General features: G+C 42.4%; 2 long non-coding RNA genes across 3 annotated transcripts; both read right to left on the bottom strand.

The window, feature by feature from the left end:
* Nucleotides 1–74611: 74611 nt before the first annotated feature.
* On the bottom strand, nt 74612–77927 carry LOC103884129. The gene is made up of 2 exons (XR_646631.3): nt 75347–77927; nt 74612–75202 (listed from the first exon to the last, which is right to left on the bottom strand). It is a non-coding gene; the product is annotated as an uncharacterized LOC103884129 (long non-coding RNA).
* A 24173-nt stretch (nt 77928–102100) lies between these two features.
* On the bottom strand, nt 102101–137781 carry LOC103884130. 2 transcript variants are annotated; one of them, XR_646633.4, is made up of 6 exons: nt 136747–137781; nt 123305–123435; nt 122638–122804; nt 108355–108443; nt 107191–107356; nt 102101–102588 (listed from the first exon to the last, which is right to left on the bottom strand). It is a non-coding gene; the product is annotated as an uncharacterized LOC103884130 (long non-coding RNA). The 2 variants fall into 2 exon arrangements; XR_646632.4 differs by lacking the exons at nt 122638–122804; nt 123305–123435 and having other exon boundaries at nt 136747–137773.
* Between the last annotated feature and the right edge of the window lie 6398 nt (nt 137782–144179).

Below are 144179 nucleotides of genomic sequence, written 5' to 3'. Positions count from 1 at the left end.
AGAAAGTCAACCTCACAGTAAGTGAGATGGACTCTAGAAATCATTTAATTTGAATGTTAGAGGAAGCTGAATTATTTCCATTGTCTTAGTCTGTTTCAGTATAAATTTATTTCTCACAGTTCTGGAGGCTGGCAGGTCCAAGGTTAGGGTCCTGGGAGGTCCATTGTCTGCTGAGGGCTGCTCTTTGCTTTCCAGATGGCACCTCATTGCTGCATCCTCACACGGTGGAGAGGCAAATCCTATGTTTTTATATGGTAGAAGGTGAAGGAGCAAGAAGGGGCAAACTCACTCCTTCAAACCCTTTAATAAGGGCCTAATACCATTCATGAGGGCTTTACTCTCATGATTTAATCACCTCCTAAAGGCCCTGCTTCTTAATACTACCACATTGGTGATTAAGTTTCAGCATATAAATTTTGTGGGACAAATTCATACCAGACCATAAACACACAGGGTAAGGTATATCTTCTCTAAAAGTAAGCACCTAGCCGGGCGCGGTGGCTCACGCCTGTAATCCCAGCACTTTGGGAGGCTGAGGCGGGCGGATCACGAGGTCAGGACATTGAGACCATCCTGGCTAACGGTGAAACCCGTCTCTACTAAAATACAAAAAAATTAGCCAGGCGGTGGCGCCTGTAGTCCCAGCTACTCGGGAGACTGAGGCAGGAGAATGCGTGAACCCGGGGCGGAGCTTGCTGTGAGCGAGATGAGACCACTGCACTCAGCCTGGGCTGCAGGCAAGACTCCCGTCTCAAAAAAAAAAAGTAAGCACCTAAAAATCTGTAATAAAAACAATCCAGTAGGTTTTGACACAGAGCCAAGAATTTTAGCAATGATACCCTACAAGGTTCCATTTTGGTATCTCCAAGAATTTCTCTCTGCTCAGTGGAATACTCTATCCACCCCTCAGGCTGATGACTGATACCTCAATCTATACCATGAGGTCTACATTCCTCTAGCAATCATCATTTTTCTGTAATTAGCACTTTGTGATTTATAAACTTGCAAATTATTTATAACCTCACTTCATCTCCATAAGAACCCAATGGGAACATATTATTTCTCCCCTCATGCAGATGAATAAGCTAAGTTCACCGGTGGGGGAGTCTGGACTCAAACTCACCTCTAGTGTATGTGATACAGCACAGACATGCTGGAAGCCCTGACAAATGGGAAAATAATAATCCATACACACCATAACTTCATGCATTTAGGCTATCAGTTAAAAAAGCAGGCCTTTTTAAAGTGACAAAAGAAAGAGTAGGCATCTGTGGATAGGCCACTGGGAGACAACAAATGGGAAAAGATCGCAGATCGGAAAGGCTGGACGCAGTAGCAGCTACACAGTGCTCCAGCAAGGGCTTCCAAACTGAACCTGATTGGCAGGAAGGCAGGCTGCTTTCCATTCAGCATGGGATTGTTTTCCCTTTTTGACAGCTCAGTGACCAATTGCTTAAATAGAATGAATGAATGAATGAATGAATGAATGAATGAATGAATGAAGGTGGAACAATTAGCGAACCTCAGACATCCATGGAGGACTAAGAAGCTTCCTTCATTTCAACTAATATCTCCATCTTGATCTGTCAGCATTAAGAAAAGAGAAAGATTATCCATTCAAAGGCAGCTGCCATCCAATTAACACTTGATTCCAAGTAATGAATCATCCACAGATTTTATTGACAACCTGTAGGACATTATCTTTCCAGTGGCACTTGGCATGACCTTTACCTCCCAATGGCTTAAAAGAGGTTGAAGTACCGCAATTCCGAGGCCCCCACAATCCCCGCGCATGACACATCCCACTAATGCAAGGGAGTGCTGAGCCCAGGATGGAAAGGGCACGCTTCGCTTGAACAACAATTACTGTTGATTAAGTATCATCCAACAGCTCATGGATATACAATCTATTTTTAACATGCATATTTGAAATCCAGTTGAACTGGATTTCCTTTCTCAAGAGTTCATTATTGCTACCTTTTTTTTCCAGAGAAAAATCAAATGTTCTATAATGCATTTTGTGTAGAACACTGTTCTAACACCACAGAAAATTCCGTTAAATGTCAGAAGAATTTAAAGCCTTGTTGTTGAAAATCACAGGCTCAGGATGTTACGAGTATTTAGATCTTTGGAAACTTTAATAACCAATGAGTGTGAAAATCTTTTAGAAGCTCCTATTTGGCTGTAGAATACGATATGATCACCAGTTTATTAAAAGAAACCAGTAATTATGCATGTGAAACAAGGGAGCAATTTGGAATGCTTTTACTTCGGTATCACATAAGCATTTATTCTCATACATTCTCATGTATTTCAAGAATATTAGCATTTCTTCTCATTCATTCATTCACTATACTAAACAGAAATGTCTATAGGGATGTGAAATAACTGAAAGAAAAACAAGGTATTGTAAAAGATAAACAGAGGCCAAATTTTAATGTAGAGGTGGATGATTGAGAAGACATCAGAAGACATTCAACACAGGCTCAACACAGGCTCAACGCACATATGAGCTCACACACACGTAAGTGCATGCCTACACAGAGATACATGCATGACACACACACGTGTGTATGCTTGTGCACACACGCCACATAGAGATATCTAACATTAAAGAATAGAAACCTAAGAGAACATTTTGCCTTCCAGTTAAACATTTAATTATTTCAGAAACATTCCTATCCCTAACAAGTATTCATGTTTTCTTCCAGGAATATTCTAAGCCTCACTAACTACTGCCTTTCCTAGTCCTGCAATAGTAATAGTCTGGATGTATGGAGCCTGATGGTGCAGACAGTAAAAGAGTCAACTAAGAGCTATTGTGGAGACTAGATAATTAATCTCAAAAGTAGTAAGACCAACAAGCTGGGAAAGAATATAATCTGGGGGAAAGACTTTTGAACTTTATGCAAGAGATGCTACGAAAACGTAGAGATGGTAACATAACCCCGAACCTGATGTCCACACTGACTGATTTAACTAAAAACTATGTTACGTACCAAGTATCATGTATTTGCCAGGCCCCTACTTGGCATTTAGGACAGAGGAATGAGCACGCACAGTCTTACTCTTGCAGAGCTCATATTGAAGTGAAATAAACCACTAAACACAACACAAAGAATAACCCTAATGAAACTCTAGCCAACAATCATAAATATTCAATAGATCTGATTTTTATCTTATGTAATATATGTAAATTCAACAGTATAATTAATCGGAGAAAGCTGTATAAAGGTGGTAAATTTCCAATCAAATTTTGAAGAAGAAAAGAGAGAGGATTTGGTAGGCAAAGTCGGGGTAGCTAAGTCCGGAAAAGTCTCCAAAAATGCAACATTAGAGAAGCAAGACAGTTTGAGTGGTATGCAAAAGGTAACTATATAAAGCTGATTTCTTGAGTTAAATACATAATCAAAAATTTAAGAGGAGATGTAAGAGGAATGAAAGCTCAGTTCACAAAAAGACCACTTGCTTAATGTGTCCCAAATCTCTGTCCTTATTTCTGGAATAATTATTGATGTATTTGACAATAAGGTACAGAGAAAGGACCCGGGCTTTAGAATTCATTTAGTAAATATGACCTTGGAGAGATAACTTCACCTCTCCTTCCCACATATGAAACATAGACAAAACTTTTCTAATTGATGAGATACCTTTGAGAATTAAATAAAACATGGAAAGGGCCTAGCATAACGCGTGATGCCCACGAGACACTAAACAAATGTTAGTTCATTTAGTTCCTCAGGGTGAGTTCCCCCTGCAGTTTGGTACAGGAGATTCTTACAGTCTGATACTATTAACCTATCATAAAGCACTAGAACATAATGATGTTCGACGAGAGGAGGTTTATGTTCAGGATTCACACCACCCTAATATGAGAAACACAGATTATCCCCCAACTCCTGGGAGCCATGCAGGACTCTTGCTTTTTGCAGCTGTCAGTAGCTTCATTCCCCCTTCAACACCATGCCTTCCCCTACTGTGTCCCTGGAGGGAAGAGAAGTAGAGGGGCGAAGTTTCTAAGCCAAGCTCACCCCGGGCGGAAGCTGGGGCCCATCGTGCTTACGTGAAAGTCTAAAGGCGGCCATTGTGGTCTCCTCTCCCCTCCTCCCCAGGATGGAGCACAATGTTTGCTTTGCAGCTGTGCAGGACTTTAACGAGACATTTGCTGTCCAGGTGCAACCTCTTGAGCTCAGGTGTTTGATATCTCCAAAAATGGGGGTGTCCTTCCATGAGGAAAGAAAGCTGCTTGTCTCAGTAAACGACACATCACCACCATAGTAATGCGTTAGAAACTGCAGTGTGAGAAGCAGAGTCTTCAAAATAGGAGAGAATAATTTATGGACAGGAATGACAAGATAATGAAATAATTCAGATCGACTCTGCTTTTCCCTGTACTTATGAATATCATATGCAGTATTTTCATGTAATAAAAACCCCAGAACATAGAGCTAAAACTAAAATACAAGTCCATTTCATTAGGGCATATTAAATCCAATTCAATAGACATTTATTAGACAAAGCATTATTGAGCATCTATTATATGTTTCTATTCAACCTGTGTATTACTAATAGATTCCCTGATTTAATACTTCTTTTGCCTTATATATTAAGTGTTCACACTATTGAACTCTTCTTAATTGGCCTTCTTTCACAGTCACAATTAAGAGGTTTTTATGAATTGAGTGTTTCTCCACAATGAAGTTGGATTTAGCTACTTCACCAATACTTGCTTCATCAAATATGCAGGCAATCAACCACACCCTTTCTCGAAAGGTTAACATCTGTTGTAAGTAGAGATGCTTCTCCCAAATCTCTACTGACCAAATTCCTGCCCATTTATCCCAGATGGTTTTTGGTCACAGACTAACGTGGTAGAAAATTTAGTGAGATGCGCTCCTCTCTTCCACCCATCCATCCGTGCATTCATTTGAGCAATATTGATTGAATGCCGATTCACAGGACAGGCTCCCTGGTGGGGACTGGGTCTGACCTGCACAGAGTTGAAAGCTGTGTTTCTGGAAGGGTGCATGGTGTTGTAGACAGGGGGATTTCATGAGGTTCTAGGTAAGTGTGGCAGCCCCACACGGGAAGGATAGATGGAGTGGAGTTGTAGAGGATGTGTCAGCCTGTGTGTTCACATGGAGGTTTTTATCACAGCCTCCAGAACTTGTGAAAGTAGCTGAAATCCTTCAGATCCTTTGTTGCCTTGTGGATAATAATAGCACCTTCACAGCATTGACGTGAAAAGGCATAAAATAATGCAAATGAAGCACACAGTACCAGGCATGTAAGTGCTCGGTAAATGTTAGCTACTGCTCTTCTGTCTAGATGTTTCAGCTGAGGATTTGATATTTTTTAAGACCCGGTACTGGAATGACAACTGCCAGGCTTCCGTCAGCTGCCACTGTTCATAGTAAGCGCACACAGGGTTCTTCTCTGCTACAGCACCGATTAAAAATAGATTTTAATTCCCCACAGGACAAAATGAAATCTGTGCACCTGTGCTTCCCATTTCTCTAGGTAAACCCTGTCAGCTTCCTGACAATATGCTCATCGAACAAGTTCTAGTTGCTACCTAGGCTCACAGTGTCTGCAAAGATGAAAGGAACTCAGGAATCATTCCCCCTGGAGGAGAGAGCCTTGCTCATTAGACAGGAGTTATGAATTAACTTTTACTACAATTGTCATAAACCTACTTTATTAGTTCTAAGAAATCAGTTGCAATTAAAACTATAAAAAGTCTCCAAAGAACCAGAAGAGAGCCTGCCTGGTATCAAAGCTTTGCCCAGTGGAAACTCCTTGGGGAGCTGGGGGACATGGGGAGCACCGGCTCACCCTAATGGGCATTGCAGCCCCACCTCATCTTTGGACGTTGGGCTCCTTATTCTAAAACTAGAATGTCCTTGGCACTTCTGGGCATTTTATGTCCTGTGCTTATATCTCTCTCCTGTGAATTCTGGGTGTGTTTTCTTAATTTACAGAGACCATTTAAAAACTCTTAACATGTAATGATTTTGTCAGCCTCCACCTAATGATTAGTGGAGTGGGGAAATAGTTCGACGATATTTCTATGGTTCATTAGGAACCAAATATTCCAGACTCTCAGACTAGATTCCAAATGCCCTAAGAGGGAATCAAGTCATTTTCAGCCTTCCACTCCACAGACATACGCATATCACCTGCGAATGAATATTCAGTAGTAAATGAATGAACCAAAGAACATGTGGCACATTTGTGCTCCTGCGCTGAGAAACTGGCAGTCAGGATTGGGAGATGGGTCTTGGCCATGGTGCACTGTGGCGTCCACTGCTCTCCAGGCAAAATATGACCTCAGGCGGATTCCCATGCAGGCTCTGAATGGCAGGCGCCCTGAAGGGCGAGTCTGGGGAGCTGGAGGGAAGCAGATGAGGCACGAGGGTCCAGTCATGTGGCCCTAGATTGCAGGCTGCATGCGGGAATAGAGGAGAAAGGCTGAACCTTCAAGACCAGAAAGGCACCCTCTTCCCTCCCGTGGACTGTTTGCTTCACGGCCCCATAACGCAGCACAAATGTAGCTATTCCCCAAAATTCCCTTCTCCTCCTCCTCCTTCTTTTCCTCCATCATTCTCTCAGAAATCTCTTCTACTCCTACATATTCAACTTCCAACATAATGTCACAATGAACAACACAAGTCCTAGTGCCAGACTGCTCTGCGGCTCTCACCTGTGTCACCATAGGCAAGTAATCTGAAATCTCTGCCTCCATTTCCTCGCCTTGAAAATAGGAGTAATAATAGTACCTCCTTACGCGAGATTGTTGCAAGTACAAAGGAATCAGTACACACATGGTGCTAAGAATATTGCCTGCATTAGTATTGGACATTTAAAAATCACGACTGTTGTTTCTGAGAGCAGACGAGTCTCAAATTCTCATCTATAAATCCCACCTTCTCATCTATAAATTCGCATCTATAAATCCCACACTTCTGCTCCTGCCATAGCCCTGAAGAGCAGTCCAATGTGACCTACTCTGATGCCCTTCTCTGCTCCCCAAGTTCCTCCCACACATCCATGTACTCTAGAAATCAGCAGTTTTCTACATTCCATGAAAATAAGCTGCTCATCCCCGCCCCTCCTGGCAGAGGCAGGAACCAGAAACCACGCCCCCACAGAAATCAGCATAAACACTTTGTTTCTTAACCCCTTCCCAGGGCTGATGTCTCCTCTCCTCAGGCGGGGCAGGGGGAGAGTGCATGTGTGTTTCTGTGTGTGCATATGTGTGTGCATTTGTGTGTGTGCATGTGTGTTTATGTATTTGTGCATTTGTGTATTTATGTGTGTGTGCATGTGTGTGTGGGGGGGAGCAGGGGGTGCACGTGTATTTGTGTGTGTGCATGTGTATGTGCGTTTGTATGCGTGTGTGTTTGTGTGTGTGCATGTATGTTTATGTGTTTGTGCTTTTTTGTGTGCATGTGTATTTATGTGTGCGTGCATGCACGTGTTTGTGCGTGTGCGTTTGGGTTTGTGTGCATGTGTGTTTATGTGTGTGTGTGTATGTGTGTGCATGTACTCCGTGTTCTCCCTCTCCTCGCCAAGCAGCAAAGCAAATTCTTTGAGTTCCTCCTGGTCCTTGAGCTGTCCCAGGAGTCCCAAGTCCCCTTAATACCGTGACTCTTCCTAACATCATGAGCTCCTTATGAAGAATTCTGGGATTATGGTAAAAAAAAAAAAAAAATTCTTCATTTTGTGGAACAGTGTATCTCCTTCTAGCACTCTGGGGCTAGTTACAATTTTCCCCTCCTAGATACCAGCATAACATAGCTGCATTGTGACAGGACTGGCTCACCTGGCACAAAGTTACCAACTGATACAGAGCTCTCCCCAAGGCTCTGAACTGCCCCATTTGTTGTTGGCTCTGTCTGCAATACCTCTTTCCCTCCTCATATCCTGGTCAATTTCTATTTGTTCTACCATCTTCCCTCCTTTGGTTGTGAGGCTATTCCAGAGCTTCTCTAGAGAAAACTCTGCTGCTCTCTGGACCACAACATACTGCTGCCCAAGTTGTTCACTGCGCAATTCTCGCCGGTGTCATTACCATAGCCATTCACATTGGAATCTACGTGTACAAAACGCTCTGGGTGTGGCTATTCATCAGCATCAGCCTCTGTGGCCTGATGCTCTTTCTTTTGTCCCTCCTCAGCAAAGCGCACTCCTGTTTTTCTGTTAACTTCTTTCCTGCTTGCCTCGCCCTTGCTGAACTTGGTGCCTCTGAGGAGCAGGGGGCATGCCTTCCACGGGTCCAGGCCAACACCTAGCCAGGTTCCAAGCAGAAGAGGCTCCTGGTAAATGCTGTAGAAATGAGCGAGCTGAGTGTTTTAATTCCAGTGGGTGTTAATTCTCCACTTGCTTCTCAACCATATTGCTAACTGGATGCAGATGAAAATAAGGTATGCAATAAAAAGAAAAAAAGAAAGAAAGTCTCCTAACCATGGTGCGTGACCCTGATGAAACGCTCGGTTCCCGTGGGGCTTAGCCCCCTGCGTGGACGCAGCGCAGTGTCCAAGGTAGAGCAGGCAAATCAACAGCCTGCCAAAGAGGAGACTTGCTGTGCTTTGGGAGAAGGTGCTGGCGTTGCTGCCCTTTACCCTGGAAAAGGTCAAAGACGTCGTGTTAAGAATGAATGCGCTGGACTTTTGTTTGCAAAGGAGAAGCTGCCGCGTAGCGGGAGCCGGGCCCCAGGTGCCCCTGGCGCAGCAGGTGCCCCTGCTCTCCGCCCCGGCTGGGGGTTAGCGAGTGCCCCGCCCAACTGAGACACACGGTACCCTTGAATATCAGCCCTCATATTCGCAGTACACTTCAGGTTAACCACATGAAGATAAATCCAGGTTCCCCTCAATGCCTCCAAATGACAACTTCTCACGCGTGACAGCGGAACGCGCCAGGCAGCCCCAGAAAGCCTGCAGCCACCGCCAAGAAGATCCCTGGTGCCAGGACTGCGCGCCAGCCATTCTCTTGTTCTGAACATATTTTGGTTCACATTCCTTCTGAAAACAAGATCCCTGCCTCCTGGCTTCGTCCTTCTCTGGGATTCTCGCAGGTGCTGCTGTTCAGAGGCCTAGAAGGAGAGTGCTGTGCGCAGCGCCAAGCCCAGGGACACCGCGCCTCTCAGGTGTCTACCTTCCAAGGAGGATGACTCCACTTTCCCAAGCCCACCCCAGAGAATTCCTTTCCATTGTAAAGGGAAAGGGGCGGACAGCTTCAGCATGTTTACTACAGTCGAAAACATGGAGGCAAGGAGAGGAGGGGGACAGGCGTTCTGTGGAGGGGAAAAGAAACGGGATTCTGAGATCCTTATTTGCAGAAAGTCTTGCTAACAAACCGAAAGTCAGAGTTTTAAAATCACTCATGGAAATGCCCCCCAGGATGTCGTCTCTGATTAAGGATGTGTGAGGGTTATTGAGTTTTGAATTAGATGCACTTTAATAAAACAGTAGAATGTTCTTATCTGATTGCACCTGTATTGATTGTGTTAAAGAGGTCTACCCTTGGGTCCGGGTCAACGACTTTACATAAACTTGCTAGCGACTCCGAGATTTTTGTAAGCTAACCAATTTGTTAGATTTCAGTAAACTAAGGAACTTTGGAGCATGCCTCTTGCTGATGAATTGAGTTGTTTTTGTTGTTGTTGTTTTTAACTTTTTGCCTGTGTTATATTTTGCTTAATCTCCATGGCTACATACTCAAATGAGTCACTTTTTAAAAACTGCATAAACAGCAGAAATGTATTACAACGGTTTCTAAATTGTAAGAAGTCTTTCATGCAAATGTAAAATAGTTAAATAGCATCACCTAGGTGAACTAGCCACATGTCCATCTAAATAAAATGGAATGTACAGTTCATAATTAACACGTACAGTATGTGTTCAGTTGATATGCATTCAACAGTATACTTCAAAATACTAGTTTCATTGTTTCTGATGACCTCTAGAAAGCCAATATACTCAAGTATGCTCATGGACAACCTCCTGTTAGTATCTTAAACCTCACGTTTGCAAGAAAATGTATTAAGCTGAAGTTTGCAAAGTTTTAGCAGCATCTTCGAAGTTTTTTTCTAAATTATAGAGATGTTCCTTTAACAAGCCTTTTTAGGTTTTACAAACAAAGCAAAACCAATGCCTCAAAATTAGAATCCATTAATTCTCTCATTCAACAATCTTTTAGACCCTACTAGACTCTGGCACCCTTCTAGGAATTGGTGAAGGAGGCAGACTCCCTGCCTTCATGGAGCTACAAGGTAGTGAAGATGGCGACAATAATTATTAAGCAAATAAAAATGCTGCCAGAATTTAGGCAAGATGGAGGACCTCCGTGAGGCTGGGCTATGGAACGACGGAGAAGAGGATGTGAATTACGGGGTGGTCACGGTAAGGGAGATTAGAGCAGGTAAGAGATTAGCAGGAATATGACTGAAGAGAAGGAGAAGAAAATGGCAACATCCGGCGACCAGGGTTCTTGGTAGAAAAATCAGCAAGTTGGAGTTGCGGTGGCTCAGGCCGGTTGCCCTGGCACTCGGGGAGGCGAGGCTACATGTTCGAGACCAACCTGGTCAACATTGATTAAAAAAAAAAAAAAAAAAAACATTAAGGCCGGGCGCGGTGGCTCACGCCTGTAATCCTAGCACTTTGGGAGGCCAAGGCGGGTAGATCACGAGGTCAGGAGTTCAAGACCAACCTGGCCAAGATGGTGAAACCCCGTCTCTACTAAAAATACAAAAATTAGCCAGTCCTGGTGGCAGGTGACTGTAGTCCCAGCTACTTGGGAGGCTGAGGCAGAGAATTGCTTGAACCCAGGAGGCGGAGGTTGCAGTGAGCCGAGATTGTGCCACTGTACTCCAGCCTGGGTGACAGAGCAAGACTCTGTCTCCAAAAAAAAAAAAAAGAAAAGAAAAATCAGCAAGTGTAAAGATATCAGACGTGGCCATGAGCTTGATATGTTTAGAAAATAATGTGGCTGGGGAGGAGCAGCATGAAGGAGCCTGAGAGAGGATGAGCAGAGCTGATTTGGGAACCTGATCATGAAGAACCGTGAAGGACATGGTAAAAACCTTTGATTTTAAGGGTGATGGGAAGCTACTTAACAATTTAAACATGAGAGTAATGTGTCCTGATTTACAGTTTAAAATCGCGCCGCCTGCTGTGTGGAGATGGACTGGGGTGGAGATCACAGAAACAGTGAGACCAGGCGTGGGCTCAGCAAGCACTGCAGATGACCTGCCCAGCCAACGCATCTCAGCAAGGAAGTTTATAATGACTTTCCTGGAAGGCCAGATAGCTATCTCAGAAACTATTTACTTGCCCTTCTTCAGATAAGAGTTGCAGAAGGGAGGTAATCAGAAGTTGCTCTGGATTTCTGAGAACTTCGCTGGCAAGGAAGACAGGCATGTGGCATGAATCCTATTTGCCTTCCTTGTGCCTCCTGGCTTGGTCAGAAGAGTCCAGGGATGACCAGAGAGACACAGGGATCAGGGGCAATCAGCTGACTGTAGGATGGCAGAGCAGGAAGGTGTCAGAAGCCTGGGTCTCTGATAACCATCAGACTCTCTACACCAGTCTGGAATGTGCCACCTCTGGAATTATTCTGTGTGAAGGACCAACTTCACACAGAATAATTTAAGCCACTGGCTTATTGGAGTTGATAGTAGGTAAATTTAATGCCACCTAAGTCAAGAGTTTATAGCAATGGCTCAGACGAGACACAAAGATACTGGGTTTGGGTGTGGTGTGGAAGGTGGGACTTAGCGGGCTTCAAAGCGGATTTTGGGAGGTAAGTATTTTCTGATCTCAGTCTGCTGGGGTAACAGGAACTGTGAGAGGAAGAGAGGGATCAAGGACAGCTACCAAGATTTGGGCCGGAGTGACTGCTCGGATTTTAAGTGTGGGTTTTAAAACCAGCTCTCGGTGCATTATTACAGATAGGCAGATTTATGATGAAAACATGAGGAATTTTCCTATATATTATTTCTATTTTTTCAGAGAAAAGATGTGAAGTCCTCCGCTGAGACTGAGAACGACAGACCGCACTATTGGGCACTTAAGGAGAGGAAGCAGTATGGAATGGACATTTGGAAGACAAGGTGAGTTGAGCTGAGAGGTGTGCTAGTATTGCCAGGCAGTGCTGAAGATTCACTTGGCATTCATGATAAGAAATTTAAAGTGAGACACTCCTCCCACCACCAACAGCACAATTAGATCATTTTTCCCAGGCCACGTTCAACTGGCCTGGTATGGACACACAGCTAATAGAGTTGGATTTAATTAAAACTTGGTTTATTTAGAGAGTGTAATGGAGAAATAGAGGGACGAGGGCACTGAGGAGGTATTCAAGGGAGTCGCAATAGTAATGGTCCATGAAATCGAAGCTGGGTGAGGAGGGGAACAGGAGATACAGGGAGGGAGGGACATTGAAAGCTGGGGAGAAAAAAAGGAATTGGAGGCCTGGGTTTAGACGAAGTCTTATTGGTGCTGAAGTATCAGCAAAGGGAGCTGGAAAGATAAAAGGTTAGGTTCGAGAATGGGATGCTTTAATTAAATGTTGTAGGCAGTGCGGTTATCGGTCATACAAATTACAAGGAAATGGTCATGAAAGTGGACAGCCGAAGTGGGGGGAGAAGAGCTTCTACAGGAGATGAGGGAATTAAGGAACAGATATAGGGGCTCACTGACCCTTTACCTGGATGGCAAACTCACCAGGAATGGGGGTCAGAGTATTGGTGCAGAGAAAGACAGGGATATGGTAGCAGAACTCTGGCACTGCCTGGAGAACAACAGATAACTTCAACACAGAGAGGCCACACTGGGAACAATCTGGGGGCATGTGCTTTCAAGATGCTGGGGGGCTTATCTTTTGCTTTGCTTGTTTATTTTATGAATGAAAAACACATAAGGGTCCAGAAAGAGCAAGGATGATGCCACGCCACCTCCAGTTCCTGTGGAATGTACAGTGTGTTATGTGGGAAGTAACTATCAGTTGAGAGGTTGGCAGAAAACTGTGTCTTTGGGAGGTGCTCAGATCTTTGTCAGGGCAGAGGGGTGATGCAGCCTGACAACAAAACTCCTCACAAAGCAAACCACGATTGGTATAAATGCAGTTAAAAAGGAAGAAAGGCAAACTAAGAATACATGTGTGCAAAAATACACACATGCAAACACACTAAAACATGCATAAACACACACACATGCATGCTCACATGTCTGTACACATGCACACATATGCAGACATGCATGTGCATGTACACTCACACATATATGTACACACATGCCTGTCCACACACATGTATGCTTGTGCATGTGCATGCACACACATGCAGGCATGCTCACCCACAAACACATACATGCACACACATGCACATGCATACACACACATGCAGGCTCACCCACATACACATAGATGCACACACACACATTCTTCCCCTTTCTGGTGTATATTCATCATTCAAACTTCACCAAGTCCCCACTGATGACTTCTTGGTACCCTACATGCTATTTCTGTTGAGTATTACAAGATTATGTCATTTGTTCTCATCTTCTGACTTGACTTAAAGACAGCGGCTGCCTTTGATCTTTGTGTCCCCAACACTCAGTAAATAGTAGGTGCTGGATAAATACATATTGAGTAAAAAAAAGAAGGACTAACTGAATGCCCTGAGACATATCACAGAAGTCAGAGACACTATTTTGTTTTCATGAACCCAGGCACAGCCTAGAAGTGTAGTTTTCTCTCATTCTAAGAAGAGCCCACTGCGTTTACCTTCTTGGCCATACAGCAGGGCTGTCTGGGAGAAGCCGTGGACACAGCTGCAGTGGGTTTGTGGTTGTGACAGAGGCTTATTCCTGGTCCGACCCTTCCCAAGTCAGGAATGACCATGCGACTACCTACCCATCTCCTGACAAGGCCCTGACACAGTGCAAGGCAAGGGTAGACATTTGTTGATACGTTGAGTGGTTTATGGCCTCCACCCTATGCCTGCCTCAAAGAATCAAAGACTGAAAAATACGTATATTTCAACAAATCCACTTGCTCACACATTTCCAGTATGTTCTTGAATGGGTTCTTCAAAACCAAACAAAAAAGCACCTAATTGTGTCATTCAAGCTAAAGAGCACAGACATAGTGTCACTGATCCAAGCCCTGTTCATGTGTAATTGCCTCTCAAAAATGCATTTCTAATCACTGTCACCTTCTACTGTACCTATGCAAACACGAGTGTTCTGTGAGCTGAAAGCAAACAAAGGCCACACATACAGAGCTGAGCAATTCCTCCACAGGAGGCAAGCATCCTGGGATCTCGGTCTCTGAAGGCTGCAGCTCAGTAGATTGTCAAAAGGCACCTTTCTCCCAATATCAATATCCCTCCAATCAAGAAACCCAGTAAAAAGTGAAGGACACAATTTAGGTAAGTCACAAAGAATTAAGAAAAAATAATTACAGGTGAATAAGACAGTAGAGAGAGTTTCATTTCATAGGTCTCCCTTTGCCTTCACAAGGAAACAACAGAAAGCATGGATGTGTCTCTATGCAGACTCACATCACGCTCCAAAACCACATGCAGACGGCAACAGGAACCCCACAGCTGTGAACCTGCTGATGAAAGCCAGTTGCACTGGCTGTTGGGATTCTTGTGCCAACTGCACATTTGGGAACTAATGTGGGAAGAGTGTGCAGAACAGCTAAGATTCAGCGTTGGCTTAGCACTTACAAGTGGGGGTCCTGGGAGCTGTTACAGCCCAAGACCACCTTCCTGACTTGTCCTGCCTCAGCTGGAGGCCAACAGAACATCTCAGTAGGAGAGCAGGATGACGTGGGTCCAAAGTTTGGCAATACTGTGAACACACAGAGTGTTTTTAGTGAAGCAGGAAAAGAAAGAAGAGAGACTCGTCTGTCTGAAGGAATGATGGCGTCCTTCCATTGTGAACAGTTGTTGCTGGCTGCGACTTGGTACTATTGACAGTCAGGCTGAGAAAATACAAGATCCTTCTTACATCTAAATTTTGGGTCCTGAGATCAGATGCAAAAACTGTTTGGGGAATCATGACTGATCCTTGCCAAAATCTTTATTGGTTCATGTTGAGGTGAGAAAAATAATGACAATGTAGAGAGTTTTCTATAAAGCTAAATACAGTCATGAGCATTGTCTTATTTTTCCAAATTTAACTTTCTTCCCTCTTTTTTCACGTGAAATGTTAAATGTCTTATGAAATTCTAACGACATATATGAGGTAATAGTTGTATCTATTTGGTTTCCTTTATAATGTCCTTGTTGGCAAAATACAGGTTTGGCAACCCGGTCAGACTTCACTGTCTTTGGAAGATTATACTAGTCTGGGAAACTGAAAAGTCCAGAGCCCATTCTCCTAGAGGGGCAGTAAAACAGCTGCTCCAGAGGGCAGTCTTTACTCTCGTTCATCGCCAGAAATTACTGCAGCATCCAAACAAAACCCAACAGCCTGGAGGGCAGCTGTGATGAGCTCTGGCTCTGCTGTGTGGGTGAGCCTGTGCCCTGCTCTACCTCCCATCTTGGAGATAACTCATAAACCAGAAGAACTCAAAGGGCTTCTTGAAACATGCCGCAGGGTATACAACAAGCTTTGCCATCAGAGTAGGGAACCCGGGTCCCTCTTTCGAATGAAAACCTAAAGGTTTAACCTCTTTATCCGTCCTTGAATGTAAGTTATTCCAAGATGCATTTCCAAGAACAGAACATGGGAGAAACACTCTGATTACTATTCCCTGAAGCAGGGCATTATGAGTGATTCACAATGCATGTTATCTCAGAAAATGGGTTCCTAGAGACTCCCTCTCTCTGGGAGTCTCTTTGTAGGCGTCCTTTCTCTTCTGTCTTTCAGAACATCTTGCCCTTCACCCATTGGAGCTCTTTTTTTTTTTTTTTTTTCCTGTTATTTTTTAACCCTCCTGACCCACGGCAACTTCCTTCTCCAATTGGGATCATTCATTGTAGAGAAACTTACAGAGAGACCACATGACATGAGAATTGACAGACTGAGCAGACCAGGATTCTAGTTCTAACCACAAACTCTTTGATCTTAGACTTTTTGGCGTTTTTAATTTTGGCTATGCCTGATGATCTCTAATGTCTCTTCCAGCTCTAAACATCGGATCTAGGATGGATTGAAGGTTGTTAAATTAACCTTCAATGTTAAATTAACCTCAGTGGTTAAATTAATGGATTATCAATTCATTAATTTATTTGATAAATGGTGAGAATGTGTAGTGTCGTGTTTATGGAATGAAATTTGGACCCAGTCAACTGGGCTTGAATTCTGGCTCTATTAAGGGAGGAGATCACCCCTCATGTTGTCTTATGGCCAATTTCTGCCTCCAAAGAAAGAAGAAGTAAAAACTAAAAGGCAGAAATGAAATCCACAGGCAGACAGCCCAGCGCCACACTCTGGACCTGGTTAAAGATCGACCCCTGACCTAACCAGTTATGTTATCTATAGATTCCAGACATTGTATGGAAAAGCATTGTAAAAATCCCTGTCCTGTTCTGTTCCGTTCTGATTACTGGTGCATGCGGCCCCCAGTCACGTACTCCCTGCTTGCTCAATCGATCACAACCCTCTCACGTGGACCCCCTTAGCGTTGTAAGCCCTTAAAAGGCACAGGAATTGCTCACTCGGGGAGCTTGGTTGTTGGAGACATGAGTCTTGCCGAAGCTCCCGGCCAAATAAAGCCCTTCCTTCTTTAACTCGGTGTCTGAGGGGTTTTGTCTGCGGCTTGTCCTGCTACACTATCACTTATTATCTGTGTGAGCTTGAGCAAATCACTTGAACTCTCTGAGCCTCAGTTTCTTATCTGTGTAGTAAGGAAAATAATAAATCAATGATGGCTGATTGCCGAGGTTTAAAGGACATAATTGACTAGCACAGCGCTGGGATACAGAAAGCACTACATAAGGAATTCTTCTTGTTAAAATGATTCACCATATTCTGTACTATGCATTTGAAATAGTAAGATCAAGACACCATTTTCAAGGAACTCATATTATAGCAAGTAAGGAAATATGTAAGCAATTAAAAATAATGCCCCCTTTGCTTGAGCACTTGTCTGGTTGCAAATCCATTCATTTATTTTTGTTTTTGTTTTTTATTCATTTGTTTGTTCACTCAGTCATTTTTATGAGTCAAATATTCACTGATTAATGATCTGTTTTCTCAACATGTGTGAATCCAAAAGCAAGCACTGCTTCCTGTGCACACATGGCTGGCTTTCTCTTCAATTCTGTCATCTCCATATACCTTCTCTAAGACCATTCTCCCTGACTTTGTAGGTTTTTTTTTTTTTTTTTTTTGGGACTTGTATGCCAAAATTTTTAATGCTGCTTTTATTTTTAATTGCTTACACGTTTCCTTCCTTGCTATGAGTTCCTTGAAAATGACGTCTTGGTCTTACTATTTCAAATGTGTAGTACAGAATATGGTGTATCATTTTAACAGGAAGAATTCCTCATATAGTGCTTTCTATATCCCAGCACTGTGCTAGTCAATTATGTCATTTAAACCTGGGCAATTACCTATCATTGATTTATTATTTTCCCTACTACACAGATAAGACACCGAGGCTCAGAGAATTCACGTGGTCTGCTCAAGTTCACACAGATAATAAGTGTTGGAGCCAGAATTCTAGCCCAGTTGACTGGGTCCAAATTCCATCCAATAAATGACACTATACATTCTCACCATTCATCGAATACATGTATTGGTAATACCCATAGGCCTCACAGGAATGTGGGGAGGCATGATATGTAATAATTTCATCCCATTTATAATATACTCAAAGGGCAGAAATTTCCTAATGATCTCCAGATTCTGAAATTCTGTTTTATGCAGAATTTTAATAGTTTATATCTGTTTATTGTATCTCATATTACATTAATTACATAACTCTTTGGGACCATTCCATGATAAACTTCTCCATTGAAATAAACATATTTCTTATCTCCTGAGTCCTGCTCTAATTCTCCTTCCAAATGAGTCTGCTAAGTTTAACTTGTAAATACATTTACTTGAATAGTTCAGGTTTTCATCGGAGCAAAAAGAAACTGCAATTAGGTGGAAAATGTATGATTTTTGAAATGAGAAATAAATCTCAAGGTGTAGTCTTGAATGAAAATATTTCCATGAGTAAATGGACAAATAAAAAATGTGCTTTCCACCTTTATTATTCACTGAATATTGACTAAATAAATGCTGAACTGTGGGCTGTTCACAGATTAATTTGCCAGTTCAATGTGCAAACTCCTCTGAGGTTTCCACAAGCTGGACTCAGTCCTCGGTTAATTTCATTACAGCTTGAAGAGACTAGATAAAAAGGAAGATGAATGATATTTGAAATTAGTATTTCCTCCTCCAGGGCTAATCTACAAATCAGATATTATCAATTTCTTATCCTGTTCCCAAATCAAATAAATTCAGAGATTCTATCCTGGCTGCATTTGAAATAGAAATCCCTAGTGACCCGAGACTCACAGCTGTGGTTTAGCTGCTCCTTCCCAAACTTAGAAACAGATTCATTAATTTGGACTTAGATTTCAGCCTTGGCTCCCATTGAAGGGGAGGAGTGGAGCGAGAGCTTGGCAACTTCCTGAAGACCTGGAGGAGTTAGACCTAAATACATCAGTGCTCCCTTTTATAAGATACAATAGGAACTTGTGAGGATTCCTTCTTTATTGGTCATTTAATTTTCCTCTTTTTAAAGGCATTCTTTGGTAATGTGGCCCCTTAACATCTTAAATATCTTGCATGCTGTTACAAAGACACCATTCAGGGCTTTGCGGGCAGAGCACTGTGGTATTACAAACACAGGAACTGGGAAGCTTCGGAGTGTTCCCAAGGCAGGCCTCCACCGTCACAGATAGTTGGCAGAGGGCAGCCGGGCTCTGAGAATAGAAGTCAACATGAATACATCGGAAACAAAGGGCCAGGGGAGGCTGGACCCATCTTCACTGGGGATAGAAAGCTATCATCCACAAAACCACCTAGTCCTGTTCTTGTTCATTCCTCCTTTCTCTTATCTTCCCGTCAACATTTCTGAATAAGCCACAGCATCGCACACTGTAGAAATTCTGTAAAACACAGAAATGCGACTTTGTCAGGGAACCTGGTATGTACCTTGGCGGGTTATCCACCGCATTTGCTACTTTTATTGGCAAAGTAACCTAGGATAGAAATACGTGTTTTATCAAATGAAAAGCCGAGTTTAACTTTTGGATGACATACCCTTGAGACCCCAAAAGTTCTGTCATTCAACGGCAGTAATATTGTGACAGTAATATCACATTGGCTCACCTACCCCTTCCCTCCCCGCACATAAAAAGTTAGGAAGGCTAAATGAGAGGCCATGATTTAAAAATCAAGAAGTTTTAAAAATAACTGACTTCATGTAATTATCAGTAAGTGGACCCAAAAGTCCGCAATGATCAATTAACCACTGATTCGCTGATGGCAATTTAAACCATCCACTAAGAGAAGAAAACAAAATCTGCTTTCCCGTTATCTAAAACCAAGACAGGAGTCCTTTGATATTACATTATTGTTACTCTATATGGTATATTATTTCCAAATAATACAATTGCTACACAGCATTGTTACAGTAACTAAAACAGGCGATTCCATCACGCCTGTTCACGAGTAAAGAATCACTAGCATCTTTCTCACAGGATAAAAGGAAACTGCAGAAACCCGGGTTATCCAAGGGGCATACTCAACAAAAAGCCATTTCTTTTAAGAGTCCCATTTAATCCGGGTCTTTGAAAAGCAGTGGGCATTAGAATTTTAGAATTTCAGCTGGGCACAGTGGTTCACACCTATAATCCCAGCACTTTGGGGGACCGAGGTGGGTGGATCGCCTGAGGTCAGGAGTTCAAGACCAGCCTGGCCAACATGATGAAACCCCGTCTCTACTAAAAATACAAAAACTAGCTGGGTGCAGTGGGGCAGGCCTGCAATCCCAGCTACTTGGGAGGCTGAGGCAGGAGAATCACTTGAACCTGAAAGGCGGAGGTTGCAGTGAACCAAGATAGCGCCACTGTACTCCAGCCTGGGAAACAAGAGTGAACTCCAACTCAAAAAAAAAAAAAAAAAAAAAGAAAGAAAGAAAGAAAGAAAAAAAGAAATTTAGAATTTCACTTAAACCCAATAACGATGGCAGAGAATTTGACTTATGAGAAATATTAATGAAGCCTAGAAAACTAGCCTTAAAATTGCCGAATTTCCATTTGCTCATTCAAAACAAGTCCCAGAGAAGCAAAGTGGAGAATTTCTCCTCACTCAACTACCAGTGCCCACATGTCTTTCTAAGCCTGTGCTTAGCTTGCAGTTTTTATAAGATTCTTCCCTGAGGCTGTGTGAAAGCTGGAGGTCCCATACAAAGACTAGGCAACTTCCCCCGAAGACCACCTCTCAGACCTCACTGGCATTCCAGCTCATCGTTCCTCCTAGAGATGACTGAGCATTTATTCTGGCTCCCTGACTCCACCAAGTCCTGGAACTTCTGACTGAGATGGTTTTCAGCATTTCTGACCTCTGCAGGGTAACCTTGCCACCTCCATTGAAATGCCCCTCACCTGTGGAGTGCTCTCACCTGGACAGCGCAGTATGCGATGGGCCAAAAGATGCAGCAGAAAGAGTCCTGCTCCCCTCCACTTGCTCTCTGTGACCTCGGGAAAGAGCACTAATCTCTCTAATTCTCAGCTTCTCATCTTTGCAACGGATGTAACAGAATCCACTACCTCTATCACAGGGTCATGTCGAGGCTTAAAGAAGACCATGCTTAGGAACTTCGCAGAGCCCTTTGCACAGAAAAATGGTTGCAGTTGCTATGATTTGGAGACTCATGAGACTTGAAAAAAAAAAAAAGGAAAATGATGATTGAGCTGAAAGATGAATGTAGATGAAAATGCACAATTGCAAAAAGGCTTGTCATAGACCAGTCACTCTGCTCTGCAAAAGCTATGAAAGTTTGTCCTCACTCATTATTGTGGCGATTCATGTTCCAAGATGATGCCTTAAACCCATCTGGAACAAGGTGGAGGTGAAATAATGAAATGCTAGGTGCTAAGAAGGCACATGAACAATCTGGAAAGTAAGGCCACTTACAGGTCTGCACCCCCTACTAGGTGTGCTTTGCATGCATTTTCATCAGCGCGAAAAAGACAGGCAGCCCAAACCAGAGGTCAGGTTAGTTACCAGAGGTGATGAAGGCAGGTCTGAGAATTGCAGACGGCACTGCAGGGATTCAGCCCCTGTCCTCTAGATACTTGCAATTCAAGGAGGACGGCAGTGGCTGAGACGGACAGCTAATGACAGACATGCGGCACTGAGTCACCAGGAGGCTGGCCAGGAATGTGCAGGGTGGGAAGACTCAGTGTCAGGGTATTTTAGGTTAAGGGTGAGTTTATGACTGAATGCACGGCCAAAGGGTTGGATGTTCAGACTGGGTGAAAGTGGGAGAAAGAGCATACTCTGGCATTTGCTGTGAACCCAAGAGGACCCTGCAAATTGGGTATGATTCTCAACATTGAGAGTGTCCAGTAAAGGAGAAGGCGTAGGTCGAGGTAGAACAATCCTCCATCACTTCTGAGGAACTGTAGAAGCCCCAACTGTCAAAGGAACTGAGAATAAGATTGGGTGGTGATGGGCTGCACGGGTGCCACCAACCCTGCCCTCTCCACTATGCTGGGGCCCAGGAGTGATAAAAAAAAAAAAATTCACCGGGGCAAGCTGGGCCATTTCAAAGGACTCTACAGAAATGAGTAGGAAATGAAATTCGCCTTGGGACTTCAAGCACAATGAATGACACCATCACCTAAACTGTCCATTAAACTTTCCATTAAAATGCTCTGATTTGGAACTCATATCTAAGAGTGGGCTATTTGTGGCTAGTTTTAGTGGGTCAGTGTGAGCAGGATGTTTTGGACTCTGTCTCCAGATGCTGCAGATGGTCTGGGCATCTCTGCATCCCCAGAAGCTCTGGGTCAGGAGACCCCACTGATGTTTGTACAAATCTCCCAAGGCCAATTCCCACTCTGGGGTCTACATCCTCTGGCCTGGGTAGATGGCAGAACCAAAGGAGGGCATGTTGGCTGCTGGAAGTTACTACACTTTAGGCAGCAGCAGAATGTTCACTCCCTTCCTGGACTCATGAGCCAGGTACAGCCCTCAACCCTCAACCATCACGGCAGAAGGTTGAGGGCCATACCTGGCTCATGAGTGATGGGGACCCAGGTATCCACCAGAAATGGGGGCACCATAACTGCAACCTTCTTGGCTGGACCTTGGCTTGATGGCAGTAAATATCCGTTAGTTCTCTGATTAGCCAGTGTTTAATGAAGATTTTGAAGGCAATATGAAAGAATAATTCTAGGAATTTCTAATGGGCCAATTAAACTTCTGTATGAAAGTGAAAAGTATCTGGTTTAGGATAACTGCATTACTGCTGAACGTACACATCTAACTTCACCACTTACTCCTGAAGATAGGAGTTTTAAACTGCTAGAATTCAATTGTGTAATCTGGTGATAAAGTGAGGACTAAAACATGTTTTTGTTTTTATTCTTTTAGGAGAAAAAGCGTACAGATGTATTTGATCATAGTTTGATGAGACATAGGAGCCTTCAGAATGAAGAACCAAAAACACAGGAGAAGCTGCAAGTGTTTATGCTTAGGTTCAACACAGGGCGGACAGCTGTGTGGAGACACGTTTGGACAAGGAGGATGTGATCTAATGCTGATAGGCCGAGAGGGGACTCCGCAGGGCCTGTCTGTCCGGATTCTTCTTGGCCTCTCCGAGCAGCGTTCCTTCCTTCTGCATATGTGGCAGGATCCTCTCTGGAATTACAGTCTTACCACCTACAGTGAATCAGAGTAGGTCAGATAATTTCTTTCTTTCAATTTTTTATTTTCGATTCCGGGGGTACATGTGCTTGTTTGTTAGATGGGAATTGCTCGTGAAATGAGGAGGACTGGGCTTCCAGTGTACCTGTCACCCAAATGTTGAACACTGTACCCAATAGGTAATTTTTCCACACTCACTCCTCTCCCATCCTCCCCGCTTTTGGAGTTCCCAGTGTCTATTATCTCCATTTATGTCCACGTGCATCCATTTTTTCTCTGCCTCTTACAGATGAGACCATGCAATATTTGATAGGCTTCTGATAGGATAGTGGCCTCCAGCTCCAAACATGTTGCTGCAAAGGCCATGATTTCATTCTTTTTTACGGATGCATAGTATTCCATGCTGTATACCTCACATTTTCTTCTAGTCCATCATTGGCGGACACTTAGGTTAGTTTGATGACTTTGCTATTGCGCTTAGAGCTGCAATAAATACACAAACGCAGGTGTCTTTTTAAATATAATGCTTTATTTTCCTTTGGGTAGATACCCAGTAGTGGGATTTCTGGGTTGAATGGTAGTTCCATTTTTGGTTCTTTGAGAAATCCCCATACTGTTTTCCATAGAGGTGGAACTAATTTACATTCCCACCAACAGTATGTAAGCATAAAGCATGTTTACTATACTAATATATGACTGTGCCAGATTAACTCTTTATAGTGGGAATGAGAAACACATTGATAAATGCCAACCCTTGTCCTCTTGGAGACAGAGAAGCTGGCAGCCAATTCCATAGGATAAATGCTTTCAGAGATATAAGCAAGAAGCCGTTAGGCCACAGGAGATGGAGAAAGGAACTGCTGGGGAAACCTGAAAAGGGTAACATGGTAACATAAGACACAACCTCTGAGGTGGATTGGAAAGGATGGCTATGAACTTGGCCAGTGGTGGAAATTATCTGACATGCCTCGGGCCAGGACCAGGCAACATGGTTCTTCAAAAGGCCACCTTCCAACTCCAAGAGCTATGACATTTTTGTACCGGTGCTATCTTAGTCACTCATCATTTCTTGGGAGGAAACTTGGGTTCCTGCAACAGTTTTTTGCTACCTTGTTCCTGATTGGCTTCAAACTATGTCATAGTCAGAGAGAGACTGACATTTGCACTTCCTGCCAAAATTCAAGGAGGTAAATATTAATCTGAGAGAAGGGTGTAAATTATCCCTGGTTTTCACTCCTAGAAGTAGGCAGGAAACAAGAGTGTTCCTGAAAAACACTTTCTCCACCATGCAATTAAGGTGTTTTGGATTTTTTTTTTTTTTAGCACAAATACGAAGAGGAAATTTTCCAAGCATGACATGCACGTTCAAAGGAAAGGAGAAAGGCAAAGGAGCCTTCGTGGTAGAATGCAGGATTTGACCCAAGCAAAGGCTCCTTTTTTATTAGAAATGGACTAACAATGACACATCAAAGACATGGGAATTTTCTCCAAGGAAAAGTTTCAGCATTTTCAGAAAATACAGCAATCCACGAGGCACCACGTGCATTACCGCCTCAGAGGACGAGGGCCACCATATTTTCAAACACGCAGAGTGGGTGCTCATGGAGGGCAGCCAGGCAGGCCGCAGGTCACTTTCCTCACACATGCCTGTTGGGGACTGAGGAAAGCCCCCATTCCCAATGACAGTAAGAATCTGCAGGAATGACCACACATGGCCCAGGTGCTGGTGAAATGTTTCTCTACTATTTGGGCCCCTTCCTCCCTCCTTCTTCTTTTTCTTTTCTTTTTAAATTTTCTTTCTCTTCCTTTTCCTTCCATCCCTTCCCCCTCCCCTCCTTCCTCCCCCTCCCCTTCTCCTGTTCCCTTCCCTCCCTGCTCCCCATCCCCTCCCTGTCCCCTGTCCCTCCCCTCCCCTCCCCCCTCCCCGTCCCTTCCCCCATCCCTGTCCCCTCTCCCTCCTCTTTCCCCCTCTCCCTCCCCTCCCCTCCCCTTCCTTTCCCTTCATTTCTGTTATATGTAACTGGTCCTGAAGCAAGAGTCATTCTGCAAACCTTTTACCCCATGCAAGTTTCAGCATCTCCAAGCACTGATGCCAACCACAGATGGCAAAAGTTGGGCAATGATAGTGGCAGTGAGGGTGGGGGCACTCCCTCACTCCCTCAATGCGGGGGCATTCCAGATTGAGCACCTGGAATAGTCCCCGCCTCTCTGGATCAAGCCCCAGGTGCCCTGTAATAGGGTGACTCCACCTGTCCTTACTTCCCGAGGGTCCTTTGCATTGCGGCCCCTTTGTCTTGCTCTTCTTCTCTCAGCCCAGTCCGCTTAAATTTTAATTTTATTCAGACCACATTCAAGAAGGCTCCCAGCTCTTCTTCCATTCATGGACACCACACATCAGGGTGCACCTGCACTCACCCTCAGTTGTGGCCGTGTTTTCTCCTCAAGAGCCAGGCCCTGACTTCATAAACTCCAGTCCTTGCTCCTTGAAAGGAGGCCAGAACCCAGGATGCTAAAACTCTGTGTTAACTCTACGTGTAAAAGGATGGCAAGTATGACATGGGATAACATCCTTTGCAAGCTGCTCTCTGTGCCTCCCAGGGTCCTCACTGTCTGGTTCCATGGGAATCCATGCATGGTTTGAGTACACTCAGCGTCCTAGGCATGCTCCTAGGCCTGCTACAAGATTGTCACCATTGTTGTCTTCGTCCTACTTCTCATCACTCGCTATGTGCCTGCTATTCAGATGCTGAGCTAAGCACATTGCATACACACTTGTATTTCATTTTAACTATGGTTTAGATAGCTGGCATTATTACTCCCAATTTACACAACAGGCAAGAAAATGCTCAAGAAGAAAGTGACGAGCCCGCCTACTTACCAGTCCAGCAAGGGCAGACTTTGAGGGACAAGTACTTTTCCTCCTGGCCACAGCTCAAATCCCAACCCCAACCATCGTCCCCAAGACCTCACCCCATTGATGGCGTGTGCTCTTTCTTCCTCAGCATTTTCCCTCCCTATGCCTCATTCCTCTCTGGCCACAAATCCACTTCATTCTCCTGTTGAATGTAAACTTGAAAGAAGTTAGTAACTGATGTCAAGGATTAGGGAGCAGAGGAGTCCGGAACAGGGAAGCAACAGTGCCACGCACTACAGAGGAGTGGATCTTTACGATTAAGCACAAACCATTGTCTCTAAATTTGGCAACAATTGATCCTTCTAGACATCAGTGAAGTGAATCCTGGACTCACACACCCGTATTTCCTTGACAGAAGAAAAACCACAGAAGTTGGGATCAAGTGTTGGCTCTGCATTGACAGTCTCCTCAGGGACGTGTCCTGCTTCCTTCAGAGAGGATTCTTTCCAGACATAATGTTGAGGTTACTTTGTAGACAGGAAAATCTCTCAAGACCACAAGTTAGGCCTTAGAGTGAGGAAGTGGTTACTGAACAGCGCAAGGTAGGGGAGGAAATTCTTTGGATCTTACAGCTCCCTTTTTTTTTTTTCAACTTCTTTGAAAAGTAGCAGAAAACTCCTGCGCCCACATTCTTACCACCTGTTTGCTTCCTTCTCAGCCTTTTACCAAAATGACTGTCTCAAAATTCACTACTGACCTTGGAATGACCAAATCCTGCCTCGCTTGCTCAGCTTCATCCTCTTCCACTTCTCTGTAGCACATGACACTGTGGCTTCCCTGTTCCAGACTCCTCAGCTCCCTCACCCCCAAAATCAGTTACCAAGCTGTGTCAAGTTCCTGTTCATGGCTTTTACTGCATTGAGCTCCAGGTTTCTTTCCCATAATTCCACTGTCTCTATTATAGGCACTCATCACCTTTTTACCAGGATTATCTCAACAATTTTCCTTTGTGTCTCTACAGCTCCATTGATGTCCTCCATGAGTCCCAACACTGACAGCATTCCTTCCCTGCTCATGTCTCCAGAATCTCCCCTTTCCTTCTTGATGTCCAACTGCCTCACCTTCATAAAGCTCCACATCCTAAGCTAAAATTTAGAGCATCCTCCCTTCTTCTCCACCCCAACCCCAGAGCTCAGGCAAGAGAGAACACCACAGACAAAGCCCATCTGGAAGTCTCACTGCCCAAAGTCCCAGTTTACACCCTTCCTCAATAGGTTGTTTGTGCAACGCTGTTTATTCCAGCCACACTCATTAAGAGCATGACAAGACATCTCAAGTCTAAAAACATCTTGAAATATATGAGTGGGGTGAGCCATTCATTCATCCAACAATCTCTATTCAAACATAACAAAATGAAGAAATGCCCCTTGAAATTTAGAAAGGAGCAAATCTAGGTCAAATTAAACACTTCATTTGCAAACCTGATGGTCTAAGAGAGAGAAATGTTGTATTTTTGTAAAAGAGTCATGTAAAATTTGCACAAATCCATGATATAACTTCCTCATGAAGGAGTGAGTCTGATGAACCCCTAATATCCATGATGCCCACTTGGCCCGGCCACGCCCTACCCTTCTTCCAGATCCTTGTTCTAAGTGGTCACAGGACTAAGAGTCCAGTACACACAGGTCACCGCTTAATGACACACTTGTCTCAAAATGCTTGGATATCATGGATATGATGGATATCACGGATATGATCTCCATGCATTTTGGATATTATGGATGTTCACATCATGATGTCCATTCTATGACCTCAGCTAGATTATAGATTCCCGGAGTTCAGGACCACATCTGTTTTATTTTCCTGTATTTCCTACAAATCGTACTATCCATCCAAGCATTTTTAAATAAGTAACTGTAGTTAATCTCAAAAGATTGATACTGATGTCATCTTAAGCAACCATATTCTTTTACATTTCAAAATCTCTTGGTATTTCTTCTACTGCAGAAAACTTGGATACATGGATTATTGATTTGACCAACTACAGTATTTCTCAGTGTGTGTGGGGGGTGTGTGTGTGTGTGTGTGTGCGCGCGCGTGTGTGTGTGTGTGCGTGTGTGGGATGGGGTGTGTATGTGTGTGTGGTGTGTGTGTGTGTGTGTGCGCATGTGTGGGATGGGGTGTGTATGTGTGTGTGGTGTGTGTGTGTGGTGTGTGTGGTGTGTGTGGTGTGTGTGCATGTGTGGGATGGGGTGTGTATGTGTGTGTGGTGTGTGTGGTGTGTGTGTGTGCATGTGTGGGGTGGGGTGTGTGTGTGTTTTAAACTCTAATTCTCCAAGACCTGATCCATTTAGAATGGTGTATTAGCAGTGCAAGCCAAGCACATACAGAAACACATAAAATAATGCTAAAAATTTCCTATCGCAACCAAGAGAAGCCTGTGATAATGATTTTTTAATATTAAGATTGCAGGACTATGTGCAAAATTAAATTTGAAAATATTATTTCCCCTAAAATTGAGCCTAATTCTTTAGTAAGAATGGTCATTCACTTACTTGTTCTGTATTACACGTTTCCTACAGCCTAACTCATTATTTGTAAGTACTTAGAAGCCCATGGGAGCTGTTATTTCTTTCAAGGGTCACAGGAGTTTTGTAGATGGTGTGTTGCAACAAGACTCATAAGAAACACACATTCCATGACATAGCTAAAACTTAGGAACATTAAGAAAAATAAAAAAAAGTCTGGAGGAACTCTTGCCCATCTTCTAGAAAATTTCCAACTACTCATCTCAAACATAAGCACCCAGGTTCACCAGCTGAATCTTCACTGTTGTTTCCCTAATGCCCACATTAGTTTGCATTCAATCATAAATGGCAGGTTTAAGAGATTGTAAAAATTTTGGCTCGGCCACAAACCATTGTCTCCAAATTGGACAATGATTGATCCTTTTAGACATCAGCAAAGCGAATCCTGGGCTCACACACCCGTATTTACTTGACAGAAGAGAAACCACAGAAGTTGGGAACAAGCGTTGGCTCTGCATTGACAATCTCCCTAGGGACATGTTCCACTTCCTTCAGAGAGGATTATTTTTCTGAGATTATGTTGAGGTTACTTTGTAGACAGGGAAATCTCTCAAGACCACACGTTAGGCCATGGAGCGAGGAAGTGGCTACTGAACAGCACAAGGCAGGTAGCAGAATCTTGACTTCAATTTGGTTCTGGTCAGCCAAGGCTGGAAACAACAAATAATTCTCAGTCTTAAACCAACAGCACCATTTTTTATCTCCACATTTATATTTAAAATTCCAATTGCTCATTATACATCTGGAGTCTATACCAGCCTCAGTTTTGGTATTTGATTTTTTCTTACTTTGAAAAAATAAAACTTGAACCTGAAAGGAGAAATATTCCAAAAGACCTAGGTACTTGAAAAATACACTTGAAGTATAATCTATTCCTACTTCCCTTAGCTATACCTACAGTGAGGCAATTTTTTTATCCTCATCTTTTCTTCCCTCCCTTCTTTCTATGCTTTGAAGAACTAAGCTTTACAGAAGATTTGATTGATTCAAGGAACCAAATACAGAAGATACTCTCCCTGCAAAGCCATCTGCTAAGCAGTCAGATTCCCCCAGGCATCTGCTTGTAGCAAACACAACATAACACCTCCAGGCAAATTGTATGACCTAGATGCCAGTAGACGCTGTTCTTGAACCATTCTGTGCGGTGAGGATTTTAATCTTGGCAACCATAAACATGGTTTCTGATTTATTTCAATGTAAAACAATTTTCCTTTTGGTCTGATATGAAGGCTTGCATTCTTTTGACAAATTCACATTCTCCTTCTAGAAAGCTATACCACTCCCCATTGTATGGTAACCTTTCTTTGCCCTTTGCTGGTACTCACTACAAAATATCTTCAAAGGCACTTAAGGAATTTCTTTGACCTAGTACAGAAATATCTCCCCATAATATATAAAAAAGAAAAAAAGACCCCCATTTTGAAACGCCCCATGTTCATCTTTAACTAAAATTCGAGCTTAGAAAAATGTAGCTATAAGCAATACGAAGCCTGTACTGAGGCAAATGTTATTTTACAGAGAGTCAGTCATCTGGCTGTTCTGTATTAATGAATGCCTTCTGTATGTTTCCTGAGATAAAGCTATGATTCACCCAGCAGATGCACACTGAAGTGGTGTGAAGGTCAGAAAACGACAAGGAAAAAACATCCCAAACTTCTCCTTATTTCTGCCCCTCCCACCCTCCTCAACCAGGTAGAGCAAAATAACTCCTTGCATTTTCTGCCGAAACCTGTTCCATCTGAAAAGCTTGCCAGCCGGGATGTATAAAACGTTGCGGAATGATTAAACATAAATCCTTAAATGGAGAGAGCTGGTTTTTATTAAATATCCTAGAGCAACACTGTCTGCCCACATTTGTGCCCATGTCTGGCTGTGGGCTGATAAACGGGGTGGCTTTAAGATATTACTTATTAGCATGCCTGTATATTTCCACCTCACACAGTCACCCAAGGGTGATTGCTATCTGTTAATTGAATTCTGTGCCAGCAACTGTGTCTTTTGTGTGCTTGCCATTATAATTTCAAGGATTGTAACTTCGTTTCCTATTTATAAATAATAATAAAAATATAAAGTGACATATTTATACATTCTTGTGTGTACATGTATGTATGTGTTTATATGTGTATTTATGTGCGTGTGTTTATATGGCTGTTTATCTGTGTGTGTGTTTATATACAGAGAGAGAGTCACTTAAAGTCACTGCATATTACAGAAAAGACACAATTCAATAAGCCATGCCAAACATTTCTATATAGAAACACATGCATCCAACCACTTGACAGTTTTCTGCTATGGAGCATGGCTGGTGAATCTACAAAATAGAAGCAGGCATTTTTATTTTTTGCACAATAATCAAAACTGACATGATGGGCCGAATACTCAGTGAAGAGTTATGAAACTGTTCATTTAGAAACCTGTCTTTTTCCATAGCTTATAAGAATATGCCACAGTGATTTGGTGAGCCCTCCTTGGTTTCAGCACATCTGTATCAGAATCAGGTGTTGTATGTAATGAAGCTCCAGGGAAAGACCTGGCTCCAGGTCAGGATGGTATCCTGTCCCCTGCAGCGAGCAGAAGGAGGGGAGGCTGGGGCCAGAGGACGCCTCCCATACAGCCAAGGGTTTTGTATTAATAGTGCCGACAGGACCCCCATGTCCTCTCATAGAAAGTGGATCATTTGCTCCAATGTTCTAAGACTCAGACAATTCCCTAAAGCATGGGGAAAATTTTAAGTCCCCCTGTAGCTAAGTCATACATCTGATAAAATATGCTCGGTGAGTCATTGGTAAGGAAAAAGCTACTGACTTCCTGAGACAACTAATGCAGGAAAAGTTTCCCAGACATCATTGCTAACAGCCCAAATGGCTTTCGCCCAGAGCACACAGCTCCTACTTCCCAGCTCACAGAAGACGGAAAGAATGGTTTCTATGGTTTAGATACTGCAGGGATTTGTGGGTGAAACTTGGTTATTCTAACCACCCACCACCTTTAGTAGCGGCTTATGCACTCATGGCCCCTAATTCTAGGTGAAACTTTCCCTCTTAGAGGCCCCAAGGAATATGGTAAGGCACGACAGACTCCCGTGTTAAATACATCACGAATGTAGCGTGTTCATGGGATTTCTGGTATCTCAGAATAGCTGGACTAAAATCACCATGTATCGTTACTTCTAAACTGAACGAACAATGATTAATCAAATGAATGGGCACAATTTTCTTAGGAATCTAATTAGATCTGAGATGGTGTCTAATTTTACAAGAACTGCTACTCCAATCCCTTGGGAATGCATTCGTCTAGACCACCCTTGATAGCCCAGGTCCTGAGAGCCACAGCAGCATAGACGAAGCCTTGTCTTTCTCAGCCCCACCAGGCCAAGCATTGACTCTCCTCAACTCTGAGGATCCCTGGGATGTCAAATAGACCTGTGACTATATAGAGCTGTTCATCCCTCCCAGAGTGAAGGATCCTGGACACAGAATGACTCACAGTATACTGTGTTCCTTCCCTATAACATAAAACAAACATTCCTTTCCATTACGGTAGGTGATGTTTTAGGTAATGGGGCAAAAACAATCTATTTTTTCTCCACTCAATTTAATTAAAAGTCATATTCAACTTCATAACGCCCTGACTTTCAAACGACAGAAAAGGCAAAAATTAGAAGACCCTTTGCTGCCTGAAAATAAAAAGAAAGAGAGCTTACAAGCCAGGCGCGGTGGCTCAAGCCTGTAATCCCAGCACTTTGGGAGGCCGAGGTGGGCAGATCACGAGGTCAGGAGATTGAGACCATCCTGGCTAACATGGTGAAACCCCGTCTCTACTAAAAAATACAAAAAAACTACCCGGGCGAGGTGGCGGGTGCCTGTAGTCCCAGCTACTCAGGAGGCTGAGGCAGGAGAATGGTGTAAACCCAGGAGGCGGAGCTTGCAGTGAGCTGAGATCCGGCCACTGCACTCCAGCCTGGGCGACAGAGCGAGACTCCATCTCAAAAAAAAAAAAAATAATTAAAATAGAAAAAAAAGAAAGAGAGCTTACAGTCAAGCATACAAGAGTGTTTGGGAGAGAGGGTGGGGTAGGAGTGATGAAGAAACAGGAAGACAAGTATATCACACAAAAAAAAGCGTGCATTATGTTTTTTATTTAAAAAGTACTAATGATGTTGAAAGAAGGAGACCACAACATGCCTGGTGTTGAAAGGATGGCACAGAATTCATGAAGAGATGATATCAAGGATTTATCCTGAAAAATATTTAGGGTTTTAAAATTGATAAACAGTATAGGCCAGACCATCCAGGCTCTAAACCAACAAGAAGACAAACAAGGGAGCAAAGGGCAGGTGCATTTTGAGTGCGCCAAGCTGCTGGTTTGACTGCAGCATACACATAGGAAGAGAGTGAGCACATCTTGAAATGGAGGAAGGGCCATGGGGCAGCGACCTCACCGAGGAGGGGCTGAGGGGACTAATCCAATAAGAGACAGGGAGCCCCTAACAGCTGTTGGGCAACAGAAGGCTATGACAACAAGAGTGCTTTAAGAATAGTGGTCTATAATCTCAGTACTTTGGGGGATTGAGGTGGGAGGATCTCCTGAAGTCAGGAGTTAAGATCAGTCTGGCCACCGTGGTGAAATTCCATCTCTATGAAAAATACAAAAATCAGCTGGGCGTTGTGGTGGGTGCCTGTAATCCCAGGTACTCAGGAGGCTGAGGCAGAAGAATTGCTTGAACCCAGGAAGCAGAGGTTGCAGTGAGGCAAGATCAGGCCATTGCATTCCAGCCTGGATGACAGAGTGAGACTGTCTCAAAAAGAAAAAAAAAAAAACATAAAACAAAAAAATAAAAAGAATAGTAGTCAGTAGTCTACAAATTGTGAAGGATGGGTTGGAGTTGAGACAGAGGGAAGACAGAATTACAAGCATGGACCATCAGAACAGAAACAGGGCTATGCCCGTTCACTATGGCCACAGTAACGCTAGCGAGCAAACAGCCACAGCATTCCAGCAGCCAACAACATCACCTTCAGATCTGCTGGCTGGCTGGGGTTTGCCTGATCCAGGCTTCCACGTGGCTTACATTACTCTCCTAGGATCAGTGGGTTAGCCCTGGTGTGCTTTTCTTCTGGCGACATATTTCTCCTTTTTTTTTTGAGGCGGAGTATTGCTCTGTCGCCCAGGCTGGAATGCAGTGGCACTATCTCGGCTCACTGCAAGCTCCATCTCCCAGGTTCATGCCATTCTCCTGCCTCAGCCTACTGAGTAGTTGGGATTACAGGTACTCGCTACCATGCCCAGCTAATTTTTTGTATTTTCAGTAGAGATGGGGTTTCACCGCGTTAGTCAGGATGGTCTCGATCTCCTGACCTCGTGATCCGCCTGCCTCGGCCTCCCAAAGTGCTGGGATTACAGGTGTGAGCCACCGTGCCCGGCCTCTCCTAATTCTTAAACAATACAGAGACCCAGATGAGGTGCCAGAGGTCATCAACGTGACTCATGTTTATTGCTGTTCATTGTGTTTGAGTTTCAGCACAACTGGAATATTCAAATCAAGAACACAGGAGAGTTAAAGTTAAATGTTAGTTTGTTATTATAACTATAATGTCAAATATGCTTAATAATGCATGAAATTTTCTCATAGAAAATATCAACTATGAACAGGTAAGTCTACCCTAGAAGACAGACTGTGACAAAAAGAAAAAGCACAGGGAGGAGGGGAAGCTTTACCATTTTTAAAGTAGGACACTTACCTCCTCTTCTCCCACAACAGAGCGTAACTAGAACCACCATTTTAGGGACATTTGCTAGGTAGATGTTTTACATATATCATCTCACTCACATAGCTAGCTTTTCTAATAAACTACTAATGATGTTTATGACTCCCCTGAGCAAAATATCCCTCAAGAAAGAGGGATATTTCTTGGCCACCAGTACATTTATACTTTCCCTCACTGCCTCTTCGTGCCTTTCTTTTCCACATTTCTTTTCTAGAGTTGGCTTAGAATAGGAGCTGCCATTTTCACTACTTTCTGTGGTTTCTACTTTTTAATTTTTGTTATTATCATAGTTTAGCCAAAAGACTTAGAGAATATTAGAATGTTAGAACTTAAAAGAACTCAGGAGTTCTTGTCCTGTTAATAAGAGAACAAGGTTAACAGGGGCGGAGTGTGTTGTGCGAACTGTGGATGAGAACCCCAGTTTCCTGGGGTCTGGGTCTAGCACCCGACACATGAGCTTTTCCTCTCGCCACAGTGATTCTAGTGGCCCCCAGATCACCACCTGTCCAGGCCCCATCTGATTCTGACTCAGGGATGGACTTCCCAAAGCTGATGTCATTCTGTGGCAGGGCTAAGCATGTCAATAGATCCAAAACAAAAGTGGGCAATTCTCAAAGAACGAGCGATATAAACACTACTTACCTAAATACAGGATTGGAAATGAGCTGCAAACCAAGGCATTGGGCTTAGCTTCCTGGGACTGTTGCTGGCTTTGGGGAAGTCAGTGAGGCCAAACCAAACCTAGACCCAACACTGAAATGGCACAAAACACAGTGCACAGCCCATAAAGTCACGACGATTAACTTCTCTACTGCCAAAGGCTCCACTGCCCAATGGAAAATGGGAGCTGTCCCAGCCAGAAGGTAAGCAAAACAAAGGCTGCTTACCCAAAAATCTGTCATCATCAATATTAGGGTCCAGTAGAATGAACTAATCGTATCTATTCCATATAGGAGCATTATTTTTTAACATTCGAAAGTTAAATGTGATTTTTTTGGACTTTAATATTTATGTGTTATTTACTGAATATAAAATATAGCAGTGAACATTAAGATATCATCTTAATTCAGTGATTAAGTAGAAGTTTCCATGAAAATAAATATCCAAGTATTTTCTACGTATTTACATAATGAGCTATTTAAATGCAAGGGATTCTAACATATGTAAACAATTGCAAATAGCATATGTGTGGAAATCCAAAGCAACAATGTCCACTGTTACTTGTAATATGCAATTCATGATTTCGCCAAAGCATATTTCTAAGCTTTTATGCAGTAAATAACTATATACTATACTCATGAGCATAATACATTTTTCAGAGCAATTAGAAATCAGTAACGTGAAGGAGTAAAACTGTAGTATGACAGTGTTGAAAAGTTATTGCATCAATTATAAAATTTTTTTCTTGAATTATATAGTACATAACACCCAGAGGAATATATTTTAAAATTATCAAGAGCAACTCTTTTATAACAAAGCCAATAGGAAGTGATTTTACACTTTTTAAGCAAATTCTGACAAATCAGGTAATGCATACTTTTTGTTCGGAAACTGTCCAAATCATATTTCTTTTTTTTTTTTTTTTTTAGATGGAGTCTCGCTCTGTCGCCCAGGCTGGAGTGCAGTGGCGCGATCTCGGCTCACTGCAAGCTCCGCCTCCCGGGTTCCCGCCATTCTCCTGCCTCAGCCTCCCGAGTAGCTGGGACTACAGGTGCCCGCTACCTCACCCAGCTAGTTTTTTTGTATTTTTTAGTACAGACGGGGTTTCACCGTGTTAGTCAGGATGGTCTCGATCTCCTGACCTCGTGATCCGCCCGTCTCGGCCTCCCAAAGTGCTGGGATTACAGGCTTGAGCCACCGCACCCACACCCAAATCATATTTCAATTCTCCATAGTGGTGACGTGTCTTTAACCAACCAATAAAAATGTGTACTCTCAAAATACTTATTAAAATCAAGTTTGCACAACCAGCTCAGTGGTGCAGCTTAAACGGAATTAGTTCATCTTTCTGTATATTTCAACTTTGTTGCATCCTTCCTTTTTCTCTAGTCTTTTTTCTAGAAGTGAAGATGGGAGCATAAAGAGGCGAAGATAGTCAGAGTGAGTGCTTTCTGCTTTTGATAAGCAGTCAGGCTTTACCCAACAAGGAGAGAAACAGAATAAACTACACTTTGTTTCTGCCTCATGCTAATTACTGCTCTAGGAAAACCACTTTTGAAACCACAAATAGCTGAGATCAGTTAGCTCCCAGCTACTGGATAACACGGCCACTGTTGTCAGTGGCAGGGATGCCAGCAAACTTGGGCAGAGGGAAATATTTGATCTGTGCGTACACTGCTTCCCTTCCTCCTTCTTTGATTGAAGATGACCTTAAATAGCCAAACTCCTGTACAGAATGCTGCATGATGGCTTATTCCAGCTGCTGAGCCACCATAATACAACATTCCAAATGCCAAAAGAAAATTAAAATTATAACTGACCTTGATATTTTTCATTACTTCCCAACACTCTTCTTATTCAAGGATCTGAGTATTTGAAAATTGATTTTCCTATTAAAAAAAAACTTTTGTGACTTTAAATTAATCAAAAGCAGCGGGGCTTCATCTATTACATAGTCCTGAGCATTTCACATGGTGCAAATGCCACACTAGGGGTTAGGGAAGAAGGTGCCTTACTTTGAGAAGTGTGAGCCCCTAGAAACAGTGGCATCATACAGGACAGAGGACCTGGTCAATCAGAATTTTAGAGTGTGCTCCACTTAAAAGATGGCAGATCTATAAAATCCAATGATTTAAAACTAGACATGGGCTGGGCACAGTGGCTTACGCTGGTGATCCCAGCACTTTGAGAGGCTGAGGCAGGCAGATCACGAGGTCAAGAGTTTGAGACCATCTTGGACAACATGGTGAAACCCTGTCTCTACTAAAAACACAAAAATTAGCTGGGCATGGTGGCATGCACCTGTAGTCCCAGCTACTCGAGAGGCTGGGGCAGGAGAATTGCTTAAATCCGGGAGGCAGAGGTTGCAGTGAGCCAAGATTGCACCACTGCACTCCAGCCTGGCGACAGAGCGAGACTCCATCTCAAAAAAAAGAAACTAGATACGTGTGTGTATGTATGTACATATATATGTAATATATATAAATACAAACACATATACACATCTAGATATATAGAGATATATACGCACGCAAGAATATGAATGTAAATATGAATCTGAGTGGGAGGGTTCCTATGTGCTGTTTACAGCTCTCAATGTTAAGAAGAACATTCTGAGACTACAATTACCTCACCCGTGTAAATTGAAGAGTGTCTTTCTGGTTTTTTTTGTTTTTTTTTTTGAGACAAGGTCTTGCTCTGTCACCCAGGCTGGAGTGCAGTGGTGCAATCTTAGCTCACTGCAACCTGCACCTCCCAGGTTCAAGGGATCCTTCCACCTCAGCCTCCCAAGTACCTGGGATCACAGGTGCACACCACCACACCCAGGTACTTTTTGTAGATATGAGATTTTGCCACATTGCCTAGGCTGGTCTCAAACTCCTGGACTCAAGCGATCTGCCTGCCTCAGCCTCCCAAACCACTGACTTACAGGCATGAGCCGCCACACCCGGTTAAAGAGTGTCTTTATATAGAGTCCTCCTGTGAGGGTTACCTGAGGGGAAGATAACATAATTAACAGGGTCTATTCTCTCATTATGAACTTTAACATCTCAGCCATTTAACTGACTGAAACAGATGAAAGTAGACATTTTCTTGGACATGCAATGTTTTTTGTTCTGTAAATTAAAATGACAATGGCACATCATTTTCCATTAAATTTTTTAGAAAATGTAAATTAGCAATCAAAGACAAAATACAAAAGTAGCACACAAAAGGCATCAAAAACTTTTCAAGAGACTTAAAAAAATGTGAAAATGAAAACAAGTTGCTGCAAGAGTCACTTCTTCCGGCAGATACAATATTTTCACAGCAATCTCTTTCCATAGGAAGCTAGGAGCTTTTGACAGGCTCATTTGCACCAGTCTGTATCCAAGTAAGTCATTTGTCACATCTGAGTGCATGGATTTTGTTCTGGGCCCATAAACCCCGGGCAAGGTTCGCTTTCTTTTTCATTGAAGTTCTTTCCCACTGGATTTTTTCCTTTCCTTGCAAAGCAATTTTATACTGCTGCTGGTGTTGGCAACAATATATTAAAAGTCAAATTTATGTCAACATCCGTAGATTGACTATCAGATGTTGCTATTAACACTGACATCAAAATCATTAAGAAATTTCCATCATGTAAATTAATTATCAGAATTGTATTGGCATGAATACATAATGGCATTATTCATGCAAATAATTAAAAACATGCCTCATGAAAACAAATTATGATAATGGAATAAAATGTCATTATTGCAGCTTCTTGACAATCCATTAGGCTTGGTTTTAGGCATGTAAGATTTCCAGATTATCATAAAGAAGGAGAACTAAATGAGGTCATGTTATCAATGTCGTCGATGCCACAGTGCAGACTCTCTGAGAATAAGACCACCGTGGGAAGGGTCGCTGGGAAGCCCAGGCTGCCCTTTTTGGGCCACCCCTTTATTCTACATGATCTCCACAATTATTGTTGAAAAGAAGATATGTTATTTTCTTGTTGCCAATTTCAAGTCTCGAAGGACCTCTCACATAAAAAGGTTGCGGTGATTAAAACACTAGTGTTATTAGAGAACACGGCAGAAAAAAACAATTAACCTGAGTTCACACAGGTTGCATCTTGCCACTCCTCAAAAATGTAATTACTACCCGTCAGTCAGTGCAGAAGAGAGTTTGATTATGGAGCTCACGGATGTCTGCAAACTTCCTCAGTAAGAGCTAGACATGGCAACGACAGAATTTAGGTTCCTTTGGGGGATAAAACACCTAACCCTGTTGAATGAACATGGCTAGCAACTTGCACAGCAGAGCACTTAGTTCAGTGGTAGCTCCCATTAATGAATCATATTGAAAACAGGCTAAATGAGCATAAAACAATGAAATCAACAGCAAATAGAGTAAGGAGAGCCTATTTGTACCTCTCGGTCTTTCAGCCACATTCTTTCTGAATCTGTCTACAGTGGAACTATGGAATCCCATTCAAATCCCATTCAAATCCACTTACAATAAAATTGGGGTTCTAATTCAGAGAAAACAAGTAAAAATTCATAAACATGAGTTGCAGCTAAATCGTACAAAAATAGAAGATAGACCCACTGAAAATATATAGTGTTATCTATATCATCAGAATAAGTTGCAGTGGTTGACGGAAAAAAAGGAAGTTGTATCAGTTCCCTAGAAAGCTGCTTTTCTGGAAAATAGAGAACTAATGCTTGATGGAGTTTGCTTAGCCAAGCATCAGTGTTTTTGTCAGTGCTTGGAAATCCATGCCCTGTTGTTGTTCCTCTGTCAGCAGAAAGATCCAACCTGCACCCTTAACTTCACGCTGAATTAATAAGACAATGCATTAAGCATCTCATTGATAATACCTGGTGTGTTGCAAGTATTGCTTTTGTAAAGCCCTCATTTGTGCATAACTCACACAAAGTATTCCAATTTAAAAATACCATGCTTGATCTGGTGCAGTGGCTCACACCTGTAATCCCAGTACTTGGGAAGCTGAGGCAGGAGGATGGCTTGAGCTCAGGAGTTTGAAGCCAGCCTTGGCAACATGGAAAAACCCAGTCTCTACAAAAAATACAAAAGTTAGCTGGGTGTGGTGGCATGCACCTGTAGTCCCAGCTGCTCAGGAGGCTGAGGTGGGAGGACTAATTGAGCCTCAGAGATGGAGGCTGCAGTGAGCCAAGATAGCACCACTGCACTCCAGCCTGGGTGACAGAGCAAGACCCCATCTTAAAAAATCAAATGAATAAAAATAAATAAATAAAAATAAAAATAGCATGCTTTACAAAACAAAACTAAAATTTATTTAAATTAATGCCTTTCATAGTTTGTTCTTCAGAAGGATCATCTATGAACCACAACTGGGATTTGTCATGCAAATCAAACAGGAATCAACAAAAGACTGAGTTTTTCATTAGGAAGGGAAGACACAGACCAAGCCTGTTGGTGATGATACGGAAATGTTGGCAAAGCTCTCAAGACGGGCAGTCTCTTAACGTTAAAAATATTATTTACCAAATGCGTAATAAAGAAATACAAATTACATCTTGTTTACAACTGGAAAAATCTATTCTAAAAACATAGTCATAAGAGTTTATTCCTGTAACTCTAGAAACCTTGGAAAAGTCGGAGCATTAATGACGATGATTAACTCTAGGAATTAGAATGTGTTCCCCAAGAAGTTACTTTCCACCAAAAATTATTATGCATTAAAATGTCCCTGAAAAAAATATTTTCTCTGAAATATAAAGTCTTCTCTTACTCTGACAGTACTAACTGTGCTCTGTTTCAAGAAAATCAGTTTTCATAGCATCTACAAACATGTATATGTATATATGCATTTGTCTTCCCATTTAGCAGGCATTATTTTTCAGTTTGAGCAAAAAAAGTAAATGCCTTATTACTATTTTATGATTCTGCATAACCCTAAATCCCAGTAACAGCCACCAGCCCTTTGTAACATTCCATTTGCAAGGCTGAAGACCAGATTCTCAGGGTAATGGAAAGGTAACTTTTCCTCCTTCTGCTCCCGACATCGTCTACTCTCTCTCTGCAAAGTCAGAAAGACAACGTGGGTGATGATTGTAAGCAATGAACGGGCTTTGTCCAATTCACTCCTAAGAAGATGGAGGTCAGGGTCCAATGTGTAACACGCCTGTTACATGTGAGGCATGAGCACCACATAAGAGAATGGACAAATAGGCTGACAGAACAGGGCAAACAGGGACAGAGTAGATTCCTCCCTATGTACGCCACACATCAGGAGTCCAGGAGAGCGAACCACCCAAGGTCAGGGCCCCACTCTAACACTGGCCATAAGGCAGAGATAACAGGACACCTGGTCCTGAGCCAGATCAGCTGAGAGGTCCATGCAAGACTAGCATGAGCAGGAGCAAGCCCAGGCCCCAGGTAGTGGACCAGGCAGGAACACAGCAGGGAGCTGGCCCTATCAACTTGGGGGCAGCCAGACCTGCTCTGTAGGGCTCAGGGCCCGCACAGGGTAGAAGAGACCTGGGACAGGCATCCAACTCAGGCCAAAAGGAGCAGGCAGTATCTTGGCCATCCAGAGAGATAGAAAATAAATGCAGACCAGAGGAGAGTCTTGGGCTTCTGAAGCTTCCACAGCAGGTCAAGGCCAAATCCATCCACTGTAAAATCTGCTGGGCAGCAGAGGCCTGGAGTGCTGGTGGCCTGCTTGCCTCTAATTAGCTGGGGCGGAGGAGCATCGAAGTCTGCAAACAGCAGATTGTTCCTGCCCACACTGAGAACGGAGCGAGAGCAGGAGCAAGAGCTGATAAGTTTGGGTTTGTGTGACTCACTGCACAGGCCAGCCAATTAATCCTTGGCCATTTGCCTGAAAACTGGATGGTGTCCACCTATGAGCAGCGGTTCTGTTAATTGGCACGTTGTCTCAGGGTGATGCTCCCCCAGGGCGCGGTGCCCCAAGAAAGTAGAACATGCACTTATCCAAACCAGCCAGCCATTTTCTCTCCATAAACACAGGACTCCTTTTAAAAATACTTGAGTCAATATTTACAGTGAGTCCTGATTGAATGCACTCTGAGATAGGCTTCTTTCAAACAGACAAAAATGAAGCTTACTCTCTCCTGACTTTCTCCTTCGACAGTTAACCCTGGATGGAACAAACGCAGATACTTCTTAACGACACCAAAGCCCTTGGGTAAAAATACATTTTTGATAAATTACAATTTGATGGTAGCCACCTAAGTTCCCACCAGAATTCATCAATATTACATTTAGTCTTATTTGCTTTTAGACTCTTTTTCCTGTGTCTGCGCTTCAAAAAATAAATTAGTAATATGTTCATATAGCCCCCACTTCAAAAAAAGACAATTACAGGAAAAGGCCACTTCCCTCTTTCACTACCCAAGTCCCAGTCCTTTGTATTGTCCAGAGAAAAGCACTATATGCCCCCTTTTCTTTTTTTTTTTTCTTTCTTTTTTTTTTTTTTGAGATGGAGTTTCACTCTTGTCATCCAGGCTGGAGTGCAATGGCGTGATCTCAGCTCACTGCAACTTCCGCCTCCCAGAGTTCAAGTGATTCTCCTGTGTCAGCCTCCCAAGTAGCTGTGATTACAGGAGCCCGCCACCATACCCAGCTAATTTTTGTATTTTTAGCAGAGACAGGCTTTTACTACATTGGCCGGGCTGGTCTCAAACTCCTGACGTCAGGTGATCCAACCACCTCAGCCTCCCAAAGTGCTGGGATTACAGGCATAAGCCACCGTGCCCAACCACTATGTGCCTTAATAATAGATCTCTCCAAATTATTCTTAAACCGTTAAGTCAAATGCAACTCCAGATTTATTCATACCACAATCAAACTGCTGTGAACTTCTCGTCTTGCCCCCGTCTTCCTCAACCCTGTACCTCCTCCTAAAACTGTCATTCTCACCTATCTTATTGACCACACAAGCCGTTTGGTTCTTTTTACAAGAGAGTATGACTATTTGTTACAAAACCCCAGTTAAAATGATTTATACCATTTCTCTGCATTATCCTTGCTTTAATGAAATGATCTTTCAATGCTTCTTTAAGTCAGTATGAACTTCCATCCTCCCCTCAAAAAGAAAAGCACTAGTTGCTAAAATGTTGTATGTGATGAAATATCCACGCCCTTTATTGGTCTACTGTGGTGCGGGAGACCCTGGGTAGAACGGTCACCAGTAAAAACAAAGGGCCAAGAGTGGCATGGAGGAAAGGAAAGGCAGAGACAGCTGGGAATTGGTTTATACTCATCACACCATCATTATGAAATATTCATCGATTTTCAAGGTAAGAAAAGGAAGACACTCACTTTTGAGATATGATGTCAAAGATATCTGTGCCACCAAAAATCTTTCTCCTGCTAACCTATGGTGCAGGTGGTGGCCGGCCTGAAATCCTCATCATCAGCCATTCAAAGGCACATCTGAATGGGAACAGGCACACAGATGCTATCATCTGTGAAGATGGTAATTATCTTGTTAAGTAACCGCAGAGTCTGACTCTAAGAGGGTGGACATGAGGCTGGGTGTGTGGAGCTGGAGAAAGAAAGGCAGCTCATCCAGGGCAGGTGGCTGGGAGGGAGGGCCGCTCTCAGGAGCCCCTCAGCAGGGACTTGGGGGTGGGGCAACTGTGCAGGCCCTCAGTGTTGGCCTGAGAGGGTGAAGGACAGCAGAAGGCACCTGAATTAAAGAGTGAGGCTCATTCTGCCTTAACGCTGTGGAACACGGACAGAGCAGGACAGTAAGCAACAGGGCACAGCAGGTGCCTGTGGGTCAGGGAAGCACCAGTTCTCCCCGAGCCTCCCAGACCAGAAATAGCCACGGCTGCTTAGTGGCCCCACTGGCGACCAGCACAGGACCTGAAGAACTTGCCTGCAGAGCGGAGCTGGTGATAGAAAATCAACCACCTTCTTTTCTCCTTTTGACAGTAAACTTTTCATCATCGGATACTCTATTGCTCTCAGTCAAGAATCTTCCGCTTGCAAGGCAAGAGAAACTCATTTCAGATTCCCTTAAGATAGAAGAGGAATTTATTAGAAATGATCTGAAATATTTCTTGGGATCTAAGAGCTTACTACTTTTCTGTCTGTCTCTGTCTCTCTTCCTACCTCTTTCTGTGTGTGTGTGTGTATGTGTGTATGCATCTATGCTAACTCTGCACCCACAGGCATATATTTATGGGTGTGTGGCTAAGTGTGGGTGTGTGGGTGAGTGTGCGCTGAGGGGTGAGTGTGGGTCTGTGTGGGTGTATGTGAGTGTATTTGTGTGGGTTCATGGGGGTGTATGTGGGTGTTGGGGATGAATGTGGTTGTGTTTGTGTGGGTTAATGGGGGTGTGTGGTGTCTTATGGGTGTGTGGGGAGGTGAGTGTGGGTGTGTTTGTGTGGGGATGTGGGGTGCATGCATACATATGGTGCATGTGTGGGTGAGTGTGGATGTGTGTGTGAATGAGTGTGGAGTGTGGGTGTGTTTGTGTGGGGATGTGGGTGCATGTTTGCGTGTGAGTGAAGTGTAGAATTAATGTATGGAGTGTGTGGAGTGAAGTGTGGGTACGTTTGTGGGGATGTGGGGGTGCATGCATGCATGTATAGGCGTGTGTAGATGAAGTGGATGTGTGTGGGTGAGTGTGGATGTGTGTGGGTGCGTGTGGGTGAGTGTGGATGTGTGTGGGTGAGTGTGGGTGTGTTTGTGTGGGGATCTGTGGGTGTAGGCATGCATATGGTGCATATGGGGGTGTGTGCATGCACAGGTGTGCATGTGTTGGAGGTGGGTGTGGGTGCATGGAAGAGGTAGGGGGGCCACCAGGTCAGTTCTCTGGGAAAACTGGACTGGAGCTCCAAGGTAAACTCCAGAGTACTTACTGCCTCTACAAAATACCCAGACCCTGACAGGAACCTAATAAAAATTAATTCAATGGTGAAAATAATGTTTCAGTTCAGGTATTACACCATTGAACAATTTGATGGCTGCGTGTAACCTTATATTTTGTCATTACCCACCCAAATACCTCCCAAGAATCTCTATGCCAAAAGGATAAAGTCCAAGTTCCTAAGCCAGCTCCATGATCCAACTCAACTACCACCTGCCTAACCTCCTCTCCCATCCCTCCCCAAACGGGGTCCCTCTGTCTAGCCAGGCTGGTCTGATTGTCCCAGACACATCTCAGTGCCAACTCGTTGCCGATGCTCTTCACAACTCCCCCCAGGAAATGCCTTCTGACCACCCCTGTGAATTCTACTTCTCCAAAATTCTGCCTAATCCCACCCTCCTCTGTGAACCCCCTTCTCATCTAGAGAGTGGTAACAGCAATGCCTGCTTCACAGATCCCGTGGGGATCATCAGCTTCAGATCCACAAGGTACTTTGCACAGTACGGGGCACTTAGTAATCGCTCAGCGCTCACTGCCGTGGACATCACTCTGTTTTGATTCTCTAATCATAGTATGTATTATGATTCTCTCACTGCTCCAATCCCTACACATTTCTCCACTTCCAAGTCAGTCTCAGAGCATGGACCAGCTTGTATTCCACTGGGTGCTGCCTGCCACGGTTGCTGAGCTGTTTGACACCTACGTGTTGCACCTTGAGCAAGTCTGTGTTCTCCTGAAGAGCGGGATCCCACACGGTGCCTCTCACTTCCTGACACAGCACCAGTCAGAGCAGGTGGTCAAAGGACACTTATTGATTTAGAGAATGAGTGAAGAAAACAAGACTGAATAAACGCTTTTAGGAAACCAGATTTTGCATCTTTTATATGAAGAAAACACTACATGGTAAATAAGAGAAATTCCTAATGGTAGAAGGAGAGGACATATAAATAGCAACGTAAGCAGAGAACATTGCAATTTATTCTCGCGCAACATCTTTTATTCAAAATGTTACCAGACATTTGCTGTAAAGAGTCCGTTGTACCAAGGGCAGATGACTCAATGCAATATTTGAGTCACATTTGATGATGGACGTGAGACTCTCCTGAGATGTCTTTTTACCCGGCTGAGACGACCCAGCAAATGATCAGTAGACAAGAAACCAGTGGTGCGGGAAATTCACAGTAGAAAACAAGCCTCAGAGCTTAACCAGACAACATGATCAATGCGGAACCGAGGAGAGCTTCTTGTAGCTCAATGTCCCAGCAACGTGAAGCAGTGATGACCTGGGATTCCAGGAAGCAGGCTCAGCAAGGCTCGCTCAGTCTCCCAGGGCTCCCCGGATGACTGCCTTATTTCTGGGGCACCAGAGGATTGGAATTGATTTAAGTTGTGCTGCTATTATTCCGCAAGGAACCTGAGGGGTAAATTCATTCTGGATAAATCCCCACACAGGCAGCATCTACACATGTCACCAACAAAAGACGTATTTAGTGTGTTCACCTGGGAAACTATTACAGTTTGAAATATTTGTATTCGTCTTGTAAAAGACTGGTCTCGTTATTCGGTTCTGAATTCCCTACCACTGATTGCAAGAAAGCAGTAAGAAGAGATTAGTTTTCGAACCACCAATGCCCCTCCCCTTTCCCACTTCTCTAGAAATATTAGTCAACTAAACTACCATCAGCAGGAAAATAGAGGAGAGAAGGAAACTTCCAGAATATTTGTATTCAGCAGAGTGAGATTTATGCATGAGATGCAAATTACTGTGTGTTATTTACACATCTGAGGAGAAACAAATCTTGAATGTAAATGTTTAGAGGGCATATTATTTTTAAATATGAAAGTAGCAAAAATTATTAGAGCATTTGCAACTCCCACTCTGTTAAAGAGACATTTAAATGAGTTTTTAAAGGAACTTTTATCAGAATTACAGAAACTATACTAAACAAAGCATCAGAAAAATAAAAAGCATAAAATATCTAGCTGTTTCTGCTTCTACGAATCCTTTAGTTAGCTGTGTTTTCAAGTGACTGTAGGTTCAGTCCTCTCCCTATAAACACTTTATTATTTATTAAACATCAAACATGCAACGTTCACCCATTTATTTTCAAGCCTTCCATTATTTATGTTGGAATTCAAACAATTGGGCATTTTATTATTTAACTACCTTGGTCTGATATTTTTTATAGAGTTAATTTTTTCATTAAAAGGTGAAACAAGTTGATAAAATGGAGCTCTACAGGCCTAATTCTCTGAATCAGTAGTAGTTTCTTTGGGACATAATGCTAAAAAGCAAACTATGTGTGGCGCAAAGCAGAGTTTATCCACAGACAATAGGATAATTGTTAATCCATAGATAGGGCTTCTGTACCAGTCTCTAAGTGTTTTACATATATTATTTCATTTCATTCTCACAACAATCACATCAAGTAGGTACCATTATTCTAGTTGTTGCACAGATGAGGAAACTGAAAGTCTGGAAATTAGTAGGATTTGCAAGATTGCACAGCTGGTTAGTGATGGAACCAGGGTCTGGTACAAACACTACGCTATGCTAAAGACAGCACCTACATCTGAGATTTAAAGAATATATCCAAAAGCCTGTCACAGCACCAGGGAAAGATCCACTGGTGCATTCTTACGAATTACTCATGAAGCACAAATGGCAGGCACTATGTTGGGCACATGAGGCATGCCTACCTCATTAAATCTTCCCAGCTGCCCGGTGAAGCCGAGCTGATTTAGGACCTGAGAATCTTGAGCCTGTTCAAGGTCACAGAGTTCGAAATTGGTGGAGTAACCTTCTCACACCAAGCCCATAGTTTTAACTGTGATTCTTTCCCAAGTTCTTTTCTTTTGAATCAAAACAAAGAGTCCTAATTTATTGATGAGTGAACAATTAGCAGAAGAGGGATGAACTCACATCCACAAAAAACAGCAATGTGAATACAGCCTGCCTCACTCATAGAGGCACCTCTCTTTTTCAAAGACGGGCTTTTTGTTGCTCCTATTGAACAGCGGTATTGAGGTATTAAGTTTATTGATCAACAATAAACTATACCCATGTTAAGTTTCTGCTCTGAGAAGTTTTGACTTATGTATACTCCCAGGAAGCCATCACGGTCACCAAGAGAGTGGATGGATCTGCCAGCTAGGCAGGCTTTGAAGATGTCTGACTTGAGCATTTGCCCGGGAGCCCACACTCAGACAGGCACCATGCTTGAGTGAATGCTCTGCACTGGCATCTTGAAATTCTCCATAAGTTTTTAATAACAGGACTTGCATTCTCATTTTGCGCTGGTTCCCACAAATTATGTAGCCAGCTCTGCCATTATCCCCAAATGTGGCTTCATGTGCTCCTTTTTTATTGTGGCAAAATACATGCACCATACAATTTACCACTGTCACCATTCTGGGGGTGTGCAGTCCAGCGCCATTAAGTGCATTCACGTTGTGGAGAAACCATCGCCACCATCCACCACAGGACTTTAGTTTCCCAAACTGAAAGTGCGTCCCCATTAAAGGAAACCTCATTACCCTCTCCCACAGCCCCTGGTAACTACCATTCTATTTTCTGTCTCTATGAATTCGACTCCTCTGGATACCTCACAGAAGTGGAATCACACTGCTATGGTCTGAATGCTTGTGTCCTCCCAAAAATTAATATGTAGAAACCCAATCCCCGGTGTGAAAGTATTAAAGACGGGGTGGTTGGGAAGTACTGAAGTCATGAGGACTCCACCCTCTTGAACGCACTTAGTGCCCTGATAAAAGAGGCAATAGGGAGGTTGTCCCCCTCTTTCACCATGGGGGGATGTAGCAAGAAGGCACCGTCTTTGGGGCCAGGTGTGGTGCCTCATGCCTGTAATCCCAGCACTCTGGGAGGCGGAGGTGGGTGGATGGCTCGAGCTCAGGAGTTTGAGGCCAGCCTGAGCAATATGGCGAGACTCCATCTCTACAAAAAATAGCCGGGCATTGTGGCACCTGCCTGTGGTCCCAGCTACTTGGGAGGCTCAGATGGGAGGATTGCTTGAGCCTAGAAGGTCAAGGCTGCGAGTGAGCTGTGTTCATGCCACTGCACTCCAGCCTGGGTGACAGAGCGAGACTCTGTCTTGCCTGCTGCAAAAAAAAAAAAAAAAAGTCACCATCCTTGAAGCAGAGACAGAGCCTGCCTGAACCAGACACTGAATCTACTCACACCTTGATCTTGGACTTCCCAGCTTCCAGAACTGTGTGCAATAAGTTCCCATTGTTTACACATTGCCCAGTGTAAGATACTTTGTTATAGCAGCCTAAACCAACGAAGGCACATGCAATATTTGTCTCTTTGTATCTGTCTTCTTTTACTTAGCATAATGTCTTCAAGATTCATCCAGGTTGTCCCGTGTGTCAGAATGTCCTTCCTTTTTAAGGCTGAGCAACATCCATTGTCTGTATATACCACATCTTGTGTATCCATCCATCATGGATGTGGCATCGCCTTTTACAATCTCTTCCTCTTACTCCTCCTTCTCCCCTTCCTATTCCCACTCCTGTCTCCAAGCAACTAAACTGCTTTCTTTCAGATTACTTTGCATTTTCTAGAATGTTATATAAATGGAATCATGTTTTTCTTTGGTTGACTTCTGCTCAGAATAATTATTTGACCCCAGGATTACACGGGGTGGCTGATGCCTATAATCCCAACACTTTGGGAGGCCAAGCTGGGCAGATCACTTGAGGTCAGGAGTTCAAGACCAGCCCGGCCAACATGGTGGAACCTCATCTCCACTAAAACACAAAAATTACCCAGGCATGGTGGTGGGCCCTCTAATCCCAGCTACTCCAGGAGGCTGAGGCAGGAGAATTGCTTAAACCCAGGCGGGTGGAGGTTGCAGTGAGCCAAGATCGCACCACTGCACTACAACCTGGGTGACAAAGTAAAATTGTATCTCAAAAACAAAAAAAAAAAGAAGAAGAATTATTTGAAATCCATGTTGTAGCATGTATCATTAGTTCATTTCTTATTGCTGATATTCTGTTGTAGAGATGTACCACAATTTGGTTTCTGGTTTTGTATTATTATAAATAAACCTATAAACATTTTTATACATCTTCATACAAATATAAAACTTTATTTCTTTTAAAGAAATACCCACAAGTCAAAGGTGTGGGTCATATAAATGTGTGTTTAACTTGTTTTTTTTTTTTCTTTTTTTGGAGACAGTCTTGCTCTGTCGCCCAGGCTGGAGTGCAGTGGTGCAATCTCCGCCTCTTGGGTTCACGCTGTTCTCCTGCCTCAGCCTCTCCAGTACCTGGGACTACAGTCACCCACCACCACGCCTGGCTAATTTTTTTTTTTTTTTTTTGGTATTGTTTTAATAGAGACAGGGTTTCGCCATGTTAACCCAGGTAGTCTTGATCTCCTGACCTCGTGATCCGCCCATCTCAGCCTCCCAAAGTGCTGGGATTATAGGCATGAACCACCACACCTGGCTGTGTGTTTAACTTTTTAAGAAACTGCAAAATTTTTTCCAATGTTGTTGCACTGTTTCATGTTCCCTCCAGCTGACTGGAGAGCTCTAGTTCCTCCACATACTTGCCAACTCTTGATAACATCAGTTTTTCATTTTAGCCATTTTCACTAGATGTAGAGTGAAAGTGTATAGCTTATTATGGATTTAATTTTTCTCTAACCACTAATGCCACTGAGTATCTTTTATGTGCTTACTTGCTATCTCTGTATTTTCTTTGACAAAGTATCTATTCAGATACTGTTTTCATTTTTAAATTGGATTATTTGTCTTCTTGTTATTGAGTTTTGGGAGTCCTTAATATATTGTAGGTATGAACCTTTTTTCAGATACAAGCCTTGCTTGGATCTGATATGGTTTCCCACCCCCCATCTGTGGCCCATGCATTCATTCTCTTTATAGTGTCTTCTGAAAATCAATTATGGGGCTCACCTAAATTGTGTCTACCTCTCAGGGATCTCTGTCCTTTGCTGCCTGATGCCCAGTGATTTGAAACCTACATATACATCTGTACATTCACTTTGTCTGGTTTTATTGGTTGTTTCAGACAAGAGGGTAAATCCAGTCCCTGTTACCTCATCTTAACTGGAAGCTAAAGCTTGATAAACTTTAAAAAGCATAATATTGAGATTACTAAGGTATAAATTTATTTAAACATACTGCTATTTTTAGTAGAGTTTTGATATTCTGTATTTTTTTTTTACTCAAAGGGTACTTGGAGAATAATTATTACCTTGTGGGACTCTGAAATGTGTCTTTGGAGTTAAAAAATAAAAGGGGTTTTCACTTTATAAGACAAAAATATAAAAATGAATGTTATTTCTATGAGGAATTTCCCTCACCCTGAAAAGACTGGGAAATTTCAGAACAAAAACGATTGGTTGCCAAGATGCAAGGAACCCTGAAAGTGGTGAGACACTAAGAAGGTAATAGCTTGATGTGAATTAGTTTATAGGAGATCTTAAAAAGTCATTTAGCAAGAAATGAAGAAACATATCTTCATATTTCAGAGGTGACAAACAGGTGACCTTAGAAAAACTCCTGTCCTCAGACACCTTTTGATTGTAACCCACACAGGACTTTTAAAATTTTGAAATAGTTGTCCGTGGTTATACACTGAGAAATATCACACAAAAATTCAAATTTCCCCTTTTCTTGAAAACCCAGGCAACGTGGCATCCCATTCACTTGTGGCAACAAACCCAGCAAGAAGTGTTCCTCTTGGTCCCAGTTCCCGGGTCCTTCCGAGGCCAGGTGAAATCGACACGTATCTTCATGTGTCCGGTAATGTGTTCCTTCAATCTGCCCCCCGTTCCCATCACCTGCGGGTCATCTGCATTTCAGAGCCCTGGTTTAGAGTCTCATATTTATTTAACAGGCGAGAAGCAAGGAGCACTGGGTTTCATGAGGGGGTCCTGGGTTGAGAGGGAAGAGAGGAGCTCCAAACGGCAGGAAGTGTGGTGCGACCATCTCGCCTAGGGCCCGCCTGCACTACCAGTCTGAGGGTATGCAGAGGAAGCTTCCCAGGAGCACATTAATAACAGAGCAGAGCCCCTGACACTTTGTAGCCAAGGTTATCTTTAGCAGCAGAAAAAAAAACCCACAGATACAAGATTCTTGAAGATTTCTTCTAGGTTTGTGATTGTTTTGTAACTGGCTTTTTCTGTTGTCCTCAACTTTCTCTCTTCCTCTGTTAAGAAATGGAGGGGCTGGATCACCTGATTTGTCTCTGAAAATGGGTAAATAATCTCAGGGATTGCCTGGAAGTTAGGAAGACAGATAGATGGAGGTATGGTACACAGATAGACATGAAATGTATCTGAGACACAAGTGCCAGGCTTGATGAATACGAAGGGTCCACTAGACTCACCATTATATAATACTTTACCATGTTTGTTAACTGGTATGTTTTAAATGAGAATCTTATACCTTTTACTTTGCATTATCAATCCACTACTAAAAGAAGGAATGCACAGAGGTTACTGTATCAACTTCTATTTCCTTTACTCCAAAGAAGTAGCCATATCCCTTTTGGCTATTATGTTCAAGGAGGTAGTTCTGGCTCAGTTCTAGATCTTGCACGGATCTCACACCTGGGGCTCAGCTCTTAGTTTGTACTTTGATGCTTGCCCTTGCCAGATGTTCCCTTCTCTCCATCCCTCTCCTCCAGCAGCATCCCTTGTCCAACTCCCCACCGGCACAGATGTCTGAGGTTAACAACCTGGTGGGTGCCTTCTTCCATCCATTCTCCCCACCTGTATATCGTCTGTGTATCTGCATAGATGATCACATATACAAACAGGGTGTTGGGCTTAGTTTCTGTAAGGGTGCCTTAGGGCTGCTGCAACAAATTTCAACAAACTACTATGTAGCTTAAGAGAACAGAAATGTATTCTCTCACAATTAAGAAGGCCAGAGGTCTGAAATCAAGGTTTTAGTAAGGGTGGTTCCTTCTGGGAGCTCTCAGGAAAGTTTGTTCCCATGCCTCTCTTTTAGATTCTGACACTGGCCAGCAACCCTGGGCGGTCTTTGCAGATGCATGACTCCAACCTCTGCCTCCATCTTCGTCTTCTCATGGCCTTCTCTCTCTGTATATCTGTGTCCCAAGCCGACTCCTCCTTTCAGTTAAGAAGACACTAGTAATTGGATGTATGCCCCACCCAAAATTCAGGTTGATCTCATTTTGAGATCCTTAAGTATATCGGCAAAGATCCCATTTCCAAATCAGGTCACATTCACAGATACTGGGGCTTAGGACTTGAACATATCTTCTGGGGACCATAATTCAATCCACTACAGTTTCCTTCAGAAAAATTGTATTGTGTGTTAGTAAGCTTCTCCCAGTCTTAATTTCCTCACTTAATAGTTCACAGTGTGATTCCCTCCAAGTTATTGGGTAACTGTGTAATATTCCATTATATTGAGTGTACCATATTTCATTTAACCATTTGTGTATTAATGGGTACCTACTTTGGGTTTGATCTTAGTAGATATGAATAGTACTGCAAGAAACACTCTTATAAACTTAGTGGTAGAGTCTCGATATTTTATTTCTGTAAAATAGGTTCCTAAAATTGGCATTGCTATGTCAAGGACATATACAAGTAGTTTAAATGTTAATAGAAGGTTCCAAATTGCTTTCCAGGAAGGATGAAACAATTCACATTTTCACTAAAAATTTGTGAGAGTGCAGTTTTCTCATATCTTGGCCAGCTTTTTTAAAAATTTATTTTCCACAGTGATCGGTATGTTGTAAAATCCATTACTTTGAATTTCTCTGAGACAGAGGTTGAACATCTTTTCCATATGTTCATAGGCTATGTGGACTTGCTGATCTGTATTTATTGGTATTTTTTGCATATTTTCTGTTAGTTTGCTTACCCTATTGTTATCAATGTGCAAATATACACTGTTTGTAAAGTTTAACTCTTTCTCTCCCTTTTAACTGAATCATTTAACTCCCCTGGAGTACAATGTTTTTCCTCAATCTTTTGTCAGCTGAGTATGTGTGTGATAACTTTGCCTGATGAAAAGTATTTCATTTTAAAATACTCTTGTTAAATTAAGAATAGTATTTTTAATTAGAAATGTTTATCACTTCTTTTACAGCTCTTGGATTTACTGCCTTGCTTATAAAGACCCTGCTACCTTAAATCTATCATATCACCACTCTAATTTTATTTTACAATAAATTTTTGCCTTTAAATAATCAATCCATTTAGTACTTTTCATGTCATGTCAGATAAAATCCAAGCAAATTTTATTTTAGCAGAGAGCTAGTTGTACCAGCACCTTTACTACAAGGTGTATCCCTTTCTCACTGAATTTAAGTACTCCTTTGTCAAGCTTCTATTTCTAGGATTTCAATCTTTTTTTCACTTAAATGTCAATCTTTCCCTATACCAGTACCATATTGTTTTGATTTCAGTGGCTTTAGAGTATGTTTCAATGTCTAGTAAGCCTAGCACCTTTCACCATACTCCTTATTGATAATTTCATTCTTCTACTTTGAGATCATTATTTTGAGGGGAAAAATTTCAATTTGAATTGCATAAATGAATATGCTACCTTTGAGAGAACTGACATTTTTATGATACTTAATTTTATATTAAAAAGAATATATCTTTCCATTTGTTGAGATCTTATTTAATGTCCTTCTATAGATTTCTAGAATTTCCTCAGAAAGGTCTTATATCTTTCTGATTAAACGAATTTCTGAGTATTTAATTGCTGTTATTTTTTAATGGAATAATGTTTTTTCTTATTCTCATTTCTAGTTAGTTATTACTAGCAAGATAAAACTATTGATTTCTACACGTGCCATATCTAATTGCTTTACCAAATTATTTTATTAATTATAATTTCTTTTTAATTAGAGTATTTTTTGATTTTGTAGATAGGTACATCATTAGCAAAAAGGATAATTTTATCTCTTCTTTCCAAGTATTTTAATGATTATTTTCTTTTCTTACCTTTAAAAATATCAAATAATGGTAATTACAGTAAATATCCCTGTCTGGTTCCTAGTTTTAGTAGAAATGAGTTTAGCATTTCACCATTTAGAATAACATTTGTGGTGTCTTTTTTACAAGTTATTTATTGCAAATTTAAATCATTTCCCTTTATCCTGATTTGCTTAGATATCTTATTTGGAATATCAGCTAAATTTTATCAAATGTCTTTAAAATTTATTGATATTATCATATATTTTCTTCTTAAATGGGGCGATACACTGAATTAAGTGGAGACATCCTAATAGTGAATCACTTTACAGTCCTAAAATTATGTATTTAAAAATATGTAATTTGGGGGACTCATGGCTGGATATTAGTTGCAATTCTTAATTTAGACTTTTACATTTATAGTTAAAACAGGAATGGTTCCATGGTTTGCGCGTTGACACTCTCTTTATCAACCCTGGGCATCTAAGTCACTTCTAGGTGAGTTCCTGAGCTGCTGGCGTTGGCCTCTTGGTTTCTGTTAAGGTCCTGCTGCCCCAGGACTGCCCGTGCGTGGCTGTAGAGGGGCTGCCCTTCCCCTGCGCCTTCGGACACCTGCGCAGCCACGCGGCCCTCAGCCCTGCAGTCTCTGCCGTGCTAGGCTGATACACGCGGACAAGTCCTTGGGCTCCGATGGCATCACGATTGTGAATGTGCTGGGAAGACAAGTGGCTTCAAAACCACGTCGCTGAAATGCACACCAAGGACAACCAAACAGAACCCAATCCAGAAGAGAAGGACAAATACTGTGAATATGGAATGTGTTGTCTAAACAAACTCCAGGGAGTGCTAGAAATCCGTATACTGACTCTGTGATCGCAGTGCTTCCCATTTTAGAGATTAAAGGAGAAAAGAAAGACGTTTGAAGTTCTGGAAGCTCACTGTGTTCCGTTGTGTCTGGTGGCAGCGGTAAGAACCTATGGGGGATGGCTGTGAATGGAGCTCTCCATCAGGCCTTCCTCAGCACACCCTCAGATCCCTCTCCCAGCTGGTAAGAAGCAGTTCAGCTGTCAACAAAATTCCAAAATACCTTTTGTACCCAGGAGTTGGGAACACGTGGACCACACCAAAGCCCACAGAGACTCTGGCCCAGCGCCCCCTTCCAGTTCGCTGGCCGCCAGTGATCAGCCTTGACCCTGGTGCATGGGCTGCTTGCTTTATTGAACGGCCCAGGGTATGTGGCTGTAGTGCAAGCATGCCAGGCCCGCTCTCTCTGAAAAGGAGCTTTCTCCCTGGCACTGGAATGTGGAAGACAAACATCTCCCATCTTTCCCAGCTAATGAGGATTCCTGGAATGTGTGAGCTATGGCAACTCACTGCCAACCACTATGTTTGGGGAAGTCCCCCACAATTAAATGAATTCTAAGATCATCTAGAAGACAGAATTATGACAACGCCTTCAAAGACAGCAAGAGAATCACGGCAGAAAACAAGGCTCAGTAAATGGATGTGGCATTTTGTTTTCAAACTCTAAGAAAATTACTGATGAAGATCTAGCTACATAAAATTCTAATTGGTTAAAAGTGACAAAAGGTAGTCCACAGATGACAATGTCATTTTGTCAGACTGGTTGTTTTGACATCACAAAACTCCTTTGAAGGTGAAGACTGCCACAATGTATGGAACTAAATTGCTATGGGACCCCCAAGTGGGTCTGGTTAAAGCAGCCTCTAGAAACAAGAATGCATTCCCCGTGTGGCCCTCGGTGCTCTGCAGAACTCCTACTCTCCCTCATAATTTACTCCTTCCTGGTGACTAAAAAGAAGCAAATGTGCAACGCACTCCGGTCAGCCCCATCTCAGGTGTGTTCCTTCAGGACCTGACATGAGACCCGCACAACTCAGAGGCGTTACTGCCCAGCTATGCCTTGGGCCCCACGGAACCTAAGACGGCTGGGGCACACCTGGCATCAGGAGGGGAGGATGTGGCAGGGTGCCTGTGCACTCCTGTTCCCCAGGTATTCCAGTGTCCTCACCAGCTGGGTGGTGGCAAGTACTCACAATTGCTTAGTCCTCACTGAGAGCCAGTAACAGGCACATTACTAGAGCATCCAAACAATGGAAATTTGTGCAGCATCTTCTCAGAAATGGGCTGAACTATGCCCTGAGAAATAAAATAAGCCCACACCTTATGGAGCCAGGATTATGTTTCCAGTCAGGCGTGTAGGGGCCAGGGGGAGGGTGTCTGGAAGGTGCTCTGATGCTGTTGCAAGGTGTAGGAATTTCACCTCGACAGGCCCCACCAGAAGCTGAGTTCCAAATTACCTTACATGCTTCCCCACAACAGAAGCTGTGAAATAAACATCCTTTCTAAATGGATTATAGCTCCATACTGTTTAAACACAGAGAAAACTAGTTTGCTTTAGTATTTTTTAATTAAAAATAACATTCATTATTTTTTCATTACTATAGCAATGCATGTTTGAGAAAATAAAGACAAGCATTTTTTTCAAAAAAAAAATTAAAAGGCTTCTATTATCTCACTGCATGGAGATAGCTACTGTGAATGTTTTGTGTTCCTTTATTTCCAGACCCCTCTCTGTGCCTACATAAATTCTTTGATTTTTTTTTTAATTGACTCAGATTGCCACATACTTTTGTAACTCTCTTCATTTAATAATATATCCCAAACCAATTTTCATGTCATAAAAAATTCTTCAAGAATATCATTTTAACAATTTATTTTGCTATTATTTAGTGACAATTAGTTCATTTCAATCTTTTCCTATTACAATCTTGAGTTTAGTTTTTAATTTCAATAAGCTGCTGGGTATTTTTCATAGGTGTCTTTCGGGGTTCTGTTTGTTCAGTGTATTTACTGGGTAACTAGCAGGAGTGAGGCTCTAGGGGTATGAGGATGAACAAGGCAGACACGGCCCACCCTCATGCAATGCAGTCTGAAGAAAGAGGCGCAGGTGAGACAAACATTTAAAAAATTAACCCCAGGCCAGGCACGGTGGCCCATGCCTGTGATCCCAGCACCTTGGCCAAGGCGTGTGGATCACTTGAGGTCAGAAGTTCGAGACCAGCCTGGCCAACATGGTGAAACCCTGTCTCTACTAAAAATGCAAAAATTAGCTGGGCATGGTGGTGGGTGCCTGTCATTCCAGCTGCTCAGGAGGCTGAGGCAGGAGAATCACTTGAGCCTGGGAAGCAGAGATTGCAGTGAGCCGAGATCACGCCACTACACTCCAGCCTGAGGGACAGAGTGAGAGGCCCCGTCTCAAAAAAAAAAAAAGTTAACCCCAAACTAAGGATAAAAGTAAAAATGTTCACCATTGTCTTAGAGGAAAAGAAGAGCAGGCACTAGGTGAGAATCATGATATTTGACTTGAGGCCGCAAGAAAGCAAGGGAGCAAATGAGGAGGGCAGAAGGCCCGTGCAGAAGCAGGTACTAGAAGGCAGGAGGATGGCAAGGAGAGAAGAGCCCAAGGCCAGGGGTCCTGAAGCACAGGAGAGATGGGAGTCAGGGGGTGCAGCCAGGTCTGGGTGCAGCAGGCAAGCCCCAAACAGCTTCACATGAGAGAGCGGCCACCTGACTCGGGGCTTGAAACATCGCTTTGGTGCCCATGTTGGGTTTGGGGGTGAAGAAGCCAAAATACGCTCTTCTGGCACCTTGACTATTGAAGTCAAAGGCACTCAAAACGTAGCAGATGCGAAAAAGATTACTTTGACCTTCATGCTGTTCCTTAAAAGCAGAAGATGAAATTCCCATGTGAAAGACGCCCTCGCTGTGGTAGAAATAGGCAACAGCCTTGTCCTCAAGGACAAGAAGTCATAACTGAGAGGACCTTGTTAGCATCATTCTTATCTGTTAAGCCTCCCTGCACAATAGTTGCTTTCTTAAAAGTGACCACTCTTTGTTCAATTCAGTATAAAAGTAATGACTCTGACTACTTTTTTGGGTCTTCATATCTTTTTTTTTTTTTGAGACAGTCTGGTTTTTTCACCCAGGCTGGAATGCAGAGGCATCACGATCTCAGCTCACTGCAGCCTCAACCTCCCAGGCTCAAGAGACCCTCCCACCTCAGCTTCCCAAGTACCTGGGACTATAGGCACACATCACCATGCCCTGATAATTTTTTTGTATTTTTAGTAGAGACAGGGTTTCACCATGTTGGCCGGGCTGGTCTCGAACGCCTGACCTCAAATGATCTGCCTGCCTCCACCTCTCAAAGTGCTGGGATTACAGGTGTGAACCACTGTGCCCAAACTTGCATTAGGCTTTTCTCCTGTTAAACCACCTTCTGTCAACTTTATTCTTGGACTCAGCCATGACCCTAAGAGAATGAAGCTTTTCCATTTCTACAAAGGCAAGGGCAGCGCACGGAAGAATGACAAAGGTGGCTACTGTCATCTACAGAAGGGCAGCGTTGTGATCTTTGCAAAACATTCAGATAATATTACACAATTTTTTAAAATCTATACTTCTATTATCTGAAGAAAACCTCTGGGTTTTATTGTCTATACAATGAGTTACATATTTTTTGTATTTTTGTTTTGGAGATGGAGTCTCGCTCACTGGAGTACACTGGCACAATCTCAGCTCACTGCCACCTTCACCTCCTTGGTTCAAGCAATTCCCCTGCCTCAGCCTCCTGAGTAGCTGGGATTACAGGTGCATGCCACCATGCCCCGCTAATTTTTTTGTATTTTTAGTATAGACAGGATTTCACCATCTTGGCCAGACTGGTCTCAAACTCCTGACCTCAGGCAATCCACCCACCTCGGCCTCCCAAAGTGCTGGGATTACAGGCATGAGCCACTGCGCCTGGCCAACAATCTCTGTTTTATAGATGTCTAGAGTTTGTTGGTGCCTATGTCTACACAGAAATATAAGTAGCTTGTTATTTTTATAATACAGTGAGATCATATATATTACCACATACCCTGTTTTCTTCTGACTGTGTCACTGGGATTTTCCATATGGATAAATTTAAAAGTAGTAAACTTAGAAATTTTCAGGTTGATAACTTTAATAATTTAATGCTTGCTAATAAAAATATGGATATAAAAGTTTACTGAGGCAGACCACAGTGATTAGCAGTTCTCTTTTCATATAAACAACGTAGCAATGTACACAGAATACGGACTGTGCGAACATCTTATCACAGCTCAAGGAATTAGTACTGAGTTAGCACCCCTGTGTAAGCACTACTGTACTTAGATCAGGAAATCGAAAGTTACCAGGTTCCAGATACTCCTTTGGCCCTTTCTCCATCAATATCTCCTCTCACCCCTGCAAAGATAACTACTCTCCTGATTTCCAATACTTTAATTTTGACTTTTTGAATTTTATGAAATTATTCAGTCATTTTTATTATGGAACATGCGTTCTTTTGCTGGGCTTCTCTCACCAAATTTTATGATTTTGAGATTTTCTATGTTATTGCATGTACCTATAATATACGTTTATTGCAATATATATTCTATCGCACAGATAAATCTTTTCACCTATCAATGATTAATTTGAAGAAGAATTGATAGGCCAAATAGAGAAACATTTGCTAGATATATGTAGTTACTCTCCCGAAAGGATGCACTAATTTACTCTTCCAGCAACAATGCAGGACTGCGTCTACTACTCACCCATGGCCTACAGTGAGTATGAACTTTATTTTTGCACCTGTGCCAATCAGAGAGACAATTAAAACATGTATTGTTTTATAACTCCTCTTAGAACCATATTTTGTTAGTAATTTGCACAAATGCATAAAACATTTATGAAACTTTTACAGCCTTTTCTCCTTAACAATATATTAACATTTTCTTTGTCTCTAAATCTACAACTATGCCATCATTTTAAATTAATGCATCATAATCTATACTGTGGATATGCCAAAACTTACTTCCCGAGAGGTCACTCTATAAAATACATTGCTTTTTTTAGTGAATTCATTGTGTCATAATCCCTCTTAATCCTCATGAAAATCCCATGAATTACAGTCTCTGAATATATGCATTTTAACAACAAGGAAATTGAGGCACAGAAAGATTGGAAAATAACTCGCCTAAGATTAAACAGCTAGTGAGATTTGGAAACAAAATTTGAATCTAGACAGGTCTGGTTTTAGCAGCCATGATTTTAATACCCTCAAAACACTGACTCTTTTCACTAATTAATTATCACACTTTTCTCTCATTCAGAACAAAAGATGTGGTTTATTCCCACTGCATTTTCATAGCCTCTTGTAGATTGTAATTGCCCGATAAATGCAGCTTCCTTTATATTTCATTTCACTAATAAAATGCAACAAATGAGTGGAAACAAAAGTGAATCACTTTTGGATTTGAAAATGTAGTGTTTTTGTTTCTTACAAAATGATAACTGTGGTTTTCTACTGACAGATAACATGAAATCACTGTTATTTTATGTCTTAAGTTTTATACTATGAATTTTTATTGGTCCAAAGAACAGAAAATCTAATATATTTCTAGATTTCAGTTTCTACATAGGACAAACTTCTTCAACTCAGCCAAGGAGAGTCATTTATTTCATTAGTGAATGGTGGATTTGGTTTCGTGGCTGCCCCCCACCCCAAAGCACTTGTTATGGAGTTGCCAGGGCTACCCAGTAACGTGAAAGAGTTTATGCATTGTCCAGATAATTTGACAATAATTCTTGACAGTTTGTCCAGAATTAGCAGATAACTGGATTACTCCTCATTACATTTGTAGCTCTGGAAATTGACATAGGATAAAAAGTAATAGAAGAGATTATTGTATTCGGGTTATTAAAAATTCCAGACACACGAAAGGGTGTATGTAAAAATCACCAACACGATTTAACTGTTAACTGTGGGTTAAAAACAGTGTGTTCAGCCAACCTCTTTCAACATAGTAGTCACCTAAATTGCTGTTTTTAAAAGCCAGTGCCTGTCCCTGCTAAGCCCAATAGCCGTCACATGATTAATGTGCTGGTGTCTTATTAACTGCTCTGTTCCAGAAGCTGATCAATTCATGGCCACCCTTTCTGCAGAGACCTTTTTGTAAACACCTAGTTGAAATCATGCTGTTCTGACTGCAGGCTACTGCACCCCCCACCAAAACATCATAAAGAGCAAAGAATTACTGTTTCCAGTAATCCAGGCCATAAATCAACCTGCTCTGAACACAGGAAAAAAAAAAAAATCACGAGCACTTCCTGCATTCATATTCCAAAGCCTAGCGGTATCCCAGCAGGTTCTGGAACACGCCACGCCCCGTGTGTGTGGTGTTTGTGCGTGTGTGATTGTAAGCAGACGTGGCAGGAAAGGGGAGGCTCAGGGAGGGGGAGGGCAAAAGAAATCCCAGCACCCATTAACATAATTCCAAACGCTTTGATCTTATCACGACCTTCCTTGCTGTCACAATATTTTAAGATTGTTAAAAATTGCCACCTTATCTGTCTGGGGGTATCACCCACTGCTTAACTTATCTGGGCACATTTGTTTGAAAAAAAAGGCAGTATGGCATGACCTTGGTTTCTTAGCACCTGACTTTAATATCTAATCAGTTGTGTGTCTCAGTGAAGCCATCCAGACACGTCACACAGGCGCCTCTGGCACCCAGCAATTCTAATGATGTTTACTTCATTCACCCCTTTTACGAGAGCTTCCAGCAGCAGCACTCAACCACCCCACCCTTCCAGTCTGGGCTCCAGGGTCCTTCCAGGCCTAGAGCGTATTTTTAAATCTTGGATGCCCTTTCCATTGAAAATAATTTGGATGCCTTGAGGTCAGTCGTAAAAAGTTTTCTGAGATGATATAGAGACTTCTGAAGAGAAGCCTCGATTTGGATCAAGAAAAACATTAACCCTCACGGCTGTTTCAGTTTTCACAAAACACAAACGCTTCCCCTCCAGCAACATCAAGTCTTAAGGTCGTACAGTGCATTGTGGGGAACACACACCCCACACTGTAGTTAATTTTAAAAAGGTTTCTTAGAAAGGTCCCAAATATTTAATGGCCCCAGATCGAAGTACAGTCTGAAAATCTAGAAATGAGAGAAACAGATGATGTCAGAATTATTAGAGGACCATATATTAAAAGTGACATAAAAGGAGTTGATTGTTTCTCAGTGACTTTGGGATCGAATTTGCTTCGTTGAGAAAGCAATAGAGTTGCCTGGCAGCTTGGCGGGCTCAACCTGGAACCTGGAAATCCAGCTGTTTTCTTTCTGGTTCTGACACTGTCACCGGGAATAAACGTTCTACGATCATAACGCTGCTGACTCCCAAATCTCAACCCAGGGCAGGAAGGAGCCCTGGTTACTCTCTTTTCTCCTCACTACGATTATAGCATTCGTTGACATGGCCTGCTGCAAACCGTAGTGAATTCTTTCGGACTAATTCTGGAGAATGATTTTCTGCAAAATAAGCAGCGATGTTCCTCCACGCTTAAGAGACCAACCGAGACTCTGTGTGCCTTTCTTGCCTCCTTGTCCCCTAATAAAGCTGGAGTGGTAGGGAGGGGCCACACTGGTATCTAGGCCCCAGATGCTCTTAGGACGAAACAACAATCCAGGTCGAGGGGACTGTGAGGACATCCCTGCAACTTATTTTAATTGACCTGCTTGTCCCCTCCCCAGCTCACACAGCCCGTCCAGATGTCCGAGGTCGGGTATCCATGAGACGAGGCAGGTCTGTACTGGGGGGACCTGCAGTGCTGCGTTGGTACCAGGAAAGTGTGGGCTTCCTGGGAGTCTCCTAACCCCTGCCCTGGTGAGACGGGGCTTCACCCATGGGGAGACTCAAGGTCCCTGCAGCCAAGCCCAGCAGGGAAGAGCGTCCCCAGCACATGAGGAAGACTGTGGCACCCAGGGAAGCTCAGTGACAGCCCCAGCACCCACAGGTGGCTTAGTCCATCCCTGTCTGTGCTCCGTCTGCCGTGCAGGCAGCTCTGAAACCCTTCAGCAGGTTCTCATTGGCCCCCAGCTGGGTGCCCCTGCATGGTTCACAAACCAGGCTCCACCCAACTGGCCTTCAAAGCACACTAAAAATCCACCTGCAAGAGCAGCTTTGGAAAATTATTATTTTAATTGACAAATAATAATTATGTGTATGCACAGGGTTCAATGTGATGTTTGGGTCTAGTATATAATGTCGAGTGATTAAATCAAACTTATTAACATATCCACCACCTCTCTTATTGTCCGTGGTGGGACATTTGAAATGTACTCCCTGAGTAATTTAGAAACATACAATATGTCATTATTAACGATGGTCAGGAGGCCGGGCCATGGATCTCAAGAGCTCTGAGCCTGAGAATCCACCTCTGGGGGAGGAGGGCCTGAGGAGAGAGGCTTACACTGAACAGCATCTTGGCTTTATGGAGGCTTCCTAGAGTTTCTTAAACATTGAGGGAGGCCTTGCCACTCTTCCAAGTCAAACCCTTGCACTTAGAGTCCAGGTTTGTGTCTCTCTCCAACAAGAGGCCTGTGACGCTCGCCCTGCTTGTTCTGTGGAATGTTACTTTGCAAGCGTGTTTACACAACTGTCACTTGAGGTTTGTTTTTAGCTGGAATTGTCCTCCCTCCTGGATTCCTCTCACATTGCCCCGACCCTTATCTCCCGGTAAACTAAAGCCACCCCTGGATGAGGAGGCAGAGCCCGAGCTGGGTGGGAAACGGTTCACACGCTGACATTTTAGTCAGTGAAGAATTTGTAATAGGTTTAGAGGCTGGTCTTCAAAAATCCTTACAGGTACCACAAGACCCCAGATTTGAGGAGGAAAATAACTCTGCAGCCCCCAGCCACCCGTTCCCGGCCACCTCTCCCCTCAGAGTCCCACTCCGGGGCAAGTTCTTCTGGCAGCTGCGTGGCTGTGAGGGCCCGGTATGGAGCTCCAGGCTAAATAAAGCTGCAGGGACAGAGATAAACAAATGCTCCCAACTCAAATGCCTGCACACAATATCCTTTATCTGGGCAGAGATAGCACACCCAGGAGAGTGGCCAAGCGCACCCCCGTAGACGGACCCACAGGTCCTAACAGGCACCAGGCTCGCTCCTTCAGAGGAGGGAGACATAGAATTAATTGGGACATATTATCAAAGGGATAAGGCCCCTCAGAATAGATGTCAAACCCCAAGGATACCAATGTCAGACTCCAGAAGGACAGCAGCACGGGCCAATGGGAATAAACCCCAGCCCTTCCTCCCACGGACGTTGAATCAGATCCCATAGAGCCCGCCTGCTTCACATGCTAACGTGATGATGAATGCATCCAAATATCAGCTCCAAATCCTCGAGGACTATATTTGCAATGCCATGTAAACCGCTTCAGGGAGCAAACTGTCCTGCTGTGACTTTATATTAATCTCTGGCTTCTGGCTGGTCACAGGGTGTCACATGTACTATAATTAGATTTTGGAAGTGTGTACAGGGAGGAGGAAATGGTGTAATTAAGGTAACCTATCAGATGCCCGACTGCATCCTTCAGAGAGGAGCCTGAAACGCCCGCCCTCCCAGGTTTCACACTGCCCTTCAAGGGCAGAGGTGCCAGGCACAGGAATTGCAGGCACTCCAGAGCCACCACCACAGAGACCCTCTTTAAAGGCACCTATTTTCCACACCAGAATCAATCCGGTGAGGTTGTCAACTCATGGTGCATATCTGGACAACTTAAGGGGAAAGCCGGGCAGGGCACTTAGAAACTTTTGACTCTGCGTTTGGGCTACAAAATCCCGTCTTCAGGATGGGGAACTATAAGGGAATTTATGGGGGCACGGGGGTCTCACTTAAATAGTCAATCCAACAAGTGGCACAGGGGCTCTAGAAGCTGAATTGGACAAGGTGAACTATGGCAAAGCAAAACTCTGCACCTTTCTGCATCTTCCACTCAAGGACTGGTGCTTCATACCAGGCGACTAGCTCTTAACATCCACTTCTAAGAGCAAGAAGAGAAGGAACCGAGTCTGGCAACAGAAAGTCTAACCCAAGCTATCCAAGTCCAACACCTGGGTCTTGAGCTCTGCCCACCTAGGATTTGAGTGATCAGGCCTCGGTGGTCAAAGGAAGCATGTGGGTTCGAATCCCAGTTCCTCCTCACCTGGACTGGGTTAAGTTACTCAACCTCCCTGTTGTAGGCCACCCGCCCTGCCTCCCTTTCTTCACCTCCCTGACTACCTCCCCTTCCCACTTCCCCTGGTGTTGACTAGAGGATCACTGTGGCCACCGGGATGATAAGGAGTGACATGGCTGAGATCTGGGGAGCACCTGCTCACCGCCATGTGCTCCCCTGGTAACCCTCTCACCACATTTGGAGGAGCTGAGGCCACCAGGCTGGAGGAAGCAGGAAAAGGCCCAGTGATCCTGTCATCCACTGAGCTCTACATCCCTGCAGGAGGCCATTCTGACCTGACCTTGAAGCCTGAATCAGCTCAGCCTCATCCCGGAGGGCTGCCCAGGGGGCCACAGCCTCTAGGGCAAAATCAACAGAGGTTGTTTGAAGCCACTGAATTTTGGGAAGGTGGTTATACAGCAATCGATGATTGACATAGGTCCTAAGCCTCCATTTCCTCATTTCCAGAATGAGGACGATGAATGTCATCCCCTAAAGGGCAGTGGCCAGGACAAGGGAGGTGGCACCCCAGCCCTGAGCCTGGGCAAACCCCAGCCCCTGCCAGCCCCATCACAGAGGTACGCTGTCTCCAGCACAGTTTAAAAATGCAGGTGTCGCGCTGGGCATGGTGGCTCATGCCTGTAATCCCAGCATTTTGGGGGGCCAAAGTGGGTGAATCACAAAGTCAGGAGTTCGAGACCAGCCTGACCAACATGGTGAAACCCCGTCTCTACTAAAAATACAAAAATAAGCTGGGTGTGGTGGCATGTGCCTTTAATCCCAGCTACTTTGGAGGCTGAGGCAGGAGAATCGCTTCAACCCGGGAGGCAGAGGTTGCAGTGAGCCAAGATCATACCACTGCACTCCAGCCTGGGCAACAAGAGCGAAACTCCATCTTTAAAAAAAAAAAAAAAAAAAATGCAGGCGTCAAAGACACTTTTCCAAATTTCTAGGAAGTTTTAAAAACAACAGTTGGGCATGTAAGAAATGCAAGCTCTACCTTTTTTTCTTAATGTCAGAGCAAATAAAAGAATGGCAGTGAGAACTTCTTTCATCATTTCTCCCATCCTTTCATCTCCAGTGACAGTGAAATGATGGAGCAGCACTCACGGCACATCCTTTGGGCAGGTTTTGTAGCCCCCAAAGCTGAAAACAGAAGGTGAGATCCCAGGTTACTGGCTGGTGCCAGGCACCCCAAAAGCTTACATATCCTCCTCACACCATGCCACCCCCAAGAACGAGGCCTCAGCAGCTCCCAGCCCTGCACAGGTTGGAGACACCAAAAGTTTCTTCTTCCTCCTGGTCTTCAGACAAAGCCTGCACAGAGCAGGAAAGGAGGTGACAGGGATCACCAGCAGAAAATGCCTCTGGGCTAATTAACAAGCACCACGGAAGGGGCACCAGAAGGCATTTGCCATATTAGTCTCCAAAAGTCAAGGAAAAGGAGGAAGTTGCTTTCTGAAAAAGGCACCACAGTTTAGTGGCTCATTTCTGCACTTACGCATGGAGCTCCTGGGCACGTGAGGAGTTCGCCACTCCACCGCTTCCCATCTCCCGGAAGCCCTCCTTGCTTTATTCTGCCAATAAGAGTTCAATTACACACAAGTGTGTAGGGGGTGGAACGTAGAAGAGAGGGAGGACAAGGAACCAGGGCATGGCAGAGGGGTCCCGCCGTGCACCCAGCACACCCCAGGTGGCCCCACAAGGTGCTATGGCCCTCTGAGCCCAGGAGTGGAGAGGAGCCAGGTTGGAACGCAGCCTTCCTGACTCCAGCGTCAGGATTCTTCCTGCTCCTCCATGCCAGCCAGGGAAACGAAGCTCAGAGTGTCCTGATTCAGGGCTGGGAGAAACGCAGCACACCCAGGAGCACGTGCCGGGGCAAAGGCTCCAATCCTTGCAGAGACAGAGAATCTGGATTAAATACAAATGACCCAGTTCAATCCCTGGCATTCGCTGAGAATTTAGGAAACAAATCTAAAACAGAACAAAGAACTGATATAATTGCCACGATGAAGCTGGGGCTGCGGGGATTACCTCTGTGGAATTAAGGGAGGCTGATAAGGTTCTCCTCCTCCATAAGGATTACTACAAGAGTGATTGGTAAGGTCTGTTATTTTACAGAAAAATGGGTTTTGAACATGTTCTTCAGATTGTAGGGCTAAGTCTCCTGGGCGTGTGACTGGAGCTTCTGTTGGAATGACATTTTTATTCATTCAGGAAGCATTTATTAAACACTGGCTAAGAATAGCTCACAATCCCAAGGAAACAGGAGAAAGCTCAGGAGTGAGCCCTCGGCGAGCTTCCTGATGTCGGGCAGATGACACGCATGGAGGGAGGGGGCACAACACGAGGTGAGTGCCCACATGTGAGCACTGAAGAGAACAGCCAAGGGGCAGTCCCTGCCAGCCCAAGCTGAGGGCCTCGTGAAGGAGGCAGGCCTAGAGATCGCTGAAACAGAGGGGCTGTCTCAGGGTCAGGAGATTCCAGGACAGAGCTGTCCTGCTCAGTGGGCCAGGTGCCAGTAGTGGAACCTCGAGTGTCAGCTCGGTCACTGGGATTAAAGGGGGACACATTGGGGCCCCTGAAGACTTCTGTGGAATTTCCCAAAGAAAGTCCCAGGTATCTGCAAAGGTGATGTTGGAATCAATCTCACTGTTAAAGGAAAAAGAATGAGGTTTGTTGACTGCAAAAATAATTGCCAGCAGGACTCAGTGGTTCATACCTGTAATCCCAGCGCTTTGAGAGGCTGAGGTGGGAGGATCGCTTGAGCCCAGGAGTTCAAGGCCAACCTGGGCAACATAGCGAAACTCCATCTCTATGCAAAAAAAAAAAAAAATACAAAAATTAGCCTGGCATGGTGGGATGTACCTGCAGCCCCAGCTACCTGAAAGGCTGAGGTGGGAGGATCACCTCAGTCCAGGGAGGTTGAGGCTGCAGTAAGCCATGCATGATTGAATACTGCACTCCAGCCTGGAAGACAGAGCAAGACCCTGTCTCAAAAGAGAGAGAGAGAGAGAGAGAGAGAGAGAGAGACAGAGACAGAGACAGAGACAGAGACAGAGAGAGACAGAGAATATTGCCATTTACATTACATTTCCTCAACTCAGAATAAAAGTTTTGTTTTTTTTTTAAACCCCACACATTTTCTTGTCAGGGTCCCAGTGAATTGGAATTAGGTTGGCCAAATTCAGTAAATAACAACAGAGGATGCCCAGTTAAATTTGAACTTCAGATAAGTAGGGAATAATTTTTTAGTAGAAGGATGTCCCAAACATTGCCAGGGTGTTTGTACTTTCTCTGGAAACCCTACTTCCAAGCAGGAGGCAGGAGCTAGACATCAGCAAGAATTCCAGGACTGGTGGGACTTGCATTGCGTTGAACAAGAGAGCGGCATGAGGAAGCCCACAGTGCTGGGGGCTCAGCTGCTGGGGGCCTAACACGAATTCCCCATTCTTTTGAAATGTGTCATAATCAAAGTCACAGGAAGTTTTCTGTTTGAAGGAACTGAATACATTTTTGGAGTAGAGAGTATTTCTGTAATGGGAAGAAACAATTATCTAATAAATACGCTTAACAATGTTTGTGGATTTCATTTAAATCAAATATCTATGTATTGCATTTTCTTAAAGGGACTCAGGGGGAAAGAAAGTGGTTTGAATAGTAAGACTGCAAAGACCTGAAAGAGGTTACTTGAAGCAACTGGGAAATCCTGAAAGCACCTGTCTGGAAGCTTTGGTTGAGACCGGGCCCAGAAGGACAAACGGATAGCACGTTCCTCTCCTGCTCTGTCATTCTGCAGGGAAACTGAAGCTGGGTGTTTTTTGACCCAGAATCTTCAGGGTTAGAGTTGAATTTTACATACCACTTCAGGATACAGCATTGAGATGGAAGACTTAGGATTGGAGAATTAATTTTCTCTTCCTCCTGAGTAAAGCAGCTCTTCCTAAAGCTGAGAATCTTTGCAGAATGAATAAACGAAACGGCAGCAGTCCGGTAAGCACTGCGTGACCCTAATCATTCTGACCATTTTGTACCACGTTTTACAGTGGCCTAAATTAAATAGGAGAGAATCCATGTGACATGGTGCTCCTGAGAAAAAAGCTAAAGTATGCCAATCAAACCATGTGCCCTGGGGGAAAAACTTGGGGCACTCTCTTCTAGCAGCTACTAAAAAAAATAGGACAACACTTGAATTCTGGACAGAGAACTGTTTCTTACATGAAGTTGATACAGTAAGAAGTAACCAGCTACAGAGAAATCACAAGCTCCGGATTAGACAAGAACACTTGTTTATTAAAATGTAGTTTAAGTAATCAGAACCTTGTGAATGTTTCAAACTGGAAATCCTACAAAATCTAAGTTTTCTCATGAAATATTTTCCAGTAAACACTCCCATTGCCCAGTCACACCTATAAAGTGAGTACGTACCTGTGTGTGATCCCATAAGAGCGCTTTTAAAGTAGCAAAACTACTATAATATGAATAGTAATGTGATAATTTCCTTTTCAAACACGGATTTTATGAGAAGTGCTTGATCCCAAAATACCTGTATGAGACCAGTTCAGTCTTTCCCACGTAGCATCAATACTTCATTGGTTTATAAATCTAAGATGCATACAATTCTTAAATCTTCTTTTCGAAAACTGCTAACTGTTAAAGCATGTCCATTAAAACTAAGGAAAAATTATCTTTATAAAATTATCTTTATAAAATATGGATGAACCTATGTCTAAACAAAGATATTCATAAAGATAGCACAAAAAAATGAGCCAAGACTCAAATGAATAAAAATTTCACTGACTATCCAAGTGCAAAGCATTGTGTGAATATTATTAAGAAATAGCCTTCCCACAGTTGTATGTTCAGTGGTATAATTAGAATAAAATTGAAGTATTCTTTGAAACAGAAGGCTTAGAAAAATGAGTGAAGAACATCAGTGGATTTCCTAAACTGATATTCTGCGAAGCACTCTTCCAAAAACATTAATAAATGTGCCACAAAATAAACGCCATGGTCAAACAAGTTTAGGAAAAACTCTGTGTTGTCCAAAATGCACTTTTCATATTAAAGGCACTGAGAAGTTCTGCAACAAAGAATCACGTTTAATTGTACTTAATCCACCATTTCCAAAATTTGAAATGAGAAAATATAATACCCACCCCACCGCTGGCATACCTTTTATCAACCAAAAGAATCATTTCTTGGGAAATTCTAATTTGAGAAACAATAGATCGTTTAAAGAGATCTGGTACTTGCCTTTCTTACCCAAACTTTCAAAAGGAAAGGAAGTGCTATTGAAAAAATAATTTGAGGTTTTATTGACTCATGCAGCCAGTCAAATGTTTTCTGTCCATTTTTTTTCAGGAATTGGGTATATTCCAGCCTCCTGGTCTCCCAGCCCTGGGGAGTGAACTTCCGTTTCCAGGGGAAATCCGGGTGCCCAGAACTTCCAGCAGGGGGCTCTGTCCGCTAGTGCTGACTGTGAAGGACTCCAGTCTGGTTCAAGGTTAAGATGGCTCAACAAGTGACGAGCCAGAAATGTCATCTGGCCACTAGGATGCCGCATTATGAAAGTGTGATCATGGTTCAAGAATGTTGCCATGAGAAAAATCGGCGCACGGAATTATTATTATTAGGTTTTATCGTGTGTGCATTTTCAAATAGAGTAAGACAGCCCAAAAGGGAAAAAGTAGAACAAGCCAAAAAGTATTTTTAAAAAATAATTTTCCAATTATAGGGCTCATGTTGAAAATATTAAAGGAACTTAAAAGTTTCCCTACATGGTTGACAACTCAAGTATGCCCACGTTCTATCAAAAATAATGCAGAAAATAAAAAATGTGAGAGTAAAGTTGAAAATAAATGGAAATAAACTACTTCCATTGAAACGAGGGACAAATATAACTCTTCAGAAATAATGTCTGCAAATGAGAGAAGCACAGTGTTTTCAGGAAGCTGTATTTTCATGATGTTCACACCTACAATCTGGATTATTGTTTCTCAAATGCTTTCTCCCATATACCCCACATCCGCCTTCTCCAGAAGGGATCAAACCAAAACAACAATGTGCTGTAAAAGATTTGCAAATTAAATTGACAAAGAATGGAAAATATTTGATTTAAAGTGAAAGCCCCACCACTTTAGTCAGAAGAGTTGGAAAGATGACAAATAAAGAGGCCAAGCAAGAAGATCAAAGGTACAGCATAGATTTAACGGACACACACGGCTTTCTGCCCTTCCTTTAGTTGCCAGGGATGATGGCTTCTTGAAGGCATACGTAGTATTCCCACTGGGAGGGAAATGTGCAGCGTGACAGGTGCAAGTGGCTAGTAAATTACGGCATTTGCAGGAGAGAAGAACACTTTATTTCCTCCCAAGTCTTAGAAGAGTGTATACGTAACACACATAAATTACACACACACACACCCCTCATGAGTAAGACAATCAAACTTTGGCCATTCTCTTGTTGAAATGCCATAACTATCTCTATAAATAACCCAAAAGAGAAAAGCAAATGGACCACACTCTGATTTTCACGTACTCATGTGTTGGTTCTGAGAACATGATTACTTTTATCCTACATTTTGATCTTACTAAGGATCGATGTGATATAAAGGTGTTATTTCCACATAGCCAGTACTTTCATGTACTTTTCATTTTCCCTGGGAAAGCTACTATTGGCACGTGTACATGATGTACACTGTAAAGTTTTGGCAGGAGGCAGAATTGCGGGGGGATACAGTGTGATGTAAGTAAATGATATCAAGCATTTGTGCTTAGCTTGGGTCTCAGTCTTTTCATTGGAAATGTGACTTCAGGGAAGAGAAGCTGAAGAATGTCCATTCCTCTGGGCATACCTCATGCAAGCAAGGCTCTGCAGACCATGTGGTGACTATTTCTAGCAGCTAATGATGAGGATCGGGGTGGAATAACAGAGCCCTGACTAAAGGGGAGAGGCAGAGCCCCAAGACACATTCACAGCTACTTGCCACTCACCCATCCCACAGCTGACCAAGCCCCGCCTAGAGGGCTTTCAGACAAAATGTAATTCTCTGGAGTTTATGTCACAGAATCAGTGGAAACTAAGAGCTAAAAGCAAACAATTGCTCCATAGAATCAGACCAGCATGGAATTTTCAGAGTGTCCTAAATATCAGCCAGCAACGGAAGTTTGTTAGCAAATACCTCACAACTGACCCTGAGAGAATAAAACCCTGATAAGTAGGATTTGCCAATTTCCATGGTGTAAATGCTCCCCACATGGCCAACTGCAAGCCACCAATGTGAGGTCACTGGATGCAGAGCTGGGAAGAAACATGTTCCAATGACACTTGGGAGTAGGTCTATGGACAGCACGGGGCACAAACAGAGGCTCCAGAGGCCCAGAGAAGGTGAGTGAAGGCAGATCTAAATTTCCAAGCAGGCTTCCAGGTTCCAAGTCCAGGGCACTTCGTTAAAACACAAAAATCATTTGGTTTAGGAAGCCTTGGCCCCGCGCCAGCATGGCTTCTCTTTGTTACACATTAGGATTCGTTTCAGACAGATAGCTAACAGGCATTTTGATGTTTGTGAAACTCTACAAGCAAAACTGCTTTTCATTTAAAAATTAGTTTCAGCTACCTTACATATCACTTTTCTACAGCAAACCACACTCTCATTCAGTCGTTTCTACAAAGATTTTTCTGAGAGCACTCCAGAGGAATATTGAAAACACACCCAACACTCAGCACTGTACATTCTCTTGGCAGAATCTGGATGATGTATATTCAGTAAATCTTCAAGTCATTTTTTTTTTTTTTTGCCTCTTTCACCCCATTCTACCACAGTTGCTTAATTTTAACTTCACCTTTTTTCCCCCCCAATTCATTCTCACAGCATCATTATCTCTGAATCAGAACCTTTCTATAGTAAAAGACAGGGAGGCACTGTGCTGAGGACTAGATGGGGTTGGGGGAGGGCAGAAGAACAGCAGGAGCCTCCAGAAACTGTCCTTAACCCCTGGCCTGTGTTCCCAAAACCTATGCTTGGGTCTCAGCCACCTCCATCTGTTTCCATGGGCTTCTATCCTCTTGTCTCTTAGTGCCATGTAAAGATGAAATTTCTTCTTATGCCCATAAGTTACAAATCTCTTATGTGGCCATATGAACTTCAAAGCATTTAAATTTCTTATGGATCTTATGTGATTAAATGTGTAGCATCCTGAATATTGAATATGAGGGTAAAGAAAGTGGTACTGTTGAGAAAGACATTTATAATGCCTCTAAGATACAATATCAAACACACGGTTTGGACCAGTAAGATCTTGATATGTTTCTTTTTTTAAGTTTTAACCAAGGGTCACCAATGACATGAAAATTTATAATAAACCACTTCCAAACGATGAATATCTTAGATGAGCAAAGCTGAAAGAATTTCAAATTCCCAATTCATCTTTTTACTATTCATGCTGTTTCTCAGTTTATTTTATGACTTCAAACAGAGGAGTGAATGGAAATAATTCGGTTATTTTTATCTCTGTGCCTCTGAGGCTGTCCTGTTCTCTCAAACACATTTTGTGCTTCAAAAAAATCTCAAGAGTTGCAAATATTCCAAAGGTGCCAAAGTGATACATTTCTTTTTCAACTTGTACGGTAAAGATATGGTCCAATTTGGTGAATATTAACATTGTCATTTAGAATAAAATATAATTGCTATAAGAGCTAAAAAAATTTTGCATGATCAATGTGCTATACTCAATAAATGCAAGAAAATGAGAAATTAGTCATCAAAAAGGGCAAAAATGAACTCCATAGAAACACAAAATGAAGCAGAGAACAATCTAAGTATGAAGGAATTCGTGAAAATAATGATAAATCCAGGATATTTTCAAAGGAGATGAAACAAATCAAGAACTAAAAACCTAGACACGCTTAAAGAGGAAAGAGGAACATTAAAATTAGATAATTAGATGAGTGTATTTGGGAAACACCATTGTTTCCATTATTTATTTTAACTAAAATGTGAGACAACAGTAAAAATACAAATGTTATTATTCCGGGTGACCAATTGTCACAAATGAAACATGGTACAAGGGAATCAAACTATCACAACTTAGCTACAGCATCTGCCAAGAGACTGAAAAAATATTAAGGAAAACAATACAAAGGAAACAGCAAGAAACAAATGGTTGCCGCGTCGCCTCACTTCAGAGCAACCCACGATGGAAAGGTCACTACCTTTCGGGAGCGAGAAATGCTCAAGATGAAATCGAGCTGGAAATGGACTTTCCTGACACTGTTCCTTTCAGTATTTACACAGAAATAAATAAATCCAACACGACGAGCTTTGCCCACATGCCTCTTCTCTCCATCTTTTTTAAGTACATAAAGCAAAGAGTACATCTTTAAAGATTCATTATGAGATGAACAGATCTTCAAGGGAATATCACTGACCACAGGTGTGGAAAACAAACTGCGGGCTGGCCGAAGTGACTTCCTTTCTGTTAAATATTTCTGAATGCCTGACAGTTTTATGTAAATGCAATTTGTTAAAAAATGAATCTGCAGGAAAAAAAAAAAAAAAACAGGTTGTCAACTAATGGTTGATGAGGTTTTATTATAATTATTTAACACTACATGACCACAAAATCTTAAAAATTCAAATAAATGGAAAACAGAATTAAAATATAATCACTAATAACATACACCCGATGTGTGTGTGGAAGTGGATGCCCTTGAGGGGTAGTTTCAACAGTCACAGGGACCACCATAGAGTCCTGGTATGACTTCGGAGGACAGTGGGGCATGCCCCATGTCACACCAGGCAAATCAGCAAAGGCAGAAAGGTCTGCACACATTCTGGGGTTAAGGTAAACATGTGTGACCTCAGAATAATGCCTACATAGTGTCCTTTCAACCCAGTGCTCCGGGGAGTGACAGAAATGGCAGAGGGCTGTGGCTTCGGCTTTCTGTGCTGCTGCTGGAATGGAGTATACAGATGCGGTGGCGTGTGTGGCCAGACTACAGGGATCTGGATCTCCTGGTCGGTGTGGTCCTGTACACGGTGTTTTCTGATGTTGTCACGGTGATGATGTATTGTTACAGCAGGTGGTTAGTCAGACATGAGCAGGGCAGGAGAGGGCGCCCCCCGCCCCCACCAGGAATGTCAGGCAGCCATCAGGTGATGGTCAGGCTGTTGCTAACTGTCCCTCTAAAATAATAATTTGTCACGGCCAGCGCCAGGGAAAGGCAGTCTTCCAATAGAGAGAAACATCTGAAAATGGTGATCAGCAGCTTTCTGATAAGATCCCAGAAGTTGGCCGAGCGGGCTTAAGCATGTGCACTAAGAGGCAAAATGGTAGCGTTTAACCGGTATATGACCTTTCTCTAGGAACACTTGACCGGTAAGGGGAAAAAAAAATGCCTCAAGTGCGCATGCGCATAACTCCAAGAACCACAGCTGCGCATGCTCCTCTCGCAGGTGCTGGCCGGTCACTGCACATGCGCACACCACCCCAAGGGAGGAATCAGGAGAGCAGGGACGCAAGACCCCGGAAGCATGCCAACCTAGAAAACCCCAATTCAAAGGTCAAACAGGGCACTTGATCTCTCAAGTCCCCCGCTGGACCCCCTTCCACGTGTCCTTTACTTTCGTTCCTGCTCTAAAATGTTGTAATAAACTTTCACTCCTGCTCTAAAACTTGCCTTGGTCTCTCACTTTGCCCTGTGACCCTCTGTGGAATTCCTTCTTCTGAGGAGGCAAGAATTGAGGTTGCTACAGACCCCTGTGGATTCTTCACGGCTAACAGTGTCATGAACCCAACAGCCTCCAAACCAGCTTCTCTGACTCAACACTGGGCTCCCTTCCATCCCTTCCCATTCTACCAACACAGATATTCCTGAAACAGCAACTCTGACCATGCTACCTTCTCATGCCAACACCTCTGAGGGCTCCAGATGTAAATATAAGCATAAAGGTATCTTACCAGCTGCCTCAATCCACCATTCCAGGCTCACCACCCCCAGGCCCACTGTGCTCCACCCATCCCAGCATCTTGGAAGCTCTGCGGCCAGGCCATGCACACCCAGCCTTGTGCCTGGCCCATTGTGTCTCCTTGGGAAGCACTCCTCCACCTTCCCTACAGACCATCTTATATCTTATACCTTCCATAGGTTCCTTCTAAATGCCACCTCCTCGATCCGCTGTCTCATGTAGAATTAATTCTCACACGTTTTACTTATACAGAAATGTTCTACAGACTTTAGAAGACATCCTATTGTACTAAAGTTTACAATATATTAGATTTGTATTCTAGTTATTACATGTTTGTTTCCAGTTAGACTGGGGTCTTTGGAGGTTAGGGACAAGTTCTTATTTCTCTCTGTGCCTAGCAGCTTACGCACAGTAAGGACACAGGCAGTACTTATTATTATAGTTAAATAAATGGAGCTTTGCAGGTTTACAAGTGTCTCAAATGTTTTTCCAGTTTGCAGACTTGACTTAAAAACACAGAAGTAACCCTTAGAATCACTTCGCGAGTTAGTAGCCATGCCATTAAATGACAGATATGTATATTTTTTTGGAGTCTTGAACACCCAACTTCCTTTCTGTAAGCAAGATAATACATCAACAAGACTTGCTTTAGAAAAACTTTTATTTGCAAAATTCATAGCTCAGCCATCGTTATTGTGCTCATTTTTTACATGAGAAAACATTAGCACATAAAAGCTAGACTAATTTACCGGCCTTCCTTGGTGAATTAATGACAGAGCCACAGCTAGGAGCCAAGATTTACTGAACTCCTACGTTAATCTTAGTCCATACCCATCCTGTGGGCCAGTCAAGCTAGACTTAGGAAGAATAGGATTAAAGTAGAACTCCCTCTCTTACTGGCCACGGAGAACAGGGTATGGTTTGAATCAACTTTCCTACAGGGGTCATGAATCAACCATAACTTCTTCCTGCTCTGTATAATTCCTCACTGATTTGAACCAATCACATGGCAACTACCTATGCACAATCTTTGAGGATGAAACGTTGAAGCCAGTGGATGCTGCTTTAAACTTATCAAGGGCTAACCTCTTTTGCAAAACTCTACCTTTGCCTCAATGCATAAGGAGCTTTCCTAAGCACTAGATTCCTTTAAAATTATATGTTATGGGGAAAAAATAAAACTTGCCAAATTATGTATTGAATGTGACAACCTTCAGTGCATTTGGATGGTTCTAAGAAATGTTTTCTTTTCGGTTTTTTTCTTTTTCTTTTTTCTTTTTTTTTTTTTGAGATGGAGTCTCTCTCTTTCACTCAGGCTGGAGTGCAGTGGTGTGATCTTGGCTCACTGCAACCTCCGCCTCCCAGGTGCAAGTGATTCTCCTGCCTCAGCCTCCTGAGTAGCTGGAACTACAGGTGCCCGCCACAATGCCCAGCTAATTTCTGTATTTTTTAGTAGAGACAGGGTTTCGCCATGTTGGCCAGGCTGGTCTTGAACTCCTGACCTCAGGCGATCCACCCGCCTCAGCCTCCCAAAGTGCTGGGATTACAGGCGAGAGCTACCATGCCTGGCTGAAATGTGTTCTAAATTACATTTGGATTTTCTGCATGCTAAGGGAAACAATTTGCATGTCATCAAGAGATACATGAAAATTCCAAGCTAGGTTAGAAATACTTCATAAACATAAACATTTGGCATGCCCATTTTTATGCCTAAGTATCAAAGGAAGAGTAGCTTACTCATGGTTTTGTATTTAAGATGTCAGCTGGGTCAAACCAATGATGGATGATCAGAGTGGTGCTTTCATTAAAGAGAATGAAAGGAATGTTAGGCAGACTTTAAAATGTATAAATAACCAAATGAGAAAAAAATGGGAAAACATGTGGAAGAATACCCTAGCCAACGTGGAATCAGTTATCTTTTAACATTACACAGAAAGGCAGTGCCAATGAAACACACATACACAGGTGTGAATACACACACACCCCTAGTGTCAAGTCAGGCCCTCCTCATGAAATTCCATAACTATGTGACTTACGGCCAATCACAAACTCTGAGCCTGGCTTCTCATTTATAAAGTGAGAATAGTAATAACTTCTTCGCAGGACTACTGTGAATATGAAAATAAATAAGTACATGAAAATATATTATACCTATGAAAAGCTTGTTCTGTGATAGGAAATAAGAAACAAGAGCAAAATAAATGTCATAAAGTCCAGAATGGGCCAGGTGCAGTGGCTCACACCTGTAATCCCAGCACTTTGGGAGGCTGAGGCAGGCGAATTACTTGAGGCCAGGAGGTCGAGACCAGCCTGGCCAACATGGTAAAACTCCATCTCTATTCAAAATACAAAAATCAGCCTGGCATGCTGGGTGTGCCTGTAGTCCCAGCTAATGGGGAGGTCGAGGCAGGAACATTGCTTGAATCTGGGGGGCAGGGGCTGCAGTGAGCTGAGATCATGCCACTGCACTCCAGCCTGGGCAACAGTGCAAGACTCTGTCTCAAGAAAGAACAAAAAAGTCCAGAATGTAAAACGCTAATGATATTCAGGTAAATGTAAAGCTGTAAATGATCCATCATAAGTGTGATGCTTGTGAATATGATTCCTTCTTTTTCTGAGTTTTGGGTTAGGACTCCATTTGTAGAAGGAAGACTAGACCATTTCTGTTTGCACACAAAATCTGCGTCTTAAGGCAGGGTAAGTCATTGGGTACCGTCTTTACCTGACAAGCTCCCTCAGGCCCAGCCCAGTTCAGAACTTCCTGTCCTAGGGTCGCCTCTCTCCCTACCTGCCCCTGCCCCAGGGATGACCTTTACTACCAAGCAGTTGTGGGAAAGACCAAGCCCTCCCTCTCTCGGACTCTACTCAAAGGACAAATTTCTGACATCGTTTTACATTTTGTTGTTCTCAGTGACCATTCTCAGTTCCATCTCACTTTTCTACTTTCTTTTGATTTTCCTCTGTTTTCATGTTTTTATTATTTGGGGAACGTGTGCCATCATTTCTTTTGTGATCTCTACACATCTCATGCTTTTCTTCTCTTCTTTCTACAACTTTGTTCTCTTTCTCTTCTTTCTCCCTCTCTTTACCTTCTCCCAGGGCTGATACAGGGCCACTGCCAAGGGCCCAAAATACTTTAAGGAGCCTTCAAAATATTTTTATTTCTTTTAAAATCAGAAGAAAAAAAATGAACGTTGGGGTCAAACGAAATGTTTCAATAAACAATACTGATATATTAATCTTCATACCAACAGAGTCATAAAATAATTACGTAATTGCGAATATAATGTTTTTATGGAAGAAGTGGCCCACATGTAGTCTCCAGAGCCTACAGAGTCATCATGCATCCTTGCCTTCTCCCTCTGCTGAAGCTTACCAACACTTTTACTTTTCTCCGCTTTACTTTTACAGTAAAATTCACTTCATCATTTTTTTCCATGTTTTTCCCAACAACGAACTCAAGAGCTCACTTTTCTGTGTTCCCATAACACCTTGAGTATAAATATCCATTACAGTAATCATTATATTAATATCAATTATCCTTTCATGAGCGCTGGTGGACTGTGAACCCTTGGCATGGCTGAACCTATCTTACTTACCTTTATAGAGGATTCATCAATGTTTCGTATACAAACCAATGAGCAAAGGCATCAGTACATAATCAATGACTCGTACTTTAAGCACTGCTCTCGCTCACTGAAATGTACACACACCATCCACCGACCAAGCCTTGTCATGAGCAGGGAAGCCCACGGGGGAGAGGAAGGTGTGCCTCCACTGGTGTAGAAGTGTGGGGGCAGGTGGTGAAGTTGTCAGCAATGCCACACTGGCGTAAGAGGGCTATGATCGAAAGGAACTGCTGCTGCGGTAGCCAAGGCAACTGGAATTGAGGACATTTTTGGTGAGTTAAGTCTGCTTATCCTTTGTGTCCTGTTTGCCAGTGGAAACTTCCTCTCAAGGAGCTAACTTCCTAGGAATGAATATGCATTTTTCTGTGTAACAAACCAACCCATTATTCAAATTCATTGAGAGGCAGCAGAAATATCGGGGGGAAGGTCCAGCCACTGTCCACGCTGTAGCCACGAGGTCTTAGTGCCTTAGTGGACAGGCAGCTGTGAATCAGATGGAGGGAGGGAGCAAGACTGAAAGTAAGAGAGAAAAAGGCCTGGGTCTATGGAGTTCACACTTCCAACACCACCGTCATGTATGGAGTCCTGTTTTTCAAAGCTCACATTTCTTCATTTTTCATTATTGTGGCCTGACACAGTTTCAAAGTACCACACGTACTTCTGAACTGGATAATGCACAGGGAAAGGGTGTGTGTTATTACTACTGAAAATAATCCAAAATGAGGATTTTGAGCCCTTAAACATAAGCAAGTGTTTTGATAGGTGAGTAATTCAAAACCTCCCACTGAAAAAACTAGGATTCCCTAAATAGGGACCCATGTGAATGTGTGTCTGCTGGAGAAAACAGTTGCAACTTTAAAAATTTGACTTGGGGAAAAAAGAAATTGCTGTTTTCCCTCTAGAACTTTTAGTAGCTTCTTTTGTTGCTGTAAAATTATATTCATTAACCAAGCCCCTGGGAGAACTGCCGTGTTGGAGCAGCAGTTGGAAATAATGCTGCAGAATGAGATGAAAATTCATCCAAAGGTTTGCACAATTTCAGGGCCTCAAAAAATGGAGATATTAAGCAAAGAGTCCAGCAGAACCGTGCACCTTGCAGTGAAACTGTTCGGGACCCTGATTCCTGCACTTACAGAGAATCGAAATGACTGCCTGCTCCACAATTGCCCCTCAGCTTCCTCCAACAGCACAAACCCACCTCAAAACACAAAGAGAGTCTGACTACCCTGGCAAGGCTTAAAAGTCCAAATAAGAAAAAGTGGAAATCGATGAAAAGCCCGTTCTTACTATTCTACCAGAAAACAGAAAGTGGAACTTGTTAACGGTCTTTATTCTTTCATTTACCAAACTGTGTCAAACTGCATCTGGCCCTGTAAGCCCCTGAACTGAAGAAAAGGAACATGCAAGACGGTAGGTAATAGCTCATCCCTAGAAGGCTCACGCGGGAAAACCCATGGAGGGTGAATGTGTAACATGGAGGCAATGAAGGCTAGACTCCCCATCCACAGTCCATGGACAGACAAAGCAATTTTGGCCCTCCACGAGCCCTTTCCTCCCCAGCTTCTCCTCAGGGAGCCAGCGCCTCACTCCAGTGCTTCTCACTTCTTACCTAGTGTTCCAGTACATCTGATAAATTAGAGCTGGGAAAGACTGGTTTGACTGGTTTGACTATTTGGGGTTCACCCAGTAACCCACATGCTTAGGCCCTTTCAAGTTTCTGCAGATGCTGCTTTCCAGCACAGATGAGGATTTCAGAGCGACTACGCTGCTTGAATGTAAATGCAAGTTAACACAGTGCCCCAGTGTGTCTATTAACTGGGCTAAAGATTTACATTTTGAGGTTGAACTTTCCCTCTCTATTAAACCATTAATTTCATAGGCTGGGCAAGGAGAAAAGTCCCAGGCACACAGACAAGGTGACCTCCGTGCTGCCCACAATAAAAGACTTCCTCCAATAACTAGTATTTTCTTCTAGCTTGAATCTTCTTTACAGATATGTTTTCAAAACTCGGCAAAGTCACTATTACGACCAGCCTAGAAATAAAAACCCACTTGGGCTGCTTCATTGCATCCTACAGTAAATACTATTTTGCTTAGCTCTGAACAAGAACTCTTCCCTGCGTTTTCCCAGGTAATAACGCACTAGGTTTAAAGGATAATCACGAGGAAAAAAAAGAATGTTTAAGGCTTTCCATAAATAAACCTCAAAAATACCATATAAAGAAAAGCTGTCGCCTGTTACAAAGGCCTAGCACTTTTGCCAACCTTTTCAGAATAATGATACAGAAATTGGGGGCCACGTTTTTCACACTTACAAAGAAATAAAACTGGCATATGAGTGATCACCGACACAAGGCGCCTTGCACCCCAAAAATGATCCAGCTTCATCTGTGTTTCCTGGTCTCTCGCTGATCACTCCTGGCACGAAGCCCTATGCTGAAAAACACCTAATAAATATCCACTGATGATGACAACTTTTATCTGCCCTGAGACTGGGACAATACCCTGGCCTGTCTGAGGTCACTGGCATCACGCCACCCAAATCACAAATGCAAGCAGCAGGTGGGCGCTGGAGCAATAAAGGAGTGTGTGTGGCCACAGGAGGGACACTGCGGGGTGGGACCCTTCCCTGCCGGAAACCACCACAGCCTGCCAGCCGCAAACAGGGATGGAAGGAAGGTTCCTCTGGAGCTTCCACCAGGGGATTCGGCACTTCAGCCTGCCTGGAGAATTTCATTAGAATTTCAGAAGCTGAGAAATTATTTCAACACGACAGTTCACAATGCAAAGATGCACACTTATCATCTTTTACATTGAAAATATTTTGTTGGGGGTGTGTGAAAGGAATTTCCATAAGTACATATAATCTCTGATTTTTAAAAATTTCAAATATGGAAAAGTACCAAATAACTTGTATTCAGCAGTGCTGATAAGAACCTAATATCTTATTTTTTATAAGCAGATTATTTTGTTAGAGAGTATTATAATAACTCACTTTCCCCTTAGAAATTCTCCCTGCTTATAGATGTTAGCTAAGCTCCATTAGCACAAAAGGTGGCCTTTTTTCTCTAAAGATAAAAACATCCTGCTCATAGTTTTAAACTCTTTGACAACACAACAACAAAAGCCCTCAACTTCTCTCTGCAGCGTCATCCTAATGAAATCTAACTGGAAAACGATAAAGCGACAGAAATCCCAGGCGTTGAGATATTTTTAATTGCCAATTTTCCTCTTGCACTGAGGCATTAATCCTTGAAGAATAGAAAGTAGACTTGCCAATAACCCAGCAGAGAAGGGGCATGGGAGTAAGAGAAGGAAGGAAGCACATAATGGTGGGAGAACTCCCCCTCTCCCCGCAGAAGCCTCTATTGAACCCACCCCGTCCCCACCCTGCCTGCCCTCCTGGGCCTCCCCGCCTGGTAACTGGAAGCCAGCCCAGAGCAGCATTGGTATTCAAATTAGTCTGCCAATCTCTGCCTGGCACAGCTCTTGGTGGCCTGTCAGTACATGGCTGGAAGACAAGGTACACAGATCTTAGATCTGGGGAGATCCAGCCAGATTTCAAACCCACCCAGGATACGTGTCATCAACCCATCCACGGGATGTCTTGAGGCGGAAAGTGTTTTCTTCTCCATCGTCTTTATTTTTATTAAAACAAAACAAACAAACAAAAAACCCCAAGAAGACAATGCATCTCCAACAGAGATTTAAAAAGACAGAGGAAGGGGGCTATGCAGAGTCAAGCGAGGCATTCAGCACTAAACATCGGTTTCCATGGGAACGAGAGCTGCTTTGTGGAGCTCCGGCAACTTCCCACTCGCTCTCCCCCATAGAACCGGGACCACAGTCTCTGGCATTGTGTTTGTGTGGCCAACTTTTCTTTTTTCTCATTCACTCCCCCTGCCTCTGCCTATCCCCAGCAACAACCCCCATCGCCACACAAGCAAAAAGGAGAGGAGTGCCCAGAGGTCTGGCTGGATTCAATCACAAAGCACAAAAGGACCGGCAACGGGGAGCCCTCATGCTGCCCAAAGGACCCTGCCATCCTTTCGTCTCGTCTCATTTTTCATCCCCTCTTCATGCGGCTCATGAGGACTATTTCTTAACTCTTTTCCTGCACAACACACAATCATTGTGTATCAGTTTTAAATTACATTTTTACATGCATAAAATGCTCTAGGCATATTGGATTTTCTTATTTTTTTTATTTTATTTTACTCTATTTTTGACGGAGTCCCCCTCTGTCGCCCAGGCTGGAGTGCAGTGGCTCGATCTAGGCTTACTGCAACCTCCGCTTTCTGGGTTCCAGCAATTCTTCTGTCTCAGCCTCCAGAGTAGCTAGAACTACAGGTGCACGCCACGACACCCGGCTAATTTTTTTTTTTTTTTTTTTTTTTTTTTTTTTTTTAGTAGAGATGGGGTTTCACCACATTGGTCAGGCTGGTCTCAAACTCCTGACCTCAGGTGATCCACCCCCCTCAGCCTCCCAAAGTGCTGGGATTAACAGGCGTGAGCCACTGTGCCTGGCCAGATTTTTTTTAATAGTAATAACCTAAATAGAAAATAGTGCTGAGAGGAGCATGATTTTAAAGCAAACTTAGTAAATCATCAAAATGTTGATGTATTCTGTTGGGGTGCATGTGCACGTGTGTATACACTAGAGGGAGGGTGACAGAGAGGAACTTTTAGAAGGTCATTCCTGCCTACCTTTGATGAAGGGATGTAGTTCAGTGTTCAAACACTGGGAGGTGAGGTGAAAACCCGAAGTTCATCTTCTCTATTTAACTAAATACCTTTAATTTGGTGGTGTTTTTTTTTCTAATTTATTTTTACTTTTAAATTTAAAAAGGGAAATATTTATGAATCTATTACTCAGAAGCTGTCATGCAAAACATTTTAACACATAAATCCTCATCATTTTGCTAAGTGTCAGAACTTTTTTTTAATGAAAGAAAAGGTGTTTTTTTAAACACTGTTCATAAATCACCACTAAAATATTTAGTGCTACGAATTTTTGAGGTTTCAAAGGCACTCCTTTCTTTAAAAGGTTTACAGAATGCTTCAAAATCTACCCAGGCAAAAACCCCCTTGTCATTCTCAGGCAAGCTTTCAGATTCAAAGACGTTTGCATTTTGTTTGTAAGTATTTATTTAGGAGATCTGCAATTCGTTTTCTTTTGCAAGATGAAAATGTCAATTTTCATCATTTAAATTCAAACTTGTAAAAAAAAAAAGTTCAGCCTATTTATGTGTAACTGAGCTGCAATCTTACCATTTTGAAAGGTTTCTTCGAATATATGGCATGAAAGGAGTTATTAAAGATTGAGAGCCATTTAGAGCTTTGGTGAATAAGAAATATGATTTGTCCATAAAAGCCAGAAATCATTTTTAAATCCATCTTTTCCCTCATTCACCTCCCTCATGAATATAATGCCTCTTTATCACAAAGATGTTAGGACACTGGCAATCGGTGTTGATTCTTTTACATCTGCACAACTCACCTATTCTGTCCTCTCCCACAGAATTGTTCAGGATCCACTTAAAACATTATTTCTCAAAATGTGAAGCAGACACGAACCCTGAGCTTGCTCCTTTACTTCCTGGATCACTTTTACATACTCTCCTCCCTTTCCTCCTCTCCCCCAACTCCCCTCCCTTCCCGTCCTTCCCAGAAAGAGGCATTGAGTCAGGATGCCCTGAAGACCAGAGCAGATCAGTAACTAGCAATAATTGACAGTAACTAGTAAAGGGGTCCCAATCCAGTCTCCAGGAGAGGGTTCTCGGACCTCCCACAAGAAAGAATGTGGGATGAGTCCATACAGGAAAGTGAAAGCAAGTTTATTAGGAAAGTAAAGGAATTAAAGACTGGCTACTCCATAGGCAGAGCAGCAGCATGGGCGGCTCAACTGATGGTACTTCTTCACTATATACTTCTTGATTATATGCTAAACAAGGGATGAATTATTCATGAGTTTTCCAGGAAAGGGCTGGGCAAGTCCCAGAACTGAGGGTTCCTTCCCTTTTTAGGCCATATAGGGTAACTTCCCGACATGGCTATGGCATTTGTAAACTGTCATGGCGTGGAGGGAGTGTCTTTTAGTGTGCTAATGCATTATAATTAGTGTATAATGAGCAGTGAGGACGACCAGCTGTCACTTTCATCACCATCTTGGTTTTGGTGGGTTTTAGCCGGCTTCTTTACCACATGCTGTTTCATCAGCAGGGTCTTTGTGACTTGTACCCTACGCTGATCTCCTATCTCATCCTGTGACTAAGAATGCCTTAATCTCTTGGGAATGCAGCCCAGTAGGTGTCAGCCTGATTTTACCCAGCCCCCGTTCAAGATGGAGTCGCTCTGGTTCACTTAACCTTTGACACCCCTGCCTTGAAACATGGGTAGGTCTCTTGAAGTCCCAAAAAGGTTTTCGCTGGGCTTTACTGCGTCTTCTATTTACCTTCTCTAGTCACACACCATAAAAATCATCCCTGAGAAACGTCGTAGCTACCAGGGAGTCTCACGCTCTCGGGTCCTGGCATTGGAAGGCAGCTGGAGGTCAGCAGAGCCATTCTTCTTTCCTTCCCCTCAGGACAAAATCTTGAGTGCGTGGCCTGAACTCACACTGCTTGCTCCCTCTCTTTTTCCCTCAGCCTCTGTGGCCTCACTCCCACTCCCACCAGTATGCAAAACCATGTTCCTGAAGGTCTTCATTCTGTTCCCCCATTACCCATCAGAAGCACTTTGCTTTTGTGTTTCCATGATGCTGACATTTTCTGTTGCTTCCCCTACCTCTTTCCCTGATCCTATTTCTTTTCCTGAGTCCTCATCTGCTTCCTTCTTTCTTTTGTATTTGCCCTCTGGCCTCACCTTTGCTCATTTAATTTCAACTCCAAGTCCACATCAGTTAACAAACCTCATCTTTCCTTAAACCTCCTCAGCTTCCCTTCCATACATGCCAATTGCAGTTTCTCCAGGTGAGACATCCCTCACCCATACCTGGATTATTAAAAAGGCCTCCCAACAGGTGAATTCTAAATTCAAAATTTCAATGGCTTCTAAACAGGAGGCTGACCTAGAGAATGCAAGAATGTATGGTCTTTAAGAATAGGGACTATCTTACTCAACTTGAATTTTTAGTCATGCCCAGCACATCATAGATTCGCAAGAAACCCAGGGAAATCCTAGGTTTAGTGGACTCTAAAAGGTATACACACATTCATTCAAAAATACTCATCATGTCACTACTAACCAATAGAGACACAGTAGCAAAATACATCAAATAGAGACTGCATTTTTTGAAACTCCTAGTCGAGTGGAAGCAAAGATATTAAACCAATAATCATTAAAGTAATTAATTACAATAAAATACAAAGTAAAAGCACAAGGTGCAGGGGAAATGAGTAACAGCTGTGGGAAGCACAGAAGCCACCTTTGAGGGGCCTGGGTGGGACCTGAAGAGTCCCAAGGGTGAGTGGGCTGGGTGGGCTATGGGAGCAGCCTTGTAGATGGGGGCTGGAAAGCACCTAGTGGATTGAGGTTTGGAAAACCTACTGTGAGGCTGAGGGATGATGATAAACCAAGGCTGTGGTGCAAGGGGAGAGGCCTCGGTCTTTTGGGGAAAGCCGGACTTCACCTAGAACAGAGGGATTCCATGACACACAGTGCGTGATGGTACCTTCCAAGCTTGTTCCTGTGGATTTAGGGTGGGTCACACCACTTCTCTATATTTGTTGCCACAACCTTAAAATCTTCACAATAAATACAGCGAAACTTAAGGATGACTGGTTGGAATGCAAAGGCTTTGACATTGTTTGGCTCTGTGTCCCCACCCAAATCTCATCTTGAATTGTAATCAGGGGAGAGGCCTGGTGGGAAGTGATTGGTCATGGGGGTGGACTTCTTCCTTGCTCTTCTCATGATAGTAAGTTCTCATTAGACCCAATGGTTTAAAAGTGTGTGACACTTTCCCCCTCACACTCTTTCTCTCTCTCTCCTGTCACCATGGAAAGAAGGTGCCTGCTTCCCCTTTGTCTCCCACCATGATTGTAAGTTTCCTGAGGCCTCCCTAGCCATGCTTCTGTACAGCCTGTGGAACTGCCAGTCAATTCAACCTCTTTTCTTCATAAATTATCCAGTCTCAGGTAGTTCTTTAAGCAGTGTAAGAATGGACTGACACAGGCTTGAAATAAGAAAATGTTTTACTTTCCCGTACCAGTAACAGGGCAAGTTAACATTGCTATCTAAGACAATCACAGAGGCCAGGCAAGAAGGGAACAGCCTTGCACCTGAGCCCCGGGTGATGTGCACACAGAGTTCGTGGTGACAAGTCCGTCTGTCTGCGCACACGTTCAGATCTGACAGCGTCAGGCATGTCGTGGACAGGACCGCCCAAGCCCTGTGAGAATCATTTCCTCTTGGGCCTTGGGGAAACAATCCTTTCAAGAAGCAGCTTCTTGAAGCTTGGAAAACATCTAATCAGTAAGGCAGTATGTCAGCAAGACTTCAGGAAAAGGTGGCCCCCAGAGTTTTCTGACAATACATTAGCTCTCTGGGGATGCACCTGAGAACCCCTTTGGAAGACAGCACCATTTCACGTCCACATTTTGTGACCATGACCTCAAAAACAGGTACACTCTTACAAATTTAGAAAAAAATAGAACAGCCCTGCTTTACACCTAACTCCTGCACCTACCACCCATAAGTTAATAAACAGGAGATGGCAATATTTTACTTTGACATTTCACTGAAATAATTTGAGATTATTTTGTTTTTATCAGCATCAAATGCACAGCTGCTGCAATCCTGTATGACTCAAATATCAAATGCAACTTTCACCAAATGGTCACACCAGCAAAAGCTTCCTCTACTTCTAATGTCCCTCTGTGTGTTGATTGGGTTGATTGCCCCATAGATAGGTTCTTCATCATTTAATCAACCAGAATTAGCATAAGGGTAGGCATTCACATTCATGCTTACTAAAAATAATGTGACAAAAAAGGCTTTGGGATAAGGCTAGCTTCCAGATTACCAAGTTAAATAAGTGCATACCATTACTTTAAGTTTGCAAGTACTTTAATGTTTTAAGAATGTTTCCTATGTATTTATCTGGTTCACTAATCATTCATTCAGCTTGTCTGCGTGGCCTGTATCCTGAGAAGTTTTGTGAAGTTCAGTGTTATTATGCCATCTTAATTTAATCAGGATGACGTTTTCAAAGTTATCAATGTGCAGATTTGTTAGAATATAGGTTTGTCCACTATCGCAGAAACCACAAATGACAGTAGCTTAAAAAAGATGCAGGTTTATTTCTCTCTCATAAAATAGTGAGAGGAACACCCAGCTGGAAGGGCAGCTCCCTTCTCCTTGTTGCTCTGTCTTCCATAAGGTTGTGAAAGGAAAATAAATCTTGGGACCCCAAAATCACTAAGGAGAAAAGTCAACCTGGGAACTGCTTAGGGCAAACCTGTTCGATTCAAAGTCATCCCTCTGCTCACTGAGATAAATGCATATCTGATTGCTTCCTTTGGAGAGGCTCAGCAGAAACTCAAAACAATGCAGCTGTTTGTCTCTTATCTACCTACAACCTGGAAGCCCCCTCCCTACTTCTAGTTGTCCTGCCTTTCCAGACCCAACCAACATACATCTTAACATATTGATGACTCAGGTCTCCCTAAAATGTATAAAACCAAACTCTGCCTTGACCACCTTGGGCACATGGCACCAGAACCTCCTGAGGCTGTCACAAGCACATATCCTTAACTTTGGTGAAATAAACTTCCTAAATAGACTGAGACCTCTCTCACATATGTGAGGTTCACAAGGTGCTGTGCTCTGCACCAAAGTTGGCTTATCTCACATTGGTATCCTGGACAGCAGAAGGGAAGAGGAGGTACCGTCTGGAAGCTCCACACATCCTTCTCTATACACCCCATTGGCCAGGACGTAGCCTTATGGCCAAAATGAGCTGCAATGGAATCTTGGAAACATGGCCTGGCTAGGCAGCAGCATGTCTAGGTAGAAATTCTAACATGAATGCAAGATAAGAAGTGTTGAAAAACAAGTTAGACTCCATAACATATTTGAAGAGATTTACTCTGAGCCAAAGATGAGTGACTAATGGCCTATGACACAGCCCTCAGGAGATACTGAAACATGTATCCAAGGGTCAAGCTATAACTTGGTTTTATACATTTCAGAGACACATAAGACCTCAATCAATACATAAGACCGCAATAAATACATGTAAAATATATATTTGTTTTGTCAGGAAAGATGGGAAAACTGGAAGCAGGGAGCATCCAAGTCATAGGTGGATTCAGAGATTTTCTGATTGGCAATTGGTTGAAAGAGTTCATCTAAAGACCTGGAATCAATAGAAGGGAGTATCTGAGTTCAGATAAGGGGTTGAGGAGATCTAGGTTTTATCACACAAATGAAGCCTCCCTGCAGCAGGCTTCAGAGACAATAGATTTTAAATGTCTCTTATCAGACTTTAAAAGTCTTTCTGTCAGTCTTAAGGTTTCTGTTTTAATGTTAATGCTGGTCAGCTATGCCTGAATTCCAAAGAAAGGAAGAGATAAAGAGGCACGTCTTACCCCCACTTCCCACTGTGGCCTGAATTCATTTTTCAGATTAATTTTGGAATGCCCTTGGCCAAGGGGAGGGCCCATCAGTTGGTTGACGTGCTTTGACTTTTATTTTTGGCTTATAGAAGAATGGATTTAGGGGGTAGAACCAACAATCTGTATAGTATTTTTTCTTTGTCGCTTTACAGCTTTTTACAGTAAAATAAGATTTTGTAGCACAATAACTAAATATTGTTGAATTGTTCAATATTTTGAATATTGAGCTCATGAACCAAAGACTGTTTGGAGAGGAAGCGCTACTCTTTTCTTTTATCTCCTCCTTTAGCGCATCAAGAACCAGGACCAGAAGACCCACATCCATTCCCCTCTCTCCTAGAGTTCGGAGACGGTCCCCCTTTCAATTGGGATGAGATTTTTGCTTCTACTACTTGTAAAAAATGACATGAGACAAGGAAAAGAAGTCTGCTACGTAGTTATGGTCTGGGATATACTGAGAACATCAAGAAGAAAATAAAAGAGTAGAGAGTCAAAGGTAGAAATCTCTAGGCTGTGCCCTGAGAGAGGGGGGAACTTCAGATGGGTGAGGATAACACAGAAACCAGGGCCACTCTTGCCACCACCCCCATGCCCTGATGTCTCCCTTGGGGCTCTAGGAAAAGTTTTTCTTTGAGGCTTCTGTGGACTAGATGACCTGCTGGTGCAATATGATTTCAGAGAGAGGTCTTGAAGTCTAGCCCTCTGGGGCTATTAGTGCCTTTGTGTTATGAGCACTGAGCTGAGAGTCAGAGGCTCTGTTATGTGGGCAGCCAAGGCTGGGCAAAATGACCCACAGCAGCATCCGGGATGCACAGGCCATGCAGGGGCAGGAAGCAGCTGGGACACAGGAAGCCAGGCCGGGGCTAAGGAAACCAGCTCTGTCCAAGCCAGGAGAAAGACCAGGGTGCATTTATATTTTTTAAAAATGCCATGGAAAGAAATGCAATTTGAATTTTGTCACTGACTTTCTCCCACTAGTAAAAGAAAGAAAAAGGATTGTTAAGACAAACAAACAAAGCCCTGTTCTGAATACCATAGTTTTGTATAATACATTCCACAAGGTAAATCTGAACTCTTGCCAAAAGTGCATGAAGAAAAGACAGAAAGCATTCCACCCCTCAGTTCCCAAGATCTTACAATGAAACTATTTCCTTGCCTGACTAAAAACAAACAAATAAAAATCCAGAAGAAGACAAAAGACAAAAATCTTGAAATGAGTGCAATTAAAAACAATGCAATTTTCACATGTCATCTGGTCCTGGAATTAAGAGTTACTAAGCACTTCAACACCCTTTAGCATTTCATTCTGTAAAGTTTCCTTACTTTCCAATGTATGCAAATTCCAATTGAAAGTATATGAAAACACCTCTTTTTATTTTTTTCTGCAGCAGAAATCAAATCTTACAAATACAGGCCCCCCTCTATCACTCGCCAGTGTTCCTCTTGTAACTTTACTCTCTCCACTTCTCTGTAAACAGCTCGTCTCAGGTCTCCAGAAAACAAAACCATCTTTCCCTTGATCCTGACATATCCACAAGTGAATAAGTTGATCTTCCTCCTTCTTCCCACAACCAATCTTACTGAATAACTCATATACTTGCTTAAGCCCAGCACTTAATTCCAACTACTGCTCAGGTTCCCACGCCCTCTCAATACACATGGGCTAATCCCTGTCATATCATCCTTATCATTCTGTGTAGAGTTCTTTCAAGATTTTCCTCATGGTTTTCAATAAACAAATTCAACAGCCCCTTTGAAGACATCCTCCTCCCTAAACTCAGCGGTACTGGATACAACAGACCAATCCTCTTTCCTGGCATTCTGTGTCTTTGGCAGCCCTGACCTATATTCTGAGGTCTCCTTCTTTCTTTCCAGATGCCCCTTCTGTCTCCTTCAGGCAGAGGTTCTGTAAAGATCCATCTTTGATGCCTTCTTGTATCTCTGTATACCCTGTGGCTTCCATGTTTCATCTGCTATGTGTACAAGAGTCTCTCCAAGTCCTGAAGTCCAGGGTATGTCCCCAGGAGGGACACTGTGGTATCATAGACAGGACCATATTCAGTATTACTACTTTTGCTGGATTGCTCCCCAAAGAGATGTAACAATTAATGTTCTTAGCAGCAGTGCTTGAGGTGCCCTACTGCTCTGCCTATACCCTAAGCTGGTCACGTCAGAGTTCCAGGTTTCAAATTACATCACACTATTACCTTAATCTGCATTCAATTAAAAGGTTGAACATCCTTTCATATGTTATTGACCATTTAGGTTACTTTTTAAAAAATTATGTTTATATAGTTTAAATTTTCATTGGTTTGTTTTGTTGAATTGTTGGAGCTCATCATAAACTCTGGATGCTAATCCTGTGTGGATTCTATGCCTTTGCAAATATCTTCTTTCAGTCTTCATAGCCCTTTTAGCCATCTCATTGTAAAGAAGTTTTAATTTTCATAATCTTTTAAGGTTTGTCCTTAGTATATCATATTTAAGAGATCACTTTTTACTATAAGACGAGAAATATGTTCTCATTATCTTCTGAAAGTTTTACTGTTTTAATTGATTTTGGTGTATAGAGGGAGGTACAGACATAATCTACCTTTCTAAAATATAGTAACCAATTTCCATGATGGTTAGTGAATTTATATCCTTTTCTCTACCAATTTCGTGTGCTGTTTTCTGAAATCTTGCGGTCTAATGCTGGGCTCTCCATTCTCTTCCATCCTTCTATGTTTCTATTCTTTCTACCAACATCACACTGTCCTATGCCTGTTGTTCATACTGGAGTTGTTCCTTGCATAAGCACATCTTCAGCTAGACTTTATCAGAAGGAGTCTTTTGTAACCTTGGATGAAGATATAAAACTATAACTCTTTTGTGTTCAATTTTATCAGATGCTCCAGGAGTATTACCAGCCTAGGATCACTTTTTAAATAATTATTTTGCCTTACGGGCTCCTGGACCACATGGATAATATATATTTCAACCCTATAAGTAGTTCGAGGGCACTGTTATGCTTACAAAACCTTAGAGGAGATTTTTATGTGCAGAACTTAAGACACATAAGTCCCGTAGTGGCCCCCCTCCCTTGTGGGTACATTTTTAATTGAAACTTTCTACTCTTGCTGTAGCCACTTGAGGATGCCAGCTTTAAGGTCATGGTCTTAGATCCTACTTCTACTTCATTCATAGTTTCTGGAACTTCCTGCTTGATGAGCTCAATTCTGCAATTAAAATATTTTTTATATAATACATATGGTCAAGATTGTCTGGAGATGATCTCCTGATAGAGGAGTTTCAGATTATTTAATTCAAAATATTGCTGATATAAAAGTTAAGTGACTTATGCTTAATCTTGAGGCACCCCTCTTCATCCTCATATCTCTAGCTGCCTGATTTGATAATTTCAGCAGAATGACCCGTAAGCACCTCAAAATCAGTTGAACTTCTCCCTCATTTCCCTTCCAAAATAAAGTTCTGTTAATGACATCACTATCTGTTAATGACATCACTATCTCCAACCATACAGGTTCACTTCAATCTCAATGCATTTATTGTACGTAAATTATGTGTCAGAGAAAGTGGGAAAAGACCATTGAGCATCCCTTTCTTGCCTCCAAAGCCAATAAATTCCAAACTTAGGTTTAATCAACCTCTGAAATGTCCAATTCCACTGCTTCCTTTCCAGCCCCAATGCTCATTGAGTCCCAGTGCTTCTCATCCCAACCCCTGGAAGAGCCTCCACTTCCAGAGGGTTCTCTTCAAGCAACCTCACACTCTGGCCAGATGACTCCTCTGGAAGTAGCATTTGGATTCCACCCTTTGCCTCCACAAATTATCAAACATCTCTGTGGTTTGTGAAATAGAATTCAAGCTCTTCTACCTAGAGTTTAAACCCCTCTGTGATCTGATCCCAACCTACTGTCTGAGGCTAATGCTCCTCTCCATATGGGATCAGCCTCTACACACAAAATAAATGTTCTCCCTCCATGTTACACTTGGGGAGCAATACAGAGAATGAGTTCTGAAGTAAGGCAGTTTGGGTTCAAATGCTGGCTTCATCGCTGACACACGATTTGGACAAGACAATGATTCCATCTGAGCCTCATTAGGACGTGTTTTCAAGACGTAGCAGATATAATCTGCTGAAGAATTAAGGAAGAGGACTCCAGGTGAATAGCCTGAGCTACAGGAAGGACGCAGTCAGCACTGAGGGCTGTGGAGGGCTGGGAAGAGGGGGCAAGATTAGGAGTTCAGTTCTGAACATAGGAAGTGGAGACATCTGTTGACACACGTCCTTCAAGACCCAGCTTGAACATTGCCTCCTCTGGGTAACTGTCCTTCATCCTGCTTTTACCGTGGTGCAATCTCTGCTTTTCTCCAGCCACTACCTTCTTCCTCACAGTAGAGTTGGTTTATCTGTCTCTATCCTCCTCCTAGACAACAATCTTGCTTGTAAGAGGATTCAGGTCTGATTCATCTCTCTTCCCCTCCCCAACATTTAAGAAACTATTTTACACACAGTAAAAGTTCAAAAATATTTTTGAAGGAAAGTAAACGTGTACATATTTTACTTAATATCATGAATATCATTAAGCACCTCAAACCAGTGAGAAAATTCATTCTCACAAACTTTAATCCAAACAACAGACACAGCCTCCTTACACGGCAGGCTCTGAAACAGCTCCTCTGGAGGAAACTCTTCTAAAGTTGCTTGGCATTTTCCATCATCTCCTGTAAGAATCTGTGATTACGGATCCTTAGTGCTAAATATTCATTAACAGGTTGCTCTGGTTGCTCTTCAATTATGTAATAGAGACAACATATTTACTGAGCAAATAAAAATGAGAGTGAATTGCAAAAACAAAATTAAAATACAACGTGGACAGGCTGTAGCTCAAGCTTCACATACACATATCTGCAGATATCTAAGATTTGCAACATACGTGATGGGTCCAGGGAAAAATGGGCAGCCCATGCCGAAACCTTTCTTTCATTTCACTATTGCTGTACCACTTATATATGTCTGCACAAAAATTTATCATTAGTAAAAAATCTAGCATTCCTTGCGGAGAAATAGGAACACTTTTACACTGTTGGTGGGAGTGTAAATTAGTTCAACCATTCTGGAAGACAGTCTGGCGATTCCTCAAGGATCTAGAACTAGAATTCCCATTTGACCCAGCCATCCCAATACTGGGTATATACCCAAAGGATTATAAATCATGCTACTATAAAGACACATGCATACATATGTTTATTGCGGCACTATTCACAATAGCAAAGACTTGGAACCAACCCAAATGTCCATCAATGACAGACTGGATTAAGAAAATGTGGCACATATACACCATGGAATACTATGCAGCCATAAAAAAGGATGAGTTCATGCCCTTTGCAGGGACATGGATGAAGCTGGAAACCATCGTTCTAAGCAAACTACTGCAAGGACAGAAAACCAAACACCGCATGTTCTCACTCACAGGTGGGAATTGAACAATGAGAACACATGGACACAGGGTGGGGAACATCACACACTGGGGCCTGCTGGGGAGTGGGAGGCTGGGGGAGGGATAGCATTAGGAGAAATACCTAATGTAAATGAGTTGATGGATGCAGCAAACCAACAAGGCACATGTACACCTATGCATCAAACCTGCACGTTGCGCACATGTACCCTAGAATTTAAAGTATAATAATAAAAAAAAGAACCAACATACGAAAAAAAAAAATCTGGCATTCCTTTATCAGCTCCTGCGAGTCTGTGGTATTGCCTGATATCCTCAGTAAAGAGAAAGAGAATTTTAAACAAAGGATAATGACCACTTTATCACTGAGTGTCTAAGAGCCATGGTGGGTTAGACGGGGAAGATAGGCTCATGCTTGCTGTGTCTGACCCTGGATTTAAAGAGTACACCCCTGGCTCCTACCACACTTAGAGGTTTTGCTCATTTTTGTCTGTCTACTTAACTGATTGCTTGATTATTTAAAGTTTTTTAGAAAATAACAGAGTCAACTATAGTCCTGCTATAAATCTCAGCCAACTTTTGAATGCCCTGAGGAGATTCTGAAGAATACATGTGTCTCTGGGCCCTACCCCAGACCTATAGAATCCGAATCCCTGGAGGAGCCAGGCACCAGTGTCAAACCAGCTCTGCAGGTGACTGGAGAGCCCCGGGGTAGGGTTCTGAGCCAAGGTGCTATGTCGGGCAGGCCCATATTCGAATCCCAGCTCTGTCACTTAATAGCTGGATGACCTGCAACTAAGCCTCTTAGAATCAGTTTCTTCATCTACACAATGAGGACTACAAAGCCTACCAGGGCTGTCCTGAAGACTAGAAATTATGAACATAAAGGGCCTGGTATTGTACTCGGCAGTCGTTGCTCAGTATTGGTAAGCTCTATGTCAAAGTTTTCATGACAGCTTTAGTTATCGATCATCTGCAAATCTATTTTTATAGGAGAGTCCCACATGGGCTTCCGCCTTCCTCTAGAGCACATGTCATATGTCCCTCTGTCTTAGCCTACATTCTAGCCTATTTGGCCTGCTTTCTTTTGCTCAAGCAGAATAAACCCATTCCCACCGGAAGTCTTCTCAGCAGCTCTCCCGTTCTCACTGTTGACTCCTTCTCCTTATTTTGGTCGGACTCACATGGCTACCACAGCACTCTATTGCATTACAGACAGCTGGTGTCTCTTGCAATTCTGATGGCCTAAGACTTGCATTACACTGACTTCTATCTTGACTGTTGACCTTTCCCCACTGGAACAGAAGCTCTACTAGTGCTGGGCGCTTGTCTGCCTCTTTCTCTGCTCCATCCCCAATACCTAAACCTGCAGTAGAATAGAAACTTAATGAGCATTTGCTGACTAAATCTGTAAACTCGACAAACCAATACTACTCATCCATAATCAATTCCTATAGTCATTTCTTAGACTCATCCCTCAAATTCTGATTATAAATAAAAAAACTCATATTACAAATTCCAGGCATTGGGAATTCCTCCACAAACATAAAGAGAAGTCCAGCCATGTTTATATTCAAGAACTCATCCAATCACTTTTGCCAACAATAGTAATTCCAGAGTGCAGGGAAGGGCAAAAGCCACAAAAGCAAGACGTGAAAGGAGAAAGCTCTCCTTAATTTTCTTCTTTCCTTTATAGCTTCCCTGTAACCTTTTCTTTTCCCACTGCCATCATGCTTTTATAAACGACAGCAATGCTAATGGGTTCGCAAAAGTCACAAGCGGTGCCCCCTGCCATAATGGCAGTGGTTCCTTGCTCGAGGCAGGAACACAGTGTGACCATCAGGATGCTGTAGGGGGCCTATCAGGACCTCACTGGAACCTTCTAGAGGCATGCATCAGGAACCCACGCCTTCCAAGCCCACCGCAGCTGTTTGTTAAGCAGTAGCTCATGGTCATATAGTCAGGATGCTTGGAGAGAACTGAAACCCCTTTGGAAACAGCAGCAGCTCCATATAGCTCTGTAAGAAACTCAAGAGACATACTCTAGGCTTTCCTACTAGAGTTCAGGGTCCTCTTGAGATTCAACCTGTGCTCTGGCCAGCAGAGCTAGGGATGACAGAAAAGGAAATTGCCTTCAAAAAGCGATCTCTCTCCCATTTTCCTTAGTTGTATTTGTGTATTTCTAGTAAATTAGAAAAGCAGTAAAGCCCTTCAGCTTTAGAACCCAATTTGAATGATCACATTCCTAGGGGAGCATTTGGCATCTTGGAAGCATAGGAACCCAGGCCTTGATTTCGGGCTGGTCTTCAGTCCTAGCAATGCTTCTTTAGCAGTGGAAACTTCCAATTCTGCATTGTGTGTGTGAGCTGCTTTCTACCTTTTTTTTTTTTTTTCACTTTTTCATTTCTTATTGACTTTTTGTCAATTTAATTCTTTACCTACTATTTTTCTCTTATGATACGTCAACGTTTTCTGAATGACTCCTTTTTCTACATTGATTTACTTTTCTGAAAAGACTTCCTGTGTTTTCAACATGCTGCTTACCTATTTTTTTCTTTTATATTTTTTCTTTTATACTCTTCCCTGGTTTACTACAAAACTTTCTTTTCTTTTTATTGGCTTTGTTAGTGTCTGGTTTTAAAGCTTTTCTGAGGCTTTAAAAAGATAAACTTGAATAGAATTTGGTATTTAATTGTATTCTCATAGCAGGTGGGTGTGTGATAAATGTGGATTTAGGGCCTTTCAGCAGAGGTGGTGGGGGGGAAATACCCAAAGTTGGGCCGCCCACATTATCTGTTTCATGCAAATAAGTCCTATATGTAGCTTTGTTTCAAACTACCGAGCAAAGTAGCAGCGATTTAAATTCTCCCATGGAAGGTGTCACTTTTCAGGTAGGCATTGGTAGATCATTGGTTGGGGAAGAGCTGCCAGATGAAAGAGCAGGGACATGCAGATCACTGGCCTTCGTGGGCATAAATGGCCCTAAGGTGTACAGCTGACCTGATGCATATAGATGACCTGATGCATACAGCTGACCTGATGCATATAGATGACCTGATGCATACAGCTGACCTGATGCATATAGATGACCTGATGCATATAGATGACCTGATGCATATAGTTGACCCTGATACATACAGCTGACCTGATGCATATATATAGCTGACCCTCGTATATACAGCTGGTCCTGATGCATTTAGCTGCCCTGATACATATAGCTGATCCCGATGCATATAGCTGACCTGATGCATATAACTGACCTTAATGCATATACTAACCCTGATGCATATACCTGAACCTGATGCATATAGTTGACTTTGATGCATATAGCCAACCCTGATGCATATGTCTGACCTGATGCATATAACTGAACTTGATGCATATAGCTGACCCTGATGCATATACCTGACCCTGATGCATAGAGCTGACCCTGATACATATAGCAGACCTTGATGCATACAGCTGACTGTAATGCATATCACTCTTTTAATGCATATAACTGGCACATATAGCTGACCCTAATGCATACAGCAGACCTTGAGGCATATAGTTGACCATAATGCATATAGCTGGTCCTAATACATGACTGACCCTAATGGATCCAGCTGATGCTAATGCATACAGTGGGGCCTAATAATGCATACAGCTGATCCAAATATATACCCAATTCTAAAATCAGACAAAAAAGCCAATCACTGCTAAATAAACAACAACATCGAGGAAAGAATCAAGGGAAAAAAAAACCCAATTCTTACCATTGAAGTGCCACTGTAGAAGATTCTGTGCTGCCTTGGTATGCAAACAAATGAATAGTTTTTGAATTTTTTCAAATGGAGGATAAATGAGGCAAGTGGTCACCATCTGGAACTTACCAAGGCTTTTTAAAAATGCTTGCCAAACAGAATCATTGTGAGCAACAGAGCCAGATCCGGCCCCTGGACCAGCCAGCCATCCTCCAGTGCCGAATTTAATATGTTGTGGGAAAAACGCTTCCTTCCCAGCAGAGGCAGCTGCCATCAGCCTAAGTGAGTCAACAATGGTGGAAACTGCCAAGTGGGCAACATCGAAGGCCATGTTTCCTCCCAGCCAACAGTGCCCCACTGAGCCTGGACAAAACCAAGGAGACAAGCCCAAAGGACCCACTTAGTTCCGAAAACACTGCAGCCCCATTCTCAGGAGACCAACTCACCCCTCCCAGCCTAATGGTGTACCCTTCATGACTCCCCACACACCCCCTCACAATGCTGTCAGCCCAAGCAGACACGCTGTGATTCCCGTCTCGGTCTGGAACCACATTAGAGAGTTGATTTTCTCTTAGGAGACAACCCCAGCATGTCAAATCGTCATGGCTCACTGTATCAAGTCCTGTTTCCAAAAGCAAAATACCCTCAACTTGCACTTTCCAGAGTTAACAAAAACGAATACATTTGGGCTACAAGGACAACTCATGGAATGTTTCTTAAAAGACATATAATTATGGCAGAATGAAACTATATGGTTACAGAAACTAAGCTCGGCCCTTGAAATTGTAGATAAACTAGGTTTCTGGGAGAATTTCTTACAGGATAAAGGATTTTCAAATGCAGGATGAAGTGAAACATTATTTCTAGGGAAAAGATATTTAGTTTTGATATTTTATGTTGGTGTTGTTAGAATCATTTAATTGGTGATGGCCTGTGTCCAAATAAAGCAAATTATGCATTTAATTCAATTCAACTCAGCTAACCATTCTTGAGCACCTACTCGGTTTCGGGTTCTGAGGTAGGCAGTTTAGATCTATTATTGAATCTTCACCACAGACAAATGCAGTAGACACTGGCCTGATTTTGCACAGAAAAAGACAGCGGCTCAGAGAGGTCTATCATTTGCCCAAGGTCACACAGCCATTCTGCAGACCAGCTGGAGTTGGCCTTGGATCTCCCAGAGCCTGTATTGTTCATGCTTTTCACCACTGTGGCTCTCAGGCCTTACCCTTCAGCCCAAGAGTTCACAGTGGCTATAAAGAAAGGGCAACCCAAAACTATTTTAAAGTAAACAAAGTGATTGTAAGTTTAATGGTCAAAATCTATACAAAGAACTATAAAAGCACAAATGAGGGCTGAATTCATATACTTTTAAACTGCAATCTAGTCATCACAATTGGAAACCCTCCATCATGTTCCCGGGACGGGTGTTGCTTTGCTCTCCATTGTCATGATTGGTTGTCTTAGCCCCTTCAGGCTGCTATAACAAAACAGCACACTCTGGGTGGTTTATAACTACAGACATTTATTTCTCGAAGTTCTGGAGGCTGGGAAGTCCAAGTCCAAGGCACCTGCAGTTGCCTGCTGTTCACACATAGACAGCTACTTTTCACTCTAGCCTCACAGGGCAGAAGGGGTGAGGGTCTCTCCTGGGCCTCGCCTCTTTTCTCTTCTCTTCTCTTCTCTTCCATTCTCTTCTTTCTCCTTCCTTCCTTCCTTCCTTCCTTCCTTCCTTCCTTCCTTCCTTCCTTCCTTCCTTCCTTCCTTTTCTTCCTTTCTTCCTTCCTTTCCTTCTTTTCTTTTTTGAGATGGAGTCTTGCTCTGTAGCCCAGGCTGGAGTACAGTGGCGCGATCTCGGCTCACTGCAACCTCTGCCTGCTGGGTCCCGGTTCAAGCAATTCTCCTGCCTCAGTCTCCTGAGTAGCTGGGATTACAGGCACGCGCCACCATGCCCAGCTAATTTTTGTATATTTTTAAGTAGAGAGAAGATTTCACCATGTTGGCCAGGATGGTCTTGAACTTCTGATCTCGTGATCTGCCCACCTCAGCTTCCCAAAGTGCTGGGATTACAGGCGTGAGCCACCGCGTCCTGGGCCTCTTTTCTAAGGTGGCTTTGCTTCATCCTCATGACCTAAGTGGCTCCCAAAGGCCCCACCTCCTAATACCATCCCCTTGAGGGGAGGATTTCAACACAGGAATTTTGGAGGGACATAAACATTCAGAAACAGCATTGGTATTTGGTTTTTACTTTGCTGTGTGTTTTGGAAAGGGAAAGGAACATCTTGCCCCATGGGCTGGCTGAGGCCACCTGCAAGGCATTTTCAGGCAGCCTCAATTCTCTGTGATCCACGCCTCCACGGGGCCATTTGAGGGCTTTAACGCCACATAAATGTACATAATTCACCAGTGGGAGAGAGGCACCGTCATGAAGCATTCATGGACCCTTCGCTATAAATGCCATCACATTAACCAGCTGCACAAGACTCGGAGATGCTGCAGTTCTGTTGAAAAAAATAAAAGAGGCACAAAGTTTGTTTTGAAATGATGTTGAGCCTCTTACCAATAAACCATTAATAACATTATTTCTTATTTTTTTAATACCTTACAGGTACAGCTCCCAAAGCAGTCAATTGTCTGGCAATAAAGCGTGATGGGGCATGTAACAATTATGTAACAGCTGCAGAGACATCACGGATATAATTTAGTACCTTCTACCACCCTAGGATATAATAAAAGTAAGATTTAAGTATGTATCAATAAAGCTGACAGAGCAACACCAGAGCAGGCCTTCTTCAGCACAACGCAGCTAATCAGCCTCAAAAGGAAACGAGGAGATGCAGAAAAGAGTGGAGAGGAGGAGTAACAGGAGGAGGAAGAAGTAGAGAAGGAAGAGGAAGAGGAGGAGGGAGAAGAGGAAGAAACAGAGAGGAAAGGGGAAAAGAGGAGGGGAAGGAGAAAAAGAAAAAGAAAACTCGTTTGCTCTCCTGCAGGCATGATGCAACAGCTAACACCAGCCAGCCTCCTCTGGACTGAATTCAGGCCGGGAACGCGGGGGTTTCCTGGGCCTGCAGCCCGCGGGGCACGTTCGACCCACATTCTGCTGTGTGTGTGCACCGTGCGACACGTCACCCTCCCATCTTTGCACATGCCCTTGAGTATTTCTGTGCTTCTGATTCATCTGGTCCACAGTTTACACCTCGAGGTAACTCTAATTCTGTCTCTTCGTTTTCCTTCACAAATGAAGGCTCATTTCTCCTTCACTCCATCTCCATTTGAGACCTACTTTAGTTTTTCTTTAATTTTCTCTGCAATAATTAGGCTCCCTTTGCTCAAGCATAGTTCTTTTACCAAGTAACCTGACTTTCTTTGCTCTCAGATTTGTTGTGATCGAGGCTTGAAGCAAACTGTTGCAAGGTGATATTTTAGCTTTCACTGATACGCTGAGAACCAATGTGGTACAGAAACTGCTTCAGTAAATGAACACCAGACAGGCTCAATCTGGCCTACTCTGGTTGATGCTAAGCTTAGAAGAAAGAGGAGAAAGAGAGAGGCAGAAACTAAGACAGAAGGACAGAGAGAGAAATGCTCTGTTATTTTCAATGTTTCTACTGATTCTTTATGATCCACCAAGCTTTACTCAAACACCCTTTAAGATGATGTAGATAAATTACAAGATGCCGAGGAGGACGACGCTCTTTTAGAAGGAGCCTCTCCAAGCCTTTCTCCACTTCAACTAAAGAATGTGTTTCAATGAGTCTGCGATCTCAGTGGCCTCTTATTACTGTCATCTCATTCATACCCAAATCAGGAAACCGGAGAAAGTTCTGAAATGAGGGGCCGGCGTTCTTACTAACACCAGCCATGGCAGGCACTGGAAGGAGCTTAAAAGGAGGTGGAAATCACTGATTTCCGAAGAAGTCAGCTCAGATGAGTCTTGTTACTTCTCTTTAAATGAGATTGCATTTACACTAGGGACTTTTTCCACTTGAGCCAGGTGCCGACAGGATGCGAGGGTGCAGGGCCGAATAAGAGTCCGGCGTTGGCTTTAAAAATGAAGCAGAAGACTGAGGAAAGGGCACTAGGGTCTATCGAGGAGAAAAACACTTCTTGTTCCTTAAGTAGATCATCTATAGGAAAAGAGGCAGTTTCCTCTACTGGGTGATTTTGAAGTGAGAAAACATCTAAACCTTCCAAAATGTTGCTTGGAATTGATTTGTGCATAGGTGCAATACTACTAAGCCCATGTTTGGGCCATAGCCCTACACTAAAGAGGTGCACCGAAAAAAACATTTTAAATAAAAAATCCTGGGAGTGCAATATCCTGTTGACCCAACCTTAAATAGCAAAGCTCTTCAGCCAATCCCGTGAGAGGTGCTGGGGTGTGTGCACAGTCGGGGAACTCCCTTGTTACCATTTCCGTTCAGTCACTTACAAGCTGGGCATGGGCCAGTTGGGGAGGAATGACTGTGTTCATTCGAAATTTCAAATAGCTGCATACAACAGAAACCCTCATACAGCACCTGAAACATGGGGGTGTATGCAGCACACACTTGACATACGCAGGTGAGCTGCTGAGTGCTGTGTGGCGGCCCCACCTACTCGCTCTGTTCTCCTCAAGGGGTTGCTCCAACTAGAGCTGCATTCTGACTTTTGCTAGCCCTGGGCACTTCTGCCTTCATGACTCCTCAAGTAAGTATTAAAAATGATATTTTATGGCTGTATTGGTATAGACAGGTATATTAACATTATAGTAAAACATTTTCTTTAAGTTAGAAATTCATTTTTTTCCTTCTGATTTTAGAAAGAATGAAAACTTTTTCAGAGCCCCTAAACGTCTTTTGTGGATTCCAGGCACTATGCTTCTTGTGCCCAGTGGCTAAGAAATCAGTGAAGAGGACACGGAGAACCCAAGGGAACACCCCCCCTTTCACCTTCTGCCATGATTGTGAGGCCTCCCCAGCCACGTGGTACTGTGAGTCCATTAAACCTCTGTTTCTTTATAAATTACCCAGTCTTGGGTATGTCTTTATCAGCAGTGTGAAAACTGACTAGTACAGCTGTGGAGTCTTTATTCTAAGTGCACTGTGAGTATCTGATGGGCATTAGGGAACTAGCAGAACTTGGCAAAACTGCCAGTCCAAGCTGATGAATACCGCCTCTTTAATGACTAGAAATGGCTTATTCCAAAGCTGGGCATGGTGGCAGGCACCTGTAGTCCCAGCTACTCAGGAGGCTGAGGCAGGAGAATCGTTTGATCATGGGAGGCGGAGGTTGTAGTGAGCCGAGATCATGCCACTGCACTCCAGCCTGGGAGACAGAGCGAGACTCCGTCTCCAAAAAAAAAAAAAAAAAAAAAAGTGGCTGATTCCAAATAGTAAGTGAGTGACTAATAAAAGCTGAATCTGAATCTGCTAGAGGTAGTATTTGAGGTTTCTTGCAAAGCAGCCCCTACAGAAATAAAGATCCCCAGTCCTTACTTGCTTATGCCCCTAATTCCTAAGCAGGAATTTGATTTTAGCCTAAGACACGGGTGTACATTATTTATCCTCATTATCCATGTTCATCTGCCAAACCTCGATGCTGATGCTTGTAGTCATTTCCCCACCTGATTTCAAGGCTCAATTCAATTATCTTCTTCTCTAAAAGCTGCTCCTAATAGCTCCCTGCAGTTCCCATCCCACCTCTGCACACCAAGTGAAGTCTCTCTCATTTCTCTCCACCAAGCACTTTGTAAATAATCTCTAATAAAATATTTATCTTCAAACATACAAGCATTAATAAAGAGTTGTTGGATAAATAAATAAATGGTGCATTTAACTAGTTATTCATGTGTTTGTTTCCTGCCATCGGCCATGAACCCTTCGAAGACAGTCTTATTCTCAGGTATATCAGTGTATCTACAACATCTAAGTGTGTTTGACACAGTGTAGGTACTAATGTTCGCTGAATGAAAAAACAAAATTCCAACCCTGCTGAAATTGATGACGGGTCAAAATGCCATCATTCTTTTCAGCTTTTTCAAATTCTTGCCAAAGAATGAACGTGAGATAGAAGTGATTCCCCTTCTGAGAGCAGGAAGTGATCTCCCTCTGGGAGCAGGAAGTGATCCCCCGTCTGACAGCAGGAAGTGATCCCACCTCTGAGAGCAGGCCCACCTGTGGAAGCTGGCACAGAAATCCATGCTCACTGCCTGGTCATGTAACTGACTTAGCCAAGTTTGTACTGCTTCCAGCAATTCTGGGGGTCTTTGGAGTAAAGGTGAAATACCAAAAATAACAAGGTAGAGATTTTAAAGCACTCAAAGGGAACTCTATCACCTTCTTTAAAATATATATTTGTACATTTTTTCCGGTCACCCTTTAGGTGGGAGCCTTCTATCACTATACAGAGGACAGCAACAAGGATATCTTAATGCAAACTCCATGCTTGGCAAAATGCATTTAGAGCCAAGATAAGTTAAGCACCTAGCACAGTGCCCTACACACAAAAATAAGGTGCTTGACTGGATCAATGAATAAATGGTAATTAACAATCCGTAAAGTAATGTGTTACCTTGTCAAAAGAACTGACAAGTAGATTCTTTCCTCAGGCCACTTTAGTATAAACTTAAGTGATTTAATTTATAAAAAATCCAATTTATGCTTCACTTTCAACAGAAGAATTATTTCTTAAAGTCAGTTGTGGCTGTAGGTGTATCCGTTTAAATTCAATGAACTCAAAACCCTAAATACCCTTCAATGCCATGATGGCTAAACGGAGGGATGATGGTTTTGACCAGTTCCCAACCCGAGGGGTGGGTGGGGATGCGAGACAGGCCGCTGTGCAATGGAACAAGGGTCAGCAACAGGTAATGGGGAATGTGTGCTTCGAAACCAAGAGGCAGAAAACGGAAATGGGAAACAGATGGACTATCAGAGGATTCCATTTACCCACAGAGTTCAAAGGGAGTGATATGTCCATCAGGTTCCAAGGAAAGACCTCATTAAGCTACAAACCCTAGAGAAATATGCACGTAAAAACACTTCCTTCTTATTAACCTAGAGCAGGTCAAACTTCTGTTTACAATCTATAACAAAATCTTGCTTTTTCAGATGAATATTTACCTGATTGGCAAGCAGAGACCGTCCCTGTTCTTCGGACTTCAAACGCGCTTCCACCTTGGAAACTCCGGCCTGTGTGGAACACACCAAACTCCTCAGTCAGTGCCCAAGGGGCAGGGCCTGTCTTGACAATCACCACCCAGGTGAACTTTATTTTTCAAGCTTTTACCTGAGGGGATGGTGGGAAAACTTGTTTAAAATCGTCAGTTCCACAACTGCGATCGCTTGCAATTTAAACAGGTCTCGCTTAAATAAATAGTCTTGACTCAAAAAATCTCCCCTTCTCTTTTTCTTGCCATTTGCTCCAATCTCTCATCTTGTGTCCAACGAGACGCGTACTGTCCTGGCATCAGAGCAGAGGCTTCTGACCCCTGTGCCCTCCGGCCCCTGCTGCCCCTCCTCCCCTCCCGGCCACGTGCCCTCCGGAACCCTGGATGTTGAACTGTGGCACCTGCAGATGTTTCATTTGACCTGCCCGGCTGCTGGGTCTTTTTCTCTGGCACCTCATCAAATCTGTCACTTCTGGTCCTGACCCCAGGCAACTCCCCATCCGCTGGGCTTCTCAATATATTTTTAGTCCCCTTGTAGAGAGGAGGATGTCCCAGAACTTCTGGATGTATTTCTTGCACCATGCTGGGGATGGTAGAATTCACGTGGCTACCACCAACCCCACAGAGAAAGCTCCTCAAATTTCCTGTCCAGACTAGAAGCTCCATGGTGCCAGGGCCATGCTGAACACAGAGTTTCCCTGAAAGACCATCAGCTTTCCCAGACTTTTCCCCCGTGAGGTGCAACCTTCCTGCTGCTGGGTCCCCTCGAAATATCTGTTCCACCTTCAGCTTCTTCCCTAGCATTTAGTGGATAAGGAGTAAAAGGTGTGAAGATTTCTGGGGCATGCGCATTTCCATCTTCCCCCAGCATTCTCAAATCAGCCGAATTCTACTTTCACATTTCTTCTCTGAGGGGTGGAATTTATAATGTCATCTAGATTTTCTTTTTCCTTTAACGTGTTTGGTACAAATCTTGTGCATAGTGTTCTAAGCTTAGTTCTTGATATTCAAACCCCACCTTCTTTAGTCCCTAAGAATGTATTGTATTATTTCCCCCTTAAAGTCTGGTTCTTGTCCATCAAAACCAGTTTGGTTTTCAAGCTATAGTTTCCGTTACCTGTTTAAGGACTCCAACCAGATATTAAAGTTTCCTATTTCTTCCAGGCTGTATTTCCATCCCACTGAGACCAGAGCCTATCATTGTCACTAGAAACAAGGGGAAAGATGAGAGGTGAAATGGGTGAAAAAAATGGAGTAAGTTCTATCAAATTGATGTCACAAATATGGAAACTCAAATAAATGGATAATGGTTACCATTTATTGAGCCAATCAGCCCTTATCCAACTCACGTGCTTTTATTCAGACTATTGCTCCATGGGCTAAAACAAATACATTTATTGCCCCTAAGGCAGAGATGTATGATAAATATAATAAACAATTATGGGGATTGTTGGTTAATTTATACATTTACTACATTATAAAATATCTTGCCAAACACACGACAACACCCAATAGATTTAATAGGTTTTAAGAAATATATTGAAGGCAATAATAGATATTAAGTAATACTTTGAAGGCAAAGATCATGCCCCAGACTTGTAAATATGTCACAGCTCTATTGCGGGCGAGGTGCCCAGCAGATGTGCCATAGACTCTGCTCTGCTCACAGCTAAGGAAGCATAAGTCTATTCATCGTTCTCTACTTAACAGAGAATCATACAAAGGAAATTGGTGGTAATCAGTTGAGAGGACATAGTGTTAGGAGAGGGAAGATGCTCCTATTATTCAATATTTAATGGGTATTTTGCGTCAAGAAACTCTGTGGGCAACTGAAGCAATATGCCAAGAAATATCTCTGAGAATGAGTTAAGATCACCACACTAGGTAAAGTGACCATGTAGTTTATCATTCAAAGTGGGAAATATTTTTTAAGGGAGCACTGTTAATTATTTATCTCACACACACTGGAGTGTATTGTTACCCTAATGTCAGAAGACCTTAAGACATAGTAGAGTCACGGAACATTCAAGATGCAAAATACTTAGGAAATTATGTAGTTCAGTATTGAGGGGGGAGAGATCTGTTCCCCAGAACAAGAGATGTTATTTCTGAGAAACTGGTTTTTGTTAATACTGAGAGATACCAGGAAAAAAAATATATTTGGCAGCCAAACAAATTTGGTGCATGTTCTTGGAGATCCATAATGCATGTTAACCCACTAAAGCGAAATCTTCAATAAGCAAACTTGGCTTAAAATGGCATTCCCCAAAATATCTGCACACTGATTTTCTCCACCATTTTTGTTTGTTTGTTTTGGTAACGCACTTACTGCCATCTTGCAGATAGAAACAGGTACCTAGTTAGTTTTCTCTAGTTTTATGGTGTTAGAAAAGGCCCAAGGAAATTCAGTAATTTTTCCAGGGTCTTTTGTTGTTGTTGCTGTTGTTGTTGTTGTTGTTGTTGTTGAGATGGAGTCTCGCTCTGTCACCCAGGCTGGAGTGCAGTGGCTCAATCTCGGTTCACCACAACCTCCACCTCCCTGGTTCAAGCAATTCTCCTGCCTCAGCCTCCTGAGTAGCTGGGACTACAGGCACATGCCACCATGCCCAACTAATTTTTTGTATTTTTCGTAGAGACAGGGTTTCACCGTGCTAGCCAGGATGGTCTCAATCTCCTGACCTCGTGATCCACCCGCCTCGGCCTCCCAGAGTGCTGGGATTACAGGCATGAGCTTCCGCGCCCAGCCCAGGGTCTTTTATAGTTGCTGGGTAGCAGGGCTAAAATAGAAATGGAGTAATAATAGCAGTAGTAACAATAGCATCACACTAGCAGTAATGGCAGCAGTAGTAGTAACAGTAGCAGTGATAATGGTTACCATTTATTGAGCTCCTTCCATTCTGTACATTGTAGGGGATCAAAAACCCCTATGTGTTTACCAGTCTCCCCAGCCAGCAGCTAAACTCAAGGAGGGCAGCTTTCACTAATGTATCCTCAATATTTCAGCAGAGCACCTGACTGGTGTAGGCCCTTCATAAATATTTATTGATTACTGAATGAATAAATGCATATGCACAGTAAATTCTAAGACTAAAAAAGAACTGCCCAAATGTGCCAGAGTGTTCCTTTATTTTTATGAATCAACAAATCTCTTTTTCCTTTTTCTCCCCTGCACTCAAAGGTACAAACATACAGTGCAGTGTGTGTTCAGAACAGCTCTGTGAAACTTCTCCAATTCCAGGAAACAAAATTTCGAATGACAGTTTCTCATGTAAATGAGAAAAGACACATTACAATCATTTTGAAGATTACCTTGAATTACGAACAACACAACACACAGAAGGAAAATTCGAACAGGGCTTTGCTATTCACCAGGGTCACACACTGAAAAGATCCCCACCGCAAAATTATTCCATTAACAATCATCAGAATAAAAGGTAACAGCAGGTGTTAGCAGGCAAGAAGAAATTGGCCTACAAAATGAGGGGTATTACCTGTAATAATGAAAGTTAAACATTTTAATGAGCCTACTGGGATCCACTTGGTAATCACTGTTTAATAAAAGGAACAAAAGGGAAAATGATATATGTTATCGAACAAGAAAATAAATAATAAATTACTCAACTTTGATTTTAGCGTATTCTGTGACTTGGGTGTTTTTTGATGTCTATTTCAAGGAGGTTAGTTTTTTATATTTAAAGGAAAAATTAAGAGGTGACATCATGATGTAGTGGTTATCTTCAAATATTTAAAGAACTCTCATAAGCAAGGGAGCAAGTGCCTTTACCCCCTTCCGCCTCCAGAGAAAAGACCTAAGATCAGCAGTGGAAGTGACAGAGAGGCACATTACATATATGAATGTAGACAAGAATTTTCTCATCATCAGAGCTGGCCAATAACGGGTCAGTTTGCCTCGAATATTACAGAGTTGGGTTTCTTATCACTGGAATTGATGGGCAGAGCTGGGGCCACCATCTGTCAGGGGTGCTATTGAGGGTTAACTTTCATTTAGACAAGTTTACATTGAACTTGTCCTTTAACTTCTGGGATCCTCCAACTCTTTGTGGGACATGGTAGATTTTTATTTTCCTGCTATTTCTGCCCCAACACAGGACATTTGGTGAGTAGCTAGTTTCATGGGGTTATTGGCCCCAACATTCTTAGCACACAGGTTAACACCAACTTCTTCCCATCTGTTCAAGACAAGTAGGAAGGCAAGAAGGGCACATGCCATAGACAGTCTCCCCTGTCACCTCATTCTTGGTCGGGTCCTGCCAGGGAATCTCACTGAAAGTGGAAGACAGAGGCTTCAACTGACATCATAAGAAACCTCCGGTGAGTCCTCAAGAACAAGCAAGGACTTTGGGCAAGTTCTAATCCAAGGCTGCACTGAACCCCTTGTCATCATGCACTTCCATCTAAACATAGATAACCCATAGAAGTCAACAAGAAAGAGACAACTGAACAGAAAAGCAGGCTAAACACGTTGCAAAAGAGGACATCGAAACGGCTCATAAGGATACAAAATGTCCTTAGTCACTTGGTCATCAAAGAAATGCAGATTAAAACTACAAGATAAAGCCAGGCACAGTGCCTCATGCCTGTAATCCCAGCACCTTGGGAGGCTGAGGCAGGTGGATCACCTGAGCTCAAGAATTCAAGGACAGCCTGGGCAACATAGTGAAACTCCATCTCTACAAAACAAACAAACAAACAAACAAACAAAAAAAAAACCAAAAAAAAAAAACCCACACACACACACACAAAAATTAGACAGCGTGGTGGGGCACCTGTAGTCCCAGCTATTTGAGGGGCTAATGTGGTGGGATTGCTTGAGCTCAGGAAGTTGAGGCTGCAGTGAGCTGTGATTTTGCCACTGAACTCTAGCCTGGAAGATAAAGCAAGACCCTGTCTCATACCAAAAGAAAGCAAACAAACAGTAACACAAAAAGATACTACTACATGACCACCAGAGAAGCTAAAATTAAAAAGACTGACTATACCAAGAGTTGACACGGAAGTGGAACAACTGTAATTCTCATAAATTGCTGGTGTGAGTGTATATTTGTCCAACCACTTTGTAAACTGGCAGTATCTAGTAAGTCTGAACGTATGCATCTCTTGTCACCCAGAAATGACGCTCCTCTGTATCTAGACAAATGTGTACTTTTGTGCATCCAAAGACCTATACAAGGTTGTTCACGGCAGCACTATTTATGATAGCCAAAAATGAGAATACAACCCAAACATATACAAGAGAAAAACAGATTTTGGTATATCCATAAAATGAAATACTTCACAGCAAAAACAGCCTACAGCTACATTCAATAGCATGAATGAGTGTCACCATATGAAGAGAAAGAACATGAACAAAAATAGTACACCCCGCATGATTCCATTTATATGAAGTTCACTCACAGACAAAATTAATCTTCAGTTTTAGAAGTCAGGATAGTAATTACCTTTAGGGTGGTAACAATGATCAAGAGAGGAGCAAGGGGAACTTCAGTAGCACTGGCAGTGTTTTCTTTCTGGGATTGGGCTGTGGTGAATAAGATGGATTCACTTTGTGCATTCACTGAGCTGTGTAGTTGTGATCTGTGCACTTTTCTGTACATCATGCATCAATAAAAGTTTGCTAAAATAGAGTATTAGATTGAAAAGTTCTTATAACCTGTAGTTTATCCAGCTGATTTTTTACTTAGCTCAATATTAAATAATTCTAAAATTCAGATTGAATGCATGTGAATTCTGCGAAAGGAGAGGAAACCACGTAATGCTCTGGAAGAAACCGGTGTCTTCCAGAACCAAAGGAAAGGCTGGTGTTAGGAATGACATGGCATCCCAGCAGAAGCTGTGAGGATGACGATGGACACCTTGGTCCAGAGCAGACTAATGCTTGACTGACAGATGGTGGGAAACAAACAGTATGGCTTCCAAGAAGTCATTCATTCCACGTAAAATTATTGCCACCCAAACATTCAACCCATGAATGCCCACCCACATACTAAATGCACAAGGTCACAGAGATGAAAGCCTGTTTATTCATTCGCAAGGTATAACCATAGAGAAATATCTTATTTCTTGAAGTTGCTCTCTTTTGTACAAAGACATCAAATATTCATTGCCATTTTAAATGTATTGTGATGGGTTCATTGCCCACCAGACTTATTGCAATACAGAACAGGACAGAAACAAAGTTCCTATCCAAACTCAATTATAGTGTTTTGTGATTTAAACTCAATTCATAAGAGTTTACAGATAAAGTTGCTCCACTCTTCATTGTATCATAATTTATTTCCATTACACCGTGTTGCACACCTGTGGCATGTGTTTGATGGAGGCAGGAGTCTGTACAGGATGCTGTCAAACTGGCTTGTCCATTCTAGGGCCAAAATCTTGAAATAACTTTTTCTTTGAATTCTAATTCAGTAACAAAATTTAGAAAGACTTATTTGTAAAAGACAGCAAAATAACTGGGAAACATTGCACTGACAGATGAAATGATAACTATGTACATCATTCTGAACAGTGAAGCCCCATTTTATATGCATGCATGTGTAGCTATCTATATGCATATGTGTCTCTCTCTCTACCTATCTAGCTTTCACAGTTCTTACATAAATGTCAAATCCTCATTCACCAGAGGCTTGATGCAACTTGCAGTGTGGGTGTCCTCAGAGTGATTTCTGACCCAGGCTGGTCTGGGTGTTCCATTTCTTCCTGCCTAGCTCTGCCTCACACTGCTAAGTCCCACTCCATATTCATCTGCCTGGATGGTTTCTTCTTTGTAGTAAGAGAACTGTCAGCCTTCCTGGTCATGGCTGCTCAAAGGTCACATCTTACCCACGCATTTCAGGAGATTTGTTTCCTGGAGTATTTGCCTCTGAAGACTACAGTGCTTTCTCCTCAATTCTGAGCATTTATCCTACTTCCACCCACCAGTGCTGAAACTTTGGGTGCTTTATAAAGCAGCAGAGGGCTTCTTAATTGAATCTAAAGAATTCCACGTTGTGTAGAAATCATAACTTCTACAATATTTCCTGTTTCGGTTATCTTTACCTCCCTTTTCATTTTCCCCTAGAATATAGCTACCTAGCATTTTGTTGTTTAACTATTCCCTGGTGACTTTCATTTAGACCAGGTCTCAAGACACACGCTATTTCAGTGACAAAGGACATTCTTAAGGGAAGGATTAGAATGACATCCCATCTGTTCTCCAGCTTTATTCACCTTCACCACTTTGGGCATCTCTTTCCATTTCTTCTGAATTTGAGTTCCTTGAGAAGTCTTTCGCATCTGACTCATCTTAAATTATCCATACTGTAAATTTTACATATATTTTCTACAAATATTTCTTTAATACATTTTTTAAGTGATTACATAAATACTTTAAATATCTTGGGTTTTGCCGTTTTAAAAGTCTATTTTAAAAAACACTAGATGAGTCGCTTCGCACTGTCTCTTCTCTGCTATAACCTTCTTTACCTTTGTTAGTTCTGTGTATAAATTAAACACATCTTTAAAACTGACCACTTACCAACAGTCTATGGAAATTATGATACCATTTCGAGTCACTGAATTCAATGAAAGGGGAGTAATAGTGGATGGCATGGTCAGACTACCCTCCCACAAAAAGAATTAGAAAAGATAGACATAATATTTTTTAAAAAACAACAACAAAACAAACAAACAAAAAAAACTAAGGCACTGAAAATGACCACACGGCAGGTAGAAACTGGATTGGAGGCCAGCCTTGAAAGATGGAAACATCAACAGTTGAGATTCCAGAGCTTGCTGCTTTTTGCCTGAGGGTACTCCCAACCCACACACTTTGAGTAGCAGAAGCCACACCCTTACTCACTAAAAAGGGCAGAGAACAGAGCAGATGGATGGGGGAGCAGCTGCAAGTATGGGAGGGAATCCTGGAAGGGAGAGGGATGCAGAGGAGATAACCTTGACTCCTAAATTCTGTATTCACACTTTGTGCATTCATTGATCACAGATCCCAGTGATCCCCAGGAGAAAACAGCAGCTGGAGGCATTAACAATAGAGCAGAGACTTCAGCTTGTGCCCACTGCAGGGGAGATGGAATTTGGAGCTTGAGCCCAGATTGCGAGAACAAAATTCAATACTCTTCAGAGGGACAGGGCAGTGTCCATATTCTCTGTATTATTATGTCCCAACTACAATTAAAAATCACTAGACATAAAATAGGAAAATTGACCAGAAGTCACGAGAAAGGGCAGTCAAAAAAATCATTCTACATTATAATCGAGATGTTGCAATTAGCAGACAAGATTTTAAAGCAGCTATCAAATAAATATACATTCATGAACTCAAAGGAAAATATTATCATCATGAAAATGGATGCAATCTCAGAAGAGAAATAAAAATTGTTAAAGCAAATTCTAGAGCTGAAAAATATAAAATTAAAATAATATGGGCTTGGTTTAATAGCGGATTAGAAATGGTAGAAGATTCATTACACTTGAAGATAGATAGAAATTATTCAACCTAGGGCAGGTGCAGTGGCTCAAGCCTGTAATCCCAGCATTTTGGGAGGCCAAAGAAGGACAATCACTTGAGCCCAGGAGTTCAAGACCATCTTGGGCAACACAGAAAGACCCCATCTCTACAAATAATTAAAGAAGATTTAGCCCACCATGGTGCCTGTAGTCCCACCTTTTCAGGAGGCTGAACTGGGAGGATCACTTGAGCCCAGGAGTTCAAGGATACAGTGACCCAGGATTGCACCATTGCACTCCAGCCTGGATGGCAGAGTGAGACAAAGATGAAGATGAAGAAAGAAGAAGAGGAAGAAAGAAGAAAGAACAGGAAGAAGGAGAAGAAGGGGAGGAGGAGGAGGAAGAGGAAGAAGACAAAGAGGAAGAAGAAACAGCAGCAGAAAAAGACGAAATTATTCAATTTAAAGAACCAAGAGAAAATCAATTGAAGAACATAATCAGAGCCTGAAATATCTGCTGGACAATAACATACACATTTATGTACAATTGGAGTATCAGAAGGAGAGAAAAGAGAGTGAGGCAGAAGAAAATAACTGAAGAACAATGACTGAAAATTTCTCAAATTTGGTAAAAGATTTAACCAAACAGCCCACTCAGATGGAATAAAACACTTGTAGTCACATAAATATGAAGATTTTAGGACTTGTCATGGTCCCCCAAACATACTTGCAACCTTGCCTTAAACTCAAAATTTCTTTCTCCCTCTGAATGTGAAGTCAGAATTATTTTTGTTTCTCAATTAGGATGTTTCTCAGTTATTCATTACACTCATGATTTAAAAACGGATCTATTTCCATCAGTGAACAGAAGACAGAGAGCACGCACGCACTATTTCTTCGCAGTGTTATTTTGCTCTTCACTAGTACCTCTATTCGGGTGTGCGTTCCTCTGGCCCAACCCATCAAGACTGCCCGAGGTCGGCCACGCTTCACTGCTGTTCTATAAAGTAACCTTCTATGCTTCATTATGCAGCGTTACTCATTTCTTTATCTCAGCAATAGAATATCACACTTTACTGTGTTATCCTCCTGCTTACAGAATAGCTATTTATTTCTTAATAAAACAGTACAGTGTGTTTTCTCCATGATTATTTAAGACTCAGCTGAGACATAAGAACAATGAAATAAAAAATTAAATACTCTCCTCTCAGGATTTAACTAGCTGAACTGGGTAAAATGATGATTTTCTTTAAAACTTCCATTTATTTCTTCCTAGTATAGAGTTTTATATCCTTCAGGACAATGTGCATCACGCATAATGTCATAATATAAAGGAAAACTATTAATATACATTGAAATGAAATCCTTTAAACTACCAAAAGCAATTAGAAATACTGGTAAACAAAAAAAAGGCAGTTCTCTGTAGTTAAAATAAGTAAATATATTAACGAACGTTATTCAATGGAATTCAATAGACATTTATTGAGAACCTACAGTGTGCCAGTGTTATGTTGTTTTAGTTATCATAAGATGGTTTATATAGCTCAGTGTGCTCTTCAATATGATTTTATATGCATGTCTTTTTAGATGTTACTCAAGCAGAGAAATGAAAACACTGGCACAACTAAAAACAACATCTAAAGAAGAAAATAGGCAATAGCCTAGTAATATTTTCACAAACGAAAACCATGAAGTTTCACTGCTTCTAACAGTAGCCGTAAGCTACAAATTTGATTCATGAAGCTCTTCACCCACAAGTCAGGAGTAGGCAGTGGAGTGGGCATTGACAAACGAGCTGTCAGCTGCATTTACCATCTTTTTTTTTTTAATTTTTAATTTTCTTCCCAAATTTCAGGGTCACACCCTTATAATTCATGTAATTAAACAACAACAACAAATCTTAGGAAGAAAGTGGGGAATCAAAGCTGCAGTCGTGTTACAAAATAATGCATTACTCCCTGCAGCAGCGCAGTGAAATGCTGGGGCTGGATTCTGGCTTGCTTTAGTAAAAATCTGTTCAATTAAGCAAGGAAAACTTTAGAGAGGGAGAGAGAGGTGTAATCTGCCAAAGAGTCTGTGTGAAGGTTTCCTAGGAGCATTCTGAAAGTCCCTGGTGGGACTCACCTTCACCAACCAGAGATCCGCAATCAGGCGGCTCTCCCACACAGGCTAATGTGGTTTATTTGTTTATAAGATATATCGAGCATTGCTAAACCTCAGCATATGGCTTGAACATTCAACTCCAGAGTGTTATTTTTTTCCCATCAATCTTTAAATACCCCGTATTTTGGCCATTCTACCTCTACATGAGTGACAGCTGGGTGAACAGATAAAAGGAACAGCTAGCTAATTTAGACTTGAGGAATCAGAGGTTTTGAAGAAAAGGAAATCTAAGATGAGAAGAAAATGAGCAGGAATTAGCTACACCAGGAGAGGAAAGAATATTTCAGGCAAAGGGAAAAACATGTATAGAAAGAAAATGAAAGAAATCAGGCCCTATTTGAGATGTAAAAAAATTCAGTTTGCCCGGAGTATTGTGTCCAGGGACATGGAGATCCGAGCGGAGAGGCTGAAGAGTGAAGGGCAGAGCGGGCTCTCTTGGAAACCTGCTGTCAAGAGGTGCAGGAACAAGTGAATTGTCTCCATCAGGCCAATGCCCTCCTGACCACATTTATATTTGTAAACGACCACTCTGGCTGCATCAGTGAGTATGCAATAAAGGGGGCAAGCTTCCACTCAGGGACGACACATACATTTGGAAGCTATTTCCATAATTTCAGTGAAGCACTAATGGTGGAAAGAATTAAGATAATAGCGATGGCGGCCGGGCGCGGTGGCTCAAGCCTGTAATCCCAGCACTTTGGGAGGCCAAGACGGGCGGATCACGAGGTCAGAAGATCGAGACCATCCCGGCTAACATGATGAAACCCCGTCTCTACTAAAAAATACAAAAAACTACCCGGGCGAGGTGGCGGGCGCCTGTAGTCCCAGCTACTCGGGAGGCTGAGGCAGGAGAATGGCGGGAACCCGGGAGGCGGAGCTTGCAGTGAGCTGAGATCCGGCCACTGCACTCCAGCCTGGGCGACAGAGCGAGACTCCGTCTCAAACAAACAAACAAACAAAAAAGATAATAGCGATGGAAAGGAAGAAGGATGGACATGTTTGGGGAAGTATTTAGAAGTTAGAAACCACAGACTTGGTATGTGGGGGTGGAAAAGAGAATGAAATCAGAGGCTATGGCCAGGATTCCTGGCAAGGACAAATGGCAAAAAGGAGGCACATTCACTGACTACAGTAGGATGAGGTTTATAGTGGGAGAGAAGGTATTGAGTTCGGGTGTGATTGAATATCAAATACGTATGGGACAGGAAGGCAGAAACACCAGTGGTCAATTGGGTCTGAAAGCCTAGAGTTGTCCTTTTGGACAATGGCAGACTGAAGCCATGGAATCAGACGGACGTCAACCATGGAGTTGGAGGTGAGGGTGGCCCAAGAAGAAACCTTGAGGAACTGGGTTACCTCTAAAGAATAGACAAATGAGGCCAGGCATGGTGGCTCATGCCTGTAATCCCAGCATTTTGGGAGGCTGAGGCGGGTGGATCACAAGGTCAGGAGATCGAGACCATCCTGGCTAACATGGTGAAACCCCATCTCTACTAAAATACAAAAAATTAGCCTGGCGCGGTGGCGGGCACCTGTAGTCCCAGCTACTTGGGAGGCTGAGGCAGGAGAATGGCGTGAACCTGGGAGGCAGAGCTCGCATTGAGTCAAGATCGTGCCACTGCACTCCGGCCTGGGTGACAGAATGAGACTCCATCTCACCAAAAAAAAAAAAAAAAAAAAAAAAAAAAAGAATAGGCAAACGAAAGGAATCCATAAAAGATATGGACAAAGACCAGATTCAGACAAATAAGAAAACTGTGTCATGGGCCCCCCAAGAAGGGCGACTTTGAAGAAGGAGGAGAGATCAATAGTACCAACTCCTACGCCCCTATTAAGTGAGCTAGGCATACCTTCCAGTATTCCATCCAAGATCTCAATTAAAACATTGAACAAGAAAAGGCTCAGGATAAAACCTTGTTCCTGTTCTTTCAATATGCTCAGCAATACCTTTTCAATCTGCTCATCAACACCACTGAGGGTGCAATGGTGAAAACTGCCAGGATGATCATCAAGCTCCACTTCTTTATGTATTTACAAGGTCATCATGGGAATTTTGCTAAATTCCTGGAAGCATCCTAGTCACATGGTGTCTCTGGCATTTTGCAGAATGGCCTCCATGTCTATCACAAGTTAATGGCGTGACTTCTTCTTGATTCGGTTCTTAATTGAGGTGGTCACCACTTCCTTTACTGGTCAAATGAAAGCTTGAGGCTCACTTCATTGTAAATATCACCAGCCTCCCCCATACTTGCCCAGCCCAGAGTTCCCGGAACTCCAAACTCCATCAGTGCTGAAGGCAAACAGTGCACCAGTCAATACTAGCAGGCGGTTTAGGACATTGCCCTCTTTATTGTGGAGGCGTCAGAAAGCCTTGCAGAGGGCAAGAGGAGGCAAAACATGGATTTTAGAGCCAAAGGTGAGTTTAAATCCTGGTTACACCTCTTGGGTGCTGTGTGAGTGAGTGAGTGAGTGAGTGAGTGAGTGATGGATCTTTAAAGAATTCGTTTCCTCATTCCTTAATCAAAGATAAAAATATTTACAAGAACTACAGGATGCAGTGTGTGTTGCTTCACATTGTGCTAACATGGAATAGACTCTGAAAAAAATACCAGTTTTCCCCAGACCCCAGGACCTCTTAACAGACTGTAGAGCCCCAGAGGGCAGAGAGAGCTCTGTTTGGTTCCTATCAATCTCATAGTCTTATTATGAACTTATTAAACTCACGTATTTATTCAAAATGCACTAAGCGGGGAATGGCTAGAGATGGAGCTAGGGTTGGTGGAAGGAACACATAGGTACGTATAATTCCCGATGGTATTATTGGGAAATACTGGGGGCAGGGAGGAGAGGCAGAGCTGCAGTGTATTTAGGTCTTTGACCTCTCGTGCTTGTTAAGGGACAAGGTTTGAAATGCGTGTAACGGAAGCAGAATTCTGGCAGAGCGCTATGTGCGATACGTGTAAGAATAGTGTGTAGGGGAATGCTGAGATACAGGTACAGACAGGTGATGAGGCTCACACCATGTGCATGAGGGAAAGAGTGACTGCCAATCTGTTTGTCCACACAGGAGCATGGCGCACAGGCCTGGCACATTCAGAGCACGACCATGTTCCTCAACATCTCTGGATCCTGACTTTTAGAGGCAGGACAAACATATATATATTAAAAATCTGGTGAGGTGCAGTGGCTCACGCCTGTAATCCCAGCACTTTGGGAGGCTGAGGTGGGCAGATCGCCTGAGGCCAGGAGTTTAAGACCAGCCTGGCCAACATGGTGAAACCCCGTCTCTATTAAAAATACAAAAATTAGCCAGGTGTGATGGCAGGTGCCTGTAATCCCAGCTACTTGGGAGGCTGAGGCAGGAGAATCCCTTGAACCTGGGAGGCAGAGCTTGCAGTGAGCCAAGATGGCGCCATTGCACTCTAGCCTGGGCAACAGAGCAAGACTCCATCTTTAAAAAAAAAAAAAAAAAAAAAATCCGTGCTTTGTTGTTCAAAGGCTTATAGGTAAAGTCTCTGCCATCCAGAAGCTTACAAATATAGTTGGGTAAATAAGAAACATTCACAAATATAACAAAATAACATATGACAAGGGTCATGGGTAGGTAGAGTACAGAGAAATGGCTGTGAGTGACATCAGGCTGCTGAGGCGTGAATCTTGGCTCTGGTTCTTACCATCCTGGTAAACGGCAGCTAGTGACTTAACCTCTTTGTGCCCAAAGTTCCTTGTTAATAGCATAACGATGTTGAGGTAATTCAGTGAGGTGTTTTGAGCAGTTTGCCAGGCATATATAAAAGCAGCCAATAAATGACAGCATCAGTATCAGTAGCTTTGAGTACTTCACTTCCTCCCAACATTAGTTCTCTCATCTGTAAAGCTGGACGATTGGACAAAAATAGCTAAAGTCCCCATCGATTCTAAAAATCTATACATGATAAAAATGAGAAAAGATCTAATTCAGGGCAGGAAAAGTGTTGCCACAGGTGTCAACCCAACACAGACTTCACGGTGGACATGGGCTTCGTCCTAGGTCTTGGCAACATGATGTTTGGCTGGGAGCACACTGTTTTAGTGGCAGTGGGTGATCCAGAAAGGGAAGTGGGAGATCAGGCTGGAAATAAAGACAGTGGTTAACTAAGAAACACTTTAAATGGTAAGTAATGGACTTAGAATTCACCCCTTGGAAATAGAGAGCCACGGAAGATGTGAGACACATAAGTGGTATAATTTACACGACTTTGCAGAATTTGTCTGGGTATGTTATGCAGAAATGATTGACCAGAGATACGGTTCTAGAGAAAACTTACCAGGAAGCAACTGCAATCATTCAGACCCAAAAGAATAAGGCCTTGAACTCAGGCGGGGACAATGAACTTGGATAAGAAAAGACAATGGCCAACTCCAGCCCTGCATTGCTGTCAGAAGACCTGAGCAAGGGCTGACAAGAAACCTCCCAGGCTGCCCCTTTCATCTGGGCATGGCACCCCCAGCCTGAACGTCTCGATATAGGGAACCTGCATCTGCATATTTGAACAAGACTGGGTGCATCAGAATTGTGCTAATGGATGACAAATAACAATTGGTATTTCTTTGCTCCACTTCTTTTCTTGTCTTAAAATAAACCATGATCGACTAGTCACAGCTGCACTCACACAAAGAAATAGCAGTCTTTGACTTCAAAGGGAAACAGCTGAGAAGGGAGAAAACAAACAAAATTGCAAGATCTGAGATTTCATCTGGCGTGAGAATGATTTTTTAAAAGCATTTCTTACCCTAAACTGTTTCCTGTCTCATTTGAAAGCATCCCCAGTCGGCTGATAGCTCACATGCCAGGGTAAAGGTACCATCGAGGGAAGGCTGTGCAATCACAGGCAGCAGCTCTTTCTCCCAGGACTCCGCTTCCTCTTAGTGAAAGCAAACACTGATGCCATTCTAATATCTGTTAAAGAAAACATTGGGAAAAAAGCAGCATAATTTGTGGAAAAGTTGAAGATTTAGATGCTTGAAGGTCATGGGCTTTACGGAGGAAGTCACAGGATGCTACTTTTCAAAGGTCAACAAGAAAAATAGAAGGTTCTCCTCTTGGCCATCTCTAGCTATAGAGTATAATCGGATGCTGCAAACCTGAATGAATTCCTGGGACAGGTTTCTACGGAGAATGTAAACCTTAATGTTATCTGATATTGGAGTTGTCCAAACTCAAGCAAATTGCACAAAAGTCTAATCCCAGGCAGGGAATCAGAGCTGCAGATCTAATTGGTACCACACACTTCTGTCCATCATAGCAGTGCTGTGTGCAACAGTGGAAAGATGAATTACAATCTGGATTTTTAAAGTCTTAATATGAAAGAGAGAGGCAGCAGGGAAAGTAGTCGGCTGGGGATTGGCTGAGAAAAACTGGCCAGAAACACAGGCAGGGATTTCATTCTGGAGAATTACCTGGCCCGCGCGCTGCAGATGGTGGCAAAGGCAGCCTTCAAAGGGCACCCTGCGGGCAACAACTCCGCTCTCTGGTCCGCACTGCCTCCTGCCTCCATCTAGTCTGTTGCTGATGTAAAGAATCCAGGCTTCTGTGATGGGAGGGGAATGGATAAAGCACAGTAACCCCAATGCCAGCTAATACCTTCTCTTCTCTTTTGGAAGGAATTCCTAGCCAGGCTCCCATGCACAAATTTCTTCTTGCTCTGAACCTCTACAGCACTGATGTCTGGCATTTATCATGAGTTGCCTTCTGGCATCTCGTTTGTTGTTTTTTTTGTTTAACTTCTCCTAACATCTCAGAGCCGAAAGAGACACCTAGAAGATTCCAACCACCCCTTTCATATTTTAGTGCACGGCCAAGTGGTTGGTCGTCGGGCTTCAGTGAGAAGACCCCACAGATGGAGCTCTCGTGGCCTGGAGAGGTGGTCTATTCCATCTCAGGACAAATTACACACTTTAGAACATCCTTATAGGCCCCTGATAGGAATATAGATTTCGATGTTTCTGAAAGGCAACTAGACAAAACACGTACAAAATATGTGACAACGGGAGGGGTGCAGTGACTCACACCTGTCATCCCAGCACTTTGGGAGGCCAAGGCGGGCCAATCACCTGAGCCAAACTCCATCTCAAAAAACAGAACAAAACAAAACAAAATACGTGACAATGTTCATACCCTTTGACCCAGAAATTCCGCTTTTAGGAATTTATCCTAAAACATTAGCATGGGTGTTCCCAGTTGCACATAGGCGCCAGTTTATCCGGGCTTGCAAGAGCTGGTACGTTCACCCCTTCCCAGCTCCACCTTCAGGGCCTTCACACTGGTGCTTCCACTGACCACGGTGGAAGAGAAGGTGCACCACAGAAAATCAGGACCTGCAGTAATGGGGGATTCGTTTTCTTTTTCCCTGGAGCTTCACGAACCATCCCCAGTACACCACTGGATGAACCCAGATATTTAGTTAAGGTATGTTAATTGCAGAACATTACAAATGAAGTCGGGGAAAAGAGTAAAAAAGAAATAAAAATAAAACCACCTAAACATCTAAACTTTATGTCCAAATTTAAGGATCACATAAATGAATTATAGTACATCAGTTTTATGGGATGTTATTCAATCTTCAAAACAATATTAAATAAAAACTAAAAACATATGTACTTTTGAGCACACACAAAAAAAGCAGGTTACAAAGCAGTGGGGTCATGATGCAACAGTTTCATTTTTGTGGCAAGGGTGAGTGGGTGGGGAGAGAGAAAAAAAAAGCCACAGGGATTTTTAACCAAAGGGTGGGATCAATTTGGCATCTCAATATTTGCTAACTTTTCTACAACATATGTCACTTTTATAATAAGAAAACATTAAGGATTAATTTTTCATCAATGCCTGTGCTTAACTACATCATTTTGCCGTGGGATAGTTTTTTCGGCAAGGATACATTTTTTTTTTGCCGAAGGAGAGGCTGACAAGGAGGCACCGGTGGGCGACAGCCCCCAGCAGCCTTCTCCCCTGGCCTTGTGAAGCTCTCTAGTGAAGATTTTAACTAATCCATGCAGAACTGACACAGACATCTAGGGAATAATCAACAAGCATGTGCTAAACAGTCAAACCGAGGAGACCAAATACACAAACTGCCTGATTTTTTATTTTACAATGTTTCCTTTCTTTCACTTGTTAAGTGACAGCTCAGCAAAGTTGAAAATGTTACTTTCTACCCCATTTCTCTAGGCTTTTTCTCCTCTTTTCAGAACATGCTTTCTTTGCATCTCAGGCAGAGGAGTCTGGGCACTGCAGCTGCCCCAAGGTAAACACAAGTGCCAGGTAGCTGCATTTGGCGGTGGAGGTTGGCATTACCCTGAAGTTAGTTAGCACTCTCACTGGAGAACTGCACCCAAATAATAAGTGCACCGAATGCTCCGGCCAAGCAGAACATTCTTCAGACAAAGGGAAGGCAGGCCTGTGGAGGAGCTGCCACCAAGCATGGGAATCCAGGAAAGACTAAGACTTGCGTGTAAGATGCCCCCCTCTGAAACAGGACCCCAAAGCCTCAGTGGCACCGTCAGGCATCCCCAGCGGGTCCCTCTCAGTGTGAATGGGCACCACAGAGCAGCCTCTCACCATGCCCAGGAATGTTCACCCATGACCAACCCTTCTTCCTCTTGAAAGTTTAAGATGAGAAGGGGAGAACAAGAAGAGGAAGTTGGTGTGGATGGAAGAGAGGTGACTGTGAGGGCTTCTACTTCTTTCCAGAAGCTTCTCCTCAGTAGGGTGACCCAGCCTGGGCCCAGGCCTACAGTAGCGGTTCTCAGCTTCTTGGTGCTGGGTGTGCATCGGAGCCGGCTGCAAAGCTTCTGAAGACGACCACACTTGGTCCCACCACCAGGAGCTCTCATTCCACCGGCCTGGTGAGGGGCCTGAATATTGGGCTTGGTTTAAATTCCCCCAGGAAAGGCTGATGTGCAGCCAGAGTTTCGAGAAAGCCTAACCCGCTAGAAATCACGTGTGGCCAAGAGACACCCCCTTCTACTCCCATTATTTTCCCCAGAGACCAGAAATCAGAGTGGTAATGTTTACCCCGGCCCTGGGAGAGCTGGTATTAGCAGTGCCCCGCGGTGTGTCCTGAATTATTCAGAGATCATCTTCTGGCTGCTGAGGGATTTCCAACCCCTCCCCCACCATGACCACCAACCTTTTTCATTCTAAAGAGACTCCTAAAAGCATCTGTAAATGCTTCAAAGGGGGCAAACTGCACAGCCAGCACATGACGCCATTACGGAATTCAAAAGGTCCTGGGAAGAGGCAAAACCACAGATTTGAAGGGGAATTTCTCATGAGGTGAAATCTTAGAGGCATGTGGTGAGATCTTCTGATGTGAACTCTTCAAAAGAGTAAAGTGTTCAATCTCCCCCTGGCAGGGTGAGATGAGCTGCCAGAAACCCAGAGAGAGGGAAGAAAAAATGTTCTTTGTGGTAGAGAAATTGTTTGATGAATTACCAGATAGAATGGGTCCAATTCTCCTGCCCTCAGACCGGGAAAATAAAAATCCTAATGCTATTAATGAAATAGTGGCCAAAAGAAGTAATGTAAAACGACAGGGGGAAGGCATACAAAATGGGAAAGGCATATTCACATGAAATATACCCTCCTCTAAAAGCTTTGCAAGATGAATTTTCCCTTGTGGAGTTGGGGGTGAGAAGTTAAAGAGATGGTGACTGCATCGTTAGACTAAAAGGCTTTCCATTAACGCTGTTCATAAAATTTAATGCTTCAAATGAGGACAAATTAAGGTTATCCAAAAAAAAAAAAGGTAACTATTGTTATTTCCAGTGTAAACTTGTTATCAAAAAATAAAAAGGAGTAATGTCTATTCAGTCTGCTTTCTTTTTTCTTTTTCTTTCTTTCTTTTTTTTTTTTGAGATGGAGTCTCGTTCTATCACCCAGGCTGGAGTGCAATGGCATCATCTCGGCTCACTACAATCTCCGCCTCCTGGGTTCAAGGGATTCTCCTGCCTCAGCCTCCTGAGTAGCTGGGATTACAGGTGCACACCACCACAACCAGCTAATTTTTGTATTTTTAGTAGAGATGGGGTTTCACCATGTTGGCCAGGCTGGTCTCAAACTCCTGACCTCAAGTGACCCGCTCACCTTAGCCTCCCAAAGTGCTGGGATTACAGGCGTGAGCCTCCACGCCCGGCCCAGTCTTCTTCCTATGTCTTATTCTGGGGAAACAAGCAAGCGTAATAATGGTTACTTCCAGCAATTCTAAGACATTATTGCCCTGACTCATAAAGCAATTCCTGTTTTTCCCTAGTACTCAGCCACAGATTCAAACGCAAAGTGCTGAGTCCTCATAATGTCTGTCCTACCTGACTGACCAGGAATGAAATCTGCAGACAGCACCAGCAAATTCTCCCTCCCCTAAATACTAATAGCCCTGCCTCCTATATTGGAAAGTCAGCTATAAATATTGATCACTAATACTAGCTAGTAATGTCTACAATCCGTATACAAACATTTTGGCAATTTCTCTGTAGGATAAAGAAATTGAGCGCTCGAAACTCTTGTGAGCAACTAGATGCCTCTATGGACTTCCAGATCTTGTTCCTTGCTTTTTTTTTTTTTTTTTTTTTGAGACGGAGTCTCGCTCTGTCACCCAGGCTGGAGTGCAGTGGCGCGATCTCGGCTCACTGCAAGCTCCGCCTCCCGGGTTCACACCATTCTCCTGCCTCAGCCTCCCGAGTAGCTGGGACTACAGGCGCCCACCACCTCGCCCGGCTAGTTTTTTGTATTTTTTAGTAGAGACGGGGTTTCACCGTGTTAGCCAGGATGGTCTCGATCTCCTGACCTCGTGATCTACCCGTCTCGGCCTCCCAAAGTGCTGGGATTACAGGCTTGAGCCACCGCGCCCAGCCTGTTCCTTGCTTTTTAATAACGCACATACATTCATGGCCTAGTGTCAAAAGCATGAGTATGAGAGAATTGAGTTTGTTCCTGTCTCTTGTCGTTTACTGGTTGCATGATCTTAGGCAAGTCATTCAAGCTTGCTAAACCTTAGTTTGCTCATCTGTAAAGTGGGGATAATAATTACAATGCTGCAGGAGATCAGAGAATTCATGTTATCTATTTACTTGTGTATTCCTCATGTCTAAAAAGGGGGGTCTGGAATATGTGCACAATGAATTCATCAATCCTAATGAGGATTAACTTGAGGAAAGGCAGGCAAATCCTCCAGCACACTATTCAGTACATAGTAATTACTCAGTTAATGTTAATTATCACCGTCATTATTTAATTTAGACAAAAAGCTTAAAAATGTATCTTTCCTATTATGTAAACGATAGGCATTTTGGCTGCCCAAAAGGAGCGACTCTTACCCACAAAGCAAATTCAGCAAGCTTAGCCTGGTCGCCAACCAGTCCAGTGGGATGACTGTTGCACGGGGAGATAGCACAGAGCCTTGGGATTAAATGAGACAGGACAGGGAATGTGTCGGAACAGGGCATGCATCCGGACAGGGCATGAGTCAGCACAGGGCATGTGTCGGGACAGGGCATGTGTCGCGACAGGGCATGCGCCAGGACAGGGCATGGGCCGGGACAGGACATGTGTCGGGACAGGGCATGTGTCGGGACAGGACATGCGTCAGGACAGGGCATCAGGCAACGCTGGCAATGGTTTCCAACCTCACGTGCCAACATCTCCCATCTGAGGCTGGAGCTTGGAAGGTGTGGAGAGATCATAAGGTTTACATCTCTTCCTTTTGCATGTCCAGCATGTCCAGCTGGCAGCATGTCCAGCGTTGCCAGGTCTTCACCCCAGCCCCTGACACTCATCCTGGGCTCTGGCTCCTTCACTGCTGCTTCAGCTCAGATAGATGTGGCCCACGGACACAGGCAGTGCCACTGGTGGCAGCGGGGCATGCTTAAGATAGCACAGTCCAGTGGGGCATGCTTAAGATAGCAGAGTCTTAAGGAGTCAGAATGAGAAAGAATTAAGCATCACTAATCCAAAACCTTTGGTTTCCAATAGTAATAGTGATACCCAGGGAGCCTGATGGTGTCCCATCGCGGATACTATCTAGTAATCAGCTATGTCCATAAACGCTGTTGTACATAGCCACTGGGGAGAGCTTGCAAGAGAAAATGGACCAATGTCAAGAACACTAAAATAATAATGAGAGAGCCAGAGCAGTTCAGAAAATAGATGAACTGAGAGAGTCATATATCCAAGTGGAAAGATACAGCAGGACCAACTCCAGAATAAATAAGAACATTTCCACTGCAGTAACCCAGGTAAGACATAATAGGGCCTTAACAAAAACCATTATACTTGGATCGTAAAGGGACCAATATGGAGAGAAATTAAAGTAGAATCGATGGGACCATATTACTTTCACACTACTGCTGTAACCAATGGCCACAAACTGGGTGGCTCAAAATAACAGAAATGTATCCTCCCACAGTTCTAGAGGCCATAAGTCCAAAAGCAAGGCATCGCCAGGGCCACGCTCCTTCCAAAGCCTCTGCAGGAGGACCCTTCCTGCCTCTGCCACCTTCTGCAGGCAGCTGGCAGTCCTTGGCTTGCAGCTGCTTCACTGCAACCTCTGGTCATCACATGGTGCTCCTGTGTCTACAAACGGTGCACAAGAGTGAAACTGTCATCATCTGTGAACAAATCACTTTAGTGTAAACACTGACTTTCAAAAATCGTGATCTAAATCTACGAAGAAGATGGGGAAAGGGAGAGATGGAGAGGGTTAGGAGAGCTCTGCCAGAGCTAAATGTTTATCTTTAATTTTTATAAAGTCAAAATATTACAATTTAAAAAATAAAAAAGTAGTTGTATAATATTTAGAATGTGGAGGTAAATACCAAAAGAATTATCTAAAATAGTGGAAGTAGGGGGCTGTGGGTCAGGGGAAGGAAAAGGTCAAAGGAATGTTGTCTTTTGCATTTTAAATGTTTTAGTCCTATTTGACTTTTTAAACTACATACACGTGTTATTTGTTAAAATTTAAATTTAAAAAGAGGAGATCATTCTGTTTTCAGTCTCAAGAAGAGACAGAACCAGCTGACTGTAGCTTCAGGTGAACAAATCCCTGCAACCACCTCTGGGGCTCACCTGCCTGGGATGTTAGTGTCAGGATGCACGGCCCCGAGCAAGGATTCTCTCATGAGAGCTCTGGCACCAGGACTTGAGGCTAACACCCAGGACAAAAGGCAAATGATCCCACAGAATCCTGGGGAGAACACTGTTTCTGCCTGTGGCTTCTGCCAAGGAGGCTGATTAGCACCCATGATTCATTTTGACCCGACTTTCACTCACCAAGGCCATGGGTTTGTAGCAAGTCATCTGAGGACGGAAACTGTGTTTTCCTCACCTCACAGCATTGCCTAAGCCACGTGCAGCTTGCTTAAGAGGCTCATCCTGGCCTTATAAAGAGACTGGTCTCAAGAAATAAAAACACAAGACACATACAGTTTTGGAAGGATGAAGATAGCATTACCACTACAAATTACACAAAAAAGGGGCACATTTCCACAAAGCCAAGAAAGATACATGTTTAAAAGAGTAGGGTACCATCAACTGACAGTTGCTCATATTGTATGCCACGTTCCTCCAAAGTGCTTGTATTAGTCTGTTTTCATGCTGCTGATTAAAGACACACCCCAGACTGGGCAATTTACAAAAGAAAGAGGTTTAATCGACTCACAGTTCCACGTGGCTGGGGAGGCCTCACAATCATGGCAGAAGGTGAAAGGAGCATCTCACATGGCAGCAGACAAGAGAACAGATGAGAGCCAAGTGAAAGGGGTTTCCCCTTATAAAACCATCAGATCTCGTGAGACGTATTCACTACCAGGAGAACAGTATGGGGGAAACCACCCCCATGATTCACTTACCTCCCACTGGGTCCCTCCCACAACATGAGGGAATGATGGGAGCTACAATTCAAGATGAGATTTGGGTGGGGACACAGCCAAACCATATCAGTGCTTTAGATCCATCCTCTCATGGATCACAACAACCTCGCCTGATTTGTATTTTCATTTATATTTTATAGATGAGAGAGTTAAGACTAAGGCAGATGAACAGGGGAACCTGTGTAAGCACGGGCCTGTAGCTGCACTCCAGAGTCACCACAGTGAAACCTGTAGTTACCAGGCTCACAAAACTGCACTGGTATCAAGCTCCCCAGCTAAATCTTTGGAATCACAGTTTGGCTCAAAATTATTAAACTAGGTTTAAATTAAGCATTGAGCTCAACCAGCTAAAAGTACCACTCTGAAGCAAATGTGATTAATTTGCTTCGTCTTTCTCTGCTATCTTCTTTTTAATTTTGCCTTCGTATGTTGTATTGATTTTATCATCAAAATGAAAAATCTTATAATGGAACATTCAGATAACAGAAAAAGAACTTTTGCAAATTAAAACTGGGATATTCTATTACAAATGAGACACACTTGTCTAAAAAAATTGTAATTGTTTTTCTGGGACTGAGAAATTGCCAGTGAAGAACCTGGCATTTAGCAGAGGCCCAACAAGTGGCTACAGGTCAGTCCAGCGTCCTGAAAAGAGAGGGCTTTGAAATCCGATAGAGCTAAATTCAAATTCTGGGTTCAGTGTAGACAACAGTAACTGTTGAGAATCAAACTTTTAAAATAGATCTAAAGCCCCTCGTGCAGTCTTTGAAACATAACTGTGCTCAAAATAATGTTAATTTCCTCCCCCTCAACCTAAAGAACCTACTGTATTTCCTTCATGCTTGTTTACTCTTTGCTTAGACCATCTTCCTTTTGTGGAAAGCACCATTGCCCACTCATAACAGCCTCTGTTCTTGATCCAGTTAGCCATATACAACTTTTTGTTTTCTGAATTCACTGCCTTTCTATCCTTGGCAGAGAAAAATAAAAGGTGGGGGATTTCTTAATCAGTCTCCACATTTCCTGTAGATTATTTACATATTTTGGAATTAATCCTTTGGGGGTTCTTTCCTGTAATGAAAAAGTTACATAGTTCGACTTTTCTAAAATTGAATAACCAGGTAATAATTTGCTTTAGCTCTTTTTCTGTCTGGATTATCAAACTTAATCCTGTGGGCATTGTTATATAGTAGTTCATCCATGAATATACCGCACATTGCTTACCATCAGTCACCATCTCCCAAGACCGTGTATGGTGACCACATGTCTTGAATCATCCAAGACAGTCTTAATATTGGGTAATTTTCTTCTTTTTAATAAATGGGAGTTATTAAATTTATGACCAAATGTGATTTAATTGTTCTACCTTTGTATGATTTTTTAATTTCCTTTTTGCATTAAGAAACTATACTATTTTTATAATATGTAAACTCATTCATATTCGAGTCTTAAAGGGGCATAAAATTAGATAATGATTATTTGACATATAATGAATCTCCTTAATTGAAATGAATAAAATTATATAAAATTGGAACCATCTTAGAAAATCTGGGACATATGGTCATAATAAATATAGTTTCTTTCCCATGGGTACTAGGAAGTAGTCATTATAATAATCCCACATTAATTAGAGAAACTTACTGAAATAAAATTGTAGTATAACTAGATTGTGTGGAGAAGGGCCTTCCATTAGACATCAACCTGAAGATGTTAACAAAAAAGTATTTAGCACTGATGGTGTAAGCATCTGAATAAATTAATCTAATATAGGCTACTCAGCATTCATAAGATCCATGAGAAAAATGTCTGTAGTAATGTCTGCTCATAGCTTTAGTTATTCAAGGTGGTTTGTAATGCAAATAATCAAAAGTGCAGCCAGGCATGGTGGATCATGCCTGTAATCCCGGCACATTAGGAGGCCAAAGCGGGTCGATCACCTGAGGTCAGGAGTTCGAGACCAGCCTGTCCAACATGGTGGAATCCCATCTCTACTAAAAAATACAAAAATCAGCCAGGTGTGGTGTTGCACACCTGTAATCCCAGCTACTTGGGAGGCTGAGGTAGGAGAATCACTTGAACCTGGGAAGCAGAGGTTGCAGTGAGCTGAGATTGCACCACTGCACACCAGCCTGGAAGACAGAATGAGACTGTCTCATTCTGTCAGGAAAAAAAAAAAAAAAAAAAGAGACTCCGTCTCATTCTGTGGGGCGGGGGAAAAAAAGTGCAAGTCCAAGAAGACCACAAACTAGTAGAAAATAAATTGTAAAAAGGCAGGGATCTCGTGCTAAAACAATTGAAGTATTAGCATCCAGGTCAACAAAGACTGAAACAGACACCTGTTAACTCCTAACATCCACAAATTTGTCCTTTGACCAGCTTCATCTCTGCCAAGAGTTCAGTTCTGGGACTTTTAGCATGTTCTCCCTTTCAATGAGCATATGCTAAATGCAGTTTCATAGACAACTGCTTTCTTATCAACATTCAAGCTATTTATCCAGGAAGGCCCCCCATCCCTTGCCATCTTGTGTGTTAAATATCAGGACCTAGCCTTTGCGGAGGTCTGGGTGCCAGGTGCTGTGTTCCAGTGCCTAATGTTCAGAAGTCTCCTGGGAAATGGTTAACAACTAGTTCTCTGGGACAAAGGAAAGATGCTTATTTGCTAATTTCTGTTGTGTAAATTCTTCCACCATTGCCAATTTCAAGCTGCCAACAGTTTAACCACTGGCTCTTGAAGTGAGCACAAACTGTCTCCAGCATATTACAGTTTTAGCATTTAATCCTTGAAATTAACAGGCCGGTAACATTACTGTCCCCATTTTATAGATGAAGAAACTGAGGCTTGGAGAAATGAACTAAGTTTTCCAAAATCCCAGCTGGTAAGTGACAGAGATGGGATTTCAGTACAGGTCTGCCTCACTCTGCAGTCTGTTTATTGAACAAATATTTATAAAAGCAAGACAGCATTTTATACAGCAAAAAACAAAACAAATGAAAACTCCTCCTAGAGTTTACAAGCGAGTGTAAATCAGTCTATGTCCTTAAACAGTACGAGTTAGGTCACCCCAGGCGGTGTGCAGTGAAACAAGCCGAGGGAAACCCACCAGTGGACAGGGACTCTACATTCTGTTGCCATCAAAGTTACTTCTAGTTTTTAATTATCTCTGGCACCTCCCTACTTGGTGGTGCCTTTTCAAAGTGAACAAGTGTAAGGAACTCAGTCATTTCTTACCCAACTGGATAAAGCCCTGGAGTCTGAATTGGTCACGGTTTCCACCTCGTTGACTCTCAGGCCAGTTGGGTCGCAACACGACCCATGACGTTTCTGAGTCCTCCTTATTGGCCCTGCAGGTGAGACTCTCCTGTGCACCCTCCATGGACACCTGAACACCAACTTGAGATGCAATCCTTGTTTGGTGTCCTCTCAGTATTTATTTAAAGAATTTCTCCCCAAATCCTGTCTATCAGCTTAAACAGATTTCTCTAGGAGCCATTCCTTGCTTTCTAGTCCTTTGTAGCAGATGGCCTCTAGCTAAGCCTTGTTCCAGCCTCCACCAAATTGTCTGGCTGTATGATTCAGCTTCTCTAAGCTCCCAGAAGACAGTCCTGCCAGATGGAGGAAGCGCCCGCTCTGCAGCCCCCGCATAAATATTCCCAGGTGCGAGGCTGGCACTGGATTGTTGGACTCGGGATTTAACGGAGGGAATGCGAGAGCGAGCGACTTAAGCTCCCATTTACTCAGTTTTCTCATCTGTAAAATGGGAGCTTTTAAAAGATATACTTTACAAGGTTGTTAGGTGAATCATCCAAAATGCTTAACTGAAAATAGTATAAGGTATTCTTATTTATATTTAATATTAATAATACTAATAAGGGATAAACTGTATTACTATTCCCTAAGTATCTGGGAAGACTGTATTTGCAGACAAGATATGAAAAGTGGTATTCTCTGTAACAATTGCACTTAAGTCACACACTTCACAATCATTACACTCCACTGCCTTCACAAAACCATCCGTTCAGCAAACCTCGACCGAGCACCTATAACACACCAGCCCCTCTGCTAGGCTGCCACAGGACAGGGCTGACTGAGACATGGTTCCTGCGCCGTGAGCTTGAAGTCTTGTGGCAGATCTGCCCAGGAAACCCTCCTTACAATGCAGTTGGAGAAAGGCCTAGGATGTTAGAGAAACCAGGGCACCCAAACCAAACCAATACGTTTGGGGATAGCAAACATCAACGTCAGAATAATCATTGCCTCTGGAGAGAGAGGGAGGATTTGAGGTTTGAGAGGCTCCCCTGCTCTGAGTTTTGGAGAAGAAGGAGGTAGCCCTGGGATCCGCTATACATGGTGTACATCAGAACCACCGAGGAGCCTGTCGAGCCCACACTTGGCTAAGGCTCTACCCAGATATTTTGATTTGATAGATCTTGGATAGGTAGGGCTGGATATTTGGACATTAGTCATCTTCACAGGTGATTCTGTACAGGGATAACTATGACCTATATTTCTCTGACTTCTTCCATCAGAAAATTAGAAAATACATTCATTATATCTATTCAGTGTATCTCTGTCAGTCTTCAGTGTCTGGGGACTCTTGCTGACACTCAGACACCAGGAATGATACTAGACATTGACTCAGACCATATTTAGACTCATTTTCTTCATTTTTAATTTTACAGCACCTTCCCAAATTAGTTGAACTTAATTTTTTAATAACTTTAGAATAATTCGATCTTATTCCATGTTTCTATTTCTCATAAACCCAAGCTCACAATTTAGACTGACCACATTTTCCCTGAGCTCTGAAACATTAAAAATAACATAATCTAGGTTTCTCTCAGTATTAGGGCAGATAGTAGAAACTGTAGAAAATAGTTCCAGTCAAAATATCATTCAATAAACAATTCACCAGAGACTGTTGAAGCTCCCCACAGAATTCCCGATAACAATGGCCATAACAATACATTTTACTCCCAGATCATGCTACGTATTTATTCTGACAACCAAATACTGAATGTCATCTGCAATGAAGACATCTGAGGACTCCTATGTATTGGTGTATCTCCAACTCATTCACCATGAGGCAGCTCAACACATGGAATAAAACACTAGACACTAGAGCTACCAAACAAGTGACATATGGTCTTCACAAAACCTCCGAAAGTCCATTTCTCTCATTTTACTAAGGAGGAAACTGAGAGGAAGGAATGGTAATTGACCAAATTGGCACATTCAGAGTAGGGCAAAGCCAACCCAGAACTTGAGTCTGTTTCTGCCCAAAGCCTTCCATTAGCCAAAGGAACCCCAGTAGATGATTTAGTCACAGTTTTATGATGAAATACACTATAATTTCTTTATAGTAATGATAACTTATGGTCAGATATAAATCACCTTTGTTCAAAAAAAAATTATAAGTAAAAATAGCATATAACCTATATAAACAATTATATCTGCAATGGTTTCTATGTGAGCAATAATCTGTAAATAAAAATTTATTTTTATTTAAATTAAAATCAAATAAAAGTTTAAAATCTGCTGTACGCTATAACCAGTAGTTTGGGATTACCTGGAAGTACTTCTATTCCACAACCTACTTCCATCCTTCAGAGTCTAAGAAGAAGAAAAAAATGCTTCCCTATGAAATTTAAATTTAAAATATTCACGTGGAATGAACCAAAATAGAGAGCTCTGTAAAAAAGTACTAGCAAATGAATAAGCAGAAGAGAAAGAGGAAGAGAAAGACAAAGATAGAGGAGGAAGAGGAGTTTAAGAAGGAGGAGGGAGAAAGGAAAGAAGGATAAAAGAAAGGAAGAAATACGGGAAGGTAGAGAGGGAGAGGAAGGAAAGGTCGAGTAGACTTGCAAACTTTTTCCCAACTCTTACTAATTATACTAAAATATCATACTGAATGTACTAAAATATCTTATGGACTATATTAAAATATCTAAAAGGTTGACAATAAGCTTCAAGAACTTACAGCCCGACAGCAAGACTTTCTGTAACCTTAGATTTTCTTAGGTTAGTGCCATTAAACGTCTGATCCATCTCACCAGCCGACTTTCCCTCCGGAGCTAGGCACAGCAAGCTGCACTCTGGTTGCCGTAATTATAATGGGAATTGCTGTGAATGGTGCCTAGAGGGGAGGGTGATTGTGCAAACTCAGATGTGCTGGATCCTGTGACGGACAAACTGCTTCAAATGCATTTATTATAAAATGCTAGAATAACAACCCTGTATAGCAAACACCCATATCCCAATACTGAACTTTACCAAATCAGACCATGCTTATGTTTGCTTCAGATTTCTTTTTAGATAAGAAAATATTTCAGATGGAGTTGAATCTCTCCTTGAATTTCTGCCAAGTCATTTCTCCTCCCCCTCTCTCTCCGGGGGTAATGATTATTCTGACCTCAATGTTTGTTATCCCCAAACATACTTAAATATTACAACCACCTATGTGTGGCATATATTTATAAAACACATAGTAATAATTCACATATTTTTAAAACTGTATAGGCACAGTATTATATGGTATATATTCTACTACAATTTGCTTTTTTCTGTCAACGTTAATTTCTGAGATTTCTCCATGTTGACACACGTAGCTCTAGTACATTTGCTTAACATTGCATAGGGGTATGTCCATTTTACTTATTTGACTTCCTGTTGGCAGTCTTTAGGTTGTTTGCAGCTTTTCACCATTATAGATAATGGTGCAGTGGATATTCTTGTGCACATCTGTAACAATTTCTTCTTGATAATTGCTAGAAGTAAAATATTTACCCACTGTGTTTATGAATATTCATTTTTACTAGTTATGACCAATTTACCCAGCAAATTAGTTGTCTTGTATTGGTATCAAGTCAACTGTTAGCCACAGCCTGTAAATTTGTTTCCTTATGTTTTCAAGGATTGTCTGTTCCTTGATGGTTTAAAACTCATCTATAAAAGGCTGGGCACAGTAGCTCACGTCTGTAATCCCAGCACTTTGGGAGGCCCAGGCAGGCAGATCACGAGGTCAGAGATCAAGACCATCTTGGCCAACGTGGTGAAACCTCGTTTCCACTGAAATACAAAAAACTAGCTGGGCGTGGTGGCACATGCCTGTAATCCCAGCTACTCGGGAGGCTGAGGCAGGGGAATCGCTTGAACCCAGGAGGCAGAGGTTGCAGTGAGTTGAGATCGCGCCACTGCACTCCAGCCTGGCGACAGAGGAAGACTCCATCTCAAAACAAACAAACAAACAAACAACAAAAAATTCATCTATAAAAACATGTAGGCTTATTACTTTTTGATTGAATATTAAGTCTTTGTTGGTGTATGAGCTATAGCTCTGCTTTGTTATCTATTGGTTTAGGGTTAACATCTGTATGTAATTACAGTCTCTATTCAAATAATATTATACTACTTCAGATTCAGATTTAGTATTAGAACTTTATAGATGGTATACTTCCGTTTCTCCCTTCCCGGTCTTTGTTCCATTTTTGTCATGTATATTATGTCTATTTGTTTTATAAACTCAGTTTTTGCCATGTCTCCATGTCTTGAAAGTCAATTGTGTGTATCTCTTCCCAAATTTACCTTCGGTTTAGTAACTTGAAATTATTTTAGGCAAATGCTACAAATTGAGGCTTTTGTTTTTTGCTGGAAATTTAACTGTTAAGCATTTACAGCATGTCATTTTATAAACCTAAATACATATGTTATTATTTATTTACTTTAAGCACTTAATTCTCTTTAAAAAAAAATTTAACATCTAAATCTTGTTTATATTTACCCGAATGTTTAGCATTTCTGGTGCTCTTCATCTCTTCCTGCAGATCTTTGTGTTTATAGATTTTTATCTACTATCACTTTCCTTTTGCTTAAGGTCTTCCTTCACATTTCTTGTAATGCAAGTCTGCTGCTAATTCTTTTAGTTTTTGACTAATTACAAAATATTTTATTTTGCCCTTGCTTTTGAAAAATATTTTGCTCAGCATAGAATTCTACATTTACAGATGTGTTTGTTTATTTGTCTCCTTTCAGTAATTTCAAGATACTCCTCCACTGTCTTCTGGCTTGCATTGTTTCTGGCAAGAAATCTGTTGTTATTCATGGTAACATTCCTCTATACATTGTCTTTTTTTTTCTCTCTACCTGCTTTTAAAATTCTGTCTTTATTACTTATTTTAAACAGTTTAATTATGATGCCTTGATGCAATTTTCTTCACATTTCTTCTGTCTGGAATATGTTGAGATTCTTGGGTCTGTGGGCTTATGGTTTTACTGAAATTTGAAAATTCTCATTCTCTACTTCTTCAAATATTTTTGCCCCCATCCCATCATTGGAGGCTGTCAATTAAATTACACATACATTAGGACACTTAAAAGTTGTCCCACATTTCCACAGCTCACTGATCTGCTAATTTCAGGGTTTTTTTGGTTCTGTTTTATTTTTGCTTTTTGTTTCATTTTGAGTAGTTTCTATTGCTGTGTCTTTAAGCTTGCTAATATTTTTTCCTGTGGTGTTTACTTTGCTGTTAATTATACCTAGTGTATTTCTCATCCCCAACATTGTATGTTACAAGAAGTTCAATCTGGGTCGTTTTTATATCTCCCATATCTCTACTTAGCATGCTTAACTTTCCTCTACTTTACTAAACACATGTGAAATAATTAGAATGATTGTTTTACTTCCCTTTTCCCCCATGAGGATTGTATTTTCCTGCTTCTCTGCATGCTTGTAATCTTTTTATTAGATGCCAAAAGATTTTGCAAATTTTACTTTGTTGTATGCTGTATTTTTTTTGTATTCCTATAAATATCTTGAACTTTGTACTAAGATGCATTTAAATTATTTGGCAATTGTTTGATTCTTTTTAACCTTGCTTTTACACTTTGTTAGGGAGTAACAGAAAATTTTTAATCTAGTCCTTCTGAGTACTCTATTCAACGCCCTGTGAATTCTAAGGTTTTCCAGTCTGTCTGGTGTGAACAGCCCTATTCTCAGCCCTGCATGGGCTGTGAGAATTGTTCCCTTTTGTCCTTTCAGGTGGTTATTCTTACAGCTTTCAATAATGTCCTCACACATATACACTCATAAGCATTTAGAAGAAGACTGACCAGGGATCTTCTGTTAATCTCTGGAACTCTCTGCTATCCAGTCCTCTGTTCTTGGAACTCTAGCTATCTTGGTCTACCTGGACTCCTGGTTCCATTTCCTCGACAAAGGAAGTTTTCCTACTCCAACTGGATTTCCTCTCCCTTTGCAGTGGCCTGGAAACTCTCTTTGTGTAGCCAGAATTTAATCATTGGACTGTTCATGTTTGTTGTCTCTTTCTCAGGAATCACTGTTCGTACTCCCTAATGTCTAATACAGGTTGAGTATCCATTATCCAAAATGCCTAGGACCAGAAGTGTTTGGGGTTTCATATTTTTTCAGATTCTGAAATATTTGCATTATACTTACAGACTGAACATTCCTAATTTGAAAAGCTAAAATTCAAAATGCTCCAATGGGCAGTTCATTTGAGTGTCACATACGTGCTCAAAAAGTCTTGGACTCTGAAGCACTTTAGATTTGGGATCTTTGAATGTGGGGTGCTCAACCTGTATTGGAAAACCATTGTTTCACATATTTTGCCCAGGTTTTTAGTGTCTTTGATGGGAGAAAAGTGGATCTCTCTTACTCCATCTTTACCAACAGGAACATATCAGTGTTACCATTGAATTATTTAATTCTTTGTTGTGCATTGGCCTTTAGATTCTGCACCTACTCTCGTGGTTTGGTAAGTTGGCCTCTGCCCTTGAAATACGACAATTGTTTATGTGCCAGTATGACAGGTTTCTGAGCCTCCAAGCCTAGGGTCTGACCTCAGACTACAGCCATGAAGGTGACCCTGGGAAGGTCCTACAGAGATGGCAGCCCTCTCTAAGAGCCATGTGGCTGACTGAGCTCAAGCTTGATTACTATTTTGAATTTCCTCACAGAAGATGAATTACTCATGTGCAAGATTTAAAAATAAAATAGCTACATGAACATATGTAGCTTACAGACTGTTGTATATAACAAAATCCTATGATTTAAAATGCTAAAAATATTTGCTTACTCATCAACATTTTCAGATTGAAAATGTGTCTGTCCCTATCTGAGTAATACCACTAAGAAAAATAATATATACTGAAAACAATACATTATTAGTAAAAAGTAAAATAATTTATTTTCCAAACAGTGTGTATTTGTGCTCAAAATTATTTTTCTTGTAATGTCTCCCATATTCTCAGATGCCAACTACAGGTTTTTGAAAAGGTATATTAGCTTTATTTCATAGCCATACACTTTGACCTCTAGTTACTGTAATACTAGTAAGGAACCTCTTCCCAAGAACCTTTTCCGTCTAACACAGTGGACATGTCATCAGAGGGTAGATGAAATACTACATTATAAACAGATTTGGCCTCAAGGAACACTGAAAAACATCCCAATTTGACTTAATCAGCCTGAAGGATAGACTCAGGTTTGAGCCAATTATAAATGGAATTCTCTGCACCAAAACACAGAAATAAACGAGTCTGTTCACCTCGGCTCTTTTTTACCTATCCTCCCTCAGTCTCATGGAAGAGACTTTTGTGTCTGGGACATTGCTTTCCTGATACTTTTTAAACTGGTCCTGTCTCCTCAGAGTAGGTCAATGGAATGGATTTGGATATTTTGTGACCTATTTGTCTTCTTCAGCCCTATTCAAATACATTCTGATACCTAAAAGATAATGCATTTGTCCTTAACATTTGTAAAGATTTATATTTCATTAAAATTATACATAAACATGGTACATGTACATAAAGAGTCAAGGAGCCCTCAAATTCATTAAAAATACAGCAGCATTCTCCATCTCCATTTTTCCTGTCTCCTAGGAAACTACTCAACCACTTATTGCTGTCTTTTGATATTTACATCTGTATTTCTAAATGACATAACTGTATTGCTATGTTTTCATTATATATTCATTTTCTTAAAGTGTTCTCCCCTTCCTGCTCCAATTTGGAATTGTGACCTCATGCCAGCTGCACATATGTTGTATTGAGATCACCCATGCCTTCATCCTGGGGATCCACTTTGCCTCTCTTCTACATTGTATTTATTATTTTCATTATCAAAAGTCTTCTCATTTCTTGGTTTTCTTCCTCATTTTGATGGAATATATCCTCCAGTGACTTCCTGGGAAAGGCTGTGTGGGAGGTAAACCTTTTGAGAAATTGCATGTGTGAAAGTGTCTTTCTTCTCCATGCACATTTGATTAAGAATTGAACTGAGTATAACACGAAGCTAGAGATCATTTTTCTTCAGGACTTTGAAGTCATTATTCCACTGTCTTCAAACATCTGATACAACTATTGAGAAGTCCAAAGTTTTTCTGATTCTTAATCATTTTGATGACATCTACATTTCTCTCAGAAGCTTAAAGAATATTTCCTTTTCCCAAAATATTGCAAAATAGCATGATGATATAATTTAATGTTGGTCTACTTCAATTCACTGTGCTGAGGTTTTGTGGTTTTTCTTAAATTGACCTTCCAACATGGAAATTCATCATCATCAGTTCTGGGAAATTTTCTTGATTTATTTCAGTAATGATTTCTATGTTCTGTTTTCCCTGTGCTGTCTCTCCATAACCTCTCTTATTAAGATGTTTGACTTCTCCGACTATTTTTTCTGATTCTCTTATATTTTTTCTCCTACTTTCCATCACCTCGTCTCTTGTTTTACTTTCTGGGATATTTCTTCAACTTTATCTTTCATCCACCTTATTCACTTTCTTATTGTTTCTATCATATTTTACTTTTAAGAGCACATTTTTGTTTTCTGAGTGTACTTTTCAAATTGACACATAATAATTGTACATATTTTGGGGTACATAGTGATGTTTCAGCACACACAATGTATAGCAATCAGATCAGAGTAATTAGCATACCCATCATTTCCAACATTTATCATTTCTTTGTGTTGAGAACTTCAATATCCTCCTTCCAGGTATTTGCAACTATCTAATACATTATTGTTAACTCTCCTCAAGGTACAGTGGTATAGAACACTAGAAGTCATACCTCCCATCCAGTTGTAATTTCGTATCCTTTAACAAATCTCTCCCTATCTCACCTTTCCCTTACCCTTCCCAGCCTCCTGTAACCTCTGCTGTACTTTTTATTTCTATGAGACCAACTTTTTTTAACTTCCACGTATCAGTGAAAATATACAGTTTTAAAATTCCTATTCCTTGGTTATTTCATTTACCATAAGGTCCTCCAGTTTCATCCATGTTGTCACAAATGACAGGATTTCATACTTTTTTAAGGCTGAATGGTATTCCACTGTATATAAACACCACATTTTAACATCCAATTATCTGTTTTTGGACACTTGGATTGATTCTAAATCTTGGCTACTGTGAATACTGCTGCAGTAAACATGAGAGTGCAGATGTCTCAATATACTGACTTCAGTTTATTTGGATAAATGCCACGTAGTGGGATTACTGAATCATTCTATCTGTAGCTTTTTGAGGAAACTATATTGTTCTCCATCGTGGATGTGCTACTTTACATTCCCACTAATAGTATACAAGAGTTCCCTTTTCTCCACATCCTCACCAACATCCATTTTTCTTTTTTAATCTTTTTCCTAATGCCATTTTAACTGGGGTAACATCATATCTCACTGTGGTGTTGATTTGCACTTCCCTGATGATTAGTGATGTTGAGCATTTTTTCATATGCCTACGGCCATTTGCACATCTTCTTCTGAGACATGTATATTCATGTCTTTTGCCCACTTTCAATGTGTTGGTTTGGTTTTTTGAGGTTTTTTTGTTTGTTTGTTTGTTTGTTTTTACTATTGTTTCAGTTCCTTATATATTCTGGATATTAGTTCCTTGTCAAATGAATAGTTAGCAAACATTTTGTCCTATTCAATATGTTTTCTATTCACTCACTGATTGCTTCCTTTGCTGTGCAGAAGCTTTTTAGTTTAATATAATCCCATTTGCCTATTTTTGTTTTTGCTGTCTGTGCTTTTGAGGTTTTAGCCATAAAATCTTTGCCTAAACTAATGTCTCGATCTGTTTTTCCTGTTTTCTTCTAGTAGTTTTATGGTTTCAGGTATTATGTTTAAGTCTTTAATTCATCGTGAGTTGATTTTTTTCCAGTATAATGAGAGATAGGGGTCCCATTTTATTCTTTGGAATGTAGATATCCAGTTATTCTGACACCATTTACTGGGTGTCCTTTCCCCAATATATGTTCTTGATACCCTGTCAAAAATCAGTTGACTGTAAATATGTGAATTTATTTTTGGATTTTCCATTCTGCTCCATTGCTTTATGGGTTTGTTTTTATATCAATACCATGCTGTTTTGGTTACAACGGCCATAT

Source organism: Papio anubis, chromosome 6 (genome assembly GCF_008728515.1).
Source record: "Papio anubis isolate 15944 chromosome 6, Panubis1.0, whole genome shotgun sequence".
Classification (NCBI taxonomy): Eukaryota; Metazoa; Chordata; class Mammalia; order Primates; family Cercopithecidae; genus Papio; species Papio anubis.
The sequence above is the reverse complement of the archived record's forward strand: the minus strand, read 5'-3'. Positions and strand labels throughout refer to the sequence as shown.